Genomic DNA, 144,179 nt, shown 5'->3' on the forward strand with positions numbered 1-144,179 from the left:
GCACAAAGTCAGGGAGGCATATAGTCAGGTGTATGATTAAACAATTATACCAAACAGGTGCTAATGATCATCAATTTAATATATAGGTTGAAACAATCATTAGCTGAAACAAACAGCTGTGTAGGAGGAATAAAACTGGATGAGGAACAGCCAAACTTAGCTAACAAGGTGAGGTTGCTGAAGACAGTTTACTGTCAAAGGTCATACACCATGGCAAGACTGAGCACAGCCACAAGACACAAGGTAGTTATACTGCATCAGAAAGGTCTCTCCCAGGCAGACATTTCAAGGCAGACAGGGGTTTCCAGATGTGCTGTCCAAGCTCTTTTGAAGAAGCACAATGAAACGGGCAACTTTGAGGACCGTAGACACAGTGGTTGGCCAAGGAAACTTACTGCAGCAGATGAAAGACACATCATGCTTACTTCCCTTCACAATCGGAAGATGTCCAGCAGTGCCATCAGCTCAGAATTGGCAGAGAACAGTGGGCCAAGCGACCCAACTATGCATGAAAACGCAGGAACTGGGGTGCAGAAAAATGGCAGCAGGTGCTCTGGACTGATGAGTCAAAATTTGAAATATTTGGCAGTAGCAGAATGGAGTTTGTTCACCGAAGGGCTGGAGAGCGGTACACGAATGAGTGTCTGCAGGCAACAGTGAAGCATGGTGGAGGTTACCTCCAAGTTTGGGGCTGCATTTCTGCAAATGAAGTTGGGGATTTGGTCAGAATGAATGGTCTCCTCAATGCTGAGAAGTACAGGCAGATACTTATCCATCATGCAATACCATCAGGGAGGCATCTGATTGGCTCTGGGATTACATGAAGAGAGAAGCAACTGAGGCTGCCTAAATCCACAGAAGAACTGTGGTTAGTTCTCCAAGATGTTTGGGCCGACCTACCTGCTGAGTTCCTTCAAAAACTGTGTGCAAGTGTACCTAGAAGAATTGATGATGGGTGGCCACACCAAATATGGATTTGATGTAGATTTTTCTTCTGTTCACTCACTTTGCATTTTGTTAATTGATAAATATAATCTATTAATGTCTATTTTTGAAAGCATTTTTTCACACCTGCCTAAAACTATTTCATGGTACTGTAGATCACAAGGTCAGGACTATATCATAGAGAACTAACAAACTGATCTATGTTAGGATCTATGATTAAAAGCAATCAGTCAATCATTTGAGGAAGGCTGTCAAAATATTGTGATATAGGATCATGACTAACAACTTAAAAAATGTAATGGAAAATAAATCTTACGCAGTGCTGTTATCTATCTTTATTACACATTTATTGCTATATTTTGCGCATGACGTTATCTGCCATCACAATAGTTGTCTGAAAGAACCTGCTTTAGTCATATTTTCACGTTTAATGTATTCATTTTTAATAAGAATAGCCAGAGCATTTTTGCCGTAAATTGAAACTTATGCAATGTTATTTTATGTACATGCTTTCGGCCTATAGATGGCATCTGAATGCAGAATGATGAAAACAATGGATGTGATCTTATTAAATCAGGCGTCTAGTATTCATTGCATTTATTTTTTCACGTGGTGAGTGAAACCGGTTGTGGGATTTGGAAATACCGAGTGCAATCGGCACCTTTGAGATTCTCTTCTCGTATTTGTCAATGACCAAGATAATAGTACTTACAATTAAAACCGCAAAGGCGATACTTTGTTAATCATCCTCGACGTTGGAATTATTTTGAAACGATTAGAAATGCATGTTGACAAACGTACCCCCCCTCCAAACCATAACATGCTTTGTTAGCTGTAACTTCAAATGTTATTGCTTTTTGATGTAATAGTGTTAACATGTTGCACGGATTAAATAAACACACACAAATAACTCACACAAATAAACGTGACTACAAGCGGCATTATTTACATTTTTAATATTTCAAATTGCATTTCCAAATACAGAGGACTAGAAGATAATAACTCATACTAGCTGCACGTTTCAGTCATCATCTGATCTTGCGTACATGTTTGTAACCATTGGGGTATTTTAGCAAACAATTATGCATGTGGCAGAAATTGGTTTTGATCATTCATATTTAAAAAATAATATTAAAAATAAACTACTATGATGCATTTTCCCTCTTGCCCGTCAATCACACTGACCCTCCACCAATGGAGCTCCCTAAGCCCCCAACTCCCATCTCGGTCACGTCAATCAAACCCCTAGTTAACCCGCCCACGTTTTGCGACGGGGGGGGGGGGAGACATCCTTCAGCTCTAGCACGTTCAGTAAGAGTGTCAATCAATCCAGAACCAGCCAATCAGAGCGCCGTTCCGGTGGTGGGTGGGCTTTCCTCCGCCCATCACTTGGCCCCGCCCCGACGCTGTTACGCACTGTAGGACTGTTTGCGTCTTCTACGTCAGGTCTCAATCGGAGTTGATTTTTTTTAAGCTTTCTGGCTGTCTGTGTTTTTTTGTGTTTTAATATTTTTGTGTCTATCGCGGATTTATTATTTTTTATTTATTTATATATATATATATATATATATTACACATACACACATATATATATATATATATTCTTCTCTTTCTGTATATATATATATATATATATATATATATATATATATATATATATATATATATATATATATTCCGGAAAACGAAGTACTATTTACAATTAATGAAAGACCAGGGGCTGACCTCTATGTAAAAAAAAAAAAAACAGCAATCGTTAAAGGAAGCGATATAAAATATAAACAACAGCGGGGGAAACACACATCAGACACACGCACAGAGGGACAGATACACAAGAAAGGAAGAGAAGAAAACGCCGAGGGAACTTTGAACCGTGGCAAGAGCTGAAAAAAAAAGAGAAAAAGCCCATCCACCACTACAGTGAGAAAAGGAGATACCCCGCCAATCGCGGAGAAAAAGTCTCTCAAACCCTCCCATCAAACGGAGGGCAGCAGCACGGATCCCGAAGGCCCGGGGAAGACCCCGAGATCCAGGATCCCTGTGCAACTGTCTGGGATCGCAAAGCCCACGACGCCACGCCAGGTTTGTGCACTTTTTTATCTATCGTCTTTATTTTCCTCCTCCCTGTCTTTGTATAGAGCCACTTGTGTGTGTGTGTGTGTGTGTGTGTGTGTGTGTGTGTGTGTGTGTGTTGCAGACTCAACCACAACACTACAGCGTGATTTCCCCACTTTCTCCAAAGATCTGTAGTTCATAGCGAATGTGGACTGGGGAGGAGAGGAGAAGAAGGGGCTTGCAAGTGTGGGTTAAATGACTAGATTATTAGAAATGAATGCATACTTGTTAGTTGAATAATGCACCCCTTCCCCCCAAAAAGAAAACCCAACCCCACACATGCATTTAAAGCAAACTGCATTTGTGTTTCGTTTTGGCATTGGTGTATTGACATCTCGTCTCCCTGAAATGTGTTTTAATGGAGATGAGGGGCTTGGTAGATAGGAAACGAGAGGAAAGGAAAGGGGGATGGAGATAGATCTGGTTAGGAAGCAAACTGGGAGAAATCCAAATGACAAATGTGGAGAAACCCGAAACAATGAATCTAAAGATCCTTTACCATGTTGCATTTCACTATAGGCATTCGCTATTGCATGTAATGGAGATAAATCACAGGGTAGAGAAGGAGAGAGGGGGGAAAATAAGAAAGCTACTTGGGTAGGAGGAGAGCTAGCTTCAGATTATCCCTTTGCGCTACACTGCATATTTAGAAAATAAGGGAGGGGTAACCAGACAAATATTTTAGAGATTTTGGATCAGGGCAACTATGTATCTGCTTTTACACGCAGTGGAAATGGGCTCTTTGCTTATATTATATCTCAGTCGGTTTTCTTAAACTTAAAAACACGCTGGAATACATGTTGACAGTCTTTTAAATGCACTGTTTAACCAGATTATCATTTTATTTATTAAATTAAGAACTGTGGATTTGTATATGGTTCTGCAGATCTAAATTATTTATAGACTAGAAAGGCAACGTTATTGTTTGTTTTATTCTGCATAGTTACTTAATGCCATCCACCAGTAGTGCAGTTATTTAGCTTTTCTTTTCTCAAGAAAGGCCTTGCATGCATGGGAGTGGAAGACTGCAGCATTGTACAAGTAGGCTACACCATAGTAACTGGAGCTTGGTTTGCTGTTACAAATGGTCCTTTTCAGTATTGGATGTGTCAGTGATTTTAATAATATGGTTTACTAGTGTAGCAGTGGATTGACAAGCAACCATGAAATACGGACATTGTGCATTAAAGATACACCATATGCATTGTTCTCGTGAATCACACTTGCTTTTTAAACCTCTTGTTTGGGATAACTTGTTCCAGTTTCTATAATGCACCTTTCAAGTCCAGCATTTTTGTCAATAGAAAAATCATGTCAGTACCTTGAACCACAAAGCGCCTAAACTTCATTATCTGTGCAGTCAAAAGTACTATTCTTAGATGTATTTAGAGTAAGGTTTTGCAGCCCAGCACATATTTTAAATTGCATCATGTTGAATACATTGTAAACACAGATTTGAGGAAATCCCTATTATGTGAATTCACTACTATATTCTACATCTTCTACTTGATTAGCAGCAGTTATGCATTCAGGTCCACACTGTTTAAAATTAGTTATTGTAATTGTTATGCCCCCCTCTGTGTTGTTGATCGTGTTTTTATCATGGGTGTGTCAAAATTAAGTATTTGTGTTTCAATCCACAAGTATTTGTTCCTGAAGTATAGAACAACTTTTCCATCTCATGTATCTGTATAGGTTTTGGGCCTGTTTGTTGCCATTTTGGGGTTTGATCCTCTGCTTTATAAATCAAGTTGGTAAGAGCATCACGATGAACAGTACGCACTTCATTGGTTCAGTACTGTGGTCAAAATAGAAAGATGTGGAGCTGCTGCTTTGGGATTAAATCAGTCACAGCTTTCTCTTTCCTTCACTTTAACCAGAAAAACAGAAAAATCTGATTACTTGTTATATACAGGTTGATGCCAGTTCCACAGCACTTGCAGCCTCTTGCTGACAATTTGCTCAACAGTACTGCTGATACAGGGGGACACACAGCAGGCCAGCCACTTGGCAGTGGGATTGCGTTTGTGCTGCAGTCAGCTCAGTCCTTTAATATTTTTTGAGTAGTTTCCTTTAGTACTGTTGCCAATACGAAAGTCAGTGGATGAGCTCCAAATCAGAGAGAAACTAATATTCAACAGTTTGAGAGCTAACGGATGTACGATCTGCCTACTACTAAAGTAATCCAAGAGCGGGGCACTTATGATGTGCTCTCTTGGGTTTTGTAAGTGTTGATATTAACGATGAATGGACTGATAATCAGATTTGTGGAATGTTCTATTGATTATTGTGTTTTGTGAAAGTCCAAGCATCTCAAATGTGTAATATAATGCAGCCTAATAGAATTATGGGCATAATTAATAACTAAAACAAATAAAGAAAACAAAACAAAACATAATCAGAAGAAAACAATCAGTCAGGCATGAACCAGAATCAGTTTTAATGAAGGGAGTATTTGATATATGATCAATTTTGTAGTCCCTGCTTGAAGAACCCTGCACTGGGATTCTCAAGATTGCACAGTAAATGGCTTTGCAATGAAAGATGTATTAAGTTGCTAACCTCTCACAGCTGTCAGATGGATGTTTCACTAAGGAACCAAAAGGAAGTTTTCAGCCTCTGTCTGTTGTCACAACAGACCACAGCACCTTTTGCCAGTTACATTTGACAGCAAGCACAAACTGTTTCCATTTTCAAAGTGATATCTCCATTCTGTTTGCTATAAAATATAGCTTTGTTATTTGGGAGTTTATTTTTTCTCCTTCTTTGCCGAAACAGCCACAGTTAATGTGATATTGTCCCCATAAATATGATGGCCTTTTTCTGTCTAGAATAAATCAATCCTTTAACCCACCTGCCACTCAAAATGTATTTTTTATTGCTGGGGGCTTCATCCTTATACTCAGTGGATACCCACTATCAAGCACATGCATTGTAATAAGTTATACTGATTCGGTGTCTTGAAGTAATTTAATATGAACCCTTTTTTTAAGTCCCTCATACATTTTATAAAGCTATACTATCCATTCTATCTTATAAATCCAATATTTTTTATATTTTACAATATCCAATACATCTTATAAGATCACTCTTAATTCACAGATGAACTGCACTTAAATTCTCATAAAAATAATTATAAATGCCTTTCAATCCATTCAATCATGTGCCCTTCCTTTGCGTGAGATCCGAAAAGCACAATACAAAATGGAAATCCCTTACAAGCTAATAGCAATTTAGAATAAAAGATTGTTCTGTGGATGCTGTTCGAATTTTGTCTTGATAATCATGCACAGATCTTTTGGTATCAGAATTGGAACCTCATACATTTAGGGCAGTGCGTACAGTTGGCAGTTACTTTCTCGTTAAGGTTGTATTGGTAAGCTCCAAGTTGACAGGTGTGTATAGTTAACTCTCAGCCTGGATGCTAATGATTTAATTGTCAAAGTGCTGGTCTTGGCAAGAGGGTGTTCCAGTTCCTCAGCATCACGGATGGAGATTATCTTAACCATAATAAGATAAGCTGACCTGAATAAAAGAGAGTGATTCATAGCGGATCTAATGCAGGGTTATCTTTTAATGGATGGAATCGCAGTCAGTTCTGTGTAATGTTGGTCTGAATTGTAGTCCTATAAGTATTTTTCTGTATATTTTCATTGAATAACATCAACATGATTTACTTCCAAAGTGTGGCTTTATAATTGGATTAACATCATTGATTTAAATCTAGGAGAGAACTGCATTTCTCTACACAGCAAATAATTCTACCCAGTTTATGGTCTGTCCAGCCACTGGGGCATTGTTGTGTCTGAGTCTATCTTATTGCAGTTTCAGTTATTTACAGGAAAATAACTTCAGTAAGTTCTGTGTAGCTGAAGATCAGTGCAGATTGGTGCATTGAATTGTGAATTTTGAGTTGTTGGGGACCCCCCCCCCACCAAACTTATATTTATTTATCTCTTATTTATCTATTTTTTGTGTGTGTGTATATCCTGGGGTGCGTTTCTGCATTTTGACCACAACACAACTAGGTTATGCCACATTTGACCTAGAATTTGTGACCATGACCAAAATGCAACAAATGAACACGGTCAGTAAAGATGGCGGAGGTTGAAAATAATGGAGTTGCAGCAATCTGAGTGTTATTGGTGATGTATGTAATGCTCACTACTGTCAAAGATATGTCAGATGTTATATACTTAAATCATGCAAAATAGATCTCTATACATAGGCAAATATGTTAGACTGCATTACAGTAAATACTGAGGTAGTTTGTTTCACTCATTTAATTGAATTGTATGTAATGTGTCATGTTTAGTTTTATTTTAGTTCATTTAACTTTGCAGCATATGTCAAGATCCCATTCCATCCAACAGTACTACCTCTTGTTACATGACAATGAACTGATAGTCGAGTCTCATACTCGGTTCATTGGTTCAAATGACCATCCAGTTACCACATCGCAAAAACACAGACATACGACCTGATCATTGCGCGAAAACACACCCCTAATGTTTGACGATAGGTAGAATCGTGGTATCAAGTTGGGCATTTCTTATCATATACTTGTGGTGGTTCACATAAGTGATCTCCTTGCGCCCCCCCCCGGAACATGGAATAATCAATCCCAGCTTCATTAATCACAAAATTAGGAAATGAAGGGGAAAAAAAGTTTAGCAAATCTCTTACTGTTCTCGCCCTTCCCAGAATGCTCTGAGGAGCCTGCCAGTAAGCTGGGGAGTGACTCCCTTACTGCTGCATTAACACAGCCTGCTTGGTTCCATGCCTGATTTTGTTCCCACTCAGCACACACAAGCCAAGTCCTCCTGTGGCATTGAGAGGAACAGCACACAACTGGAAGGCTGCTGTGTGACATCTCTCCTTATCCATATTCACAGTGTATCTGATCTGCACTGGCTGGCTAGGGAGAGGGAGAGTGCTTGGTGTTCTGGTGGCTGTACAGGAACAACCCTGATTTGTAGCCATGGGCACTTATCTTTGTGATCCATAACACCATCAGAACAATGTATTGAAATCCAATACAGTGGAGGAAGAAAACGCACGTGCTATTATGGCAACTTTGTTACACTCTTGGGGGAAGAATCCTATATTGTATTCCTGAGAATGTTACCTGACTTTGTGCTTGATGACTACAGATGAATCAAGTGTAGTACTGTAGGTACAGCAGAAGGTGTCTAAACATGTCATTTTGACGGCTGGCTTCCAGATGTGAGCATTCCTATTTTTGACCCTGTTTGGGAGAACTGCAACGAACAGCTGGCACTCTTCACAGCTCCAGGGAGCCACACCTGGAGGCAAATACTCTGTCACACTAGTGCATGGCTGTACAGGGAGGAGGTGAATGAGAGCAACATCAGGCAGCTTTATTTTGACCTTGATTGTGGGGATCACCTGGTTTCTCTTCGGGATGTTTTCAATGGTCTCTTCCCCTTCCATGTGTGGCACCAAGAATTGGAATCCAGCATAAGATGAGGAAGGATATTTTCTGGATTTGGAAATGCCAATTACATACACAGTGCAAAACTGAGGATTTAAGACCTCCAGATTTGAAGCAGAAAATGGCCTAAAAAACAAATACCAAATTGGTGATATTTACTATATGGAGAGCAGTTAAGAAGGCCACTGCTTTGCAAGCTAGTATGCATTTTGCTAAGGGCCAAAGGAAGTGTTTGACATGAAACGCTTGTTAAATTCCACACAATTCTTGCTATTCATGTGTTTTTTCTGAGTGGATTGAGTTAAAATGTGCCCACTGAAAATCCTCTTCCTCTTCAGTCAGTTCAGCGACTTAACCATGTAATTGCCCCCTTGGCATCCTAGGATATGTCATGAGGCAGAGGCTACCCTTGTGACTTGCTCCTATCTTAAAAGCAGTAACCAGTCAGCAGTATGATACAATTGCATCACATTCCTTCGACTTGTCTGCACAATACATGGCACCCAGGGAAGCATGAGATTTGAAATCAGATGCCGTCGGAAACTGAGAAGAGTGTGCAAATCACAGCAACTTTCAGTGTTTTCCAAATGCTTTTACTTGTTTATGCTGAAAGTTTCGGAACCTGTCAGTTTTTAATATAATTAATATGCTTGTCACTGCATTCATACAGCATTTCATAAGGCCCGTCTCAAGCTTACATGCTCTAATGTGTACTAATTAGAAGGCCTTCTCAATTGGTTGCTTTTACCAGAGAGGCAAATTAAACTTAATTAAGACAAATTATCCTCTAGGCGTCAGCACTGACTATTTATAGTTTGGTATCACTTGCATTAAAAAAAAAAAAAAAAAAAAAAAAAGTTTTGGAAATGTTCCACCTGGCAACAGTCCTCCACAGGTTGGACTTTGTTGCCAGCTCAATTTTTTTGTTTTCCCCTTCATAAAATATTGTTGACTCCCATTACCAATGCCAGACTACTCATGAAATAATTACCAAAATTACACACAGTGATAGGAAGTCTCTTTGCGACAGTGAGTGGGATTGCTGCTGTTAAATGATTACAGCACAGGATGGATGAAGATGATGCATGCATCTCCATGGATACGCACTGCCCAACATCCGCATTCTTTCATGTCTACAAACACACCATGCAAACCGCCAGGCTAAGACCGCTGAAGGAGGAGTCACTGAGCACTCGCCTGTAACCCTGCGGTGTAACCCTGCGGTGCTTGCTCACGTTCTTCTGATGACCATACTCAGAATCAAACCCATTACACTGGACTGTCAGGCTTTAGCTGTGGTCTGAGGGGTGGCCCATGCTGGTTCAACCATCCAGGAGCCCTCTAGTCCACGTTTGGTTGAGGTCTTCAATCAAGCTTAAATCAGCGTTCCTTTCATGGCATATGAGTCTTGGTTTTCTTAGTGCAGGACAATAAGTGAAAAGCGCCACTCTTGAGGGCAGGTCAGTAGAATTAGAAGGACACAAACGAAAATCCTGGCAGGAAGCTATTGAGGCTGATCAATCCTCCCTTCTAGACCTGTATAGAAGAGCATACAGAGTCTCATGCTCACTTGACGGTCAGGGTAAAGGCCAAAGACTGATTTGGGAGCACCGTACTGTCTGGCAGCTTGTCTGGTGCTTGATACAATGGCAGATATTTCTGATGAGCACGAGCTTTAGTTATAGTTCTTCCAGATCCTTTACCTGGCCCAGTCCTGTTGTTGACTGGACTCTCTTTGGTGGGGGTTCCTAGGTGGTGAGCAATCGCAGGCGGACGTTCTTTCATCTTGCTGTTCTGCAGGAAGTGTTTATGCTTCCTGGTGAATGCTGGTGCCCTTATAATATTTGTATTTCACTTTGATTTCAGAAGCATTATCATGCAGTATTATAATGAAGGTATTATTGGCTTTTGGCCTCTCTGTGCTTCTGACACAAATGTCTAGAATGCTGTGCTAAATCTTATTAGGATGAACTGGAAGCTGTCGAAAAGTGACCTCATATTCAGTCAGACATCAAGCAGCATGTCCTGGTGTCTATAAAGCACAGCCAAATTAAATCAGTTAATTAAGTTTTTCTATTAGCCCTTGATTACACTGGCCATGGTATTTGAGCTTTTTTTTGGTATCCATTCAGGGTCCTGGAGGGGCACAACCCTGCAGTTTATTTAGGTACCTTGGAATCTGCACTAGATTAACTGGAGACAGTGTCAAGTTCATCTGGTAAAAAAGTAAAAGTAAAATCAGGGAGGACACAATATATTATGGAATATGCCTATGGCCTGAGATTTTTTTGAAATAAGAATAAAGAAACCTGCTTCTAACACTTGTATATAGTTATGTATATACACTCACCTAAAGGATTATTAGGAACACCATACTAATACTGTGTTTGACCCCCTTTCGCCTTCAGAACTGCCTTAATTCTACGTGGCATTGATTCAACAAGGTGCTGAAAGCATTCTTTACAAATGTTGGCCCATATTGATAGGATAGCATCTTGCAGTTGATGGAGATTTGTGGGATGCACATCCAGGGCACGAAGCTCCCGTTCCACCACATCCCAAAGATGCTCTATTGGGTTGAGATCTGGTGACTGTGGGGGCTAGTTTAGTACAGTGAACTCATTGTCATGTTCAAGAAACCAATTTGAAATGATTCGACCTTTGTGACATGGTGCATTATCCTGCTGGAAGTAGCCATCAGAGGATGGGTACATGGAGGTCATAAAGGGATGGACATGGTCAGAAACAATGCTCAGGTAGGCCGTGGCATTTAAATGATGCCCAATTGGCACTAAGGGGCCTAAAGTGTGCCAAGAAAACATCCCCCACACCATTACACCACCACCACCAGCCTGCACAGTGGTAACAAGGCATGATGGATCCATGTTCTCATTCTGTTTACGCCAAATTCTGACTCTACCATCTGAATGTCTCAACAGAAATCGAGACTCATCAGACCAGGCAACATTTTTCCAGTCTTGAACTGTCCAATTTTGGTGAGCTTGTGCAAATTGTAGCCTCTTTTTCCTATTTGTAGTGGAGATGAGTGGTACCCGGTGGGGTCTTCTGCTGTTGTAGCCCATCCGCCTCAAGGTTCTACGTGTTGTGGCTTCACAAATGCTTTGCTGCATACCTCGGTTGTAACGAGTGGTTATTTCAGTCAAAGTTGCTCTTCTATCAGCTTGAATCAGTCGGCCCATTCTCCTCTGACCTCTAGCATCAACAAGGCATTTTCGCCCACAGGACTGCCGCATACTGGATGTTTTTCCCCTTTCACACCATTCTTTGTAAACCCTAGAAATGGTTGTGCGTGAAAATCCCAGTAACTGAGCAGATTGTGAAATACTCAGACCCGCCCGTCTGGCACCAACAACCATGCCACGCTCAAAATTGCTTAAATCACCTTTCTTTCCCATTCAGACATTCAGTTTGGAGTTCAGGATATTGTCTTGACCAGGACCACACCCCTAAATGCATTGAAGCAACTGCCATGTGATTGGTTGGTTAGATAATTGCATTAATGAGAAATTGAACAGGTGTTCCTAATAATCCTTTAGGTGAGTGTATATATTTATGTTGGTACGTTCATGATGTTCCATGCTGTCCTTTGGGCCCTGCTCTAAATGTTTGATACCCCTGATGTACAGATACATATTGGAGACACATGTGGAATGAAAAAATAGTCACAGAGTGTTTTGTGCTTGCCAGGCAAGGCACTGCCTGGTGCTTTGTTTCACAGTCCTGTGCTGTGTTGTTCAAAGAAAGGGGGGTCTATCTCCACTCCAGAGGCCTGCAGCAGACTGCCTGCTTCCAGCTGTTCCCACAGGGCAGCACTTGTTGCTATGGTAGCACCATGCAGTAGCCAGCGCCCAGAACTGAGTGAGAGGAGAGAGCCTGCATGCTCCATCAACACAAAAAAGATATTTGGAAAATGAAAAAATGGTACACACATGAAGCTACAACACACGGCTCCAGCACGTCTATTTAATGCTATGGGACAGTCAGTCTGACAACATCTGGGGGGGGAATAAATCGGAACTGAAAAACCATGAAAAAAGTACTGCTAACTATGTGTGGGCTTTCTTTTAAGAGATCCACAAACCAAGCTCTGGGTCTCCTCCTTAGAGATTGCATGCTTGAGCAAACATCTCTTAAAAAGCAAGCCCCTGGAGTAGTTCTACAATACAGTCGGTGTCATTTTCTCCAGCAGACCCTCAGTTAACACATCCATATGGTGTAAAGTATGCAGGCTTAGTTTTTTACACGTTTTTCCATTGATATTACAGATGGTGATTTCTAAAATAGACCATTTACTATATGCTATTGTTAAGAAGTTTCTATTTTCAGTATCCTGCAATAGAATTATACATACATTTTTAGATTTAATGTTAAGAAAAATTGAACATACAAGCATACTACGGTCTTTACTTCCCAAATGTCATATTTGGAGATGTGCCATTTCAATAACTCTAATCTGAACATGCAATTTAAACAGGAGTACTTTTATCTGTGTATGTATACCTGGGCAGTTTCTACAGTCTGTAAAATGTAAAACCATGCATGCTAACTGCCTTTGCTGTTTTCAGTTTCATTTTTGAATACAACTGCGTTGAAAAATTGGGCGTACAGTAATGACTTTAACAATTGCACTTGGGAAATTGACGTAACCTTCAAGCAAGAGTACTCTCTATTATTTTTGTAGCATAATCCTCCCATGCTCTGAATTATTTTTTCTGTAAACTGGGTGGTTTTAACTCCCTTAATTTTGTCAATATTCCAGAGGGATAACTTACTTTTTCCACTACAAAATCCCATAAACATACATGTATACATACACTCACCTAAAGGATTATTAGGAACACCATACTAATACTGTGTTTGACCCCCTTTCGCCTTCAGAACTGCCTTAATTCTAAGTGGCATTGATTCAACAAGGTGCTGAAAGCATTCTTTAGAAATGTTGGCCCATATTGATAGGATAGCATCTTGCAGTTGATGGAGATTTGTGGGATGCACATCCAGGGCACGAAGCTCCCGTTCCACCACATCCCAAAGATGCTCTATTGGGTTGAGATCTGGTGACTGTGGGGGCCAGTTTAGTACAGTGAACTCATTGTCATGTTCAAGAAACCAATTTGAAATGATTCGACCTTTGTGACATGGTGCATTATCCTGCTGGAAGTAGCCATCAGAGGATGGGTACATGGTGGTCATAAAGGGATGGACATGGTCAGAATCAATGCTCAGGTAGGCCGTGGCATTTAAACGATGCCCAATTGGCACTAAGGGGCCTACAGTGTGCCAAGAAAACATCCCCCACACCATTACACCACCACCACCAGCCTGCACAGTGGTAACAAGGCATGATGGATCCATGTTCTCATTCTGTTTATGCCAAATTCTGACTCTACCATCTGAATGTCTCAACAGAAATCGAGACTCATCAGACCAGGCAACATTTTTCCAGTCTTCAACTGTCCAATTTTGGTGAGCTTGTGCAAATTGTAGCCTCTTTTTCCTATTTGTAGTGGAGATGAGTGGTACCCGGTGGGGTCTTCTGCTGTTGTGGCCCATCCGCCTCAAGGTTGTACGTGTTGTGGCTTCACAAATGCTTTGCTGCATACCTCGGTTGTAACGAGTGGTTATTTCAGTCAAAGTTGCTCTTCTATCAGCTTGAATCAGTCGGCCCATTCTCCTCTGACCTCTAGCATCAACAAGGCATTTTCGCCCACAGGACTTCCGCATACTGGATGTTTTTCCCTTTTCACACCATTCTTTGTAAACCCTAGAAATGGTTGTACGTGAAAATCCCAGTAACTGAGCAGATTGTGAAATAATCAGACCGGCCCGTCTGGCACCAACAACCATGCCACGCTCAAAATTGCTTAAATCACCTTTCTTTCCCATTCAGACATTCAGTTTGGAGTTCAGGAGATTGTCTTGATCAGGACCACACCCCTAAATGCATTGAAGCAACTGCCATGTGATTGGTTGGTTAGATAATTGCATTAATGAGAAATTGAACAGGTGTTCCTAATAATCCTTTAGGTGAGTGTATATTATGGGTAAAAGTATCATGATGAAATGTATCATTATCATTATCCTGCCCTAGGTTAAAGTAAAAACAAGTTAGATGCACTTTTTGAACTTATATGCACTCAACTACAGATGCTGACAGTAACAATTGACCCAATAAAAAGAATGTCCTCAGCAGTTTAATGACATAATTCTCTCAGGTCAATTTGTTTATCTATGCGGAAGTACAGTTGTTGAAAAGCCCTGAGAAAATAGTCACACATCAGTGAATGCTAGCTATAAATGAATGTTTTATTTTCGTGGTCTCTAATCTGTTGGTATTTTCTTGGCAGAGGGCAGCTTTACATCTGAGACCGTGGACGAAGAACTCAAGACGCAAGTTGTGGGGAGGCAGCTGCTAGCCAGAGGTGTTGGGGAAGGCTGTCTCCCACTGGGATGTGCTAGAGACGGGCGGCTTTCCTCTACCTGGACTCCTGGGCTGGAATAACAGACCATCATTCCCCCCCCCTCCCCCCCTTCCCCTCCCCTCCTCCCACCCTAAGCCCTTCCCCAACTCCCACCCTCCCACCCCCACACTCACAGACACCCCCTCCAAAACCATGTGAGGGGCTCCTGTCAAGCAGGGACCTGAGCAACATTAGAGAACAAAGGAAGGCTGCTGCATTGCCAGGGAGGTGGGCGGCAAGAGCGCAAGAGAGGGAGCGTGCCAGCGTGTGGCGTGTGCGTGCGTGCCAGCGTGCGTGTGAGGGTGGGTGGGTGTGTGCGTGTGAGCGTGTGCCTGGGGACACCATGATGTTCCGAGATCAGGTGGGCATCCTGACCGACTGGTTCAAGGGCTGGAACGAGTGCGAGCAGACTGTGGCACTCCTCTCACTGCTCAAGAGGGTGACCCGCACACAGGCCCGGTTTCTGCAGATTTGCCTGGAGCACTCGCTGGCCGATTGCACCGAGATCCACATCCTGGAGGCCGAGGCCAACAATGCTGGTGAGTTGCTGTGTTTCCTCTTCTCTGCTTCGATTGTAAACGCTTTCCGCTCTGTGTTGTCTCTACATTTAGGAGACACAACTGGGGTCCTCCACAACTATGTCAAGTGCCAAATTCATCCTGTTCTTGGCTTCATTGGACTAATTTAATAAAATTTCCTGGCAGAACAATATGGACAGATCAGCCCAAAATGGGGTGTGTATTACTTTATTCATTTATGGGAGAACAGTTTGTGATAGAGGTTTTCTTTTTGGTGTGTAGCTGAGATTCCATCTTTCCTGGGTGCTGCAAACCAGTGTGCAACTACAGAATATGAGGATGGTATTGTCCAATCAAAAGGACATTACTATGGTCTATCCTCACCCCTAGAGATCTTGGGATTTCGAGAGACCTACAAGGCCTTCTGATTTGCGGCCTTCCAGGACCCGATTTGCTCACCGTCGCTTTTACCGCTAGAGATGTATTTCTTCTAACGCTTCGTCTGATGGTGTTTGGTGTGAGTCAGGCGAGTGTCTCGTGTCTGAAGATCCTCTGTAACCACAGCCATGTTAGTAATTTGGGACACGTTTGTGTTTTAGAAAACCTCAATGAGCACCCAAATCATACTGAGTCAGTACATTCCTGTGTGTTAGACCTTGAGTAAGCATATCATTGTTACTGATTCCCTGGATCCTACAGCTCTCCGACTCCCAGATGCAGAAATCCTACAATGGTCTTTCGAATGTTTACAGTCAGAAGATATCAAGGAATGCGATGGAGTTTGATGAGGGTGTGAAAGTAACATATTTCTTGGCCTCATGAGATTTTTTAGAAAAGTTATTTAAAAATTATGGATGAAAAACTGAAGGAAGTGGGGGGGAAAAAAGAAAGGTGAAGATCAGTTTTCCAAAACTGGATATTGGTCCTGGATAAAAAACTAAAAATGGCACTACAAAAAATCATGTATGATTTTCCTTGAGTGATTTTGGAAATTCAGATTTATTGTGTATTTGTCAGCAGTTGGCAGGGAGATCCACGTCAGTGTGTAGTGCTGTCATTCGGCACAGGCTTGTATTTCATGATCCCCAGTAACCACCAAGATCTTAGTAATTCGGTACATGTCTATGTGTGAAAAATCTCAATAAGCACTACCATTTGTACTCGGTCAGTACAGGGCTGCGTGGTAGACCTTGGGTACACAACGTTGTCACTGATTCTGCTGGTTTGTATGAGACCCAGCCGTGGGAAACTGACATTGGTCATCTAAATATGGAAGAAACACATCAAGGATTGTTGTGACGTTGTTTCAAATTGAATGCATTCAGAGTCTCTCAACTTCGATTGGAACACAGTCTTTTACTGTTGGGAGGTTAGTATAGAACACAGCACTTCATAACAAGTACTTGTCCCTCTACTGTGAAATAAATGATAAAATGGCAGCCTCCCAAATAATAACACTGTACCTTTAACTTATCTAAATATAGTTTATAAAACCTATGTCCTGCAATTAGATTTAAACATATATATTTGCTTTTGCTCTTGTTTCACTTTTGTTTCATGTCTTTGTTTCACTTTTGTTCCCAGACAAACCCTTATTACCCTCTGACTTATCCCTGACAGAAAGGCTGTTCATCTTACCTTCCCCAAAAGATCCTGCTCTGCTTGTAATTTCTACACTGCACAGTGAACTTCTGAAGACAAGCCATCTGTTAAAGCTCAACTGGCTTGATCCCATTGCTCCCAGGATTTATCTTATATCATTGTTTATGTAACAAATTGATAGGGGAGGAAAAAAAGCAATTTCTCTGCTAGTCCAGAAATCTATGGCAGTACAACTATATCTTGTCATGTTCCCTAACATGTAGGTCAGAGAACCCAGACCGTGTGGTGAGGAAACATTGGATTTGAGAGGAAATAGATTGAGGTTTGTGGGTGAGGCAAGGGGGAGGGGGTTGTAATTGAAAAGGTGCTCTGTGATACTTCTGTGTAGGAACTCGAGTCTAGTAGGACAGCACAGCTAGGAGTGAAATGTGTTCTCTGAATGCCGTGAAGCAGAAATCTGTCACATACCAAGCCAATGAGCTAGTGTGAGGGCCCCAGGCACACTCCCAAGAACTGGAATACAAGAATACTGTATTTAATTGTAACTGGACCTCCTTGTGAAGTGATTTGGCATGTAGAATACATCCAGGTTTCTTGTCATTGTTTCAGGTTTTGTTTTACTATCAGCTTTGAAAGACAAATAAGAGTTAAAAAAAAAAAAGAAAACTTCCATCAGAAAAGTTATGTAGTTGCACCAGTTTGTAACAGGATGTAAATCAAGTTTTAAAGGCAGTAGATAGAGAATAGGACTATAGTGGGGTAGCAGCTTTAAACCAATTTACTCTGCAAATTGTTTCTGGGGTTGCAATGATGCATGTTTTCCTTTTTGAAATGTTTTTGTTTTTAATTCTATATGAATAAAGCTTTATTTGCAGTTAGTGAGCAGGTGCATGCTGAAATTCAGTCCCTATTTTAGTCCATTGTGGGCAATGATTCTATGGCTTTCTCTCCGATCAATTTGCTCATTCCTTCGAAAGCGATTCGTAGTTATCTGGAAGACCTTGCTGAACTTGCTGAAAAGGGAAACCCCAGCTGAAAAAAAGCCACACACAGACAAAACAATCTGCAGGTTGACGTTGGAGCATATTTCCACCTTCTCTTCCTTTGAGCCACAGTGAAAAGACAAAGCAGCTGATAACGTGAGGAGAGATCAGTGGTAAGAACGGAAGCTCTGGCCCTGTCTGATATTGCACGTTTCCATGGTTCAAGCGTCTTGCTCGGAGACATCCTGTGTCATCCGTTCACGTCCCATCCACCTTCGTCGCTTCGCAGAACAATAGCTCTCGAGTGCGTGGACTCTCCCAGCTGCTCTTGCAGACGTCCACAAACCCTGAGTCATCGGATTGAAGCTTTCTCCTCTGGGATTGTTTGTGTGGGCTGAGGAATGCAGAGATGCGGCCCAGCCCCACAGTTCAGGAATTCAGACTGTGTGGAGCGAATAGGAAACGGCCGGTCTGAGAAGGAATCCATGCCTGGGAAGGCCCTGGGGGCTCCCTGCTTTCACTATACTGCAAATCCAGAGTGGGGGACAATGGGGGGCAACCCACAATCCCTCCGGTTAGCACTATTTGTTTTCTGTTTAACTCGTCTGTCTCTTGTTTTGCTGGGGCTTGGAGCAGTGGGGAAGGATTTAAATGGATGCTTCATTTCTAGTTTTCTGCACTTTTTTATACACAATAGTGAATTGTGAATTATAAGACCAGCTTCAGTGCAGGGATACAAGTCTGCCTGCTTTCCAGCTCACAGTTTCAGTGGGCCACACCCTCTCTCGGTCTCCCCCAGGCCCAGCATTCTCCTTCAGCTCTTCCTATATCCCACAATCCTTTGTCACTATACACACCAGAAAGACACCAATAAAGCAGTACTTCTTAATTTATTTTGAGAGTTATGTCCTCCCACAGCAACACACTTAATCAGATCATATAATATTTTCATATCTCATTTGTTGGTGATAAATCACTATACAGTAAATTAATCACTTCTAAATCTCAGCATGCCTAACCAATTATATAATAAGAGCTGTACTTACTTGTATTAACTTATGAATATTAAAAACAAAACACTAGGCTCAACTGTATCAACATTTATGGGACAATGCCCTTAAACAATTGATTTGTTCCTCATGCGCTCAATCTAGTTAAATTAATCGTGTTGTGAGGTGAAATTCACAGATATTCGGTACGCCAGCCAGAGTGTTATCTGACCGGGGGTAGTCTACCACATTCCTGTGCTGTCAATGTGGCTGCACCCAGTAATCTAATACACAATCACTTTTAGCAGACGCCGTTTTTGCCGATTTAAATGTTTTGCAATTATTTTTTTGTGGTGGAAAAGTCCAACCTAAACACTGAACCAGTATTCACTATTGTCTCAGTCGTGCAAAACTTTCCCATGCCAAACTCTCACTGTACCACCCTCGATAGAAGGCAGTAAGCATATCAGTAAGGGATTGAAGACGTTTAATTTACCATGAGAAAAAACAATCATAAATTAAATTGTAATTGTCAAAACTAGAACGATATTAAGCTTTCCCAAATGCTTAAGGGATGCGAACCGTTGAACTCGAGGTGGAATTCTGCCACTGGCATTCCAGCAGCCGTTTCCAATAGGGAAGTGAGTGAGTTGTAACAATGATATCATCCCTCTGGTGTTTCCTGAGTAGCTCTGCATGGATGTTGCTATGTGGGCCGGCCCTGCGCCCTGCCTTTCACTTAGCACAAGGACACCAGGCTCCCCCACCACCCCCACCTACCCTCAAACGCCCTCAACCTTCCCCTGCAAAACCTAAAGGAAGTTCATAGTGTTTTTCTCATGGCAGAGAGTTGAAGAAACCCAGGGAAAGGACTGGATCCCGTGGACCCATAAAGTACATTAACGCGGTCTTGTGGTCCTTCCAAAAACGCGTGCCCATAAACTTGATAACTTGGAAATGCACCGACACAATCTGGCCACTTGCACCAGCCCCAGCTCAGACGTTCACATTCACACGTCTCCTAAAGCTAATACTGTTGCTGTTTGAGATGGGGAATGCCATTCAAAGGCACTGTTTGTGTGACATCCTGATCAGACCCCTCCCCTCCTCCCAACTGTGTGAAATCCTGTCAACCACCTTTCCCGCTCATTTGATGCTCTTGACTGGGAGGCATGCTGGAGGTAAAGGCCTCTCTCTGTAGCTTAGATCTCATGTTACTTAGTATTCTAAGCACACATTGCTGCAATCGACATGCTTATCCCCCGCCCCCCCCTCTCTCTCGCATTCCTTCGCCTGCCTTAGGAATCCTTGGGTGGACACAGAGCTCCCACTGATTCCATTATATTCAATTTAACCATCTCTCAGTCAAACTGGGATCACTTCCTCTTTCCTACCCTGTCTGCATTGCAATAAACCATGCACTACGTACACACTCGGTATTGGACAGTCACTGTGTATTTAGACATTTTCTATTTTTTACCCCCCCCCCCCCCCCCCATTTCTTTTTAAAGCTCATATTTCCATGATCATGAAACAGTTGTAATTAAAGCCATTCTGTTTGATGGCTGACTCACTCCAGGCTGCCTTACCAGAGTGGTTTCTATGAATGAGCTCAGGTATGTGTGTTTAGCATGCAACCCCCCTCCCCCCCCGCATCTGTTCATTCATGCTGTCTCCTCATGCTGTTTTCTGCCTCCCATTGAAACAGAGCATCCATTGATTTATGTATTTTTAATAAACTTCAAGTCGGAGGCTGTAAAAACTTTAAGATGCAGTATGGTTCAAATGGTATGGCATTCAAATGGCTTAATAAGGGATTTTCAGGTCTTGGGTCTCAATTAATATCTGACTGAAGCTAATTACATCAACAATAAAGACTTCTAGAAAGTAACCTTTGTCATGAAATTGGTAAAGTCAGCAGACATATTGCATTTTATCACCCAAAGAAGTTTAAACCTTTTTCTCCTAATTAAATTTCTTGCGTTGTCTGTTTTGCCTGCACAATCCTGTTGCCGTACGTTGAATTTGTTAATTAACCTTGCTCTGAAAACCGCTGCTGAAATTATTTCTTAAAGGATATTCAAGTGCCCTTGTGTAGTACAATGATCCAAAAGCCCACTTATCACTGAGATGAGATGAATAGGAATTTGTGCAATTGCCTCTCAGTGGTTGGCTATCTTACGTGATTAATAATCCTCAGAGGCGACGTTTGCTGAAAATGTTTGCGTAGAATCGAAATACAAACAAAAAGAGCAGACGGTCCCACAGAAGGATACGAACTACGTAAGAGAGTAAATAACAGGAAAAAGTGCAGGATTTATATCCATCCTTTCTAAGTACATTACTTTCCACATTCCACTGTTAACGTACAGTACTGCTCATGTTGCACATTTGGGTAAGTTTTTATTTTTTCCTCAGGAAACCGTTCCAAGGCTTCCCAAGGACAATTTACTGTAGGAAATCACTGCCAGTCTGTCACTATGCATGTCTGTAGCATTGTCGTCGTCATCATATATATATATATATATATATATATATTTGTCATTTTTTAATGTTTTGTTTTTAAATAATGAAGCAAGTATTAACAGGCAATGTAGGTCCTATGGGCAATTATATCACACTCCAGGTTGATGGTATAAATGGTGTGAGTTAAGTACAGTAGTTAGCATTTGGGAGCTGCTTGTTTGTACTTGTCAAATGAAACCTGGCAAGGTTAGAAGATTTGGAAAGTGTTATTCATGTTGATTCACATACACACATTGTATTTAACAGTATACAAACATGAAACTTGCATGGGGTTTTTGCATATAATAAGTTTAATCTTAACAGCAATAGCAATAACCTGCGTTAGATTACATAAAATGTTAAGATGGTGTGTATATTTATAGAATGCTTATTAAAAAATTTTTTTTATTATAACACATTTTTCCACCAGTTTTTTGTGCTGTCATTATCACAAATTACTTATTAAATGCCAGTTATTCAAAAGATTAAAAGAACTTGGCAGTACTGATATGAGTTCTGATTTGGGGACATTCCTGACCTAAATTATTTTTGTTTCATCCTGTCTTTGTTTCTGAAGTTTATTTTCTGCCAAACTGATTATTCGAGAGGTACCTAGGTATGTTGTCTGATTTGTCCAAGGCCCTTGAGGGACAACTCCACTGATGGATCAATAGAATAATAACTGCACAAGAGTAGATTTCAATCAGGTGCTTTACACATTCTGGATAGTAGAGCATGAGGAGTTGATGCACATTTAAGCACTGTCGTATAGTAGCATAGTATCAAAATAAATAAATAAATAAATAAGAGCCAGACCAGTCTTGTGCCCAAAAGAAGCAACAGACATCTGTAACTAAGGTAGAGATGAACACAACATTCACAAGACCTCTGACAGTCAATCATGCATCTCTTGGCCAGCTGTGAACCACTCCTTGAGAAACAAAAAATCCTTTATTGCACTTCACCTGTATTGGTCTGGCTTTGCCTCCCAGCAGCAGCACCATTCAGTAGAATCAAGCCATGATAACCAACTGATCACTCTTTTTCACTGCTGGATGGTGGACCTTCCACCATAAGCCTCAACTAATTAAATAAATAAAATAAATAAAAATCACTGAAGAAGCTATTAGAACAAATACCTGCCCTGGCTAGATAATTTAATTTTGTCCAGCCAAAATGAATCATTGACACCCTAAAGCACAAAAAGAAAAGTATTAAAGATGCCATGCAGGTTCTGGATGGTGTTGTTTGGCCCAAATGACACTGCAATAAGACAAAAACCTTCCCATGCTACATTGGCTACATTTAGTAGTGTAGAATGAAGCACACATTTCTGCTTATGCTTTTGCTCGGGGCAAGAAGTGTTCTGACCTTGACTGCGATACAAAAATGCGTTCGACACTTTTGATAAAGCTTGTTACAGATTAGGAAAGAGCAGGCACAGACCAAAATGCACCAGTAAGGTCTTAGATTAATTATTTAAATAAACAACAATGGAGAGAAACAAATAAATGTTACTAGTGTCACTTGCCATGTGAGTTTTCCTATACTATACATTTTCTTTTCTTTTCAGCCACTTTTAAAGTCCCTGAGAAATCATGACGAGTTGCATTACTGACATTTCCCTGTTTGCAATATTCCTATCTGTGCTCTGAGAGTTTCGCAGGCTTGTTCCTATATGGGAATGTAATTACAAATATGGCAGGCATTACTGGGGAAAGTAATGTAATGAGAGTCACCATGTCAACGTGCACTGGTTCATTCTGCCGCATTGGGGATGAGAAGGAGACGGGCTGATTTACTGTGGCTCCTGTTTTCATTTCCTGACAGCCTGAAAACAAAGCTCTTAAAATTGTGTCACTTCATTTTCATTATCAGTGTAGAACAGTTGATGAAAGCAGGAAAGCAGAAACACTCTTATACTTTTTTTTTAATTTTAGAATATTCATTTGTTCTCTTATTTATGGTTACTTTAGTTATAAAGTAGGCAGAGTCTCGACACAAATGGAGATCTTCATTTCCAAGTCTCCGATGATTCCAGATTTATTTATTTATTTATTTATTTATTTGAAACAACCTGACTTTATTCTAAACTATGTTACTGCTGTGCTGTGCTGAATGGAGAGATCTGACACTTTAATATATTGCATTATATTGATAGGTTACCTGCCCTTAATTAAACTTACAATTAGCACATTTAGTAATTTCAGTTATTTTGGAAAATACACATGTGAGAAGGATAAAATATATCCTACCAGAGTTACAAAACTTTATGGAAGAATTAAACCTTTAAAATGGGCAAAAATGGTGAGTGCACTGCACAAAATGTCTCTTAGAGAAAAACATATTCCTGCCTTAGCAGATAGTATGTCTTCCTCCTCAAGTAAGACTCTTGCCCCAGGCTCTCTGGCTGCTGCCTTGGTAACTAAATTTATCAGCTCTTAATGGTGACCCAGTTCATACAGACCCACATGGCCTGAGATAAAAGCACAAATCCATTCTTGAGTTGTTGTTTTTTTGGCAATAGGAAGCAGGTCAGGCCACTCAAATATCCGACAAAGAGCTGCCGACTAATGTCATGTGTTTCCAATGTTCCTCGTGTACAGACTTTCATCCACTGTTCCTCATTCACAAACCCAGATCTGATAAGCTTGCTGCCTTCGTCCACAAATAGTTAGGGCCTGTTTCAAGTTACAGTAACTACATGTTTGTATGTTATGTTACTTGTAAGAACAAAATAAAGGTTACAAACACCAGAAAGTCATTCAGTTTGTATTAACCTTGTTGCTTTTCAGAAGATCCCGGAGATGGGTGGTTAAATCGTTTTCTGTATAGAAATACACCTCTACCACGATATATCACATTCGGATAATGCGGTAAAATAATGATTTTGAAAGCCGAGCAAACTTTCACTCTAGTAAATGTCTGCAAGTCTTAAAGTTATAACATTGACAGTTTCAATCCATTGATTTACTTTTTTTAATCTTCATTTGAACTATTATATTGAGGTAGAGGTGTAAAAAAAAAAATAAAAAAAAAATCCTTTTTTATAAAAATGTTTTTGTTCTAGTTTTTCTGAATTACCTCAATTTGGTTGTTTGGGCTGTCATTTCTTTTCACGAATTTGAAAGCCAACTTCATGTATTGTTTTATCATTCTGCTGCAGTGAATTTCTTTTTTTAACTTTAGAACTTACAATGTTAAAAGATGATATCTGTGATGTGTGTGAGAAAGCGAGAGAGCAAGAAGATCTTGCTTTTCCAGATAGTACTTGCTCTGCCCATTCTCGCTGTAGAGAATCCCTGTCTGTGCACTAGCAGATCTAATGAAATTACCTCCCTTGTTCCCCTTCCCTCTCCTCCCCGTCTCCAGCTATCGTCAGTCAGTGGCACCAGGAGCCCAAGGAGAAGGTGGTCTCCCTGCTACTGTCCCACCTGCCCCTGCTGCAGCCGCGCAACGCAGAGGCCAAGTGCGAATACATGAAGCTGCTGCAGAAGGTGCTGAGCCACACCATCGAGAGCAGCCTGTTCGTGGAGGAGAGCCGGCAGCTGCTGTCCTATGCCCTGATCCACCCGGCCACCACCCTGGAGGACCGCACTTCCCTGGCCATGTGGCTCAACCACCTGGAAGAGCACCTGTCCTGTACCTACGCCCCCGGCCGAGCCCCCGGCCCCTACCACCCCCGCCAGGGCTCTGACGAGTGGGCGGCCGGCCAGCCCGATTCCCTGGACCCAAGCCATGCCTGGCAGGACAAGCCCCCTGCCCTCTCCTCCTCCTCCTCATCTTCCTCCTCTGCTGGCCAGAATGGGCATCTCCCCTTCCACACCATCTCCTCCGTTTCCTCTAACATGAACAGCATCAGTGGAGGCACCAACACAGGTCACAGTATGTCTGAATCATTTCAATAGTATTTTGCTCATTTGGTAAAGACTGGGAAAAGTTGGGCAGTCTGGAAGTGTCAGTTGTTACCTACGATGGAAGGTTAGAAGCTTCAATGGTGCTAATTTGCATAATTTACAGAACTTATTTTAAGTAATAATCATTTATTTTTACATGCACACGGTTTATGTACAGGTATTTAATTCAAACCTACACTGCTTGTTCCTCTGTGATATACCAATTTTCTCTTGCACAGCTTACATTCAACTTTTTGAGGGTCATTGTAAGCAACTATTCTGTGTTTCATACTTATACTATAGCATGTTTCTTACAACATCTTGCACACTTGTACTGCATTGTTAAAATCTTAATCTTAATTTTTTTTTAATTTTTATACATCCAACAGCTTTTATTTAAGTAATTGGCATAATGCAAATCAAATGTTTTACTATATCTGGTTTGGTTTAATATTCAAACAGTTGTCAGATTCACCAAGATAAATTAAATGTGATTTTCATGTGACAAACCTCCAAACAGTTCGGAAAAAGTTTGGAGACTGAACGAACCTTCTAAAACAGCAACGTGGGAAAACGTTAAAAGACAGGTCAATGAGAGCATAATGCACCAGACATATCAATGCTTTCTCAAAGACAGCATTTCCAGTTCCACAGAAATACACTTTGACATTCATAGTCAGTCTCTGTTCAGCCCTGTCATTTGTTAAGGGCTTTCCCTTCCCTCTTAGTTCATCCTAATATAGTTTAGCTTGCTGATTGTACATCTTGACAAGGTGATTTGATGCTTTCAACCTTTGTAGATTTTATACAAAGCTTATAGATTAGCTTGTCATTAATTTGATAACACAAAAGTGAGTGAAACATGGAGAACAAACCGTTTGAGATGCAGGAAATTAGCCTTTGACAAGCTCAACTGAAGAACTGAACCATGATGTACAGGAAAATAAAAGGAGACAGGTGTCCTAGATTAATTTCAAGCTCAGACCTGTATTGTGGGTGGAAGAGGAGCACACTTCACCCATTCATTTGAAGGATTTCACTATTAATTACCATTGACCGTACATTCCTGCCCTCTGTTCATGAACTATTTGCCTTGTGTCTGTGAACATTAATACATGAATAGAAAGGAGGCTTTGCTTTAGTTAAGTGTGGCGACTACAAAAGGCAAAAATAAATCATGATACCAAAATAATGGCATACAGCTGTATAAACCTGATAGCAGCAGGTTTTTGAAGGAGTTCCATGTTTATTTGTGAAACCAAATAATTCTGCCTTTTGCCAAAGATGCACAACAATCAATACCTAGATCATAGATTACTGTTGTGGTACAGGAGAGTTATTCCAAAGGAGATCAAAGATTTCTTGCATAGTGCAGTCATGATTAAAATGTAAGATCCAATATTACTGACACTAGAGAGAATGCAGAGAAATCTAGGTGTTGGAGATTTTTTAGATTGATTAATTTCCTTCATTTACCTGAGCACAGGACAGATTTAATTTCAGCTGATTCTGAATATTCTGAAACCACCCAGTTAGGAAATAACATTTTTATTTACAACATGCATTTTTATGGGTGGTTAATTTTCTTGATTTAGTTTAAGAGGGTAATTTTGTTCCTTTTGATAGATTGTGAAAGATCCAGGTTGTGATGTAACTGATGGCATGACCGTAAAGTGACTGCTCAGCTTTTGAAATGTATCGGATCACTGAAAAACTTCATGTCACACTGTATGAGAAAATGAGCAAACCACAAGTTTGCAGATTCCTTGGTTTGCTTCACTGATCCCATGACCTCCAAACAATGAATATATGTATTTAAATAGAATGAATAGGATCACCCTTTCTCCACCCTTTGTTTAGAAATAAAACTGAAGATGAAGCAACAAGCTCTGCCATTTTATAAGCAGATTCTTTTGCTCATCTGTGTATTTTTCTTTCCAAAAAGTCTTTGCAAGTGTCAGCAGATTTTGAGTTGGTAACCAAAATGAACTTTCACCCTCCTCCACTCTCTTCCAGTTCTTTCGAGCCAAATCCACCCCAGTCCACTGAAGAGATCCATGTCGCTGATCCCCTCCAGCCAGCAGGCCTGCAGCAGTGAGTGGCTGAGCCAGGAGGACCTCGGGGTGCGCTCACCCTTCGTGCCCCCGGACCACGCGCCCCTGTCACCCCAGAGTAGCGTGGCGTCCTCGGGCAGCGAGCAGACGGAGGACCAGTCCTCTGCCCGCAACACCTTCCAAGAGGAGGGCAGCGGCATGAAAGGTGAACGTCGTCCTCCTGCTAGGACCTAGGGAGCCTCCTCCTGTCCCCTGGTGTGTCTCTTCTATTAGCAGGGATGGGCAAGGAAGTGCTTCCTGAACTTCACAGGTCTCTGCTCAGCCCAGGCCTGTAGTGTGGAGTTCACTAGTCGGAATCTGGGCTGCACCATAGCCTGATTGTGATGAAGATCTTCAAGGATGACATGTGCTTGTTGTCCTGGTATTAAAGTTGGCCAGGGTGGCCTTTGATTTTCCCCTCCTTTGGCTGGTGAGCTAACTTTGTGGTTGGAAAACCCAAACATAGAAATTGGTCTCTGCAGGAGATGGGGTATTTTTGTTTTGTCCTATTAGTGCTGGTTAATATTGTCTGCCACAAACCGATATATCTGCCTTTTGTTCGATTTTCCTGACCAGTGAATGTGTTTTTCAGATGTCCCCACATGGCTGAAAAGCCTTCGTCTCCATAAATATGCTTCACTTTTCTCCCAATTGACCTATGAGGAAATGATGATTCTGACGGAGCAGCACCTTGAGTCACAGGTTTGGGGAAGCATCTTTTCTTTACTCTTATTTTTTGTTGTATGTCATGATGTGAATGTTCCAGTTGGCCTATGTGTTTGATTAGTTGGATTTTCATTTGTTTTAATTGATCATTGATGTCTTTTTCACAGCTTGGGTTTCATGGTGATGTTTGTGACAGGGACTAGTAACAGTAGCACCCAACCTGCAAAAGCTGTGTGTATACACCAGCCCGATTGATATGCAAAACTTGTCATGCCTTTGCTTACAATTTAGTTTATTGGTTTGGCTTAAAGCCATTGCACACTGGATCCGATGCATCATTTGTAGTCCGTCATGTGTAAAGTTGTCCGTCAAAGAAATTGCACACTGGATCTGTAAAAACCACCAGATACACAGCCTTTCCCCTTCTTCTGGGTTCCCGTGAGTCATTAAAAGTCACATTACATTTCAAAGTATTTTTTTTTTTAAAGTAATTAAAATGAATGTTGTTGTGATTAAAAGTCATTGTTTTTAAGCTACGATGCAAAAGTCTTTCTCTCTCTCATCTGTGCTCTGCAACAGCACATAATCTGACACCTGCCTTATGAGCCGAGGGTCCCAAGGCTGAGAAAGGTCCTTTGGATTGGCTAGATATTAATAGTCATGGTCTGTGATTGGGTAAAAAAATATACAATATCTCTAGGGCTGATGACAGATCTATAGTAACGTCCTTTCCATTGGTCAATACCATGCCTATGTTCTGCAAAGACGCGATATAAACAAACTGCACATGGTTCTCAGCTGCGCAGCTAAAAATGCACATCTCTAACACAAATTATTACTTTGTTATTGATGTATACTTATCTCAGACAACCATGTTGTTAAATAAACATTAGTCTATGTAAACATTAGGGCTGTCAGCTCGATTTTAAGATATTTGATCAGTTAATCAATGGGTAGATTTAATCGGGCACTTAATATTAAATGAAGTGTAAAAGTCTTTAAGTGGTTGTGCCACACAGTAATACTTAAATACTAGGCATTGACATTACAGTATAACAAGGCTGAACGGGAATGATAAAAACACAATATAAATGTATATTTGTAAAAAAAACACTGAATAATTATAATCGGCAAACTACATTATAATTGCTACAGCAAACGGATGTTTTGCTCACAAATGGTATTGTAACTACTCACGAATCCAGTTTGAATCCAAAGCTCGACTGTAGTTTTCGTGATTTAATATATTGCGCGATTCACCTTAATTTAACACTAGAAGGGCTGAGCTGGTTAGTTTGACCGATTTTAATTTGAATTACTGTGTTTTCCTGAATGCACTGTGCATACCCGTTCTTGACTTTTCCTAAATATAGGTATTAAATATGCCTACAGAGTTTTATCTGTATCAACGCAAATCAAGTTCAGTCGCAATCTCTACCTCATCTGTCTAGTCATATGCTTGAAAAACACACACATTGTGTAGCATTACAAGTGTCTTCTTACAACTGTAGTCAGATCAAGTGGACGCTGAGTGTGATTACCCCCAAATAAACATTTGTTTCATTTATTTGTTTTGACTGTGCGGTGTATGCGGTTTGATGTTATTTATACCAATCCTTTCAATGTTTTATGTTCATATTTCCATTTAAATACCCTACTCCATTTGTGCTAGTTTTATTCGATCATTTGCCTTTCATTATTATACCACAGCTTTTCACAGCACCTTATAACTGGTGGTTAGACATGCACATTTTCCAGAGGACGCAGATGAAGAGCATCAATCCAGTGTCTTCCTGTAATTTTTCATTGGCCAATGTCATTTTTGACGCACAGGAAATTGGATCGAACTGAATTTGTTGACACATCGACAATGACGGACTCTGTGTGCAATGTGAGATAGGCATGCACACACTCGGACGCATCATTGCATCCAGTGTGCAAAGGCCTTCATGCCAAGAAGTTACTCTTTGGTCTAAGCACTCGTAATAAATTCAATTTCTCCTTTCTACTCTTCAGAACGTTACAAAAGGAGCTCGGCACAAGATCGCCCTGAGTATCCAGAAGCTACGCGAGAGACAGAGTGTCCTCAAGTCCTTGGAGAAGGTAAGCAACCTGTGGATGAGCCGTGCGTATTGTCTGATCTTTCCTGTTTGGTCATCTCTTTCTATTTGCACATCCTACTATTGTGTGTGTTTTGCAACTCTCTGTAGCTGTGTAGCTGTATCTGAATGGAATATACACTCACCTAAAGGATTATTAGGAACACCTGTTCAATTTCTCATTAATGCAATTATCTAACCAACCAATCACATGGCAGTTGCTTCAATGCATTTAGGGGTGTGGTCCTGGTCAAGACAATCTCCTGAACTCCAAACTGAATGTCTGAATGGGAAAGAAAGGTGATTTAAGCAATTTTGAGCGTGGCATGGTTGTTGGTGCCAGACGGGCCGGTCTGAGTATTTCACAATCTGCTCAGTTACTGGGATTTTCATGCACAACCATTTCTAGGGTTTACAAAGAATGGTGTGAAAAGGGAAAAACATCCAGTATGCGGCAGTCCTGTGGGCGAAAATGCCTTGTTGATGCTAGAGGTCAGAGGAGAATGGGCTGACTGATTCAAGCTGATAGAAGAGCAACTTTGACTGAAATAACCACTCGTTACAACCGAGGTATGCAGCAAAGCATTTGTGAAGCCACAACACGTACAACCTTGAGGCGGATGGGCTACAACAGCAGAAGACCCCACCGGGTACCACTCATCTCCACTACAAATAGGAAAAAGAGGCTACAATTTGCACAAGCTCACCAAAATTGGACAGTTGAAGACTGGAAAAATGTTGCCTGGTCTGAGTCTCGATTTCTGTTGAGACATTCAGATGGTAGAGTCAGAATTTGGCGTAAACAGAATGAGAACATGGATCCATCATGCCTTGTTACCACTGTGCAGGCTGGTGGTGGTGGTGTAATGGTGTGGGGGATGTTTTCTTGGCACACTTTATGCCCCTTAGTGCCAATTGGGCATCGTTTAAATGCCACGGCCTACCTGAGCATTGTTTCTGACCATGTCCATCCCTTTATGACCACCATGTGAGCCACCTCTGATGGCTACTTCCAGCAGGATAATGCACCATGTCACAAAGGTCGAATCATTTCAAATTGGTATCTTGAACATGACAATGAGTTCACTGTACTAAACTGGCCCCCACAGTCATCAGATCTCAACCCATCTTTGGGATGTGGTGGAAAGGGAGCTTCGTGCCCTAGATGTGCATCCCACAAATCTCCATCAACTGCAAGATGCTATCCTATCAATATGGGCCAACATTTCTAAAGAATGCTTTCAGCACCTTGTTGAATCAATGCCACGTAGAATTAAGGCAGTTCTGAAGGCGAAAGGGGGTCAAACACAGTATTAGTATGGTGTTCCTAATAATCCTTTAGGTGAGTGTGTGTATATATATATATATATATATATATATATATATATATATATATATCTGAACAATCTCTTTCAGCGCAAAGAGCTTCTAAAACAATTTAACCGTGATTTTCTGAAACGGGGTGGTGAAATCAATAGTTCATAATGCTGTGAAACCTATTGTGCAAATAAGTATGTAATGAAGCCAAAGATTTCCTTGCTTTATGTCTTGCAATCTGGCCTTGAGGAATCCTTGTGTCGGATATATATATTTAGATCTGTATACAGTACAAAATCATCTGTGGAGAAAAAGAACACCGAATAATTACAAAGTCCAAGAGGTCATGAAGATGTATATATACACACATAAATCCTTTCATGACAAAATCCCATAACAATTAAATCATAGAGTATGTGCAGGAGAAGACCAAAACAATACATACGCAGAGATCGGATTCAGCTAAAAATGGCACTGAGAGCCGCGTTGAGTTTGCACAGCTTGTGTTTAAGCTTCCCACAGGTATTTCCTCATTGCCGTGCCTGTCATTTCTATGGTTGATACCAGTGCTATTGTCTTCTTTCATGAGTGCTACAAAAACAAATAAGTCAGAAATATCTCTGGTTCAATTGGCACCTGAACAAGCCAAAAGGAGCCAACTGCATATTTTGCTGAAACAAGATTAAAAAAAAAAAAAAAACCTTTTCTGAATAAGGACCACCATTCTGAATGTCAGATTGATTTTATTGAGTGAAACTCACTTTTTTTTTTTTTTTGCTGTGGTTACTGACAATATGCAAAAGGTCTTTGGAATAGGAGTGAGAATAAGACTTCACTTGGTGAACTTGGATAATGCATAATTTTAAAACCATTCCACGTCTGCATGCATTTCTGTCTAAATGGATTGCCTGGACAAAGCATAGGCTGGAACTATTTATTTACACTAGGAGTACTGTTGCCAGAAAATCGTTTTTGTTAATATTTTTGTAGCGTTTGAAGTAGACTAAATAAACTACATTTTATTTTGTATGGTCTGTGCTATTTCATTAGCCGATTCTGATCAGAAGCTCCCGAGAGGCATCATAAAATAGGCCATGCACTGCCAGGTTTGGAAGAGGTTGGGGGGGGTATGGATTTTAAGTTGGCCAGGGTTTCCTCATCTTGCTGTGCATCAGCAAACTCCTTGGCTTCCTAGTATGTACAGTGTCTTAGAAGTGCGGTCAGCAAGATTTGTCAGAAGTGCTCTGTCTGAGGCCTTAACACTGCTGCTTGCATTGTGGTCTTGCAGAGTGGAATGACCTGACTGGTGGTTATGCAGGACTTTTTGAGTAGTTTTTATTAATCTTTGTCAAATAGCAATTGCCAACCTATTACTTCAGAAGTAAAAACATATTTGATTAATAACTGCAATAAATACTTGTTGCAACAATATTGTTGGGCCTGTCCATTGGAAGATCCAAAAACAGGTGCATAAAAGACAAAAAGCATTGAGTCATTAAGCTTAATGGTTATGCCCTGTGCATCCCAAAAATGAGTCATTCAATTAAAATGTGGAAAATAATGATTAGGGATTCCCCCAGAAATGTAGGCATGGCAGTTGGTTTCATATTTGTTGATGGGGGGACTGGCGGATTGTCAATGGGGGAGGGGCCGAGCATGAGCAAGTGCACTTGTTTTTCAAAATATATATATTTATCTTTTCCATTCATGCATTTGTTGGGCCAGGCGGCACCGATTTTTGGCCAGGCAGGCCAGCTGCAGGAAACTCAGATAATGCACTCACACATGCAAGGAAAAAGTACCCAAGTCCAAACATTTCAGGGGAACAAACTGCTATCAAACTTGTCACGCACACTTCAGCCATTTCTAACTCTAAAATGATCCAATTTAGTTTTGCGATATCTGGCCATAGTGTGTATGCCCGGTGAACATTCTTTCTTCTCTTCCCCCTGCAGGATATCCTGGAAGGAGGCAACCTGCGCAATGCCCTGCAGGAACTCCAGCAGATCATCATTACACCCATCAAGGCCTACGCCCCACCTGCGGCTACTCAGAAGGAGGTCGAGCTTTCCCCCCAGGCTGTGGAAAAAGGCCCCAAGTTAGCAGAGGACAAGGATACGGCGGCAGAGGGCTTTCAGTCCCAGAATCCCTCTCCCTGCGATGGGGAGTCGTCAGTCACGCCCATCTCCGATGGAGACATTGCCGGCCAGTTTACCAGGGTCATGGGCAAAGGTGAGGCCATGTTCAGATCACGGAGAAGGGGCTCTTTTGGGTAGGCACATATTAGGGTCAGAATTTACTTGACTTCATACACTGTGAATTACTCCGATATGTGATTTTGACCCTTGTCATGGAATGGTTGACTACTTTGCCCATTTCAATCCAATGGGCAGTGGGAAGAAGGTGGTTGCACAGTTATGTTAGCAGATTTCCAATTTTTTGGGGGGGACTAATTTATTACTGTGCTAATGAATGTCTAAAACATAGAAGCCATGGATTTCTGTTCTGCTTGTTAAAATTGTGTATGTCACTGTTCATGAAATAAGAAATTTTATTTCTGCGGTCTGACATAGTTGTGAAATATGTAAAATATGTCATGCTCTAACTTGGTAGCAGAGTGACAGTTTCACCCAAAGCCTTGCTTATGTGATGTATGATTTGTGAGGGAGTGTACAAAAATGAGGCTGCTGAATATTTCACTGTCACATCCACTTATGTGATTGATGTTGGAGCTGCCTGCACCTTGCACATGTCAGTTGTGAGAATTGAACTGACTGGGAGATCCAAGTGAGCATTTGAGATTAGTTTTCTCTTTAATGCAGTTGCTCATTCGTGCCATCTTTGCAGTTGTAATCCATTCAGAGGCAGTCCAGTTTTTGAAAGAAATCCTCTTGGGCATATCAAATTTATTTCTGACAGATTCATTAGATTTTTATGTTGTTGTGTTAAGAATGAGGTCTTGCAGGTTCCAGTTTTTCTCCAGTACTGTGTTGTGTTGGTTACAGCTGCTAAGCATTTCATGTTTGTTTTGCACTTAATCAACAATTGATTGTCTATGTGGAGCAAGTCTTAATAGATATGTATTTTCTTTTTGCTGCTTTTGTGTTGAAATATCACAAGCAAGAGGACATTCAGTCCATATTTTATTACTCATCCAAGAATCTGTATCCTCCTGTATCATCAAGGACTCCAGGGAGAGCCCACTTCCACACAGACAGCCACCCACCCATCCTTTCTTTGAAAAATAAATAGTATACAGTCCTGCAATTACTACCCCTGATTATCCCCTGGGTCCTAGTTTAAATATCGGGATCTGATGTGTCTGAAATTTCACTGTTGTCTCTTGATTGTCTTGCGCAGTGTGCACTCAGCTTCTGGTGTCAAGGCCGGATGAGGAGAACATCAGCAGTTACCTGCAGCTCATCGAGAAGTGTCTGACACACGAGGTGGGTCTCTTTCTGAACCCAGGTTTTCTCAAGGTGTAGACCTGCTTAAAAAAAATGAAATATAGAGTTGGGTCCATACAAATTTGGACAGTGTCACAATTGCCATCATTTTGGCTCTGTATACCACCACAGTGGATTTGAAAGGAAATATCCTAATTACATCCAAATTTGGTGAATAGTGTAGGAATTACACCCATTTATATATGAGGTCCCCCCAGTTTTAGGGGGACAAACTAACACAATCATGAATTAAATTGAGAGTTTCGATACTTGGTTGCAAATCCTTTGCCGTCAATAACTGCCTGAAGTCTGGAACCCATAGACATCACCAGATGCTGGGTTTCTTCTGTGGTGATGCTCTGCCAGGCCTGCACTGCAGCTGTCTTTGTTCTTGGGGTGTTTTGCCTTAGAAATCAAAACAAACCAATCAGAGATAGCAAAAACATTAGGAAGTAGGCGTATCTGTGTCAAATTCAACAATCAAGTGAAGACTTCACCAGAGTAAATACAGAGGGTTTACCACAAGATGTAAACAGGCAACAGGAAGACCAGATTAGAGTTTGCCAAGAAACATCTAAAGAACCCTGTACAGTTCTGGCACAACATCCTATGGACAGATGAGACAAAGATCAACTTGTACCAGAATGATGGGAAGAGAAGAGTATGGAGAAGGGAAGGAACTGCTCATGATTCGAAGCGTACCACCTCATCTGTGAAGCATAGTGGAGGTAGTGTTGTGTCATGGGCATGTATGGCTGCCAAGGGAACTGGTTCCCTTGTATTTATTGGTAATGTGACTGCTGACAAAAGCAGCAGGATGAATTCTGAAGTGTTTAGGGCTATATTATCTGCTCAGATTCAGCCAAATGCTTCAAACTCATTGGATGGCACTTCACAGTGCAGAAGGTCAATGACCCGAAGCATACTGCGAAAACAAACCAAGACTTTAAGGCGAAGAAATGGAATGTTCTGCAATGGCCAAGTAAATCACCTGACCTGAATCCAATTGAGCAGCATTTCACTTGCTGAAAGCAAAACTGAAGGAACAGGAACTAAAGACAGCTGCAGTGCAGGCCTTGCAGAGCATCACCAGGGAAGAAACCCAGCATCTGGTGATGTCTATGGGTTCCAGACTTCAGGCAGTCATTGACTGCAAAGGATTTGAACTAAGTATTGAAACTCACAATTTAATTAATGATTATGTTAGTTTGTTCAAATACTTTTGAGCCCCTAAAATTGGGGGGACCACATATAAAAATGGGTGCAATTCCTACACTGTTCACCCAATTTGTATGTAACTACCCTCAAATTAAAGATGAAAGTCTACACTTAAATTTTGATTGTTTCCTTTCAAATCCATTGTGGTGGCGTACAGAGCCAAAATGATGACAATTGTGTCACTGTCCAAATATTTATGGCCCTAACTGTACCTTGCTGCACCTTCGCTGTGTATTGTGGACATTGCTGCCTTTCTGTGTTGGCACCTCAGCTGCTGTTCCAGTTTTGTATGAAATGTTCAGCCGTTCCTGTTCTCTCCCGCATTCCCCACCTCCAGGCATTCACGGAAACCCAGAAGAAGAGGCTGGTCTCCTGGAAGCAGCAGGTCCTGAAACTGCTCCGGTTGTTCCCACGGAAATCAATGCTGGATTTGCCAGGGTACCGACAGAAAGGGTGAGTGAGTGGGCCGTGCCAGGCACCTGGGCCTTCATGCAGGGTTGTTTGTGTGTGCAGTGTGGAAAGTGTTAGTTTTTGCACAGTAGCCAATCCAAGGAGTCCAGAACCCATTTCACACCTTTCCTGAGCCTAATGCAGGTGATTTTAAAGAGACTTCTTAACCCTGCTGGCTTGTGTGCCTCAAGAAATGCATTTTGAAGAACACTGTGAAAGGAACCTTAATCCTGAGCAATTTGTAGAGACTAGGGGCTGATCTTTGCATCACTAATTGCTGCTCCACAGTCATTTATTTAATGTAAGTAAATTAAATCTCATCCAAAGAGCTTAAATAGCTTAATAGTAAAATATGTACAAAGTTGTGAATGAATAATATGCGGTACATGATGCACCATTTCCTGCCTGTTTATAGTGTAACAGATTAACTATAATAGTGTGCATCTGCTGTCTTTGCAAATTTTAATGATTTATATATTTTTTTTGTGATGTGTTTGTGTTTTCCAGCTGGGCATATGGGTCGAACTCTCTCCCCACAGCGGGCTCTGTGGGTGGGGGCCTGGGGCGTCGAGGGCAGAGGCCGTTCCAGATGCCCCCCCGGTTGCCCACCAGCAGGATGGGACTGATAACTCCCGCAAGCATGGGGGGCACCTCCCCTCGACAGACGCTCGCCAGCCCCGCGCTGGGAGGGCAAGGCCGGCAGGTAAGACGCAGCAAAACCCGTTTACTTCCTTGCCGTATTAAACTCTTGACAGGAGGACAGTCTAAAAACACCTTGTGTTGCGCTGGGCTGGACTGGTTGAATACCAAATACCCAGGGTCTCGGCTGGTGGTCTCTGACCGTGTCTTTGTGTCCCTCCTCCCGCAGAACCTGTGGTTTGCGAACCCAGGGGGCAGCAACAGCATGCCGAGCCAGAGTCGCAGTTCGGTGCAGAGAACGCACTCTCTCCCCGTCCACACTTCCCCACAGACCATGCTCATGTTCCAGCAACCAGGTGAGTCTGCCCGAACCGGAGACGAAACCAAGCGAATGTCAAATGCAAGGTCTCATGTGCATTACTGCTCCTGCACAGTTTTCTATATTGGACAGGTGTTGCCAGAAAAGACCATCAGGATTATGTATCCAGTGCAGCACAACAGCAATGTAACTCTTCTATCTAATAATACTTCTCTTCTGCTGTCTAGTATGTTTGCCTGTACAGTATGTATGAGAGAGTGTGGATTGCAAGGCTTGATAATTACATTTGTCACCTTTAGAAATCAAAACATATATATTAAACAGAAGTTTTTCTCTCCCACGCTCAGAATGCCAGGTTCCAGGGACAGACCTTGAGATCAACCCCACGCTGGAGTCACTGTGCCTCAGTATGACGGAGCATGCCTTAGGTGGTGAGTACCAAATACCAATTCACTAGCTCTTTTTTCCATTTTCTACTGTATTGTAGCAACAAACAGATAGACAGTGCTCTCAGTTGAAACACAACCCAGGTTACCAGTCTCCAGGTAACTGCTTACACCCATCTTGGTCTCCTCGGTCCTATTCCTACAAAACCAGTCTGACTTCTTATGGATCTCTTAATTCCTGAAGCGAAACCTCAAGAAAAGAAACTGACAAATGATAGATTAAAGGGGTGACAACCTATACATGCACGTACGCACACACACATCATAGTGTATATTACACTTGAGAGCAGAAACGTAAACTGACACTTTTTAGGTATCTGACAAGTGATGTCTAACAATTATAGCCAAAGAGATGTCGTCTTACTATGGGTATTCAAAGGCTGAGCTTCTTGTCCAAAAGTAAGCATGTTAAAGGAAAATGAAAAAAATAAACAGAGTAAATTCATGAGCAGGTAACCATACTGTAATGCACACTACATCTTTTTTTGCAGTCTTTGAAATAAGCAGAGGGGTCTTTAAAGCAGCTTTGAAGGCTGGGTATAACATTGATCAGATCAGCATGTTCACCACAAGGGTAGTCACATTTTTACATGCTTCATGCTGAATAACTCGTTCTAATCGATTAACCATCTGACACTGAACACATGGGCCTCTACCCAAATGTGTGTTGATATTTTAATTATTGAACCCCACATAAGCACAAGGATCAGGCTACTGTGATCACTGTTATGCTGTTACCTTAGCTCTATGAGAATATGGAATGGTTTACAAACTAGATCTTGTCTTGTTTTCCCCTACAGATGGAATGGACAGAACATCGACAATATGAAAATAATAATAAAATAAAGAAGATATACACTTCACTTTATATAAAACACTTTGATCCCTGCATCTCTTTTCACAGAAGCATCGCAGGACAAAAAATTTTTTAAAAGAAAGAGTAGAGAATACGGTCACTACAAAAACAAAAGACAATGAAAAGATGGAACAGTACAAAAGTGAGAGAGAAATAAAACTGTACATGTTCTCTGATATTTTTCTACTTTATTATACTTAATAACTAAGGTTTATTATAAAACAAACACAGATTACTACAATATAAAGAGAAGAAAAATAACTAAAAAACAACATTGCAAGAGTGTGGAGGCTACTTTGATTAGCAGTCCCATCTCCTCTGTATGTCTCCTTCAGCAGGTGTCTACCACAAGGTCAATGGGATAAGGCAAGATTACACTAGGGTGGGGTTGTTCACAGGTTGCTGGTTTTAACTGGTCTTGTGGTTGCAGCTGGAATGGGGGGCCTTTTTGGGAGGTTCTCCTCATGCAAACCCAAAATGCTTCTGTTTTTTTTTTTTTTTTGCCAGTTGATAAAGGTAACAGAGGGTCATCTAGAAGCCAAAAGTGTAAATATCATAACGTGCACATCATGCTCCACATTTTATCCATTACCTCTTATTAAAAAAGAAAATGTATGAATACCCGTCTCAATGTCTACTAGTTGTGCCCTAGCGTTGGTCTGTCTGATGTAATGACTTGGATCTCCAGTACTGACACGCTAGCGATGTAATATTTCTGAAACAAAAGAGTGCAGAGACATTCTCAATAAAGTAACAGTCAACAACATGTAAATGAGCAACTCTAATGAGTTTTTTCTTTCTCTGAAGAGTGCAACAGTGCAAAGTTGCCGGGTAGTGTTTGAGACGCATGCATTTGCCGAGTTATCAATTATTCAGAGCGCTCTCCAAAATGAGATGTATATCGCGAAAGGGACTAGAGCGGTTGCAGCAGGAGGAATCTGGATGCATTAGTCATGGTTTTTGCAATTTGGTTTTTAGATGACCGCGTATGTGAGTCTTGCATTGACCCGCTCCGGTCTCAAACTGACATCCTTTGTTTGTTTGTTGGGTGGTTGATCCTTCTATTTTGCTGTATAACAAAAAAAAAATCACCATTTGTGAATCAGTGATGAAGTATACGTGTTGCTCGGGTTGTCATAACAATTTGGAATTAGACTTTTAGTCACATGGTCCATCTCAAGGCAATTTTGAGAGTCTTTCAGGTTGTCTGTGTTGTCATGTCCTGTATTTATTGGAGCAATTTAAGGTGGGGACTTTCCAGGTAGTGTCCAAACCCAGCTGGTACAGTTACACTCAAATGAGTCCCTTTTGTGAAGCAAGCCATGAATTAATTAACTTTGTCAGCGTCGCCACAATGGCGTGGAGCTGCTCGAAAATGTCTTTCAGATTCTACATGAACTGAGTGTTTTATTATTGAGAGAGATGCATTGGCATTATTTTCCCCACATTAGCATGTTACTAGGGTAGAGCCCCCGTCTTTGATTCACTGATTGTCTGAATGTCAGTGTTGAATTAAGTCTGCATTGTTTCACTTGTCAATGAAAATAGTTTGCCTTCGTCTAACGATTGAGTGATTGGCAAAGAACGTGAAGTATATAAACCTGTTCATTTCAATGTACCAATGTAGTCAATTTGTAAAATCAAGTTAATTGTTTTGTGTGCAGAAAAGGAAAACGAGGCCTTTGTCTGACATGAGGACTCATTTTAATTCACTTATTCCACATTCGGACAATTAATATTTCAAGATAAAATAAGTTGTAATCTTTAGTATTCATCCCTTTACAAATGTTAAAACCTTCTTTATGAAATTGGAATTGGAAGGGCAGACTTTCATACAGCTGTAATCCAAAAGTCACTGTTTATTTTCTTTGCATCAGTTTTCCAATCTTTGTTGACTTATTAGCACTGGCGTTAAAAGATCACCTGTGATGACCTGTGATTCCTGTGCTAGCTGTGACTCATCAGGGATTTGATGGTCCTGTGAGTTTTTTCTCCAAATCCCAAAGAATCCCAATTCTTAAACAGACCAAACCGATCACAGGCATGGCTGTATCTCATGTATATAGGATACTTAGCCACTGCCTGTGGGTCATTGATTTGTATTTATATTCCTCAGAAGTCCGAAGCAGGAGACTATAAAGGCTTAAATCAGCTCACTTATATTGTCATTCCCCTCCTAACTCTTTTGTGGGTTTCACCTTTAAATTATAGTGTCTCAAATAGTGACGTACTGTCCCACTTTTTCAGATCCCACCAAATCAAGCCATCAGTGATTCCCCCCCCCCAAAAATTAATTATTCCCAAGATACAGAAAGCGTGATTGAGTGTATTTTATCAGTATTACAGCTCATCAAAGGCTAAACCTGGTGCTTGGAGATAAGCCAGTGTTATTCTGCTATAATTAAATATCAATCACACTTAAAAGGATAAGTCTTCATGCTTCCGGCATGATAATTATGCGTTTAAATGTTGAAAGTGGAATGTAGCAAGGAATTGACAGTGCTGTTCATTGAGGAGTGATGTGTGCAGTCCATGTTTAACTAAAATGGGGTCACTGAAAAACCAGAAGCAGTGGGATTTGGCTTGGTCTTATAGACGGAAAGATTTTGAATCAAAGAACAGAGGGTGTTGGGAAACATCAGGGCTATACATATGCTCTCCCTGTATTAAGATGTAACTGGTCTTTTGGGGTTAATGTGAGTTGGTAAAAGGTACATTTCAAATTGTGAGGATTCTTTCAGTCAAATTAATTAGTTTAGTTAGTTAATTCACAAATCAATGGATTTAATTAAGCCAGATACACTTTTCTTCCTTGAGGGCCAGATTTTGAGGAAGAGGGTTGTAGATCCGTGTGTAACACCTTTTAAACGCCACACAAGGATCAAATGTGGGGGTCAGCGGCTCATTCAAACCCCTTTCCGAAATTGAAATCACAGCGCCATCCAGATTAAGTTAAGCATCTTTAAAAATCCTTTGGTTTCCATTAAACTCTCGCGTGCAAGAATGAGCCGGCACCCTGGGCAGCTGTAAAAGATTACCCTTCAGCTGTTCCCGACAGGCAACAATTTAACGTGCCGTCAGAGTATGTTTGAGCGATCCCCACGTTCAACCTGTTCTGTTTGTCGGTGCTTCTGCCAACTGACTGCTGAAGCATTTATATGACAGACCCACGGGACTGCAAAGTGGCATCCCAAGTGGAGATGGTGTGAGACAGCAGGGTCGGGCAGTAGACATGGGAAGAACAAGAGCATGTGGTAGGAAAGTCAGAGCAGGTCCCACCACCAATGAGAGAGAGAGACTACCATTTGCCCATAATGATCACAACTTATCTCTACTGTTTTTTTGTTTTGTTTTTCCCCATTCCATCTCTTCTCTTAAATTGCTTAATTGGAAACCTGTCCTTATGCAAGAATGTGACCCACCTGTCAATCTCAATTCCCAAATTTAGGACTGTGGCAGGGTTCCACTTCATAGACGCCAATTCCTTTCCTCAAGCATAGAGTTGACCTCAGGTTTATGGATTTGGACTGTGTCGGCACCAGATGGGTTGGAAGTTCTAGTAGCTAGCTAGTCAGGTTGCCATTAAACGCCTTTGAAGCATGATCCTTCAGGCCATTGTACTACAATATCCGTGTACTACATGAATTGATCAAGTTGATTGATTAATGGAGATTCTGCTGTGCATCTAAAGATCTTATTGGAATTATTTGGGGCTTTTTAGTCTTTCCTTTGTCTTGCTCCACAGTGCCCTCTAGTGGGCTACAGCAGCCACCTGCAGCCCACTGTTTGTTATTAGTAAATGGAAGAGCACTTATTAAGTCAGCACTCTGCTGACACTGACCTTTTTTTGTTTTTTTCTCCAGACAGTGTTACAGCTGAAGTGTAACAATCTTGTGCGTTTCTGAGCTGTCAGCATTAGTCAGGGCTTGCTGTGCCATTGTCTCTTCCTGCATATTCCTCAATGCTCATTTTCAAACATGCTGACATGCCTTTTCCTGGTGGTCTGCTCCTCTAATTGCGGCTTCCTCTAACCGGGAATGTTGTGGACACCTTCATTAATGGAAACTGTATAGACCACAAGCGCCCAGTCCGTCAAGCACGCTCAAGTATTCTTAAGTACACGTTGGAGAAAGGGGAGAAAGTTAGATTCGGATATTAGTATCCAGGAAGCTGGTAAGAGAAACGCAGGGATTACAGGATGCTTTCTGATGTTTTGGAGTGGCCGGATTGAGAATGTCTAGTAAGATGCGCAAATGTAAGGAGTTCAGTTTGACATTTTAAAATGGCATGTTTTGCTCTGGGTGTGTATCGTTCGCATTTACGTACTCTGTCCCATGGAATGATGGGTATAAATCTCGAAAGCACAAAATAAAAATCTAAATGTAGCTGTTGTGCGTAGCATGCGGAGAATGACAATAGTTGATGGTTTCTCGTAAGTTGGTTCATGTTGGAGATCTTGTTTGCTTCACTGTAGTGGACAGTGGTGAGTTTCTTTCTGCAACAATTCTAATGCACATTCTGAGATTACCCAATGCAGATTTTTAATTTGTTATATAAACCTATGCAAACCTGCAGTTTCGTACAAAAGGTGTTTGATGTACAGTCATTGTATCTGTATTCATTTCTCATCTGTATTTGAGTGAAATGGCACGTTATTGATTAATCAGATGGTGGAGTTTCATTTTTGTGTGTTTGTTTTTTGGTGATCTTTTGTGGATTTGTCTTTTCAAGCAATTCATTTAACCAGGGTGTAGTTATATTGATCTTCCCTTTAACTATTTTAATTTGTTTTACTTATGGGAGTGAGTCCTTAAACACAGTACTTGATTGAATATTAGTGCCACCGTGTTCAATACATTACGCTTTACAAAATGTCCAGCTGATTTCTGTAATTGGCACTCTGGAGATCTACTACTGAAACTGTGTTCTGGGAAATAAATGTTGCAAATTGTGGTTTAAGATTTGGGCTGTCTGTCAGCTCAGGAAGATAAATGGCTGTGACTTGCTGGTGAGTCATAGAGGTCGGGACAGAGTATTGAGAGTAGGGAGTGTGGTATTGGTATTTAATTTATAGCGTTTGCTTTTTATCTTGCTTTGAGTTGCTGTTTTCTGTCTTTGCATGGTGTGAAGGACAAAGATTGTGGTGCTCATGATGAGATAAAGGATCCAAGTTTTACAAAATCTCCAAAGATCTCTATTATGTAGATTGGGTGGGTGTTGCTGTTCACATGGGAGAGAGAACCAGAATTGTTATGGGGAACCTCTATCCTTCTGCTTCTTTTAAGCAAAATGACAAATCTTGTACTGTCTACTCTGGTTGCTAGAATGAGTGCGACCCAAGATTTTAGTTCAAACTGAATACCTACCCTCAGTTCAGCTGCTATAATAATATTTTGGAAACATTTATTTTTATGATTTATTTTTTAATGAGTTCACGAGTGGCAGGGATCATGTGCTGGATCATCATGTCAGTAAGAACTGAAGTAATATATAGTAACTGTATTGTTGTAAATCAAATCCATTCGCAACCAAGTTCATTTCAGGGCAACCTCAAAGCAGTGGAAATTCAGTTGCTGTGCTATCCTCATTGTCTCCTGAGACAGGAGCTTTGGGATTGCTGTTTGCATCTGTGCTTGTGGAGCTACAGTTTATCCTTTTTGTGTTTCTGTATACATTCTCTGTAGTGTAAAACAGCTGTAACTGACAGAGTAAGACAATGGATCAAATTTACTCACCCACTCTGGAATTAGATGGTTTACTTTGCAGGGTAGGTCAATACGAATTGTCTGTATTTTGTCAACATAAACCATGTGAATTCCGTATTTAAAAACTATGTATTCTACACTTAAATCATCCTATTGAAGACACTAAAGGTTTACATGAAACTTGTTTTGGATTGTTCGGTGTTGTCCCGGAAAGGCTTTAATGTTGTAGTCGTGTGTCGAAGGGTCTGTAGTGACTTTGAGGGATTTTGTATTCTGGACCAGCACTCTTTAGACATTTGCTCCTGCTGTAATTTATAAATTGGCACATCCTGTCATCGAGCAGACTGTAACTGTCTCCCTTCGATCCTCTTCTGCTTAAGTTCAGAATCCTCAGACTGGCAGAAGCCCAAAACATACTAAACTTCAAAAGTCAAAAGCACAAAGGAAATATTCCTCATTTATTTTTATATGGTTCTGTGCCTTGCAGACCGCGACAGAGCAAACACAAAGGGGATTAATGGACCGTACGGGCAGAATTGTGGAGGTTCTCTTTGGAAGAATAACAAAAGCATGGTCTCTGAAAAGTAGTGTTCTACAATTACACCTGTTTGCAAGAGGCAATCTTTGTTCAAATCCCTGCGGCTCTGAAGGATTTATTTTTGAGCCGTTAAAGGTTGAAGTTCACCTTACTCAGTCTCCATCCTTTCTTGCTCGGTACCCAATGACTTCAATTTTTTTCTGGGTCATTATTGATAAAGTCAAGTAGTAATACAGTAAATTAAGTAGAGTTGAGTAGAGATTTCAACCTTTCACTGTATAAAATAAGAAGTGCAGAGAGTGCTATCAAAGAAAATAACATTATGCTTCATAACAAATATCAGTAACACATGGCACTATATTTAATGAATACCCTGCAACTCCTATTATCTGTGTGTAGTTCAGTAGGAGTAAACTTTTCAAAATAGCAATTGCCCTCCACCCCTTGCCACTCACTGGATTTTGGTTGTTTAGTTTTTCCAGCTGGCTTTCACCCATCACAAATGTAAAATGTCATTGGAACTAAATGCACGTAAAAAGTAGAACCGATGTCCTTGTCTTGCACTGGCTTTGTGTTCATTTTACATCTACATTTTATTCATCAAGCATACCAAGTGGTTACAAAAGGGTTCTATTACAAACTGGATGAGTCTGACTTGATGGTCGAAGGGTCCGAAGTTTTTAAGAGGGTGAAAAAGAAAGATTTTACCAGAGAGAGAATTGTAGTAACCTTTAGAACACTAGAGCTACCTCGAGTTACACTTTTCACTTTTTAAACCTGGCTACAGTTAGCAAAAAGTCATAACCAAATATGATGCTTCAACACTGGCTGGGATTTGGGGTGGGGTTGAGGGGTGGGGAGGGTGAGATTATGCATGATTTTCTTAACCAGAAGAGAATACCCTGACTTTACCAAACGCTAAAACTGCCCCCCTGTAATTAAAATACAAAACAAATGAAAAAACTACAACAAGGTTTTGGAGGGGAGTCTCTTGGTTTTTTTGCCTGCTTTTAAGCATTTTTTTTTTTTAACTGTCAAGAATTGCCTCTAAATGTGGTACAAAATGAATAGTTACAAATGCAGGGGTATTGGGTAAGAGGTAGCTTCAGACATTAGGAGACATCCATGGTGTATTTACAGAGTTAACTATTTATTTCTACAAAATAAAAATAAATACATTAAAGATTAAGGGTCCTCTTACAAAAGAAAAACAAAACAAGACAAACACAAGAAAACGGATGTTATTTTAGATACATTTTATTAAGAATAACTTTTGTTATTTGCTATGGCTGGTAACCATGAGAACATTATGAAAACAATTGTGTAGTCACTTGGATTATTATCTCTTTGCTTTGTAAAGGCAAGCGAGTATATAAAAAAAAAGTATTAGTACATTTTTTTGTGTGTGTTTCCATGTTAAAGCTGTGCTTATATTGTAATTATTTTTTGTTAATGTTTGTATGTCTCTCCCCCCCAAGTTGCCTTTTAAACTTGACACTAATGCATCTTGTCTTTATAGAAGATAATTAAAAAAAAAAAAAAAAAAAAAAGAAATAGCTTGGTTTTGTTATGGGATTTATAAAGGCATTTCCTCTGTTTTAGATCGTCTGCCTTCTTAAGATATTGGGCACCTTTGGACTGGCTGAAAAAGACAGTGTGCTTTTTGGGGTTCAGTTGTGATAGGATTTTCAAATTTGCATGCATAAATAATTCAAAACAATTGGCAATTAAATATAAATACATAGTCATTTGGTGATCGCCTGAAGTGAAGTTATGCTACGCCTGGTGTGTTAACAAAACAGGCTGGCTGATACTCAGACATTGACAGACGTGCTCTCTGGAACTGTTTCTCATGGCTGATTTTCCCCCAAGCTGTCTGCCCAATTCATAAAGCATCTTTTTTTTTTTTTAACACTTTAAGACACTGCTGCTATCTAGTTGTGGCTATTTTGGTTCCCCTCTGACTTTAGACATTTGTAAGGGTAGTACATTCTTAGTACAGTACATCAAATATTATGGCATGTGAAATGTTTGGGGAGATAGCGCCTTCAAATGAATAAATCAAGTTTCTGCTGAGATTATGGTTTGTCTGGGTTTATTCCACTGTAGATGGTTTATGTGATTTTATTTTCCTTACAATATTATTTTCCACTAGCTCGCTCTCATGAGTTTGACATGAAACACTGGGTGACTGGTTTCTGCTCTGAGGTGTATAAATCTCTTCTAGAACCGCATTTTAATGAGCTCAAGGTGGCATTTATTGTCAGTGTATCATACTTATTGTTTTGAGATGTTTTCAGCTATATAGAATACCTCTTTCCCACATTTCTCCTGCTTCACCTCTTCAGTTTCGCTCCGTTTCCAATGAGAAGAGAAACATGACTGTAAACCAAGTCAAACCAATCTGGATTTTTGTGAACATGAACAAAATCCAATCACTTCAAATGAGCTTTGAGAAAAATTATGGCGATAAACATGTCATTTTGCATATACACTGTCGTAAGAGTTACAGTGCAGGACTGCTGGTATAAATCACTTTCAAGCTTGCAAATAATACACTATATGTTTACTTTCCTCAAAACTGAGTAATATCATTGAGTTGAGTTTTATTGTTCTTTTTCCGTGTTTTCTTTTGAAAATATGCTTTTAATTTTTGAAACTGATTTACATGAGGCTGAACATGACCTTAACAGCACTTTTTCTGCTGGAAATAAAACCACCTCTTGCTTTGAGATGATACAAACTAAACCTATGTGTGTGTGTCCCATCAAAAAAAAAAAAAAAAAAAAAAAAAAATCCTCAGTGTGATTGGGTATGAACTCTGTAATATGAGCTGCCTGAAATATTTTTTTGGATTTTGTTTTCTAGGAGGTCAATTTGTATTGATTTCAATTTTGGGGGGAATATATTTAAGAGATGCAGACAAGAAAGGGGAAGGGAATTTGGCACTTAACATGGCTTTAAAAACTGAAATTCCAGGTCTCAATTAAATTCAGAAGAATTGAACCTGTAGTCGTAATTGTCATTTGATTGCATTTCTGGGAAATTGCATGACAACAAATACAATTGGTGCGTAAATACTCCACCAAACACGTTTAACTCCTCATCAACAGAATCCAAAAATTGAATATTTCAAGCCAAGAATATGGTTCGAGTTGTCTGTTTCAGCTGTCCAAAGGTTTAACAAAAACTGAGACCTTCCTTTGATTTGTCCAGTCAAAAGGGGGCATCTGAGATGGATGGGGGGCCCTGGGAGAGGGAGTGAAACCTGTTAATAAATTTAATTGTAAACCCTGTTGTGTTAATGCAACTGTGTGTTGTGTTTTGTACTGGCTACAGATACAGAGCTCTGTCTTCTTTAATAAGAGTTATTTATATACCTTTACCGCTGCATGCAGATGAGAAAAACAAAAGAAAAACTAAAAATCCAACCTGTTAATGCAAAATGTGGCTGTGCCTTTTTTTCCTGTGTTTTTGTATATTTTTTGATCCCTGTTAAAAATATATAAATAACTTAAAAAATGGAATAAAAAAATGGGGAAGGGCAAAAAAAATAAAATGAATTTAACACTTTATATATATATATATATATATATATATATATATATATATATATATATATATATATATACACGCTAAACTGTTGTGCGCTATTTGTTTTGTATCAAACTGGTGTAAAAACACAGGATTTCAAAGATTAGCAGTGATGCTGAAGTGTGAAGGGTGTGGAATGAGAGGTGTGTGTCAGGAAAGCGTTCACAGCTGGATTTACTGAGGACGGGATCCTGGCATTTTTTTGGTTTTGTGTTTTTTTCTTCTCCTCCGGGGGTTTAGTTGTTGCATCCAGTTTGTTGTCTGATCAGCCACAAAAGTAGAAGAAGAAAATACTGGAGTGCTGTCTGTCTCAGAGCTGCAACCTGCGTCTAACTCGTATCCCCTCGTGTTTCTTGTCTGTCCGGGGCAGCAAAGTCCAGGAGAAAATAATCACGAAAACAACAATTGTGACTGCAGCCATTTTTTCTCTTTGGGTGACTGACCAGAGGGACAAGTTTCTCCTTTCCTGCAAAAAAACAAACAAAAAAAATGTCTCTGTTTGCTGTAAGGCACTTATCGCTGACTGTGAAATCAGCTTTTCATTTTTTTGTTAGCATGTTGGTGAGGAACTCTACTCAGTCAGGACTGGGGATGTGTTTGCAGCAGCCTTCACCAATAAGACCTACAACTGTGATCCCGTACAGGGAGAGGAGTGTGCTTTTGTTTTGGATTTTGTTTTTCTCATTTTTTATTTTTTTTATTTTGTTCTTTACTTCATTTTGGTACTGCTGTTTTTTTCATTGTTTTGGCAGTCTCAGAAAGATGCATAGACAGACATGTATGGCTGCATCACTGGTCTTGAAAAGTGGATTAATTATTGTTATTATTATTGTTAACACCTCTGTGTGTTACTTTGACAGTTAGGGGAGAGGGTCATTGCTTTTTATTTTTTTTGTTTTGTTGTGTTTTGTTTTGTCTTTTATTGCCCTTCCCTAATGAGATAGTTACATGATTGGAAAACCTATGTATACGTATACATGTGTATGTACACACACACCTATATGTGTATATGTGTGTGTATATATATATATGTGTATGTATGTATATATATGAGCGTTTTTCAAGGCTCTTTCAAATTTGTTCATGTTTTGCTGATTTATGAAGGCTGAAACATTATTTTGAGGACATTCATACCTTTGTTACAATACATTTAAAGAAAAAAAAAGGATTGTGTCCTTGTCTTCTTTTAATAAACATGTTTGATATGAATGGATCACCATGAAGTTTGATCTAATCAGAATTATTTTTTCAAGCAATATAACTCCTATCGCCTTTGCAGGTAATTCCTAGTGTTTCTTTCGCTTATGGTAAATGATGAAAATTCGCAAATGCTGCTGCTGTGTTTGTGCCTGGTGTGCTCTGCCATTACTGAAGGCCTGAGTACAGGAGAGCAGAGTAAGTATGCAGTTCAAAAGGAAAACTGCAAGTAATCTACTTTTAGATTATTTAAAGACTAGACTAGATGCTAAAAGACGAGATACTATTACAAGCTATCCTTCAGAGATGCAGGGATTAATTTAGTGTTTTTAATATTGTAAATATTATTGCACAGTTATAAGAAATCTAAAAAAAATGTACAAGATCTGAATCCACTGAATGGATTAACAAGCAGAAAGACAGTTATGATCAGAGATAATTGGTTACAAAACTCATGTTGGTGGTAGTAGTAGTAAAGGTAATGGGATAAAACAGTAGCATAGAATTGATGGTCCTTGCTTAGTTTTGACTCACTTTTTGAGCAGCATGCAAAACTTCCTAGATGTAACATAAAATCTATATTAAGTATGCAATCACCTCTGAAATATGGCTTTGATAGTCACTGGCTCATTGGCACTAAAGAGGTGTAACACATTCTGCTGAACCTGTCTTCTCCAATAAGAGTGCCCTCCTTCTCACAAATGTAATGACCCAAGATGGGAATAAAAATAGCACGGCCGGAACAGCACTGCTCGACACACACAGACCAGGAGGCAGAAAGAGAAGACACTCTGTCTGGTGAGAGACACCAACCTGTTTAGATCAACGTTTTATTGTTCTTATTTTGAATTACAATGAGGCCGATGTCTCTTTGTGTTCTCATTTAGAAACACAAGTGCTGCTCCTGCCGTTGATCAGCCACGAGATACCGACCAGGTAAGAATTGTACATCAAGGGGTGATAGAATGAGGAGTTTCAGAATCTTAACTTTAGCCTGAATGGTTTGAGATGCAAAATGTCTTTGTCTAATCTGTTATAAAAATAACATGTAGTATTGGGTTCAAGCAATGTTCAGGTAAGTCTGGAGAACAAATTGGCTACATTTAAAGATGGGATATTTATTTTGGGCAGGAAGACTCTTTTGAAGCATTAATTTTGTCTGGTAGATGGGATTCTTTTGAGGTTTTGGGATGAAGCAGTTGTTAATTGGACAGGAATTGAGAGCCTTACATCCTTTTTTAATATACAGGCTAAAATATTAGAGTGGGTAGATAAACGACATTATTTTATGGTTAGATTGGTTATATAAACACCGCTTCATTACATACTGATACACCATACAATCGTACCATGTATACTTTCTCTTACCTCCACTATGGGGAGTGGATGATGTAGGCATGCAGTTTGGTCCGCCAACCTCCAGAGGGCAGCATTAACGTCGTCCCCAGGTCGTTTGCTTCAGCGCATGCGCCGCGGGGCTCCTTTGTTTTTCCTGTCCCTTTAACAAGGAAATCACTCTTATTTAGGATCAGCTGGATTTCACACAGATGTGTATAAAACAAAAGGTAGGGTGATGTAATTTAGTCGGCGTTTTGCGTTGGCTCTCATCTAATGAAAGCACAGTTAGCTGTCATGGTTTTCTTACCGTACACCTAGACCATTTATAAGTGCGATTCAGCCCACACATTTCACTCTAAATTAACTATAAAATGTGTAACTATCTGTTAGTGTAGCTTTCAACAGATGTAGCATTTTCTCCTGTGTTGAAAAGCAAGTATAGGAGTTTAAGGTGTGTTTAATTCCTTATTGTGCCATACCAGTTATATATACGTACTGTACTTTATGGTTCATGATCTTAGACCAAACTGTGTAACATTATTAATTTTTCACACACGAAATATACAGTAAAATATCTACATAACACCTTTAATAATGATGGCCTCTTGGGTGATGTTATGAAAAACATAAGTATTAATCCAGATCATATGAACAATTGATGTGCAGCCCCTCTTCCAAAACCGAGTAATCAATGGTGTGTGCTGACAACGTGGTTATGGATTAAACTGAAACCAACTGAAGCCACATTCAGTAACAGTTAAATTAGATACACATTGCTTGCGGTGACATTTTTAACCGATACGTGTGGATACACTGTGTGACGTATTTGTATTCATTGCATTTTGTAAACCTGAACAGGACGAGAGCAACACCTTCCCTGCTTCATTACTTCAAATGAGCTTTGATTTCCCCAGACCATCTTCTTGCTCAAGCAGCAACAAAGGTACATTTGTGTTTGTTTGTTTTCATTTATCTCATTTCATTTCGAGATTTGATTAGCTTGCTGTCTCCAGTTAAAGTTGAAAGTTATTATAACACGTTTTGTTACCCTAAAAACAGGCGCTGTACTGTACAAGGTGCGTTTCAATACCGTATCATTTATATAATTATAATTTCTGTGCTCAGAATGACACGTATTTAGTCCTCCTTCCTTTTGTTTCTATCCTGTATTCTAAGGGCGTCCATTAAAAATGTGAGCTAGACTATTTACTGTTTTACTTCAGCTCTGTAGTTTAAGACACTGCGATTTGATTGCTTGTAAACTGAATTCGTAGTTTTTTCTTCAAGTTAATAGTGGGGGGAGGAATCATGCTATCTTTGTATTTGTCAACACAATATAAACTGAGAGTTGCCCAGGTTATATGTTATTTGTTTTGACACTGTTTGTACTCAATTCTGCAGCGGCCAGCCTCTGGGATGATGCGAGGAATGGGGCCACATCAGCAGTGCGAAGATCAGCCTAAAGGAAGACGTTGCATCGGAGGTTTGCTGCTGAGATAACCGTCAACAACAGACTGCACACCCTGACTCTATAGCACAGAATCCCAGATTGAAACCCCTCACGTCCAGTATCGACAGCCCCCCAGATTCCCTCTCTTTAGACCGCGATGTCACAATCCCGTGAAAGCGATGAGAGGGGCAAGGAGAAAGAGAGGGGGGCCCGTCCTAAAGTGAGACAGAGCCGCTCGGAGGAGAGGAGGGAGGGCAGTGCCGGCGACAGCGGGGGAAGGAAGAACGGGAGAGGGAAGAAGAAAGGCAGGCAAGACACCCCGCTGGAGCGCCCTGCCAGTGACGGCTTCGAATACGGAGAGCTGCGGGCGGGCAGGGAGTTCGGGGACAGGGGGTCGTCCCCTCTGGAGAGGAGGCGGCGGCTGGTCCCTGCCTCCACTGGCGGCATCCTACAGGAACTGGGTGCTGAGGGGCTGGCAGGAGCAGCAGAAGAAGAGGAGGGGGAGGGGTGTGGCGCCAGGGTCCCCAGCGGCCGCACTTTGAGACAGAAGATCCAGGATGCGGTGGGCCAGTGCTTCCCCATCAAGAGTCACAGCAGCCCCTCGCCCTGCCTCTCCCCCTCGTCCTCCACCTCCTCCTGCGCCTCGTCGTCCTCCTCCTCCCGCCGCAAGATTCACCTGAGTGAGCTTATGCTGGATAAGTGCCCCTTCCCGGCGGGCTCCGACCTGGCACAGAAGTGGTACCTCATCAAGCAGCACACAGCCCCCATTTCCCAGCCTGCCCTGCTGGACACCCTGAGCGGGGCAGCCAGCTCCTCGCATCTGATGACCATGGTGGAGGACGAGGACGACCGGTTGCGGGAGAGACGGCGCATCAGCATCGAGCAGGGAGTGGAGCCACCGCCCAACGCCCAGATCCACACCTTTGAGGTGACGGCCCAGATCAACCCCCTTTACAAGCTGGGGCCAAAACTGGCGCACGGTATGAATGAGCTGGCGGGGGACGATCGAGCCACTTTGCAGCAGCAGCAGCAGCAGAAACTAGAGCAGCAGCAACTGCAGATGCAGGCACAACAGCAACAGCAACAGCAACAGCAACAACCACCACCACCACCACAACCACAACAGCAGCTGATATTGCGAAACTGCTTGGACAGCTTAGACGAAGTGGCGGCTTGTTCTGCTTCTTCAGAGCCCATGGCGGTAGTTTTGGCGGCAGCGGCGGCAGCAGTGACAGCTGGGATAGACAGCCACCCCCCTGCTCCCTCCGCACTGCCCCAATCGGAGCGCCTGAAATGCAGGGATACCTATCGGGTCCACACCCAAATCGACTACATCCACTGCCTGGTGCCCGACCTCCTGCAGATCACCAACCTGCCCTGCTACTGGGGGGTGATGGACCGCTACGAGGCAGAGGCCCTGCTGGAGGGCAAACCTGAGGGAACCTTCCTCCTGCGTGACTCGGCCCAAGAGGACTACCTATTCTCGGTCAGCTTTCGCCGCTACGGCCGGTCGCTGCATGCCCGCATCGAGCAGTGGAACCACAATTTCAGCTTCGATGTGCACGACCCCAGCGTCTTCCATGCCTCCACCGTGACCGGCCTCCTAGAGCACTACAAGGATCCCAACTCCTGCATGTTCTTCGAGCCCCTGCTGTCCAGCCCCATCCACCGCACGCAGCCCTTCAGCCTGCAACACATCTGCCGGGCAGTCATCGCCAGCTGCACCACCTATGACGGTATCGACGTGCTGCCCATCCCCACGGCCCTGAAGGAGCACCTGAAGGAGTACCACTACAAACAGAAAGTGAGAGTGAGACGGCTGGACACCTGGTGGGAGTAGATTGTGAGGAATCCTCCCCCCACCCTGACTCAACTTGAGGACCAGGATTGCAGAGGTCACAATTTCATCAAGATTCAGTTCGTTCTCTTATTTTACTTTTTGCATCTTCTTTTTTTTCTGGTATGTTCCTACCTTTGTTGAGGCAGTTTAAGCAAATCGGACAGATGATCTTGAATACCAGAAAATTATAATATAACTTTGTATTATTTATTAATACTGTGTAATTATTATAATTACACTTTATCCATTATAAGTAGACTATGTATTGTTACAACATAGAATGTGAAAGAAAGAATGTGACATTTGTTGCCGTGGTGTGTGTAAGTGTGTATATATATACAAGTATGTATATGTATACGTGTGTGTGTGTGACAGTATATACACATACATATTTTCTTCTTACTTCAGGATATATTTTTAAGAATGCACTGTACTAAGTCTTAATTTTTCTCTTGCTATTCCCTAATTAAACAATTCCCTTCACTACATTCGAGGAGATTGCATGAACCACTCTGCCATCTCCCCACCCGCACAGACCTTCCTATCAGCCAGCGAATCGAATCAATTATTACTGACACAATGCTGAACTCAGGTTGAAGGGGCTCAACTTGGCTGACCTGTGCCGTACCAGACGCCTTATCACAACTCACTGTGGCACAATGATGCTGAACAATACCACAATCTTTTTTTTTCTCTCCTTGGGATCTCCCGGGGGGTCCCAAGTAAAGGTAGCACAAATCTTTGATTTAGGCATCTAAAGCCAGGCACGGATAATCTTACATGCTAAGCTGTTATTTTAGGGTATATTCTATTGATTTTCCAGAAGAGAACAAAGAAAACAAGCCAATATGTGTTCTTTAATGAGCAGTGAAGTGGTCCTGGGTGGGAAACTTCTCTGAGGTGAGTGTAAGGACCAACGCTGATTGACGCCTGTGCTGTCCACCAGTCTGTGAAAGGAGGAAGTGGGGAGTGTTAAAGGTGGTGTCAGCAGGGTATACACTGATTAGAAATCCCAATTCTGAGTCTGTGCTCAGAAACACATGCAACCCATTATTTAAAATCTCATAATCCTGCTCATGCAGAAAGAAAAGGGCATCTAGTATGAATCACACTAGTTGTAGTGATATACAGCTTAAGACCTGAAGTGTCTGAGAAAAGGATTAGCAAACTTGAATGAAGTGCAGTCTGGGATTAAGTCCACAGGCTTCCACAGGCCCAGTGTAAAGGCAAACAAAGCTTTATAGTGAGTGTCAGGATTTTCAGATTTTTCTCTTCAGAGTAACGTCCTTCCACCGCCCCAGAATGTCCGAAATAATTTAAATTAACAGAGATGCGCCTGCAGTGGCACATGATGTCTGCAATGTCAGATCTGTACAGCCTGTATCTTATATTATATAATATATATATAAACTCCTCACTTCCCTTCTTTCACAGAAACTGTTGTATACCCTACACTCCTCAAATCCAATTCCATAAGTATTCTTCTACAGATTGCAATGTTTGTTTCAGATTCCCTGACCAGTTTTTGTATGCTTTTATTTTGATTTGATTTTCACTGTATGTCGAGAAATATATGCAAAAACTCGTCCGCGTTCTTCGCACAATCCTGCAGGAAAATTAAATCATCTGGCACAATGACATCATGTTCTTAGAAGCACTTTGAACAGAATAGTCTTATCCTGCTAACTTATTTTGTTCACTTGTTGTGATTATGATGAGAATTATTGTTATTGTCATTATTATTTGTTATTATTGTTGTTGTTGTTGTTGTTGTTATTGTTGGTGGTTATTTCTAAATAAAATCTGCCTCGGATCAATAGAATTGGCCGTTACCTTTCGCTCGCTTATGAGGGAGAAAGACTAACCTTTGGAGTGTAAGGGAAGATAATTCTTTGGAGACTGCAGGCGTCCTGGCTTTAACTATTCCACTGAGCTGTAAATGTAGTGGCAACTGGAATTATAAAAGATATTGTCAATTATTGTGTCAGAAGGGATGGTGAAGAGATCTTCAGCCCTAATTCTTGAGATCCCTTATCCTTCCGGTTTTATAGACTACTTCTAGTTGCAGATCATGCTAGATCTTTGACTACTTAAACAAGGAACTGGTCCAGCTTGAGGAGCAGACCAAGAATCTAGAACCAGAAGTGGAGACCCCTGACTTAAAGGTCTGATCATAGGAAGCTTATGAGTTGGTGCACTTTTCCCCCATTGGTCTGGTATAAAACGTTCAGATGTAACTTGAAATGCACCGACATATATGTCAAGCACAAAGTGGTAAAGGCAGAAGTAACATTTACTTTTGCATATGGATCAGGGATTAAAATGCATATCGGTATGCTTTCTGAACAAGCACTGCATTCCAAAAGCTGAATTTCCCAAATGCTGGATCGATAAAACGCATGATTGTTACTGCTCTACCTTTTGACTCACTCCACTAGATTGAGCTGAGCTAGTTGTCGTTCTCGGGAAAATAAATATAGGTGATGCATTGCACTGACAGCTGTGTTTTTAAACAGTGGTGCATGTATTTGAGTGGAGATGATTTCTGTTTTTAACCCAATAGTTGTTGCTGGTTTAAGGTCAACAGTGTATATACTGCGCAGTACAATACTATAGGTTTAAGTTTCATCCAAAGCAGTTTGAAAAACAGCTTTGAAGCACAAATCAGTAATAATGTTCAAATTCTAAATATCTAAAAGTGTTTAAGTGAGAGAACATCCCAGTCTAATATCAAATGATTCACTTAACATTCTAGTATTGTTATTAAAATGTATTATCTGAAAGTATATATTGGGGAAAAAAATTAGATATTTTTCTTGTTAAATTCTGAGGCACAGTACAATGCCTTTAGGTTAAACTACTCCATCTGGAAAATATTAGATGCTGTACCATTTTTTAAAATGATTCGAAGAGGAAGGTACTAAATCAAAATAAACAAAACATTACTTGCATGACTTGAAACACAATTGCTGTTATGTGAGATGCTGGACTGTGTAATTTTAATCAAGTAAGTGTAAATATTCTGTTAGGCTGCAGTTTTTTTTTTTTCCACACACTTTCAAAATCCTCATAAAGGGCTCTTGTTGCTTTTCAAGTCCGTTGGGAAATCCAAACTTCCCTGTGTTCAAATGTTGAACAATACAGACATTTCTGTTGCTAATAGGTATCTATGCTGTTGCCTGAAAACAGTCTTTTGCTGAATAGAGGGGCATTATTGAGCACTGAAAAGGTTTTGAACTACATTCTGTATTTGAACACACTCTTCTGTTTACATTCCCAGATTATTCCTTCTGTTTGTGTTTGTGCCTGAAAGTATTTTTCTGAATTTGTTAAGTGCATTGAAAGTAGAAATGATCTAAGCTGACAATTTGAAAAACTGATATTGGAGCTCCTCAGTTGACTTCCAAAGCAGGCTTATTTAGTTTCAAATTAATCATTATGATTTTTTTCTTAGGAATTTGTCTGAAACCAGTAGTTGGCTCAAATAGTAATAATAATAATGAAAGTAGATTATAGTTTCACTCACCAATTTGCTTAAATACAGATCACGGTCTACACGCACACACACACTTAATACATGTATTAAGCTCTGTGCAACAAAGTAAAACCATGTGCAGTTGAACATGAAATTAAAGCTGTAGTTGGCGCTTGAAGTTCTCTTTAAGACAAAAATTGTGCACTGTTTTATAATTTTTTACGTAATTTGTTATTCATTTTTTGTTTGTGTTACAAAAATGAATGGTATTTTCTTTAATAAGCCTGTAATGTGTGGACAAAAACCATCAACTGCATAAGTGGCCCCTGATGGCAGAGAGGGAATTTCTGAGGTGTATGTTTTCCTTCATAAGTTATGATGTTCATTATTATGAAAAGGTGTAAGCACAAATATATCTAAAGTATCAATCTAAGTATAAAAGTGCAGTGCATTTATGTTTAGCCTATTTGACGGCACAAGAATATTCAAAGGCTGGAAGTATACATGCTTAAATATGACTGCACACCACTGGTCATACTCTTGTTCGTGTTTTTCTAAACTTTATCAAGCTGAGGGTGGTGGTGAATGCAGTCTTTTATTGAGCTTTACTGTGTGAAAGCCACTACATATATACAAATATATAGCATGTAACAGGGACTGGATTGTAGGAAACCATTATTGAATTTTGAAGCCACTTTTTATTGCAGGTGTAGTTCAGTCACTCTGACAGCAGATGGCATAATTTATCACAGTACACATCAGTACAGGCTAAAGACAACTTGTGCAAGGATAAAGTTAGAAACTCAAAGGTGTTACCCTTTGGGTCAGATTGCAACAGAAGTGCAGGTACACACTAAATTGGGGATCACACACACCTGTGGATTAACTCAATCAATTAGCAACAAATAAACAAGTGGGGGGTCAGCTGATCCGGATGTCCAATATAAAGCAGAGGAACAGCTTTCCAAAGCCCAGTGTGTGATAGGGAACACATTGACTTTGTGAGAATGCTAGCATTTGTAACTATATTATCATTACAGATGATTCTTAAATTATGCTTGGATTTCTAACATTTTCCATATTTCTTTACTATGTGGCCACTTCCATAACTTAAAAGATTTCTTTGTTGTGTTTGATTTAATTATATTTACTTAAAATAAATGATGTTAAATTATATGGAAAGTATATCAATCATACAGTATCTTCACAGTAATGTATTAGCAATGAGAGAGAGAGAGGAAAAAAGAAGTATGAATATAAATTAGGTAAATAAAGCACTGAGCTGGAAGAGATGAATGTTATTGATATTGCAACCTCCAGTGTAATAATGGTACGTGTGACAGAACACTGGTGCTTATTGGAATGGGATTTTCTGTTATAAAATTCATTCAAAGTTTGTTTAGCTACCTCCAGAAAGCCTGTCTATTGTTGTAGACCAACTCTTCCAGGTTGGTGTGTAGTAGTGGGGACAGTGGTGAGGGGCTAAGGGTAAATTAAATTATATAAATTTCAATATTTTAATATGTATTATTTGGCGTAAAAGAAGGAACTGCTTTGATCTGCAATACATGGGAGGCTATAACTTTAAGGCTTTTGCATATTTTACACGCATAACATGCATAAACAAAGCCAACCCAACTCAACGGGCTCAAAAAACAAACAAACAAACAAACAAACCAAAGAAAGATGACAGCAAGTATATCCTTCATTGGGAGACTTCATTCGTCAGAGCAGCAGATGGGCAGTTTGGAGTTAACGGTTTTCATACAATCGACAGGCCGGCATCTGGGGTCTGATGGGAACTGGGGAAATGCGAGAGGTTTTAGCTTGGCCTGATACTTCAATAGAGAATAAGAATAAAACACACACACACAATCAATGTAATATAAGGCTTACATGTTACAGTAAAAGGTAGAGGAAAGTACTTTTATAGGGAAATACGTTTCTGTTTCTGCATTTTCATATTGTAATACATCTGTTATTCTGGTTCCTTCCTAGAGACGATCATAGAACACTTTTTTTCATAGGTAACAGCATTTTTTTTTCTTTCTTTTTCTATATTCAAATATTATATTTACTGTAATTGTGAATTGCAGACACTGCTTTCAGCTGTTCTAAAAATAGTAATAAATAAAATGGCCTCCATTGCCTTGTGGTAAAAGTGTGGACTGTCTTATTTATTGACCCATTTGTTTTGGTGCCATGAGTTTTTTCTGTATTTTCCTTCATCCCTTAGGATGTATGGGAGGTGGAGGGTCCAATTCAATCCAAACATGTTGCTTGCAAATTAACCCAAAATGCTGGATACAAATGATTCAAAACACAAGTAGAGTAGCTAGGAGGTTTAAAAGGGGGTGGGTAATAGACCTGGTTTACTAAAAGCAATACAAATGAACCACAGGCCCCAGGATCAAATACACCACATCTCAGCATGTATAACACAGAGAGGCTTAGCCGCTTCCAGAAATACTGCTGTAGTGTCTCTGCCATGGGTTACTGTGTGCAGGTAAATACAGGGCTGTTTAATGAAGACATCATTCACCTGCAGGGCAATTGGCACAGGCAGCCATAACTACAAGCCCCTTCTGATGGGTTTTATTGCAGGATGGGACACTGGTTTGTATTGTACAAACCCATGACTGAAAACTCAAACACTGGCAATATACACTCACCTAAAGGATTATTAGGAACACCTGTTCAATTTCTCATTAATGCAATTATCTAACCAACCAATCACATGGCAGTTGCTTCAATGCTTCATTTAGGGGTGTGGTCCTGGTCAAGACAATCTCCTATACTCCAAACTGAATGTCTGAATGGGAAAGAAAGGTGATTTAAGCAATTTTGAGCGTGGCATGGTTGTTGGTGCCAGACGGGCCGGTCTGAGTATTTCACAATCTGCTCAGTTACTGGGATTTTCACGTACAACCATTTCTAGGGTTTACAAAGAATGGTGTGAAAAGGGAAAAACATCCAGTATGCGGCAGTCCTGTGAGCGAAAATGCCTTGTTGATGCGAGAGGTCAGAGGAGAATGGGCCGACTGATTCAAGCTGATAGAAGAGCAACTTTGACTGAAATAACCACTCGTTACAACCGAGGTATGCAGCAAAGCATTTGTGAAGCCACAACACGTACAACCTTGAGGCAGATGGGCTATAACAGCAGAAGACCCCACCAGGTACCACTCATCTCCACTACAAATAGGAAAAAGAGGCTACAATTTGCACAAGCTCACCAAAATTGGACAGTTGAAGACTGGAAAAATGTTGCCTGGTCTGATGAGTCTCGATTTCTGTTGAGACATTCAGATGGTAGAGTCAGAATTTGGCGTAAACAGAATGAGAACATGGATCCATCATGCCTTGTTACCACTGTGCAGGCTGGTGGTGGTGGTGTAATGGTGTGGGGGATGTTTTCTTGGCACACTGTAGGCCCCTTAGTGCCAATTGGGCATCGTTTAAATGCCATGGCCTACCTGAGCATTGTTTCTGACCATGTCCATCCCTTTATGACCACCATGTACCCATCCTCTGACGGCTACTTCCAGCAGGATAATGCACCATGTCACAAAGGTCGAATCATTTCAAATTGGTTTCTTGAACATGACAATGAGTTCACTGTACTAAACTGGCCCCCACAGTCACCAGATCTCAACCCAATAGAGCATCTTTGGGATGTGGTGGAACGGGAGCTTCGTGCCCTGGATGTGCATCCCACAAATCTCCATCAACTGCAAGATGCTATCCTATCAATATGGGCCAACATTTCTAAAGAATGCTTTCAGCACCTTGTTGAATCAATGCCACGTAGAATTAAGGCAGTTCTGAAGGCGAAAGGGGGTCAAACACAGTATTAGTATGGTGTTCCTAATAATCCTTTAGGTGACTGTAAATATGCAGTAATAAGATAATCAATATTTCTAGGTGATTTCTAGGTACACATTAAAAGTTATAACCATAGAGTTACCACATAGACCTTACATGGCCAAGTCACTTCTAGACCCTGTTTTGTTCACTAGACATGTCACTTATGTATGTTTCACAGACAGTGTGACAGCTTGTTGGCACATTTTTGTTTTTTAATTTATTTCTATTTATTCACTAGTTTATTTTCTAAATGCATTATTCCCTTTTAAGCTATATGTATTATTGTTTATATATTAATCACTAGGCACTGTGTGGTTTGTGTTTCACTAATTGCTTTATTATTGTTATTATTGTATGATTTTGCATGTGTGTTTTGATTCAACATGAGCCAATCCCAGTATCCCTTGGAATCGCTGCACACTTTTTGCTTTAATCTTCCAGCTGCGCCCTGGGCCATGTGAGGGAATGGAAACTGGTTGTTCCAATTTGACGGCAGACCAGATGAGATGAGACAAAACCCCAACCATGACATAGAACTGAGAGTGAGAGAGAGGGGAAACGAAGGTGGCGACTCTCCCTGGCCAGGAGTGGGGTCAGGCATCAGATGGAGTGAGTGCAGGGAAGAGAGGCGGCAGGAGAAGGGATGAGTGAGCCAGCTCTCTGCCCAGGGCCATCGGTGATCGGGTGAGCGGGAGGTGGGTGCTGGCCCTGACATTTCATGTTGGGGCCTGTGGCAGCGTGGGCAGAAGATGGGCAGCCCCACGTGCTCTAGAGTCCCTGACCACTCACTCAGGGGGCCGGGAACAGGCAGGGAAAAGGTGGGTGCCCTGGAGCTGCATGCCCTTGTCCTCTGTGCTTCGGTACCCCAGCTGGGAAAGCGATAATCAGTATTAGGCCCTGTGCTTTTTCTAATCGATATTAATGATCTGGACTCTGGGATAGTTGGCAAACTTGTCAAATTTGCAGATGATACTAAAATAGGTGGCTCAGCAGATACAATCTCGGCAGCACAGGCTATTCAATGGACTTAGATAATATTCAGTTGTGGGCCAACACTTGGCAAATGAAATTCAATGTGGACAAGTGCAAGGTATTACATGCAGGTAACAAAAATGTCCACTATAATTACACTATGGGAGGAATAGAACTAGATGAAGTAACGCATGAGAAAGACCTAGGAGTCTATGTGGACTCCTCACTTTCTCCATCCAAACAGTGTGGGGAAGCAATAAAAAAGGCAAACACAATGTTAGGGTATATTGTCAAAAGTGTAGAATTGAGAACAAGGGCAGTGATGTTCAGACTGTACAATGCGCTAGTTAGAGCTCATCTGGATACTGTGTACAGTTCAGGGCTCCACACTTCAAGAAAGATATCGCTGCTCTAGAGGCAGTTCAGAGGAGAGCAACCAGACTTATTCCAGGTCTGAAGGGAATGTCCTACTGAGAGACTGAGGAATTGAACCTTTTTTTGAGGCTGGTTGTAGTGGAGGATGAAGAGAGAAATTGTAGCCGCTGTCCATTTCCTCTCTAGGCTGATCAGGAAGTTGGAGAAGCAAAAGGTGGAGGAGTTCGCAAAGCGTCTGACTGCAACTTTGCAGGAGAAGTTCAGAGGGCACTGGTATCCTGACAACCCTATCAAGGGCCAGGCATACAGGTAAAACACTGACGCGGGAGGACAGAGACACGCACACACACGCACTGAGAGGCATGCACAACCCATGGTGAAAGACACTTCCCAGGAGAAGTTATCCCCTTCATAGATTTTATTTGCAGATAATAGGGGCACTCAATAAGGGATGTGAAATTATTGTAAAAAAAAATTCATACATAAACCAGACCAAATTATAACATAAATGACATTAAAAAACAAATAAAGCCAGTGTTGAAGCTGAAGTAACAGTTGAGCATTGTAAACAGTAAGTACACTTGACAGTGTGGAATAAATTACAGTATATTTTTACAATTTCTCTTAAATCTAATATTCACTAAATGCTGTCTGTTGAAACCAAAAGCTTATGAATAGTATCATTAAATTAGCTGTCTGCTTGAATTCCCTTTGCTGGGCTATCTTGAGGACTTTCGAATGCCATGATGTCAGCAGTAGACAGCCTTCCCCTAGCAGTCTCATTCACTCAGATGTGCACTCCCACAGTGTGTAGATCACATGGCTAGCACCGGGACTGTGTATTAATAACTCTTAAAGGATAATGCTATTCTGGTTAAGCATGGCTGTCTTTCAGAGTACATGCTTGCACCGCAAACCTGTCTGATTTAGAGAAGATTCTGTATCGCCTTCGCCCGACTCGTTTTAGTACACGCCAGATCAGGTGTTTTTTTTTTTTTTTAAACACTAGATACAAATATATCTTTTCATGAGTGATGCTTCCTTCTCATTCCTGTTGTCATTTATTTAAAATTCAAATTTAAGAAATGAATATGCTTCGGAAGAAATACATGCATGGGCTACTAGATTTTCTTTGCTTTGGAAAAAAAAATCTAATTTAGTTTTATCTTAAAATAGGTTAGTGTGCAGCTTTTTGAAATTCAGTTTTAGTTTTACATCATAAAAGGGGAACAACATATGGTTAGCTTGTATAGACCGTTCCTTGGTATTGTTTTTATCGCTTTTAGGCCACTCTCCTCTTTTAAATGTTTTCTTGAAGGCTTGCAGTCATGATACTTCAAAGCAGAAATTAATGTTATATACACAACCTACCACACACATTCAAACCAAGAACTAAAATAAATATCCTGTCCTGCAGCTGTAGTGTTCCTCACAAGAGATAAAGACACATTCCTGAAATGGATAGATGATCAAGGCTGTCTGGTATCTGAAAGCAAATACATATGTAATCAAAAGCAAAAGATTGGAGCAAAATTGCATTATTGAAAAATAATTATGATTAATAAGGAGAAGAAGGATGACATTTCCTCAATTTTAGTTGGAAAGCTCTGGTTTCCACCATTTTTAAACTAATTTAATCTATTTTAATACCACTTCTATCAATCATGTTTAAAGCTGATGCATTAAGTCTGTTTGAATTTATTTTTATTTGCAGAGCACACTTTCATATCGCTTTACAATAAATCATAATACAATACAGGCATATAGCTTGCCTTAACTGTTGGGACGTGTTTATCTGCGATGTGCGCCCGCTGTGCAGTGTGCTGTCATGCCAGTGTCTTTATGTGTGGGAGAGTGAGTCCTTTCTGGGGAGTGGTTTGTGTCCTGTGTTGGCGTGTCATCCTGAGAGCGGATCTGTCTCCCCCCGCAGGTGTATCCGTGTGAACAGACCTCAGTGGGAGGACCCTGAGCTGCGCTGGGCCTGCGAGGAGAGCAGGATGCTGTTCTGCGACCTGGGCCTGCCGTGGGTGCACACTATGTGGGTCGACCCTGCAGAGGTGAGGTGCAGGTGAGTTTCTCTCTCCTTATTTCCATTTCTTCCTTTTTAGCTCTGGTCCTTTCATGTGCTTGGTTTCAGCGCACGGCACACACTCTGATTTTCAGTGATGAGAAACAAATTCTGAACCTGCCGTTTTTAACAAGTTTCATTTTATTTTTCCAGGTATGGTGATGAGAACGATGCTTTTATGGTGTAGAGTTTTCCCAGCTGTACAAAGGGCAGAACTTCCCCCAGCCACAGTACAGATACCAACGCCAGGCAAGGCAAGCCCGGCCATTTCACCCGAGGCAGTGGGCTGCCGGCTGGGCCTTGGAGAGGACAGGGCTGCTGGGGCACTGCTCAGATTCTGGGCCACTGTTAGGCACTGATGTAGCAATGGAGGCAAACGGAGGTTTATGGACAGTAAAAACATCAACAAAACCCCGGGCGGGGAGGAGGAACAGGGCTCCTGCTCTCCCCTTCTCTCCTCTTCTCTGTCCCCCCCTCTCTCTCCTCTATCTCGACCCACAGCTTTGAATTCCATGCAGTGGAAATCACCTCTCCCTCTCACCTCTTCCTTCTAGTTCTCTACCGTCCACCTGGTCCACTTACCTCCTTCCTGGATAAACTTGACTTCCTTCTCTCCTCCCTCCCCTCGCTGTCCTCACCTACCATCCTCCTGGGAGACTTCAACATCCACCTCTCCAACCCTTCCCACTGTGCTGGATTTCTTCCTCTCCTTCACTCCTTTAACTTCTCTCTCTTACCGTATCCCCCCACTCACAGGGATGGCCGCCAGCTAGACCTCATCTTCTCTAGAGGCTGCTCCCCTTCAACACTCTCCGTGACACCCATGGACATCTCGGATCACCACTTCATTTCCTTCTCCCTTTCCCTTTCCTCCCTCCCCACTCCACCCACTCCCTCTGTTACCTTCCACCGTAATCTCTGCTCTGTCTCCCCCTCCACCCTTGCCTTCACTGCCCTCACCCTCTTACCTTCCATTGACTGTTTTTCCCATCTATCTGTCAACTGTTCTACCTCCTCTTTGTTCTCCTCCCTCACCTCCTCCCTTGACTCTCTCTGTCCTCTCACATCTCATCCTGCCCGTCCCTCCCCTCCTCAGCCTTGGCTCTCTGCTGTTCTCACGCATCAATTCCTCCCTCCTCTCTGGCTGTTTCCCCTTTGCATTTAAACAAGCTGCTGTCATCCCACTGCTCAAGAGACCAACCCTTGATGCCACCTCTCCTCAGAACTACCGCCCTGTCTCCCTACTCCCCTTCCTCTCAAAGACTCTCGAGCGGGTGGTCCACCGTCAGCTCTCTGAATTTCTGTCCCAACACTCACTCCTTGATCCTCTGCAATCCGGCTTCCGCACAGCTCACTCCACTGAGACGGCTCTCCTGGCTGTCACTGACTCCCTCAGCTGTGCTTGGTCGGCCTCCCTCTCCTCCGTCCTCATCCTCCTTGACCTCTCCGCAGCATTTGACACCGTTAATCGTCACATCCTCCTCTCCTGCCTTGCTGACCTTGTAATCTCTGGGAATGCTCCTACCTCAGTGACCGGTCCTACCAAATGACATGGCGAGGCTCCTCATCCACCCCCCAACCTCTCCTCACAGGCGTTCCCCAAGGCTCCGTCCTGGGCCCGCTCCTGTTCTCTCTCTACACTCCCTGGGCCCCCTCATCGCTTCCCATGTTTTCTCCTACCAATTCGACGCTGATGATGCCCAGATCTTCCTGTCTTTTCCCTCTTCTGACCCTCTCATCCCCTCTGGCATCTCTTCCTGCTTGTCTGCTATTTCCGCCTGGATGCACTCGCACCACCTCAAGCTCAACCTCTCCAAATCGGATCTCCTGTTTTTCCCCCACTCTTCCTCACCTTCTGCTGACCCCATCTTGATCCCCTTGGAATCCACCATACTCTCTCCTTCTTCTTCCACTAAAAATCTAGGAGTCACCCTTGATCCTCCGCTCTCCTACACCCAGCACACCACCACGCTGACGCGCACCTGCAGATTCTTCCTGAGCAACATAAGCCGGATCTGTCCCTTCCTCACCGACTACTGGACTCAGCTGCTCGTCCAGTCACTGGTCCTCTCCTGCCTGGACTACTGCAACTCCCTCCTGGCCGGCCTGCCTGCATCCACTACCCGCCCACTCCAGCTCATCCAGAACTCTGCGGCTCGTCTGGTATTCTCTCTGCCACGTTTTGCACACGCTACTCCACTGCTCCGCTCCCTCCACTGGCTCCCGATACCGGCACGCATTCAAGACATTGACCCTCACCTACCGCTGTCTCGACCACACTGCACCAAGCTACCTTCAGACACTCGTTTCTCCATACATCCCCTCCAGACCACTGCGCTCCTCCAGTGCCAGAAGACTAACTCTGCCTCCTCTCCACTCTCCTTCCTCCAGAGCCGCTCTTTCTCATCCCTGGCCCCTAAATGGTGGAACAACCTGCCCACTGAAGTCAAAACAGCAGAGTCCTTGACCTCATTCTGGCGCTTACTCAAGACGCATCTTTTCCGACAGTACTTGTAATATTAGTCCTTTTATCCCTGTTAGATAGCACTTCTCAGTCTTATCATGCTTCTTGTGTTTATGATTTGTTTTCCTCCTTGCTCCCTTTCCCGTAGCCCTTGACTGTGACCCTACATCTTGACAGCACTTAGCTTTCACCGTCCAGGATGTAGGACCTCACTTACTGTACTTGTGTAAATTGTAAATTGGAATTTGTAAAATGTATTTTGAATTGCTATGTTTTAGTTAAATTGAATTTGTAATGATTGATGCCTTGTACTTAACTGTATTTTTGCACTTATGTTGTAAGTCGCCCTGGATAAGGGCGTCTGCCAAGAAATAAAAATAATATTATTATTATTATTATTATTATTATTATTATTATTATTATTATTATTATTAATAATAATAATAATAATAACACTGTTGATTGAGTGTCATCAATACATAATTAATAATGTGTATGTCTTCAACAAACATGCTACTGCCTTCTCTTGAATGTTTATTAGCCACATCTATAGATGTGCCATATGGAAGCCACATTGCCCACACTTCCAGGACACTACAGTTCCAGACTGTTAATGAAATATCTGTAAACACACCGTAAGGACACTACATGACCATGTAAAAGCAAAAGAACTGGACCTATATATATATATATTTTTTTTTTTTAATACATTGCCTAATCAGCAGGCATTTAGAGTATGCACAAAAATGGCAATGAAGCATAATTTGATTGTAAGGAAAGCATAAATACACTATAAACATCCCTGTAAATTACTGTATAATTTACAGTGACGTACTGCACACAGTACAGTATGATACTACACTCCACGTGTTGTACAATCACCTGTATATTCCTGTGTTCTTTACAGTAAAATACCATGTGACCTTTTTAGGCTTTGTTATGTTAAATTGCTCCGGATTGCGCTAAATGTTCAATTGAAAGATAAAGAGAAAAAAATAAGTGATACATTGAGCTACCGAGGAGGAGAGTGGGAAATGTGTGAGATTCAGAAACCACCCAAACTGGTCTGTGTATCTGTACACTAATAATTAAATATCTCTAACCAGATTTTACAGTAATGTACTGGAATAACACTAAACAAATTTGTACTGTGCAATCTATGTAACACCCATATTTTCTGAAATAATTACAGTAACTTCATATCAACAATGCTTCCAGTAAGTATATGTAAGCCAATGGGGAGAGAGAAAAGAAAACAACAAGAACACTGAGAAATGTAGTATTTGAAGGTTGGATACACCCACATAGGGAGCAACAGGAGCTACAACTTAGTCTTTTCAGTGTATGTCACACTATCTTGTGTACTCACCTTTATGTTGTGTTATGCCAGAAAGGTTTTACATTACAAATGAGTCAAACACTGACATACTATGGTTTTAACAGAGTACTTAATAGCATATCAATACATGTTCTATTTCATGTCATTTGCCAGTTAAAATAATGTGAACGCTATTTATAGCTTATTGATGCTGTACGAACCTTCTATTGATAGGTAAATTGAACCCCATGCAGGTAACATGGTATCGAATGAGAAAGTATTTCACACAGGTTACATGAAAATTGGCCACTTTAAGTCAAAACAGATTTATTAAATTTGTATTACCATTAGATATTAGATATTAGGAATACAAAGTGTGATCTGCCATCAGAAGACCAAAGTGGACTGTCGTCGCCGATCAGCTCCACAATATCTGCCAGGACAAGAGGTCTGACTTTCTACCAGGGACATTAAAATGAAACTCCAATCCAAAAAACTCCACGATACATCGGCCCTTTCCAGATTCTATGGCAGATCAATCCAGTCGCATTCCATTTGCAGTTGCCTCCTCACTACAGAACCACATCTACTACTCCTCCTCCTCCCCCTCTGGATTTGGATGATGGTCCTGTGATCCCTGCTCCGCTCTCATCGCCTCTGGGGTCGACTGCAATACCTGGTGGACTGGGAGGATTATGGTCCGGAGGAGCACTCCTGGGTTCCTGCCTCTGATGTCCTTGACCCTTCACTTATCTTGAACTTTCACCTTGCCCATCCTGCAGCTCCTGCCCCTCGGCCCTGTGACCGTCCCCGCCATGTCTGGTCGAGTTTGGCTGCGGCCAATTGTGGAGAGGGGGGTAATGTGTCAACCATAGTAGAGGCAGCTCAGAGGAGAGCAACCAGACTTATTCCAGGTCTGAAGGGAATGTCCTACTGAGAGACTGAGGGAACTGAACCTTTTCACCCTGGAACAGAGGAGACTACGTGGGGACTTGATTCAAGTCTTCAAAATCATGAAAGGCATCAACCACATTAAGCAGAGGAGCTTTTCCAGATCAGCAGGGACACACACACCCGGGGAAACAAATGGAAATTGGGCTTCAAGGCCTTCAAGACAGAAAACAGGAGACACTTCTTCACACAGAGAGTCGTCACAATCTGGAACAAACTCCCCAGCAATGTGGTTGAAGTTGAAAATTTGGGAACATTTAAAAATAGACTGGATAGGATCCTTGGATCACTCAGTTATTTATGGACACCAAACAAGCATGATGGGTCGAATAATCTGCTCTTGTTTGTAAACTTTCTTATGTTCTTATGTTCTAGTGTAATGCACCTTCACATGTCCCCACCAGCGGTCGCCATCACCTTCTCCCTACCTGTCTCCGCTCCCAGTTTCAATCAGTCACTCATTCAATCTTCACAACAAGCACTCTGATTACTCACCACATACCTGCTGTCTATCATCTGCTTCTCCTACTAGCCTTTATAAACACCTCCCTGACTCTCATTCAGTGCAAAGTTTTGTCGGTATCTACTACATCTCTGAGCACCTCTTTATCCTTGACCTCCGGCTTTACAGTAACTCTTGACCATGACCTTAGACTTCCTCTGATTCCCTGTTTGCCCTATTGCCTGACCCTTTCATGTGACTTCGACAACGCCTTTTGCCCAGCCTTTGTTTGCCCTGTCTTGCCAGTATCTGACCTATGCTTGTTTTGACCACCTCTACGTCGCACTGCAATTGGGTCCGCTCCCCTATCCTCTCCAGCCCCACAGACTGTGACACAGATAAGGGAATCAGGCCTATCTCTCTCCTCCTTATATTGCTACCCGAATACAGACTAATCTTCATAATTGATTGTGTTTTGCTAGTGTGATGTGAGGATGTTGATACAATGATTCTAACCTTATCTAATGTAATTTTATATTTGTAATGTGTAATTAGAATTGGATACCATTTGTAAATATTTGTGTGAATGTTTGACGATTGGGATTTTATTACATTTGTGAGAAGGGTGGGACGGGGTTGATGATCTTCTAATATGTGTATTTGACTTGTACTAGCCATGCCCGGGGTATTTATCTTGTTTTGAGTTTGATTGGTTATAGATGTTAGTGTGAGCTGGTGTTTATTCCTTTATAGCTGTATTTAGTTTATACAGGACTTATTTTGTTTTATTGATTGTTTGTTGGAGTTCTGTATTTTTTACTTTTCTAAAAGTTGTTCTTTTTCTTATTATACTTGGGTTGGGGATGTCTAGCTGAGACAAATGGCTCTAAGGGATTCTATTCTATTATTTCCTCTAATTAACCCCTCTTCTTGCAGTTTGGTTGACTGTAAAATGTGTGTTATGAAGAAAGATTGATTCTGGGAAATGGCCCTTTTTGTTCCACTCCACTCTGGCTAACAATTAGAAGCTTATCATCAGACTTCCCTGGGGTATAAAGGTGGTGGCAACACATACGCTATTGAGTTATATAATTAGAAATGCTCGGAGGATGGCTGGACCGCTTCCTTTAGTATTCAAACTAGTAGATGGTATGGTTCATTACAGGGTCTTTGTAAACAAAATTACTTAGGTGTTTGTTTTTTATTTAAATTGTTCAACCTATTATACTAGGGATGTTTGAGTCACATTTGTATATGTGTTTGTTCTGACATTCTTCTTCTTTTTTTACTTTACATAAAGGTGTTCAGCCTGTTATTTTTAGGTTATGCTCTCCACGGCACAAAGTGGTTGTAAGCAGAAGAAAGCTTGCTGAATCACCCTTAAGAGACCATCCACCATTTTGAATTATATACAGAGTCACATGACCTATAGGAATACAATGAAGTAGCTTCACAATCCACTAGGTGGTGCTGAAAACAACAAATGTAAAGCCACTGAATGTGTGACATGACACTCCCAGTCTGGTATTAAACGATTACCATAAACCTAACATAAACTGTAAGAAATGTCTCAGTCCTTTGGTGACATGAAGAGCACTGTTTCTGATATGGGTCTCAAGAAGGTCTTGATAATCCCATGTTTGGTGATCCTGAGCTCGATATTCCTGACCTTTCTATCAGTACTGGGAAATGTCTCTGTGACAAGAGCCATGGGCCATTCGTCGCAGCTCACTTGAGCATCTTTAAGTAGAACCAGATTGCCCCTTTTGATATTCTGATATTTGTCTTGCCATTTGCTGTGGCCTTGTAGAGTTGAGAGGTATTTCCGCCTCCATCTGCCTCAAAAGATGTTAGCCAGGTGCTGCACCTGCTTCCAATGCATTCTTTAAAGATCTGTATCATTGAAGATGCCTGGAGGGGGAAGAGGGGTGCACACTTTCTGGTTAAGGAGCATAACTGGTGTCAGGAGAAAAGGTGAATCTGGGTCCATGGAGATGGAAGTGAGGGACCTGGTGATGATTGCTGTAACCTCCGCCATCAGGGTGGACAGCACCTCATGAATGAGATGAGAGGGACCCGTCTGAAGGAGCAGAGAGTCAAGTATATGTCGTGACACACCTATCAGCCGTTCCCAGGCTCCTCCCATGTGGGACAAATGTGGTGGGTTGAAAATCCATGTCTCCTCCTGAATGCAGCTGCCTGCCATTTCTTCTTTCACCTTTGCCAGTGATACTGCTTTTAGTCTCATTCGCTTGCGTGTGTACTAAAAGTGTGCTATTTGGATAACGATCCACTTGCGCTCTTCTGTGTTTTATCGCTACTTTTGGAGCTTTGCTTCTCTTCAGAGGTAAGTGTACAGCAGGAGTCTCGCTTGGAGCCAGCTTTGGTCCCTCTATTGAGATCTGTTGAGCGATTATTACTTCCTGTGTCATGGGCGGGGCGTGACGGGCATTTAATTAAACGCCTTTAATTGTTTGAAGATTTATTTCATTTATTAATTAGATGTGTGCACTTATTAATTGATCACGGTTGTCTTTTTATTAATGAAGTGTGTTCCTTTACTTTCTTATATTGTTAACTTTTCTATTGGTTTATTTATTGGTTGATTGCTTTTATTGGCAAGTGCATGCACGTGCATTCTCACCTGGACATACCTGCATGTTGTCTCATTGATTGCCTTCACCTGCACCTCTACCTCTTCGTTTAGTATTTAAACACAGAGACATGGTCATTCAGCAGGCAACCAACTGACTGAGAAAACAGAGAGGGGAGATGAGGCGTAGCGACCGTAGCGACCGTAGCGACCGTAGCGACCGTAGCGACCGTAGCGACCGTAGCGACCGTAGCGACCGTAGCGACCGTAGCGACCGTAGCGACCGGGTCCCTGTGCTGTATTGCAGAAACTGTTGTGAGGTTTTCTTGTTCATAGCCCCTGCGGATCCGTGCCTGCAAGTAAACATAGAAAGAGAGTGAATAATAATTTCTGGGCTTGTACAAAGTAGGATTAATAATTGTACTTGTTCTTACCTGCAGCCTGGTGTAGGAAAGGGACTGGGGTAATCTCCTCCAAAAGGAAGGGGGATTCTGTCTTGTGCCATTGCACCTGTTTACAATTGAACCAAAGAATCAAAGAGATTGTAAGTTATTGGTTGCTACAATTTGTATTTTAGTATAGGAAACTGGGGTTTAGTTTTTAGCTGAGCTTCTTTATTATTTCTTTTCTGTTATTTTTGGGTAGGTTTTTATTTTATTTTAGTGCCCAGTTTATTAAAGGCAGTTTAGACTTTTAGATGGTTTTATACATTTAGTGTCCCAATTCCTTATTGGTGTTTCTTGCTGGTACAGTCTTCGTGCCCTGTCCTAGGTATTTAAAAATAAATAATTATTGTGTAAAACTTGCCTTCTGTGTGGTGGTGTTCTTGGGTCCAGTCAAGCCTGCCCGGGGAGAGATTTGGCATGGGTGAATGAGGTCCTCTCTCGTTTAATAAAGGAGGTGGCATGGTCGCGTGGCATGTCACCCCTAAACACCCAGTAGGTGGTGACACCTGGACCATTTTTTCCTAACAGATTCAAGTGAAGGAAGGAGAAGGTATGAGAAAGTGACGCTGCTCTGGCTGGAGCAGTCTCCTGCGGTTTCGGACGGCTGACCGTCGTGCCCGCTTCTCTTCCCATCTCCCGGTAGCGGAAATCCCTATATTGACTCGATCTCTGCTGGCGGGAGTCTAAACCGTTGAGTACATCGAGATCAACACGACCGACCTCCCTCAACATCAACATCTGTCGACCTCTCGACCAGCTATCGACCATACCCTCGACATCTCGACCAGGCTTCTCTGCTCGAGGGAGAGAAAGCCATGGGGAGATCCTTCGCAGCCATAGTAGTAGCCCGAAGACATCTCTGGCTCATGCAGGCCATGCTCCAGGACACGGAAAAGGCGATGCTTCTCAATGATCCTCTCACCCCCGGCCAGATATTTGGTGAGACAGTGGACCTCTCCATTGAGTGGTCGGCTAAGGATAAGGAGACAGCTTTGAAATATGCGGATCTACTGCAGGCTTGGAGGCAACCACAACATCGCCTGTGGGGCTACCAACAGCCCAACAGGCTGTGGCCAAGACCAGTGAAGCCTCCTCCAAGGCACAACAGACCAGTGGCACGCAGCCTGAATAACACTGCCCCCTGTGAAGCTGGAGGAGCATGGCAAGCCTGCACCCAGGACTCCTGGTTGCGAACAACGATGACCCACCAATACACCCTCTAATTCTCCCCCCCCCCCCCCCCCCCGGCTGACCACTACTGCTCTGAGAGGGCAAAAGCTCTGTCACAGGAAATCTCTGTGATGCGGGAGAAACAAGTGATACAACTAGTGCCTGCAGAGGACTCTCGAGCAGGGTTCTACTCGGGATACTTCCTTGTGCCAAAGAAGAACAGAAGCTTCAGGTTTCTGAAGAAAAGAAACTTCCGCATATTGACTGCACAGTGAATCCTCCAGTCTGTCTGGCCGGGTGACTGGTTCACATCAATAGACCTCAGGGACTCCTACTTCCATGTCCCCATCCTCCCAGTGCACAGGAAATACATCGTGCTGCCATTCAGCCTCTCACTGGCTCCCCGCACATTCTCAAAGTGCATGGATGCAGCCTTGGCCCCCCTCAGGACAAAAGGGATAAGTATCCTGAATTAACTGGATGACTGGCTGGTGTGCACAGACTCCAGGCTTCAGGCGGAGGAACATACAGCAGAGGTCTTACATCACATGACTGCACTGGGTCTCGCAATTTCTCACAGAGAAAAGCTCCTTTGAACCTGCACAGATGGTTGGCTTCTTGGGAATGAGGCTAGACTCTTGGGACATGCTTGCCTACCTATCCAAATAAAGAATCGAGTCATTGGAGAAGTGCCTTGTATCATTCAGAAGGGCATTTACTCTCCAAATGGTCAAGTTTCAAAAACTGTTGGGGCTGATGGGGGCCGCCTCGAATATTCTCCCCCTGGGACTCATGCACATGCATCCATTAAATGCCCACAGGCTACACCCAGTGAAAGACAAACACCACTCACTGAATGTGACCTCAACATGTTGGCAGGCACTGCCCTGGTGGAGAGATCAAGACAATCTGTGCCTCGGCTCCCCCCTCGGCTGCCCGCACAGACGGGGAGTCATCACCACAGACGCCTCAGGTATAGGATGTGGCGCTGTCTGGAATGGGAAGGGAGTCAGAGGGATGTGGAGCTGTCTCTAGTTGAACGCTCACATCAACGTACAGGAGTTGCAAGCGTGCAGCTGACACTGCACCACTTTCGCCATGGTATGGCAGACAGACACTTCCTGGTTCAGATGGACAACACGTCGGTGGTGGCCTACATCAACCACCAGGCGGGCCTGCGCTCCTCCAGACTACATCGTGTGGCGTGCAGACTGCTCCTGTGGGTGCAGGACAATCTCTGCTCAATACAAACAATACACCTGCCCGGCATGTCCAATACAGCGGCGGACATTATCTCCAGCGGAGGTCCAGACAGCTCGGAGTGGAGACTGAATCCTCAGGTGGTGGAACATATCTGGGAAAGGATGGTACGAGCTTGGGCCAACTTCTTTGCCACATGGGCAATGACCCACTGCCCTCTGTGGTTCTCCTTGGAAACAGGAGGCGGTCCCTTGAGCGTGGACGCTTTTGCTCTCCCATGGACACAGGAACTGCTGTATGCTTTCCCCCCACTGCCACTTCTTCCACTGACACTAGAGAGGATTCCCCAGGATGGAGCCCAAGTCCTCCTGATTCCCCCCGGTGGCTGAGACAGTTGTGGTTTGTGATGCTGGCACAGAATAATCAGCGCGGATCCATGGCAGCTTCTGCTTTGACAGGACTTGCTGAGTCAAGCAGAGGGATTGCTGTGGCACCCCAACCCAGCACAGCTGCAGTTGTGGGTTTGGCCCCTGAAAGGCACTGCCTAATGTCTATGGGACTGCCTGATAATGTTGTGGAAAGGCTGCTTTGGTCTTAAATCAGGTGTCAGGACTCTGGCAGCTCTGGTATAGTCTTCCCATTTGGTAATGGCTGTCTTTCAATTTCAAAGGGAACAATAGGTTATTATCATAACGGTTCCCTGAAAAAGAAAGACAGCCATTACCCTTCAGGGGTCGCTCAGCCAGACGACCTTCCTGATGAAGAAATGGCGGGAGCTTCAGTCAGGAAGAGACTTTTCTCAGACACCAGGGGCGGATCTTTCTCCTGCCACCAGGGCCCCTATTGAGCAGCTTTGGTACATGTTTTCACTGATTGGCAGGTCAGAAGGCTGTTCCCATTCGGTAATGGCTTTCATTTTCAGGGAAACAGGGTTATGATAATTAAACTAGCATTGTTATGTCTTGTACAGACTTTAATTCTTGCAGCAATTAAATAAATGTGCTTCCTGTCTGAAAATAATGCTTGTTTTGCTTTTGTTCAGTTTTCATATAGACAGAATATAACCACAAAAAGAAGCTTGAATTCATAATCATTGTTGTAAACTGATTTCAATATTTAATGTATAAACATTTGATCTCTGCATGTTTGCATTATTAGTATAAAACAGACATCCCAATGAGGGTACAGTAAACCATAGCATTTATTGTAGTACTGTAGTTAATACTATAGAATGACCCCAGGTACTACAGTTTAATATAGTATAAAACAGTATACTACAGAATGTGTGTACAGTAGTAAGGTATTACAGTCTACTACAGTGTATTATAGTATATCACATGTTACTACAGTGTACTGGAGTATTAAAGTGTATTATGGTATAAAACAGTGTACTATAATATGTGTTGTACTACTGTATGAAGTAGTATAGTACATTGCAAAGTATTACAGTATAATACAGAATGCAGTATACTATAGTATTTGTTGTAGTTTTGTAGTAAATACTATTGTATGTCACAAGGTACTCCAGTACAATATAGTATTAAACTGTATACTATAGTATATATTGTACTGTAGTATATCACAAGGTTTTACAGTTTACTATAGTATACAACACTGTACCATTGTCTTTGTTGTAGATCAGTGACGTATGTGTGGCCCTGCCGAGAAGCATGTGGTGAGGCTGGCTTTCTGTCTGACACTTGACAACTGTACTAGTATGTGTAAGACCGGTAGGCAATAAATCTGTAGAGTCTGAAAATAGAAATCAAAGTAAAAGCATAAATGTAAAAACTCAATCAGCGTAGCCACACTCTTTAACACATTGCTTTGTCAATATCCAGCTACTCGCATCTGCCAAATTAAGCGCTTACATCAACAATAATGTAGTGTAGTGACCTCTACTGGTGGATAACATATACTGTTAATAATAAGTGTTTGCAGTTGTAAGCCAGCAGGAAAAGACATGTACCACAGTCTAGCACGCCATTAAAAGTGGTTTCCCTTATCTCACTTGGTTGCCTGTTTGAGATATGTTACATTGGCAATGAGAAGTGTAACCTACATTCACTGAAGCAGCTGGATTTGTGTTGATAAACAGTTCCTGGATTTAATTTGTGGAGTTTACAACCCAAAAGAAGATGGACGGCAGGAAAACAATAGGGACCGCGTTGAGTTTGCCCCCTCTCGCTCCATTTGATGTGCAATCAGACCCTGCTAGCATCGGAATATGTTGGACTAAATGGGTAAGCAGTTTCAAACTTTATCTCGTGGCTTCAGCGATTAAAGACGTGGCACAGAAACATGTTTTGTTGTTGCATTTGAGTGGTTCGAATGTACAAGATATTGTAAGGAGAACGGCTTTCTTGCTCTCGTCGTGGTTTCATCACACTATACGGCAATAACGGAGGAGGCGCAGGGTGCAAGTCAGACAGGACCTTTATTTGGAAGAACAGAAGCACAGAATTCATTTTAAGCTGACTGACTGACTAAACTGAAACTGAACTTGACTGAATCTAAATCGAATCTCAAAAACTCTGTATGACTCTAAGACAAATCTGATTTATTGACTCATACCACGTGACTGGCTGCCCCAATCATGGCAGGGGAAGACAGATTTTGAAGAAGTGTTAAACAAGTTGAATACTTACTTCACCTCACAAAAAAAATTCCATACGAGAGGCATGTTTGTCAGCAAGGGGAATCAGTTGACACGTTTGTGCATTTCAAATGCTTTGCGCAGATGGTTGCTGCGTGAGAGGGATCCCACACTCTCCAGTTTACAAGACATCGCCAGGATGACGGAGGCTGCTGATCAAGAAGCAGCTCAAATGGAGAAACTTACAGCCAATGCAGCTGGTACGCAGCAACACAAACAGGTCAAATACAACAAGCCAGCTCACAAAGCCAAATACAAATAAATTCAAATGAAAGACAATCATAATGCTATCGGTGTGGTCAAAGTGGGCATTTTGGACGAGCAAAGGGGAAACAGTGCCGTTCCTGTGGAAGAGAGGGACACTTTTCAGCTATGTTCAGGACAAAGTTGAAACCAAAGATAAACCATGTGACAGACAGTCCGGTTATACATCATATAACCTCAGTGAACAGTGTTGATGATGATGAGTATGTGTTCACTTTCACCTGGCTCTGCAGGGGATGGTAAAATGGCCATAATAATAATCAGCCAGTGAATATGCTCATAGACTCTGGAGCTAGTTGCAACATTGTGGGCAGTACTGTGTTTAAGTCATTGCAAGGAAAATGCAACATGGGCCTAAAACTCACCACTAAGAAGACTCCACTGGCTCAGAGACACCACTTGCAGTAGAAGGACTGTTCACTGCTATGGTTAGAACTGCAGATGGATCTCACTTGCTTACTGATGTGTTGGCAGTGAAAGGCTCACAGATATCCATTCTTAGGCGGAAAACAGATATCGCTGAGAGCTGCATGTTGTTGAAAATGTCAGCCTAGTTGCACAACCAATACATCAAGTCCCCTTCAGTGTTAGAAAGCTTGTCGAAGCTAAGCTGAAGCAGCTAGAGGATATGGATGTTATTCAGAAGTTAAATGGACCTACTCTGTGGGTCTCACCACTGGTTGTAGTGTGTTGACATGCGTCATGAGTTAATGAGGCTAATGTGCGCTATTGTTCCCAATATTGATGAGATAATAGAGGACATGTCCGGTGCAGAGGTGTTCTTGAAACTAAATTGAAAGTGGGGATATCACCAGATTGAGCTGAAACCAGAGTCAAGCTCACTCACTACGTTTGTGTCTCACACTGCTCTGTGGCAATACAAGAGAGTCCTGAGACGTACCAGCACATGATCAGACAAGTGTATGCAGGGGGTGCACAACATATCAGATGACATTGTCATCTTTGGGAGAAATGTGCAGGAGCACGATGCACGACTGCACCAAGTAGTCATGAGATTGCAAGAAACGCACTTGATACTGAACTGTGACAAACGTGACTTCAGAATGTTGGAGATGTAGTTCATAGGTCATGTCCTCTCTAAGAATGACATCAGGTCAGCACAGTCCAAAGTGGAGGTAGTTCAGAATACCCGGAGGCCCACAATGCAGCTGAAGTCAGGAGCTTCCTGGGTCTTGTCAATTATTGTGCTCAGTTAATTCCCAATCTGAATGAACTGCTGTGATGTCTCACAAAGACATCCTACACCTGGAATTGAGGTACAGACCTGGAGACAGCCTTTAGTGCACTCATATCAGCTCTGGCAAGTTCCCACACAATGGCATATGTCAATCAAGAAGCAGAGACACATGTCATCATAGATGCCAGCCCAGCAGGGCTAGGAGGTATCATGAGCCAAAAACAAAGTGATGATTCATTCAAGCCTGTGCACTCACAGATGTAGAGAGGCACTACTCCCAGACCGAGAGAGAAGCATTGGCCATTGTCTGTGCCTGTGAAAAGTTTAATGTGTTTCTCTATGGCAAAGAGTTTGTCATGATCACTGATCACAAGCCTCTGGAGTCAATTGACTCACTGAAGTCTAAATCCCTGCCAGGATTGAGAGATGGCCGCTCAGGTTGCAGCCATACAGATTCAAAGTGATCTACAAGCCAGGACCACAGAACATGGCTGACTCACTGTCCAAGGCTGACTGTGAACCCCCCACCATCTCCAATATTTGACGAGGAACACATTTACTTTGTTGTTCAAAATGCTGTTCCACAGGCATTCACACCAAGAGAGCTCGCAGAAATGTCTGCAGCTGATGCTACCATAACCAAACTAAAAAAGTGCATCACACAAGGTGACTGGAGCTCATATTACACTCAGTTTCTGCATGTCAAAGAGGAACTGTCATGCATTGGGCACATGGTCTTGAGAGGTTCCCGCAATGTAATGCCACAAGCAGCACAGAAAAGAACCCTGATGTTGGCTCATGAAGGCCATCAAAGCATCGTCAAAACAAAACAGCGGCTGCGTACAAAAGTGTGGTGGCCAGGCATAGACGGGGAGGCGGAACAGCTCGCCAGGTCTTGCCCCACATACCAGCTGAACAATTGAACATCAAGCCTGTTCATATTCTGCTCACTGAGCTAAGCCATGGCAGATCATTGCCATCAACATCTGTGCACTGTTTCCATCAGGAGAGCATCTTCTTGTCACGACAAACTACTACTCCAGATAGGTGGAGGTGAGTGTGCTTAACTGCATCACTGCTTCTAATGTTGTCAGATGTTTAATAGAGACATTTGCTACTCACGGTCACCCTGAAACAACTGTTTCTGACAATGGAACACAATTCTCATCCAGAGAATTCAAAGATTTTCTGAGTGAGAATGGCATTCATCATTGACGCATCACACCATACTGGCCTCAGGTGAACGGTGAAGTCAAAAGGGAGAAAATTACGCTGTGTAAGGCCATTCACACTGCTCATTCTGAAGGTAAAGACTGGTAGTAAAGAGTAGTACATTTTTACTGGCCTACAGGACCACTCCACACTCCGTCACTGGCTGTAGCCCAGCAGAGCTCCTCTTCAACTGCCAGCTGTGCACCAAACTGCCGGGAATGCCACTCATACCAGAGCTGGGAGTTGAGACGCAGGATGTTGACGTTCAGCTCACTGATGCAGCTAAAAAGAAGAAAAGGAGGCAGGCTTCGGACAAAAGCAGGAAGGCTGTTGAGAGTATCATGTAACAGGGCGATACAGCATTTGGTGTCCATCCAAGGATCACATCCAGTCTATTTATATTTAGTATATAGTATCTGTAGTATAATTCATATTATTAGTAGTGGTAGTAGAAGTTTTCATATAATACGTTATTATAAGGGGAAAATATATTGTAAATACTTCTTAAAAGCATGGTAAAATTGTGGTAAAATCATAGAAAATATACTATATTATAGGGAATGAACTGAGGTATTTTTCTGACATTTCGTAGAGCAAAGTTATGACGAGTGAATAATATGGAATAATCACAATACACATAATCTGTATTTAAACCCATTATAAATTATTTTAATGTAGTATAATTATTATTAGTTGTATAAGTATTAGTATATTACAGTATTATGTGGCAATCAAATCATATACGATATTAGGACCACAATGGGAAATCCCAGTACAACATGGCACAGCAGAAAGAATAGCACTGATAGGGAGATGGAGTTTGACCTTTGAGTTGGAAAAAATCGAACTTTGGGAACTGTGACCGCTGATTGGTTATGCAAGTTACAGCTCAATGCTGATTTGCTACTGACTGTACGTCTTGAGATGTCTGAGCGTGAGAATGCGTTTCACCATTGAAGTAAATGGGAAATTTTCATTTTTCAATCGATCATAAATCAATAACTCTTGATTCTACCCATTTGAAAAGCACAAGCACCCTAAACGGTATTATGACGATTAAGTGTATGAAGTTTGGTATATGTTGGGTAAGAACTGTATGCAGAGTAGTTGTTTAGAGGAATGGCAGAAGAAGAAGAACAAATATCCTGTAAGAGAACAAGACCCTGCATGTTAGTACTGTGGGAGTCATTGTAAGTGATTTTTTGGGGCAGGATTATTACTTGCAATGGGATTCAGAATCTCTATCACACCAAGTTGTTTAGTAACTCAGTACAGATTTGAAATTTACAATATTGAACTTCCTGTTGAAGTGGATGGTACTGTTAGCGTTCTGTCATCCACAGTATCTTTTTAGCAAAGCATTAAACATTAATGACCCAATATAGATAGGAATCAATGTTACAATTACGGTTTTGTTTAATTGTATTAATTAAATTGGAAACAGGGCTTTAATCAGCCACAGTATCTGCTAGATGGTAATATTGCTTTGGGGAGGGATATATGGCACATTTGTTTTCCTGCGCTGTGTTATCGCCTTTCTGCCATTGCCAACACTAAAACTTAGAAAACTGCTAGTGCTGATTGTATTTTTTGAATGTGATGTTAAGTATCTATTATTCTCTATTTTCTTGTCCTTTTTATGCCCTGCTTCTGTCCTGCTTTATCACTCTGTAATGCAGTTAATTTAGTTGAGTGTGTGTGTGAGAGATTATGTAATGTATTCTTGATTTATTTATTCTAACAAAACTATTTCCAGAGCCTGCTCTCTGACTATCAGCTCAGCCACACGCTGCTGTTCTGTTCTAGGGCTATTCCATTGTCGAGGGCATACAGAGAAACAAAATAATAACTGTTCATTTTTGGAGGAATGGAAAAGGATTGAAATTCTTAGTCTCTTTGCACCTTGACGGGTTCAATGGACATTATTTATTATTAGAGGCTAATGGCAAATGGACACATTTGCTGAAGGGCAGGAATGCTTGGTGGTAATTGTGTGCATGTGTGTATGCGTGTCTGTGTGTGTATTAGGTGTGTGGATCTTAAAATCACCCACAGTTGCTTGTTGCAAATGGAATTGTAGCTCCAATTCTCACCTTCCCTCCCCTGTTTCCCACTTTCTGATGCTGCAATTGAACACTGAAGTTTTTTGGCATAATTTGTTAATTGTGTGAGTGAAGGTGACATCTAATGTACTCTAATAATATGTATTTACTTGTGTGTATATATACATAAATTGTATTTTCGTCACAACAAGTTTAAGGTGAGAAAAGAGGTAAGTAGCACTTTTGTTTAAGGGCTGACAAGTTCTTCTTTGTTTTTGTCCTTTGCCCATTTCCTCATAGCGCCACACAAGTGTGTATGTTGCTTCTGGCAATGAAGAATGAAGGAGGGATAAAAGGAGATGTTATCAACCTAATTATTTTTCAATTAGAGAACATAAAATTAATAGTTTCACAATTCACACAAAAGTGTATTAATTTCTCAATTCAAATCCCTATACCACCAATACCAATCTTCCTTTTCTGCCACCTTTGTCAGTCACTTCAAGGATAAAGGAGGATTCTGGGTAAGTATATTTATCACAAAGTTTGTGCTCTGAGATGTTCCTTGAGTTTGTAAAGATGAATTTGCCCAAGTTGGGTTATTGTAACAGTACCAGCTCACATCCACAGTGATGTCAATTCCAGGAGACTTCTGCACACCCAATAATTCAATCAGTCTAGACAAATGAAAACATTAGCCCTATTAATATACTTTCCTTGTAATGCTTGATATTGATTAACAATGCATAGCTCTTGCCAAAACCAAGTTCTTGTTATTTTTCAAGGCCCTCAAGTTTTTGTTCTCGCAAGCTTCCTGACTTTATAAGGCAATATCTGCAAAAGTTTATAATAATCTTTAAAATAAATGTTGCCAATGGCTCATTTAACACCTCTTTTCAGATCTTGTGATTAGGATACATACATTTGCATTTAATAACCTCACAGACGTCTTGCTTTGCGAGATCGGGTCACACACACACATAGTTACACATCCACACACTTATATGTGCACATCACACGTTAAGGGCTGAACTAGTGACTCAGTGCTTGCTAACTTTTTGTTCCTCGAGGGCTGTGAGAATTTCTGGTTTTAGTTCCACTCGGGTTCTCATTTATCTAATTGACCTGCATATGGTACTAATTAAAACTGAATGCTCTTCCCCAGGTCTTTTAGCTGCCAATGATGTAAAGACACTCACGAAATCAGCCCTTGAGGACCAGAAACCACTGGAAAAGTCCTCCAGATGGGCATCCTGGGAAACTGGCAGTGACATGAGTCTGGAAACACAGCTGCCGCAGTCTCTTTCTCACAGATATAGCTGTGTCTCTGCTTTTTTGCATTCCATACTTCAGAGTGTGAAGAAATCCCCAGGTTTGTGATCAGGGATCTCTCTTTGTTTGAAGAATCTGATATTCTGAATGTAAGGTTGCTTCTCGTGTCTCTGGAGTGGATATGGAGAGAGGAAGGCCTAGCCCAGCTAGAATCATAAACAAAAGCAGTGATAGAAGTAGTAGGATCATGCACTTGAAGGACGAGAGACCTAGGCCAGGATGCTGTTGTTTTTTGAGTGTGTGTTTGTCTTTAGATTTCACTATGAGAACCTTTGAAGATTTGGTGATATACATACTTGGGACACATTGAACATAAAATGTGTATAGTAAGAGGCAATACTGCATGTATCCACAAGATGGTGGACCAGAGCTAAAGAGAGTCCAAAATAAATGTGCTTGTTTGCAATACTGGCCATATATGAGACCTAATGTTATTTGGCTCTTGTAATGTTTGTTTGAATTTTACATTACATGAAAATTGGTTTATCCAGAGATGTATAAATTGCATTGCGAGTTTTTACCTGCATGCTTACAGCAGACCTGGGGTCAAATGCATTTAAATTGGAAAAGCAAATGCCAACATATAGTTGACATTTTTCTTTCTGCGAACATAATCTAAATGCAGAAGCAAATGTGAGGCCTGTGCTACCAAAATTAAATACAGATGCAAATATGTGACATATTTTTTAAAATGAATTTAACACTCCCATACACCCGAGCTGAGTTGCAGAAACATTTACATTTTTCATTGTGTTATCAGTCCTAACGAAAGCCAAAAAAGCATCCCTTGTTAGCACTAAAATTTGAAATGGTGCCCAGGCAACATCCCCATCTATTTTAGCGCTTAACCTACTTGTAGCCAACATTTTCTTGGAAATCTATTGTTAACTCTAGCCAAACACTAATCATGACCCTAATACAAAGCCTACATTTTACTGTAGTATACAATTGACCTCCTCTAATCTTGTAATGTGTGGACTAGTCTGGCTGTGGTTTTTGAATTAAGATTGGAGTGGAGGATAGGACCTAGTATAGTTAAGAGATTTGGATTTGGATTAGATATATGATTAGGGAATTGTAAATGGTTAGGTTTATCAGAAGGGTTAGGACTGGACTCAGTGTAGCTCTAAAGTTGTATGGGATCTCTGTATGTGAACTTGGAGTTTGGGTTAAGACGTAATGTAAGTGTGACAAAGTTTCATTTTAAGTTACTCTTTAAAGTATAGGAAATGCTGAGGTACTTTATAAATGCTGGATCATGCATTCGCCATCTGTGGCAGTTACTTAGTAGCTGAAGCTGGTATTATACTTTATGAAAGTTAATAAAGGGGCGAATAATTTGCATGCAAAACAGGAGCTGTTTACTACACAGACAAGAGCAGGTGATGACTGATTGTGTGGAACTTGTGTTTATTAGGGTTAATGGAAGAAGAATCTCTTCCTGGAACTTGAAGAGGCAGATTGCAAAAGTTATCAGTCACCTAGTCGAGAATTAATTAGAAATTTCTTTTCCTGAACGGAATGATGGACGGCAGAGTGTCCCTTATATGAAATTAGAGGCTAATAAAGAATGAGCAAGGGAAAGGTGGTATGCTAATTGATCCTCACATTGTGCCTCGCCAGAGATGGATTGCTTGAGAAGAATATGCAAAGAAAAAAAAAAAGGAATATCTACCTGCTTCAAGTCTGCCATGATGAAACAAATTACGACCCTCACTAACTTTGGCTTAATTTGAGTTTTCATGTGTCAAATAAGGTCAACTGTTTCGAGGCACATGTAATTATGATTAGGGAACACAATTAAGATCCTTGGAGCAATCTCAATGTGACAAAAAGGAACGTTTTTATGTGTAATTTCCCTTTCGGACATTGCTCTCCCGTCTTCTCTGATCACCTAATTGTAGTAATTAGGACAATTTGCAGTACACAGGGGAAACGGTATTAACGGATGCACACTTGTTTGGTTGTGAATGTGCTTTTAGCTCAAATGCATTGAAATGCTTGTGGAGCAATGTGCCCCTGCTTGTGCCACCAGACCCCTGAGCAGCAAGCTGTGAAAGTTGTGAATCTATAAAGAGTATGATATGAAACATTTTGACAGATTAGGCGCCTAGGAAAGAACACAGATTTAGAACTAGTAACTCTTCATTTGCTTAATGTTATTTTAATGAATTCATCCCCCGTTGCTATGGTTGTGAGTTACACCAGAACCATTCCAGTGCCCCTTGAATCATGGGCATCTCTGATATTGTCTGTATTTTATGTAATGCTTTGAGTTTTTTTGTCTTAGGTTATCACCTTTTATGCTAATCTACTGCAATATATTTAGGATTAGATGTCACTTCAGCTATGGGTAAGATAACTGCAATTCCGTGTCTGCCCTACCACTGGTGAAAATGACTCCGCTTAGGTATGTTATTGCAGGTATACTGAATAATTTTTTAGATTATTTTTAATTTACTCCTTCAATAGATAGGCAGACGAGGAATACTCAGGGCTCTATTTCATTAGAATAATACCAAAATAATTGATTCAGCTCTAACGAAGTGCTCTGGAGATGGCCATTCAGGAAGAGACATCTCAAGTTTTTCTACAGAGCATACTATTAAATAGAAGATTACTCCCTTTGGTTGCCAGGCAACTGCATGATGTCATTGAGGAACCCCAAACTTCATCACACTGTCTCCTTTATCTTCTGTTCTCTCTATGGCCTTGGATGAAAACGCTTTTCTAAAAATCAGCTACACAGAACTACTGCACCTGGCCTCTGTGGAGCAATACACAAACTTAAATTCATACATGGGTTACACAATCTTGCTGCATTGATGGTGTGAATAGAACACTTCTGACATCTAGACAGGGCACTGTCCTGCATCAGTGATAACAAAGGTTAACTTGCGGTGATCCATCCAGATGAGTATAGGACAGTTTGGGTTCTCAAATAAAGAATTCTATATTTTCTTTTTGTTTTCTTGACAGATTCTCAGGGGGAACGACTTCTGCCCATGGGAGGGAGAAGGAAACTGGAGGAGAGACTGAGAGACAGAAAGGGAACAAGAATGGATGAGGAAGGGAGATAGGAGGAGGGAGAGACAGAGCGATCTAGAGAGAGGGGGAGGACAGTTGAGACAGACAGTGTGTTCACTGCCTGTTAGTGAAGGCTTCACCTCTCCCTTTTTGCCCACCTGCAGACAGAACCTGGTGAATATGTATGATCCAGGCACCCAGGGAATTGAGGACACACACAAACGAGAAGAAAGCTACTTGTAATAAGAGTACCAGTGCCAGAGCTGAATGTCAATTAGGCTCGCTGTCTGCCTGCTGCAGACTGGCAGGCCTAGCCTTCCTATCATCGAGCAACACACGCTCTCCTCTCTGCAGAAGTCTCTGACACCAGGCCACAGGGACAAGGAGGGCTAAACTCATCTTTCCATGAACTTGCAGCTTGATTTCTTTTTCTCCCTAGTATTCGTATGGCTTGTTGTTTTTGTATGTTTTTTTATTAAGCCTTCCGATCCCAAAAAACGTAATGTGTGTTTCCTGTTACAACCACATGCCCTATACATTCAAAACAATCCTTGGCATTCCAGCACCATGTCAATCTTTCTGTGAGGTGGAATGAGGTCCCTCCTCACTTTGTTCCTGAACCCCAGCAGGTCAGTCACCAAACACTTATTCATGATTTGCCTGATTCTGCAACCCTGATTAATAACCAAATATTTGCCACCTCTAGAAGTGAACTGGGAAATTAATATTGTCAGCCTAGCCAAGTCACTATGGCTGCAGTCCCGTTTGTTTTCATCCTGGCTGTTGATCAACTGTTTAGGAAACTATAGTGGCTGCTATAGATGTGGACTACAAGTTTTTAAACAATTCACTATGCCTGAAATTGTTCCCAAGCGGAAGGTTTTTCAGACCCTTGTAGTTGGTCGTCCGGAGGTTTTCAAAGATAAAATGCGTGAAATTAATCTACTCCGGAGGGAACCGGCATGATTACGTTGAGGGGAACAGTATATGTATGAGGAGGATAATCAATTTGGTGAGGGTCTCTCTCAACATCATGGCGGCCGTAGACAGGCAGCTACCCCGTCTGGAGAATATTGTGATCTGGGTGGTACTGGCCATGTCATCTTAGATGGATCTTGAAGTGTTTGGATGAAGACGAGCTGAGAGCTGAGATAGCCAAGCATGCCCTAGGGGAGTGTTTATTGAGACCAAGGCACTGTGGGAAGTCTTGAAAGAGTCGGGGATCGAGCTTTACATGATCAGAGAGGAGATCGCTGCTGTTTGTTTTCCCATTCAGGACCTTGCCATATTTATTTGAGCAGGCTTGACAAAGGCATAAGTGCTTGACAGAGAATGTTCCCTCTGGGGCCAGACAGATCCTTGCTCTGTTTCTGTGAAAAAAAAAATCCAGCCCTCCATGTCTCCCTGGTAAACTGAGGGTTTACAGTATTTGTCAGTTTTTTATTCTGGTGCCTTTTATTTATTTATTTATTTATTTATTCATTCATTCATTAAAGTTAATAAAGGGGCGAATATATCTGAACTTCTTTGAATTAGACTGAGGTTTCCCCAGGAGAGTTCCCGTGTAAAATCCTTTTAATGATAAATAAACACAACTGCCTAAATAAGCACAGTGGAGGAAAATAAAAACTACTGCTTACATTACCATGGGCTATGTAAATACAAATCAAATATTAACAGGTTGAAAACGAGTGTCCTCAGCTGTTGCAGGGCCTAATTTGTGCTGCAATGTATTGCCTGCCTGTTTCAGACGGACTATTGCTGAGGAACTGAACTGCACCTTGCGGTTGGAATCTTGTTTCAAGACATTCTGCCAAGTATGGAAAATTTGTACATTTCCTTTTTGAAAAGATTCAGTATATTAATATGTCAAGAGTGTCAAGGGTCCTATATTGTATGTTCTTTATATGCCAGTATTCAAGTCTTCCTTTGAACAATTTAGAGATCTGACTTATATAGTACTAAACTAACTAGCTCCATACATATACATTGCTGTTCCTATTAGTATTGTCCATTTCTGAATTTAGGCTACGAACAGTTGAAACTGAACTGGTTGTATATTTTAACACCTCAGCTGCATTGGGGACAGGGAGTTTTGCAGTCGGTGTTGATAAGAGAAATCAGAATCTGCTATTGTCTCTTTTAACAGCTGACTTGAAAACTCGCTTTTTTTTTGGAATGAAAACAAACAGGTGAAAAAGTATGACTTTTGTCAGAAGGCAGACAATTCCAAAGAAAAGCAAAAAGTCCTGTTGGAGTGCAAAGTGTTGCTCCGAGTCTTCTATTTTCTTACAAATTGTGGTTTGTTATATACTCCAGAACCTGTGGTTTTTCTGAATTTTCAGAAAACAAAGGGATCTCTTGGGATACAATGTGAAACAACGTTTTGAGGGGCAGGAGTCACCATATTATAAATTGAGGATGTTTTGTTTTGCAAATTGCTGAGTCTGTGTCTTGTTTTTCTGTTCTTATGTTAAGGATTCTCTACTGTGGTGTTTGTTTGATCTTGATTTATCCACTGTTGTTTTCCTGAGCCAAGATTTTCCCTCATATTGCTATGTCTTGGACAGGCATTGAAATGGGCTGTAAGTGGGGTTGACTTCATGAAAGAGATGGTAAAGGAAGAGATATCTATGCGCTTGTGCAAAACCGTTCAAAGGAAAATCTGGCGACAGGTGAGGTAGGCATTACAGAGGAGGTCGGAATAAAAAGAGACAACTGTGTAAATCAAAATAAGTACTAACTGGTTTCCCTTTCTATTATCCTGCACAAAAACAAATCATTCGACTTCTGCACCAGTTTAAGGCGCTCTCAATAATGGCAGCCTGGACATCCCACAACTTAGGTAACCCATATTAATGTCAAACAGCGAAACGGCATGCAGAGGAAGCCGTGAAAATTCCCCAGCCACCCTCTCTTTCCTTGCTGTGTAAATGTGTTTCCATAGGCGTAGGGCATGTTCACGTAATTGCTAACCTCGAAACGTGCTGCACAGTAGAAGCAGCCAGTAAGGGATTTTCCCCCTCATAGGTCCCCAGGCAGGAGTTGTCGGTAATTAATCTCTTCATGTTTATAAATTCTTAAATTATACATACCAGCACACATAATCCATGTAGCAATTATCCTGGAAAAGGTCAATACAGTACTCCCTGTGGGCCACAGGTTTGCAGGTCTGGCTGATTTAAGCCCTCACACGCTCTCTGCAATGATTCATGTCTTACACCGTGATGTTGTAATCTCCAGGTGACTGTGTTTTTCTAATGATTTTTTATTTATTCTCTTGTTTAAAAGCATGCATGAAAGCTGACTGGAACGCCCCTCACCACACAAACACAGACTTTCTCGACCTTGATCGCAAATGAAACTCTCACACACACTCATTCCATCATGACCTCTGAAACAACTATAAGGTTGAATGTATTGCATCTTTTTTACTGTGTCATTTACAAACCCATTGAATCTCTGCAGCAAAAGCACTCTTTAATGTTATGAGTTCATTGCAGATGTACATGCTTGACTGGAAATCTAAAATCTAACACAGATTGTGAATGACATGTAGGTGGAAGCTATGGGTAAGCAAGCATATAACGCTTTGCTTTAAGAGGGTGCATTAACTTTAATTGTGTCCTTCACATCACTTCTGTCTTTGAAATTGTGGGACTGAGTAACACCAGGACACTAAAGAGAGGAAGAGTGAGGAAGAAACTGATTATTTTTGGCAATTGCAGTTAATTCGATCTCCACTGGAGGGCTCTGTAGCTCTGTACATTCATAGTGAGAAGCAGCCATCTATTAAGCGGTAGAGCTAGAAATCATTTAAGAGTATGTATATGGGATTTATACTATCAGTATCCTGGTACCACTAGCTCCACAGAGAAAGGAAGTATTTTACAAGCACCTTCTTCCTTGACAGATTTTCACACCAGATACCATAACTCTTACTCCCTAATACAGGTACACCTCACTCAGCGTGGGATTCTTAAGATGTACACGGATCAGGGATTACCTGATCACATTTAGCATGTAAAGTGACAGTCATTAAGCCTGTTGAATTGCTTCACTGCCAGCAGCTGGGAGAAGTTTCTGATGCAACTTAAGTGAGGCGGTGGGAAAACCATTCTTTGGTGCAGCGGCTTCTCGTCTGATGTCAGCAGTGATTTGACTTTGCTGATCAGGCAGGGAGAGGGAGGAAAAACATAACTGGTTGAATATAGAGGAAGTAAAGGTAGACAGTGTCACCTTGTTTGGAGTTGCAGCAAACCCCACAGCACCACTCAATGTTGATGCCATCTTTTTAGATGCTATTAGTTTCTTGCTGCATATATGTATGGGCGCAAGCGTACATGGCACAAGCAAAATGCGTTAACAAGTTATTATCGTGTTATTATAGTGTTATATTGTCTGGAGGAGCTCAGGTCTAAGGGTTTTGGTGCCATTATCAGTGAAGAGGGCATTCTGGGGTGTGGTTCTACTGGTGTTCTTTTTGCAGGGATTATTATGCTGAGAAATAATAAATAATATATTCAAATAAACATGCTTGCATAACAACAGGAAAATATAACATATAAAACATAAAAGCCTAATAACGAAACAATTTGAAATATTAAATTATATATATCTAAGGGTTTAAAGTTTCTTAAACTTATATTAAAGTTTTTATGAAGAATATCACTCTAGACCAAACCAGTAATGTATTTGCAATAGCCTGGTGTAATCTCGCTATCATCCTCTAAGAAATAATGTAAACTATGTTGCTCTTTACCTATCCCTGCAAGTTTTTAGTGCAGCTGTATTGTGGAATGTGAGTCACTCTGGATTAATGCATCAGCCAAATGTAAGTTTATTCAGGGCTACAAAGACACCACTAGATTTGAAAGTGTCTGCAAATCCAGTACACAGGACGAGGCCACCTTGACCATTAATAACAGCTTAGGGTCTTTTCTTCACAGTCTCTCCAACCTTTCAGGAGATTTGTGGCCGAGACTGGATTCCATTCTTCTTGAAGTTTTAATTAGGCTTCTCTCTTCAGTGAAGGGTGTTGCACATTTTCTGTGGTCTCTCAGATGTAGCTGTGTGGTCTTTGCCTCACCTCTTTGGTGTTGAATATGTAAAGTCCTCCTTGACATCAGCCTCTCTAATCTGCCACCTTGGCACTTTTCCACGGTGTCAATTTGAGATGAGGGCAATAACAAACAAAAAATACTGAAGTGACCAGAATACTGTAGTAAGTGTGCACTTCCTGAGTAAGTAAATTAATACATTAACCTTTATTTTCATCTCTCTTTTCATGGGCAATATCTGTGTCCTAATTCAAGTAACCTCACGCAGACAATGCACTCAGGATTTTGCTGTTCCAGACACATCAGCACTTCAAGTTGCTTATTAATATGCAAAGCGACCTTAAAAACAAGACCACTCCATTGCCAGCAAAAACTCAGGTTTCGAATTAATTTCGATTTTTTTTGGCTCTGACATTGACAACATTACCTGCCAGCAGGGACCTTGTTCTGTCCGTAAATTACCTTCAATTAAGCAGTAAGTTTCTGGAGGGCCTCTCGAATAAAATCTACCATCCCCCCCACGCCATTCGGTGAGGACATTTTATAGTTCTTGACACGCTCTCGACCGCGCTAACAGAAAAATGAAAATGCAATCCAACAGAAAGAAAAGGATTTACTCCAAAGTTGCTGAAAATAAATAAATAAACAAATTTAATAAATGAAAACAACCAACCCTGTTAGTCTTTGTCATGGACATTTGGGTTGTGCAAACATTCCAGCGCATGCAGGATGTTTTCCAAATTTCATGATGTATGCGAAAGATTATGTGCGTGTTATTATAAAGGGATTATGAGGAGATTATGGTCACAGTGTTTGTAATTGAAGGCTTGAGGACAAATTGCTGCGACACAAGTGTTTTTTCAGGGCTTGGCGGCTATTTTGCAAACATATTTTTATGGCGGTTGGTCCAGGGTTTTGTCAGCGTGACATTCTCCTGTCTTTGATGTGATTTCTGTGTCTGACTGCGGAATCAGAGACAGACTATTGTGATCTGTGATGAAGTGTGCTGCTTGAAGCTCATTGGGGGTTGTTGATTTTTCTCCCTTTGTTGTATGCTATAGATGAATTACAATTTTTTTGCAGATTTTAAGAAGGTAAAAAGCATTGTTGATAACTTGTTGTTATTATTTAGCTCTATAGCAGACACCTTTCTCCAAGGAGGTTTACATGATTTAACAAACACTGACATAATGTTCTACACCTACAGAACATTACAGAGGTCATAGTATCATTGCACAAATAAATCTACACATTCAAGCAATCGGCTTAGGAGAACTGATCGGACTAGTTTAAAAGCGTTGTCTAAATAGATGTGTCTTCAGGAGGCACGGAAAATGAATGTTACTGTGCCATACGAATGCTCATGGGCAGCTCGTTTCACCACTGGGGGCAAAAGAGGAGAAATAGCAAGCATAAGTAGTCGAGTTGGAGAGTTTGTAAGGACCTGCTCTGAATCCCAACTTTGCATTAATGAGATCTGTGCATTTATGGATCTAAATTATATTGTGTGGATCAGACATTGAACGCATTGCAGTCTCCTCTTGACACAGCTATGTGTTGGGGTGGGGAGGGCTGTCAGGCTGGTTCTTCAGTTGCTAATCTCAGTTCTTCCAGTATTGCTGTTATTTTTCATTGCATTTTGTCTTGTGGTGGACACAAACATTCATTTCCTCCAGCCCTACTGCCATCCCTTCTCTACCCAGCCTCGAGAACATCTCTCACATGGCGCTGTTGTGCTTTGAGGAATGTAAAGCTAATCTGCTTTTTGATGATGGTGTAAACTAGCTTCAGTCTTGCAAATGTGGACAATTACAAGGTAGATTTACTTTGTTACATATCCATAAAGACAGTGGCTCTATAATCATATGAATGTCTTTGATATCTGATTTTAATGTGGATGACCAATTCAATGTAGTAGAGCATCACATCAACAGTCAACAGTTCCTGAAGACAACACTCACCTGACTTATGTTTAGCCAAATATAATAATACAAAAATAGTATAGTAGTATAAATAATTATACTTACAATAAATACTAATATTACACCTTTATATTTCCCCCTATTTTAATTAATACCAGTAACATTTCCTAATTATTTTGGTGACCTTTTGATTTCCATTTAGCAGTGGAATTTTCCATTTTGGAAAATTAGGCCATTAGCCTATATGAGCCTGATTTGTGAAGTGTAGGAGATTCTCAAAGGCACAAGTTCATTCAGACATAGGAACCACCACTACCACCACTAACAACAACAACAACAACAAAAAAAACACTGTCCAGGTATAGCAATATATTACATATGATATCAAATGTTTGCTCCTCTGCCCTTCATTTTATCTCACTTTCACTGGAAGGAACTATGCATCTTCTGTGCCATTAGTCAGACTGTACCATCATTAAACATAGGCAGATATCAGTCAAGGTGATAGGCTAACTAAGAATTCATCAGAGCAAAATTGTCAGTAAAATTAATCAGGAACTACTTATCTGTTTAATCACATCTGCACCGAGAGCTTATACAATCAGGTCATGTAATTGATCTGTTTGCTTGTTTTCAGGGTGCAAAAAATAAATAAAAGTTTGATCAGATTTATATGTGTTAGCTGGGAGAGAAAGATTTATGAGGTTTATTTGGGCAGTTTTATCTCATCAACAGCACTGACTCTCTCTCCACACAGTTTTAAAACTGCACCAATACTGATATGGTTGTGAGCATACTGACAAAATGAGTAGAAATCAACCCATTTGACTTCTTCACAAACAATGAGACTCAAGGGGAAATTAAGGGGAAGTGCTTCTTAAACTGAAAACAGGAAGCATTTTCATTACACAGAGAGGTTGTGGGAGTCTGGAACAAGTTACCCAGTCATGTCATTGGAGCAGACACAGTAGGATCCTTGAACAAAAAGCTTAATAAAATCCTTGGACTATTTAGTTATTAGCTTCTATTCAAATGTTGGGCCAAATACCCTGGTCTCATTTGTAATCCTTATGTTCGTAATCACTTTAAATAGCTTTCCAGGTTGCAACTCCATCGCAGGAGGTAGTCATAAGTAGTCATATTTATACACTCATCCATCTAGATTATTATTATATTCCTTAGCAGGCAGACCCTTATCCAGGGGTTACAATACATCACATTTTTTTTTATGAACAATTAATTATTTATGCAGCCTGGATTTTTTGATTGGAGCAATCTAGGTAAAGTAAAGCACCTTGACCAAGGGTACAGTGGGACTGAACACACAATCCTTTGCTGTATCAAACTACGGAGTTTAGTCTCAATATGTCCATATTTCGAGAATCTTTCGAGTTTTTCTGTTCCAGTGATTTGATATTGGTCTCGTCTGGAGAAGTCTTTCCTAGGTATGGCTCAAGCACTTAAACCCATTGTGAAGTTAGACTTTTTAGACACACAATAACCACCATTTTCAAACAACCGTGCATATTGGCCCTTTGCAGCCTGGAGTCCTTCATTTGTAAACAGGTGTTACTCAAACTCATCAGTCTCTGCTGGTTTGAAATCATCCCGGGTGCTGCCAGAAATATTAATGCTTAGCACCAGGTTTTTGTTGTTGTTCTTTTTCTTTTACACAGAACAGATGACAACACCTTAGGAATCTGTAAGCTCTGTTTATCATTTACAAAGCTATCGACTGGTGTGTCTTTCCCTTCAAATGGCTTCTTGCTCAAGCATATGATATTGATTCAGATCTGTTTTAATGTCAGTGCCGGTTCTGCCTAGAGCTAGATCCTTTCAAACTATTAACCTGGTTAGTAGCACTGGTAATTGATATTGGGTGTCATAGGAAGGGTGCGTTGAATGGTGTTCATGTTTTATTACTGGTTGATCTATTTTAGTCCAATGTGGTATTTTCTGTCACACTCCATTACTAAAGATTGAAATACTGTATGTGAAAGAAAGGAACTGAGACTGATTTACGGGTATTGCATTTGATTTCAGGTTTGGCCTAGATGTGTACGTGTGTGCGTGTCTGTGTATGATCAGGTCTGTCTGTTGTGAATCTGTATTGATCGGGGGCGTGCAGGTTTGACGGGACTTCACAGGGAAATAACGATGACCTGTGCGCAGCAAACGATGGGTCTGCCAAAATTACTTTGCATCTTGAGTTTTTTTTTTTTTTCAAATTTATAGGTATTATATGCCTTGTGCTGTAAGTCCCAGGAGTGCCTGTTGTATAGAAAACCAGATCCCTTCAAAAGGGTTCAAAAGGGAATGCTGTACTGAATGAAGATCTCAAACAGAGACATAATCCTTGGGCTTGACTTGCACTTATTCATGTGGACAAGTATATATTTAAACAAATACAATAAAATACATCACCTTTCTTTTCCACCGCCCTGGAAAAAGAGTGGGTTTGCTTAAGAAGATGATTTACATCAAGTAAAGCTCCATTCCCATAAAAGAGCTAATTCTCTTTGTTTTTCTTTTTATATTAAAAAAAAAAGCCTAAGGGTTAGATTAGGGGGCTCTTTTGCCAAAGAAAATACTTGTTTTGTTTGTTTGCTTTGCCAGTAAGCCTCTTTCTCTCTCTATCTCACTCCCTTTTCTCTTCCCCATAATCACCCAGTTCTTCAACTTTGTGTGCTCTGCAGGGATACTGGATTTGATTTCAGGAGGCCTTGTTTTATCTCAGCTAGACTACTATGAGAAACCTTTCCAAGGCATAACAATACTGTGTTGTTGGTGTGCATATTAAAAGCTTTGTGTGTGACAGCAGGTAGCGCCATAAAGTGAGAGAAGCCTGATTTAAAAAAGTGTGATTGATTCAATACTACAGTTTAAGATTTAATAAAAATATAATTATAATAAAAATAATAATGAAATATTTCCTCCAATACTTTTTTAATTCTATGATGAAGGCATAGTGTAAAAACATATAATAATAGTAAATCAGAAAAAAAAAGCCCACACAGATATTAAACACCTTCAAAACTCTCATTTGAATGGCCTCTCCCAGTGAGCTGAGTTTCCACACTTTCCACTCCATTCCCAATGTTCTTTCAACAGTGAGTGACAGACCATTACCTGCTTATCTGTGCACTTGGAGCCTTTCTGAATTAACCAGAAGAGAGCCCCTTTGCCTCAGAAAACACTTTCGGCAGCTCTCCCCTTCTGTAAACTGCTCCTCAACATCAAATCAATAGCTCTCTGACACCTATCCCGATAAGACAAAACTGTGCCTTTTTCTTCTCTCTTTCTCTCTCTACTGACACACTTATCCTTATAATTTTGGAAGGTGTTTTCTGACTCTTTATTCTTTTCCTTGTATCCGACTTGTCTCTGTAGATCGCACACGAAGTGAAAAATAAAGGATCATTCCATCTCCCTTAAATTGACTGTTTACCTTTCCACAGTGAAAAGCTCATGTTGTTCTCTCCGGTTATTGAGACCATTGCATGTCTCAGGGAAAAGAAAAGACCAGACTTTCATTGCACGGCAGTTTAAGCCACTGCAGGTTTCATAAACTGCATGTTTTTCTACAAAATAAACCAATGAGTCTTATTATTTGTGTCCTCAGTGATTTTCTGTCTTTGTTTCAGCTTACTAAGTACTAGACTCTGTTGAGTAATCCCCCCCCCAAAATATTTCTTATTAAGAATCAAGTTAAAAGGGTTCACAGTAGTGTGTCAAAAGAGCTTGCTATAGTGACATGATTCTCTCTTCACTTGCTAGAATGTTCAAATCCCCTAAGTCAGGGTTTTTTAAGCTAGCGGTTTGTCACTCTGTTGGGCCTGTGTGGATCAGTCACTCGGAGGTGTGCCTGAGATGGTGCTTTGAATCTAGATTGAGGTCTGACGGCACCTGCTACATCACTATTTTCCCAATGTCTTTTGGCATCTTTTGAGGAAGGAGTTCGGGCCAAAACAATAAAGTAATATAAACATTTTTGGGACTAATACGGATAACTAAGTTGGATAATCGCAAACGGTCTATCGGTTTGGAATGGTGTACACCACATTACCGGACTACATTGCTGGAGTGCTCAAATTAATTTAATTCATGCTAGCTTTCCAAGACTTCTATTACAAGTCTTTCCAAATCCCATGATTTAATTTACAGTGGATTCTATCCCTAACACTGTCTCTCATATGTGTTAATCTCCATTAATGACTTCCCCTTCTACTACAGCGCTGCAAAACTGATTTGAAATACCCAAATGTGAAATGTGACATCTACTTTATAAACGAATATCCAGGCTCTAAATCTTTGAGTGCATTATTTAAACAGTATATACATTTTAATTTTATAAAAAAAGTAATGTATGTATTATGCCATTTATTCATATGTATGTATGTATTTATTTATTTACTTATAATCAGTCTATCCAATACCTTGCCAAGTGCAAGCAAGAGCCAAGAGATACATTTTCTGTTAGCAGCTGTAAACATTTTGGTTTTGGAAAATCATTTGGAGGGTGTTCAGTCAGGTTTAGTGTTTACATCCTAGATGTTGGGCAGGATAATTTTTATTTTTTATCTCATATGATTTGAGGGAATGGGGATTATTGTGAACAATGAAAGGATTCTCATTACCCAATCAAATTGTACATGGTATGCTTTGAACATTTAGTTTCAACTCAGTATTAATAATATGGTACAAACGATGACAGATATAATTATGATGCATACTGTTCAATTTTTTAAGACCACCTAACTGTGTGAGAAGTGGAACGATCAAATATAATGCACTGTGAAGGGGGAAGAGGGGGGGGAGCAATCACAACACCAACAAACAGTGTAGGCCACAATAATACTAACAAGCAATCAATATGTAATTAATAAGGTGGTGGTTCATATGGTAAACATGATCAATAAAAATATAACTGCTCTTGAGAAATGAAGAATAACAGCTGTGTGCTGTAAACACCCAGAGTGTTTAAACCCGCAGCTCCACAGTGACAGCTCTACCCAAATATTTATTGCTTGCAACCGTATGCTTCAGCTTTACATTAACATACTACCGAACCTTAAGGACAACTTAATTTATAAACATTACATTCATGAATATTAATATTGGAGTCCTTAAGGCTGGGAACTGCTTAATGATGAAATACTGGTGATAACCAGGGAAGGAATAGTACAAATGCAATAAAATGGCACCCAGTAACAGTTTACTGTGGTAACCATGCCCTTTTCATTTTGTACTTTTAAGATTTCTCTCTTTTCCTCTTCATTTTATACAAATTTACCTTGCTGTCCCTTGGCTTTTATTGCTACCACCTTTGACTAATAATGTACTGTAGGAAGTCTTAACAGGGATAGAGTTACACAGCCCCTTGGATAGGTTTTTTATGGTAAGTCACTGAGTTACAGTTTACAGCAGGGTTTCCCAACCAGTGGGCCATCAAGCAGGGCTGGAACTTAAGGAGTTTTGGCACTAGCCAGCTGGCTAGTAGCCTGACATTTTTACTAGCCAAACAGAAATATTACTAGCCCAAAAGTAAAGTGAAGTAAATAAATACATTTACACTAGTGCATTTGTTAAAGAAAGTTTTTATTTGATGATAAAAAATATTGAAATAATCATTTACAAAAAGATATCAAATAGGCTCTAGTTGTTTCACTAGTGGCAGTTTTTTTTGTTATGTTGTTTGTTGAAAGAAACACAAGCATGTCCACATGTAATGTATTTGTTAAAGTTGGCTGCATGTGGGATTTTTACATGATAAGGGGATTTCTAAGTTTTCTTTATTTTCATTTTGGTGAATTTTCATACTTTCCTTTGCATTCGAATTGCATCAGGTAAATAAATCAACCTAAACACTATTAATTTAGTACTTCAAGTACTGTGCTGCAACTACTACGGTGCTGTGTAACTGAACACTGTGTTCTTGTGCTGTGTGCTGCAGGTACAGTAGCTGATGTTAAACTACAGAAAAGGCGGTTTGCTTAATGAAATTCTGTGTTTTTCCCAGATCCCGCTTGTGGTAATCTTAATTCACTAGCATCAGCTATACAAATAAATTCAATGGAAATAATGTTATCTTTCGAGTTAGAAGCACTGCCCAAGGGGGAGGGGTTTTCAGTGCGCATTCGCTGGAAGGTGTCAAAGACATTTGTCTATCAAAGCTGCCATTGGCCCTTGTGCCCGTCACTCAAACAGGACCCTTCCTGTTTGTATAAAAGGTGACGTTTGCACAGAGACTTCCTCTTTTTGCCCTGCACCTTGATTCGCCAGGACAGGTGAGAGCCTCTGTGTTTTGAATGAAAAACAGAAATTGCGTTTTTTGGTTGGCAGGTGGTGCAAATACTACCATCCACCCACCGATTCGCTACAGTTGTGTTGTTGTGCTATTTAAATGTTATTTAAATTAGCCACACTGTTTTGTTCCGTGCACGCCACGGAAGTCCGTCGGCGCCTCGGTTCATCTCGGCTTTCACACGACTACTAGTTGTTTATTATTATTATTATTATTATTATTATTATTATTATTATTATTATTCAGGCTAGTTCGCTGTGTTGGTTTTTGTCCACAGGACTTTTTCCTCCACACATAGGTATTGTTGTGTGTTGGGGGTTATAAAATAAGATCAGTTCTCACTCCAGCTATTAGTATATAATACACAATTTTTTATGAATTGTAATTAGGACACCTTCACTTTCTCACTCCGTTCGAGAACTGATTCTATAATCTCGGGGCAGATCTCTCATAAACCACTTGCAAAAGAAGTAAAGTCAATTTAATCTGCCTCAATTAACCTCATTTTATAGCTGTCTGTTATCTGAAGTGTCCTGACTAGTTTGTCCAAAAGTTGGTTTGCCAGGGAGTTGCATACTGGAGTCATGCCCCCTGCACCATGTTTGCCACTTTTGATATGAAAATCCCAGACCCCTGGTGGGGGGGCGTTTGCGAAATGTCAACCTAGAGGGGTTGCTGGCAATTTGGTGACGATGGGGGAGGGGGGGTTGGGAGGGTGGTTGAGGGAAAATTGTACACTGATAACATTTTTAACGACATACTCAATAGTTTTCAGTACTTAAAACTACTGGACAAAAATATGTGGCCAAAAGTATGTGGACACCTGCGCATCAGATATCTCATTCCAAAATCATGGGCATTAATATGGAGTTGGTCCCCCCTTTGATGCTGTAATAGCCTCCACTTATCGGGGAAGGCTTTCCACTAGATGGTGGAACATTACTGAGGGGATTTGCTTCCATTCAGCCATAAGAGCATTAGTGAGGTCGGGCACTGATGTTGGGCAATCAGGTCTGGCTCACAGTCAGCATTCCAGTTCATCCCAGAGGTGGGATGGGCCAAATTGTGGCGAGCTTAACACCACTCCAGCCGATGCTTGACATTGCGCATGGTGATCTTTGGCTTGTGCGGCTGCTCGGCCATGGAAACCAATTTCATGAAGCTCCCGAAACACAGTTCTTCTGCTGACATTGCTTCCAGAGTCAGTTTGGCACTTGGAAGTGATTGTTGCAGCCAACGAAAGACTATTTTTATGTGCTACATACTTCATCACTCAACAGTCCTGTTCTGTGAGCTTGTGTGGCTGATCACTTCACGGCTGAGCTGTTGTTGCTCCTAGACTTTTCCTCTTAACAATAACCGCACTTACAGCTCACCAGGGCAGCTCTAGCAGGACAGACATTTGACGAACTGAACAAACTGAACGTTGAAAGTCATTCAGGTCTCAGTAAAGTTCATTCTACTGCCAATGCTCATCTAAGGAGATTGCTGTGTGGCTTGATTTTACAGTGGCTCTCAAAAGTATTCACCCCCCTTGGACATTGTTATTGTGTTACAACATGAAATCAGAATGGATTTAATCAGGAATTTTTGCCACTGATCCACACAGAAAATTTCCATAATGTCAAAGTGAAAAATATCATCTGCATTTTTTTCTAAATTAATTACAAATACAATACAGAAAATAATTGAGTGCATAAGTAATCTCCCCTTCAAACAATATTTGGTAGAGGCACTTTTGGAAGCAATTACAGCCATGAGTCTCTGTGGATAGTCTCTACCAGCTTTGCACATTTGGACACAGCAATGTTTGCTCATTCTTCTTTGCAAAATTGCTCAAGCTCCATCAAGTCGGATGGGGACCTTTTGGTGAACAACAATTTTCAACTCTTTCCACATATTCTCAATTGGACTGAGGTCCGGGCTTTGTTTTTATTTTTATTTCCCAGGTCTCTTGCAGGTTTTCTTCCAGGATTTCTCTGTGCTTTACTGCATCAATTTTTTGTAATGCTGCCACCACCATGCTTCACGGTAGGGATGGTGTTCTCAGGAAGATATGCGGTGTTATGCTTGCACCAAATGCAGTGCTTAGCTTTGAGGCCAATAAGCTCTATTTTGGTCTCCTCAGACTGCTGCTGTATTCAGCAGGAGGCTTTGAGTTTACTCTTGTGCCGCACTGTGTATATAGTTAATTTATTATTGACATCAGTAGAGCGTCTGTTGCTGCTAGCTGCAGTGTGTAATTGCTCCTGTGTCCTGTGTGTGGTGCATGAGCTGGCTCATGAGTTTACAAACGAGAGGCGGCCATTCGACCCATCGGGCTCCTGCACCCTGCAGTATGCATAGTTCGTTGGAATAGACAGTTGAGCTTATCCGCTCCTTATTTAAGTTGAGCGTGGATGCCCACTCCTGTTGTTAGTGAAGGCACGTTGTGCCTCGCTATGTATATAGTTCTTTTGCCAGCAGTTTGTAGCCCCGCCCTAGCTATGCTAGCTGTGCTGGGGGCTGCTGCTGCTGTGTCCAGCGGAAGGCACTTGAGTTGGCTTTTGTTGCCCCGCTGTGTATATAGTTCCATTATTATGAATTGAATTATCCAGCAGTCGCTATCCAGTTGGTTGAGCACAGGGTGTGAGACTGCACCCTGTGGTTATATGGTATATGGTGTGGTCTTGGTATTGGCCCTACTCCTAGACCTGCTAGTAGAGCAGGAGGCCGCTATTACTAGGCTTCGCGGTAGGCACAAGGATTCTTGATGCCCCGTGGATACACCATTATTTCTTCCCAGTTCAGTGTGACTGTGGTCTTCTTGTCTGGGCAGCCTGGATGTGGCCCCAAAGGGCCCCTGTGGCTTCAATCATAGAGTTGGTATGGCTCCTAGTGGGTACGCCTCGGGACAAGCTCTCTTACCAGCTCGCTGCCTCCTCCCTTGCAACGGTTTGGTTATACTGTAACCCCTCCCCCTTGGGCAGTGATATACATTTAATATACATACTCAGCAAGAAAAGAAACGTCCCTTTTTCAGGACACTGTATTTTAAAGATAAGTTTGTAAAAATCCAAACCACTTTACAGATCTTTATTGTAAATGGTTTAAACAATGTTTTCCATGCTTGTTCAATGAACCATAAACAATTAATGAACATGCACCTGTGGAATGGTCGTTAAGACACTAACAGCTTACAGACAGTAGGCAATTAAGGTCACAGTTATAAAAACTAAGGACACTAAAGAGACCTTGCTACTGACTCTGAAAAGAAAAATGCCCAGGGTCCCTGCTCATCTTTGTGAACGTGCCTTAGGCATGTTGCAAGGAGGCATGAGCACTGCAGATGTGGCCAGGGCAATACATTGCAATGTCCATACTGTGAGACGCCTAAGACAGCGCTACAGGGAGACAGGAAGGACAGCTGATCGTCCTCACAGTGGCAGACCACGTGTAACAACACCTGCACAGGATCGGTACATCCGAATATCACACCTGCGGGACAGGTACAGGATGGCAACCACAACTGCCCGACTTACACCAGAAATGCACAATCCCTCCATCAGTGCTCAGACTGTCCACAATAGGCTGAGAGAGACTGGACTGAGGGCTTGTAGGCCTGTTGTAAGGCAGGTCCTTACCAGACATCACCGGCAACAACGTCGCCTATGGGCACAAACCCACCTTCACTGGACGTGATTTCTTGCAAGACAGGAAGGTCAGTGTTCTGCCACGGCCAGCGAAGAGCCTGGATCCCAATCCTACTGAGCACGTCTGGGACCTGTTGGATCGGAGGGTGAGGGCTAGGGCCATTCCCCCCAGAAATGTCCGGGAACGTGCAAGTGCCTTGGTGGAAGAGTGGGGTAGAAATCCCTTTGCTTCAATATGGATGAAACCTGCCTCCATCTTCTCCCAAGTCTGAGGGAGTCCAGTGACCTCTCTCCGCAAGAACTGGCAAATCTGGTGCAGTCCATGAGGAGGAGATGCACTGCAGGACTTAATGCACCTGGTGGCCACAACAGATACTGACCCCATTTGTTCAGGGACACATTATTCCATTTCTGTTAGTCACATGTCTGAAACTTGTTCAGTTTATGTCTTAGTTGTTGAATCTTTTTATGTTCATACAAATATTTACACGTTAAGTTTGCTGAAAATAAAAGCAGTTGAAAGTGAGTGGACGTTTCTTTTTTTTACCTGAAATCATTTTCACAAGACATTTTGTCCAAAAAGCACAGGATGTTGAGGGACCTGTGTTTGTATTTCATAACTGATTGGCTGAAATTGTTGTACACAAATACCCTGGCAATACCCAAGCAATTAGAGGAATTTGACCCAATTTAAAAGGCTGCTTAAAGGCCAACATCCAATATCTGATCACACCAACTATTCCCTTTCAAGAAGGTATCAAAGTGATAGGTTGATCACAAAGCTCAGTAGATAAGTCCTGCACTGGGATGTCCACTCTAGTTAGCTTTGCATAATGCAATACATTGAACATTAATGGAACCTTGTGCTTACTACATGACAGGCTGCTTCGGCAATGTGATAGAATTGTGATACTGTTGGCTGCTTTCTGTTGTTACTCTTATTCATTAATCATTACTTTTTACTCTTGTTTCCAGAAACAACTAAATGAAGAAAACAGACAGGGGCTGTGAAGATAGTTAATCACTGGACTCCCTCAGACTTGGGAGAAGATGGAGGCAGGTTTCATCCATATTGAAGCAAAGGGATTTCTAATCCCCCGACCAAGGTGAAAGAAAGCTTTTAATACCCATTACTTCTACCAGACTTCACTGGTAGACTTCACACTCCCGTTTTGAACATCACTATTCCCTGTTTGAGAAGTGAAACCAATGAACATATGCAATTGATTTGTGAGAAGGAACGCTAGAGGTCTTTTGAAAGGATTTAGGATAGATGTCTCTGGGGGGTTGAGAGAGCTCTTGAAAATCTTGAAAGGGAAAATAGAAACCAAGCTGACAGGAAGAAGTACCAATAACATCCAGTCTGTCTTTTGATCAAATCCACCACTACCAGGTAGTTGTACCCCTTTGAAAGTCCAAGGCATTGTCTGCTAATACTGTGCTCTAGCAATTTCTGGACTATAGGGCCCAACTTTATGTCAGAGAACATCTTTTTCCTCTTGACTGCAAATTGGGCATTCATGCTTTTTCACACCCAGTTTTTAGCTCTGCTCTTAGCTGACTGCAAATTGCAAGTGATGTGCATTTTCAATACCTGCTGTTCCCTGTGCTATAGACATACAGTCCAGGTTAACCCTAGGGCCATGTATCATATTCAAAATCCTTACATTGATATAGTAAAGAATGATGTCACATTTCTTAAGGCAGAATATGTATATGTTTTGTCACATGGACAGTTGCCTAAAAGACGCCTGGAGCTATCCCTGACATTTTATTCCCCCCATTTTTTTCAAGCCCTTTAAAAAGAAAACAACAACAAGCATTTAATTTAACAGGATGGCAGTTTGTTATGTCATCTTAACAATATGGGTAGACAGGTTGTCTCAAAATATTTTTTACAGCAAATTCTCCACAAGTCAGATTTGATCAAATGCAGCAAGAGTATGGGGCACCCACCAACAAATTCAGGGCTAATTAAGTTTCCAGCAACAATTAGGCCAACATTTGTAAGCTGCCCACGAGTTGTCAAAAATATTGAACTTCTAACGCGCAGAGATTGAACTCTTATCTGCGGGCATACAGCTTCCAACTCAACCACGCAATCTAATCTTACTCACTGGGGAAATCTCATTCGCAAATCCCCACATCCTTTTATTTTTTATTCCTTTTTTTTTTTGCTTGTCATGTGTGAATGTCTGTGCATGTGTGTGTGGAGACAGCTGTGTAACATACCCCACAATAGATAGGACAAATAGTGGTGATACAGATTGATAGTTACTTTCATGGTGTTTTCAGCTTCGTGATCTGTGTAGTGTGTTTTATTTTTGTAAGTAGAATGAGCTTCCTTTTCTTTGGTATGCTGAAAACAAAACATACAAAAACAGTACTGCATATGTGAATAAACAAACCTTTTTAGTATTTAGTAAAGTATTCCCATCTGGAGTAAAACAAATCTATAATATCTTATATTAGCAGGTGGCACTTTGCCCTTTGGCAGTGTTTAGGTATTGAACAGCTGGCTGGAGCTACAATTTTAGGTACATTGTGTTAGTCAGCTGATGTCAAAAACTGTCAAATCCTGATCACAATAATGTTTAACATTTGACAGTTCTGGATAGGCTAACAAGAGTGGAGACAAAACAAGCGATTTTTGGGAGGCTAAGCAGATGGGGAAGAATATGTATTGTCTGAATTCACTCGTCCAACCTTAATTTCATACACACAGAGCCTGCCTTCAGTGGCGGGGAGCACATGTCTCAGTCACGGGACTTAAATGCATTAGAGGATTTCTTTAAAAAGCTTTGAAGTGTGAAGGAGAATTTTGAGATTCAAACACATATGGTGTTTTTTTGTTTGTTTTGTTTTTCCCAACCGGCAAGATAAGAAATTGCATGCAACATCATGACTGAAAACCTCACTTCCGAAACTTCATAAAAGCACAGTGACGCCTAAAGATGTCACTCCTAAAATAAAGAGTTGCCTGGAATTTAACTTTTACAACATTAGGAAACAATGGGTGGAGTCTGTTCTCCATATGAAAAAATCATTAACAAAACCTAAAAGCCTCTAATGGCTGCCCAGACTACTTTTCAGGCTTCGTGTGAAAATTGCGTCTCTGGCTTCCCAATGACAGAGTCCCTGGAGGCGTTTGGAGTGGGTCTAATTTCCATAGCTGTAAAATGAGTGCTTCAAAATGTGGATAAGTACAGGCCTGTATTGAATTCAATGGGTTTTGCCGCCTTCTACAATCACTCACTCACTTTTCTGCAGTACACGCAAAAAGTAGGCCCCCTTAAACTCACCTGATGTTTATGACTGCTGCACACTGCTCCCACACCTTCCTTTCATTCTTATCCCTAAATCCTTTAAGCAAGCCACTTCAGCCATTGGCTTTAGTTTAGTATGGCATTCCTGTCAAAGAGTCACCTGTTTCCAGAAAGCCTGAGATTTTTCCAGAACTAGCACACAATACAATAGGTCACCCTCTGCCACCAAAGGTGTAGGTAGAGCTTTCAGAAAATGCACCCTGTCCTCTTATACTACATTTATTGTCTAAATCGGTCAAAGCCAACCTTTTGCAAGTCACTGAAATGCTGAAACAAATACTTGTTTGCCTGGAGTCTGCTTGCTTAAGGTGCAGTAGAGGTCCAGATTGATGATATTCTAAAGAATAAGGTGAGTTACTTTTTCCTCAGTTTCAAGAATAATCCCTGACTGAAACTGTGGAATTGTGCTGCTGATTCTCCCAAGGAAATATCAACTTGATTGAACGGCATGCTATTTAAAGAGCTGTTCGTTCTTAATTATGAGGAGGTAATGTTTATTTACAACACAACAGATGCTGGCTGCTCAATAGATTTGCCAAGGTACCCATGACTCTCCGCACTCTATAAAAAAAGCCAGGCTTATTCAAGCGTGCATATAGTAAATCTTACTAAATCACTGCATGCAAATTGAGCAATCAGTTGCCTAAAACTTGAAACTTACAGGAACTGATCAAACTATGAAGTTTTATGTTTTCAATATGTCATTGAATTTATACAGCAGAGTTAGGACTTTTAGATTATTATTATTATTATTATTATTATTATTATTATTATTATGGTATAATAATTATGTTTTATTGCAGCTAATAAATGGCATGGCAGCTTATGATAATAGTTTGATTATGGCATGTCAATGTTGTGTTATAATACCTGTTATAAAGAATGTTATTGATTTATAATGTGTTATAGCTAAACGAAAGTTTTATATTTTATAATATCTAATGTCATATAACAATTTTAACATAATTAATAACATGTCAATAGAGTAGTTTAGGTATCGATTATAAATTATTATAAACAAAGTGTTACCATTATTATTATTATTTGTATTATTATTATTTTCAAATGCCTTCTGTTGATTGCTTAGGTGGGCTCAGCACTTAAAAGCACATCACTTATGTACATTTAATGAGACCTCAGTTACACATCATTGTCAGTATTTGTATTACGAACAACTAATCATCGATGTATATGCAAATTAAAATTGCGCAAGTAATGAAGACTGAAGAGCCCAAATCAAAGAAAACAGCAGTGAGTCACCTAGAAATCCAAAAGCTCAGCCAAGCACACATTTCAAGAGTTTTTGTGTTCATGACAGTCTTAAAATTTCATTCCCCCCTCCCTTTTTGGTTAGATGAATTATTTGTAACAGTATTCTATGACAAGTGGTGTTTGAAATTATAAGAACAGAAGATACATTTTAGATAAGAGGAGCCCATTTGACCTTGCAAACTTCAGTTTTCAATACTTTTTTTTGTTTCATTAAGACAGTTCTTAAAAGATCATTGGAGATCAACAGCCGTAATGTGTTTTCCTTAACTCTACTTGCCTTTTTTTTTTTTTGGCAGAAGAACAAACATTCCAGACATATATCTCAAGGAAATGCACATCATTTGTGATACTGCTTTATCTTGCTCTGTATTTTGTATCTCTGCATAATTATTTTAGTTTTGCATTGCTACTACAACTTGTTGCTACATTCCCTTACATGATGCAACTCTTTACATTCCCTTATTGAGACATGAATCACCTTGGTGGTTACCCCTGGGTTTTTTTACAATAGCTTTTTGTGAGTTGTTAAGTGAAAGTGAGAAACTGATTAGACCACAGTGAGCTTCTGTAATTGAAGTTCAATTGAACAGTTTTTTCTCTTTAGAGGTTATTCAACTTCTGTTTTCTTTCAAAGATTCAGCCCCCCCAGAAAAATGAATAAAAGAAAATCCACCTTTCTTTAACAAGTCATTTATTTCCCTTATACAGAGTGATAGGTGCGTTGTCTTGAAGAGCATAGGAAAATGGGATGAGAGACCTATTGTACAAATGGACTGTATTAATCTTTCAGGCCCATTATCATAGCAACCCACTCATATCTTGAAAAAGACATGTGCTGTTTTACTGGCACAGCCAAGGACGGTTCGCTCATCTGGTCTGCTGATGAGCACAATGCGGCTCTCGCGTTCTACAAGGACCCCGGGCCCCCCTGGCCTTACTCCCTCTCTCTCTCCCATGAACAAGCACTCCATCAAGCCCCCAGCCATCTGGCCTGTCACCGCTGTTGCCATCTGGAGCTCAACCTCCGCCATCTATTACAGAAATCAATACTGCCGTCCTCCCATTCGGCACCTATGTCCATCACCCACCACGCCATCGCGATATTAAAATTCATAAAGGTCGGCATCAATTATTCAGCTACTTACATGTCCCATTGTACACTCCGCTTGTCAGAGCACGGCCCCTCCTCCAGCCTCAGTTAAAGACTTTGTGTGTGTCTGTAATTTTCAGTGTCTCCTGTCTCCTTCTACCATTCACTTCAGTTTCTACAAGATTCTGTTGCTCCTCTCAGCCTGCCTTCTCTACTCCTGTTCTCATCTTGTACAGCATCCAACACCACTACCAGTGGCATGCGGGGGAAAGAGGGGAAACGCTCCTTGGAGAACAGCACCAGCCTTGAGGTGGTGGGAGAAAGAAACGTGGTGACGAGGGATGGGATCATGAGAGTTCCCATCCAGGAATAGTATGCTAGTAAGCCAAACAATGCAAACTACTAACACAAACATTTCTAATAAACCCACCAGTATGTATTGTGTTAAGACTCTGGAACAGGGTCTTGTTATGAAAGTGTTTTTCCTGTATTGATTTTTATAGTTTTTGTTAATATAAACACACTCTCTCATTCCTCATTATTTTCAGACAATGGAGGTACCGTATGGAAGCCTGCCGTGGTGAGAATAGGGTCTGCGGGATACTGGCCAAGTGAAAAAAGCCACTAAGTGTTACAAGGCAGGATGGCCTGGCGATGCTGCAGAAGATACCAGGGGGGGTGCACTAGAATATGATAACAAGATCGAAGGATCATGATCATGTTGGCAGATGGGGTTAAGGCTTGTAACCTGCTATATACTTTCTGATCAGATCGGCTGGTGTGTTCATATGTCTAGTGCAGGCCAAACAGATCAGGCAGGTGTGGGATATAATGAGCAATCTCACTCAGCAGGTTCAGTGCATTTCTCAGTGGAACCCAGCTGTAATTGAAATAGACTCCTTCTGAACATCAGATGATTATTTAATGCCCCCGATTGTTTGTCGGCTGCACCTGGACTGGTTTTGCGCTCTGCGTTTTGCAAGAGGTGCGTCACTGGCAAGAACCTCTTCCTCTTGGGCAACAGGTGTTGTGTAGTGACTAAATCAAGTGATAGACAAACTATCTAGACCCACCTTTGCAAAAATCGACTTTCTGGAGCTCTCGATCGACTACGGTGCCTGCACATATAGAAGCAGAAGCCCTTTCAAAACAAGTGTTGTTCAAGTCCCCTTCTTTGGCCAGTGTATTTCTGGTGCTTCCTGGCCCTGAAAGCATCTGAGAAAGAAAAGGTCATCTCCGCCTCAGACATACCATGCAGTGACAAATATTCAGCGGCACTGGACCGATTGCTTTAATGAATCTCCCTTCCAGCTCTTGTATGCTAATTAATTAGGAACCCAAAGATGCTGGAATGGCAGCGTGCATTTGGTTGCCGGGTGTCCCTTGTCTGTGGATTTTCTGCTCTGACAGAGACTCCTCGGTCAGCTCCTGCATAAGATAACTATTCTCTCTCTCTCTCACACACACACACACACACACACAAGCCATCCCAGATCACAGAGCAATGATGTTGCAATGACGGCACCTGGGTGATCTCGCTGTTGATGAGAACGGACAAGATTCACTGGCTGGCCGGTGAAAATGCAAAACGCTGCCATTGATGTCATGGCCTGTTGTTTACTCTTAACTTTCAGGGAATGGTTCACTAAAAATGTTCACTCTTTCTAATCTTTTCATTCTCTGGGTGGTAGAAAAGATTTAGGGGTGAGATGAAAGAGGTAGAGATGCTGTCTTTTTTTTACATTGTTGATTTGCTGAATTTGAGGTTCTCAAAGTGGATCTGGAGAGATTTTTGGCATTTTTATATTTTTGCTAAAGAGCCACACATTACTGCAAACTGTATTTCTTCCAGTATGCACTCTTTAGTAATAAGACAAAACATTGCTTATCAAAATAGAAAGAGTTTAAATAAATCCAGAATTTTTCTAATTATTGTTTCCCTCAGCTAGTAAACTGGGTAAACAGTTCTGAACTAACAGACTCCACTGCTTCCAGAAGAAAACCAATTTCTGCTTGTTTGTGTGCAAAAATTAGAACGCCACAGTAGGTGATCACAAACGGAGAATCTGTTGGCACATACTTATAATGAGATTAATGTCAGTGACAGCTTGAGTATGCACCATAAAAGAATACCTTTTGGCGAGGCCTTATTTATTCCATGAATAAGGTAGGAAATCACCTCATAATTCACAGGTTGCTTGAATAAGGATTATCCTTCTTGACTTACAGAGAAATGGATTGTCATAAATCAATAATTTTCAATACCACCAACTATGGAGGGGGTTGGGGGTATCCTGATTTTATTATTTTCTTCTCCCTGAGATGCTAAATCCTAAACATAAATTTGCAACTTCACAGTAAAGAAGCCAGTTTATAAATTCATTTATTTTTTATCACATTGTACATGAAAAGTGTTTCAGCCACAGGGTAGCAATTAACACTGAACCCATAATGCTACTGTAACATATTAGCTACAAATCAAATAGTTGCAAAGTTGCAGGATTGTGTGAAGAATCTTCTCTTTTTTTTTTCTGCACACACCTACCACAATCAGTCCAATTGATGTGATACATGCAATTCAATGACAGTGTTTTCTTTGTCTAACTTATCTGCACACTTTCCACAATGGGACATATATATATATAAAAACACAGCCACAGTTTGTGTGAAGGGCACAGCAAGGATTCAAATTTGTAACCCCCAGCTTACTCTTCATTTCAAGTGGAGGCTATCTACCAGGAGGATTGAGGAGGCTTGTCTTGGTGAAATGGATAAACAATGTTACTGCATTGCACGTCATGTTGTGTTTTCATTAGTGGGGCTCGTCTGGGGAGATGAAGTCTAGCCAAACTGCTCTTTTTCAGTTACATTACCTTCCTAAGCACTCTTGCCCTTGGTGTAGAAAATACAAATCTAAACAAAACAAACACAAAATGGAGAGAACACCTTTTGCAATTTTGAAGGTGAAATTCTATAAGACGCATCTGAACTTTGTTTTCACTTATTTTCCTCTGTCTAAGAGACACTATAAGATTTGAATACAAGTTGAGTCTACAGCTATTATTCTTGCGAAGGGAAGCTTGTATGAAGGCAATAATAACCTAGCATCGCATAACGGCGGGACGGCAATGAATGTAATGGCAAAGTGGTCACGACAGTAATGCGCTCTGCGGAGAGGCTGTGTGAGCTGGCCTGATGGCTTGAATCGATGTTATTAATTCCTGCTCTTAAACGGCAGAGCAAAAATGCATTTTTGCTGCATCTTGCGCATTTTATCACTGTGGATGATCGGCGAAGATCGCCAACACCTTGTGCACAGCCCCCATTAGAATAAAATGACTTCTTCCTTCCTGTACTAATGTGCCATGCTGTTTGATGCATTGACGATTCAATAATTACCACCGATTTTCCACCTCTTTCTCTCTCTCTCTCTCTCTGTGTATTCACAATGATTTTTTCTGAAAGCAAATGGAAACACAAAGCAGGAAAAACTGGGCATTATCCATTTCCACACAAAAGATAGGTCTGTCACTACAAGATCCTTTGTAATCTGTGTCCTGCAAAGTCTGTGAGCATAGCTTTAAAAACATAATGAAGATTTAAAACTAGAGGAGCCCATTGGGACCGTCTTGTTGAATTGGTGAATAGTACCTTACTGATTAAAGAATCTCATCCAAACATTTCTTGAACAATTCCATTGTCATGTTCCACAACTAGAATGGATTGTTCTTGAATACCTTCTCATGAATACCTTCTCAATGTCCTAAAAAGATGTTCCCAAAGTACGAAAATTCAACCATCATTTACATGTAGGGCCCTGGCTCACAAAACCAGAAAACTGAGAGTAAATATAGTGGGAGAGGGAACCACCTGTTGCATTGAGAGGGGGTTATGTTAGTTGTCTTAGACCGTAACAGCAACAACAACTTTCACATGTTGCATGTGTTTGATGTGTTTATTTCACACTTGCAAGTTTTTCTGCAAAATCCTCCATGCAATCCCAATTTCTTCTCCTAAATGACACTTGCAGGATATCTGGTGTGGGTGCCCTCTGGGATATTTGTAGAAATATTTAAGCACTTGTCTGATTTGTTTATACAGCAATAGTATGATTCTTCCACAGCCTGTCAGCTATGTCAAAATGTCAAATGACATGCCCTTTAAGAAAAAAACAAAAAAAACGGAATTCTCAATTTTGAAGCCTTACATTATACAAGTTCATATTACATTACACAAGTGACTTATTGCTAGCTTTTATATTAATATTATAATATTCTAATTTTCTGCCTGGTCCACTTTGGTTTAAAAAACAAAACAAACACAGATTGAAATTTCTGTTTTGTGAGTTGATTAAACATTCAATTAATTTTTCATTTTGAGCAATGTAGAATTTTCATTGAATAGGACTTTAAAAAAAAAGTATTTATTTTCTCTCAGTCCCCCTGAAAATGTTATGATCAAAGAACTTTTAAATCCATCGAGAAGCAGAAGAACTAGAACTAACTTGTAGGCTTTAGGACCTACAAGGTGCCAGAGGGAGTGGGTGGGGTGGGGAGGGAGGGGAGAGAGGGAGAAGAAGATGAAGTGTTGGTCTGAGATGTCCAGGGGTGTCACTGAGAGTGTCAAAGGTGAGCAGTCTCTAGAGAAGATGAGGTCTAGCTGGCGGCCTGCCCTGCGAGTCGGGGGAGATGGGGAGAGAGAGAAGTTAAAAGATTGGAAGAGGGGAAGAAAGCCAGCAGAGTGGGAGGGGTTGGAGAGGTGGATGTTGAAGTTTCGCAGGAGGATGGTAGGTGAGGACAGTGAAGGGAGGGAGGAGAGAAGGAAGTCAAGTTTGTCCAGGAAGGAAGCAAGTGGACCGGGAGGACAGTAAAGGACTAGAAGGAAGAGGTGTGAGGGAGAAGTGAGTTCTACTGTGTGGAATTCAAAGCTGTTAGTCGTGATGGAGGAGAGAAAGGAGGGGACAGAGGCCAATAAGTGCACACTGGAAGATACAGGTGCAATTCAGTATTCTTGAATTGTTGTAAATGCCCCTTGAATCCTTTGAAATAAAAGTAAACAGAACTTTTACTGTTCAAAAACAAAGTGAAAACTTAGCCTCAGTGTCAGTGTTTATCCTTTTCCAAATTCCAAACCTATCTTTCTGCATGCATGGAAAGAAAATAAAGTGTTTTTCCCCCCCTCCACAGTCATTACAACAGACTTTTCTCTTATCATTGCTTACCCTACCTGTGTAAAAAGCAGCTTCTTTCAATCGAGGTCTACATTAGCAGTCCTCTCAGTTTGAAAGCTTAACCTCATTAAGAAGTTGCAGACAGAAGAAACAAAAAAGCTTTTCTTCCGATCTGTCAGCTGCGGAGCACTTTCTTGCTCACGGTGCCCAAGCCTGATGAAAGTTCATGAATAATACTGATAGCAAATTAAGCTTATGACAATAAGGGAGACAAAAGAGTAAGTTATTCCTGAAACCAATTAAACAACCCTGCCTTTCTATAATTTAGAAAAGAAAATTGTAACAGTATGGGTGTTGCAAGTCAAGAAGCATAGATCTCAAGACATTGGTTACGGATGTTGAGCCTGCCAGTATGAAATGTGAAATTGGTTTCTTTCCACATTTGTTTGCATGACCTTGTCTTCTGTGGCTTGGGTGATGAAATTCTGTCTCCCCCAACACACAACCCTCTTTCTGATAAATTTGAGGTCTGTCTTCGATTAACTAGAGATTTACAACCACAAAGCTTGTTTCAGAGGCAAGCCAAGAATCTTTTTCCAAGGGGCTAATTGTGCAGTGGCCACATTCAACTAATGAAAGTCAAGATTCAACCCAGTAATCTGAGGTCTGAACAAAGACTTGTACCGAGTTTGTCAATTGGGAACCTACCTCTTACTCTGTTAAAATTAGGATTTGCATCTGATCAGTATTTGTTGGTGTATTCCTATACAGTAGGATATGTAAAAATCAATTCTCCCTCTTCCCCTTCTCACCTCCCACTCTATTTTGTCAACAAACAGGTACAGCTATCCTATTATTCTAGACATTAATCTCAGCCACACACACATCGTGGTTGTCAGACCTAGAAATCTGGTAAACCGATTTAGTGACTGTATTTTTGTGGAACAAGAATAAGAAGCCCTCTGAGAAGAGGAAACCAAACTAGTGTGAAGACCTGGGGATCCCTGGGGATCCAATGAAAAAGAGTAAGTAAATCCTCATTGTAAATACTGCATACAGTCTTTATATTTATATTTTTAAAAGTAAAAAACAGTATCATTTTGAAAGCCTCCCAAGTTGAGTTTTTCCAACATCAGATGTTCCAATTGGCCTCAAAGTATGGTTTTTAAGAAAGTATCTCAGTTCTGACATAGGCTGTTGTGTTTCTTCATTTTAAGGGGAAGACATTTGTTCCATGAAGAGATTTCTTCCCCTAATTTTGCAGTGGGAAGACGTTGTGAGTGATGCAGCACTAGTTGCTTGGAACAAAATTCACGTATGTGGTACAAGGTACAAATGGTCTATGTACATCTGGAACTCAATTGCAAAATGCCACATAAACACTGCACAGTGGTTCATTTTATATTAAATTATAGTATTTAGTGGAAAAAGCCTAAATAGCTCTCCATATTCACAATTATATAATGTTTAATGAGGCATATGAGCTTACCTTGGTCTAAGAATCAGATTATTGCTAAAAAGATACTCAAACATTGCAAAAATTGTCTTATCATAATAGCTTTACGTGCAATCTGGATGAACAACAGTGTGACTGTGGAGGTTAACTGGCATTGGAATATCAAGGTTCTAACTAGATTTCTTTACATTCAGAAACTACCTCTGCCACCCTTCAAGGTCTTGTATTACAATATAGAGTATGATGTATTGAGGGCATGTCAAGTCATTGATATTTTGTGTAATGAGGTAGATAGGGGGCTAAAGGAAGGCTTTATTCAACTTCCTCGATAAATGTCCTTTTTTTACTGCCCATATGGTGCTTTTTGTGATCCGGTGTTTCTGGTGTTCTGGTGTTTCATTTCTGTGTAGAAAGCAAAAAATACTCCAAAAGCTAACTGCAGACCCCTTTCCATTGTAGATTGCAAGCAGTGTGACACTTGTTCTGAATCTCAGCCGCAAGAAAGGGTTACTTCATATTGTTGAGGAGGCTGGTTTTGATTCTGGCGCTTGTTGATCTTTGGGAATGAGGGAGAGAGCTTAATAAGAGAGGGAGCAATTCTGTCTTCAGCTTCACGGATCAAAGTCAGTAACAATCCACAGCTAAAGCTCTGTTCTTAAAGGATATCTGCTAATAAAGTAGACGCTGAAGACCTGTGCATATTTCGCCGCCTACACGTGTGGTGGAGTATGCTTAATTAAACTGTTCTAGTTTCAGCTTCAGTGATTCGTATGGGTTCTTTTAAGGTCATTACAAATTTTTCGGGGGCATATTGATTTTTGGATCTAAAGGATGATATATTTAGCCTCATATTCCTCCCTTACCCTCCAGTGCTGGTAGCAGCTCACTCCCTGCAGAAGTATTGTACTGCACGAGTCCAAAATGTACTTGAACTTCCCATTATTTTTCCAGCCCTGTCCTGTAGTCTCCATTTTCCTATTCACATTCAAGTATACTGCGTCATTTACTTTACTTCTGTAATGCACCACCTACAGTGCTGGACTTATTTTTTATTGAACTGTTGGACTTACTGCATTACTTTGATGGTGATTTCCTCATACACTTATAGGGAGAAATTTACTCCCTCAACAGATAGGCGGACAAGGAACACTCAAGGCCCAATTTAATTAGAATCATACCAAAATAGTTTATTCAGCTACAACGAAATGCTCCGGAGATGGCCAGTCGGGAAAACACAGCTCAAGTTTTTCTGCAGAACATACTATAATATAGAAGATTACTGCCTTTGGTTGCCGGGCAACTACATGACATCAATGAGGTACCCCAAACTTCATCACAGACTTCTGCTTTGTGTGCTGTTCTCTCTCTGGCCTTGGATGAAAATGTTTTTAAAAAATCAGCTACATAAAACTACTGAACACTACACAATACACTAAGCTAAAATTGCAACAGTGGTGCAAATATAATATTGTTGACATCTAGACAGGGCACTGTCCTGCATCATACACAACTGACAATTGAAAGCATAATAATAATAGTTAGGGTGCTGTCAACAAAGAAGGTAACCTAGCTGGTGAGGTCTCTGCACAGTATTTGATATGCATATATGATGATATTTGCAATACTTTTGTCCAAAGTAGGTTGATGCAATAATTGTGGCCACCACTGGACATAATATGTCATGCTACAGTACTCGTCTGTGTCAGTTAGTTACTTACAAAGTTACAAGAGAGTGAGCAAGCTTCAGGGAGCATTATTTTAATCTCCTTAAACTTTTTGCATTATTTCAGTAGTTGGTGAATTTACACAGGAACTGTAATCAGAGCAGTCAGGCACAACCGCATGTTCGCATAGGCAATTCTTCTAGGGGAAGAAAAAACTAAAATTGAAACAGCAATACAACGGTAAATCAATTTTATCTCCTGGTATTAGATACTACAGTTGCTGGTGTTTTCACATATTTAGCAAAGTTTTATAATGCCACATACCATCTAAAATTGTAATTTGTGTCCAGATCCCAGTTAAGGTTGAAGCTTCCAATTACAATTGTTTCATTCTCCTCACAGCTTTTGAATATTGATAATTGGATTATAAAATCAGGTAGAGTATTGCCTGTACCCAGAGTTCTCAATGAACTTCCCAGGAAACACAGCAAATGAGCTGGTAATGTTTTGAAATTCTTGTGTTTCCTCAAAGCTCTGCCAGTACGTTCACTGTTCTCTCTTGGCATTATATTTTCAATATATAACTACATCCAAACAAACAAAAAAACATATATGCTGCTTATTGTCCTTGTATTAACAGTGGATCAAATTGCTTTATCATCTAACCCCTCAGAAACCCTCAGAGCCATCTAATGCAATTTCAGCATTCCCATCATTCTGAAAATAGCCTAGCTGAAATGGAGACACTGTGTATTGCATAGCTGTGACACAGGGATCCCAATCCTATTTCCCCATCCCCACACACCCGAACAGTCACACACCTATTATGAGCTGTTGTCATGGTGCAAATAAGTAATCATCAGCACTTATCTCGGTTTGCCTCGGTGGAAAACTGCCTGTGTTCCCATTTAGCATATATCAGTCAGTAAGTCACTTGAGACAATGCCGGAGTGAAAGAGTGAGAGCTGCTGCACTGTAGTTTTGATCCATTTTGGTTTTTACAAGATACACATTCTTATATAAACAACCATCGGGCACTGGCTGTTTTCTGGCTTATTTTGAGTAAATGCACAGACCCAGATTTGAGCCCTTAATATCCTATTACTACAAATAATTATATACTTTGATTATATATTTTTATTGACAGGTTGATAATGAGGATTAAATTATATTAAATTGATAAAACTACTGTGGCATTAAAGTCTTATTAAGAGCATACAGCATGGAAAAAAAACATTCAGCAACACATTTGAATAATGAGAACATTATATTGTGGTATGTTGCAGAAAAATATAAAAATAATTAATCCTTACATATACCTGATATCTTCAAAACGTAGTTCACATCAAAAGCCAGCCAACAACTGTGAAATAATTCCAGAACTTTCTTAGAAGTTGCTTGTTGGCTTTGTTTCTGATCGTGTGAAAGTGGGAATGGTGGCAGGGGTGTGCTTTTTATTTTGAACATTAGCTTTGACTATTTTGGCTATCTGATGTTGATGTATGTAACTGTTGATTCGCAACATTGATTCAGAAACCTTCTTGCGCCCGGTTTACAGCAAACCTGTGAAGCCCAGATGAACAAATGGGCTGAATCTGAAAACTTCACTTTACTGTGGCCTTTTATTCTGCCTTTATTCTGAATTAATCATGATAATAAATAATCCAAAAAAGCAGCAAAAGTAGGGGGGGGGGAAATACAATTGTAGGCTGGTGCCTGAAGGAAACCGTGGCATTTTGAGTGTACTAAATTGGAGTTTGAAATTACTGGTGCTCTTTTTTTTTTTTATAACTCCTTTCCCCTGTAGCTTTTGAAATTCTGGTGTTTACCAGGTGGCACCTCTAATCTCAGTGCAGTCCCCATAATTTTGTTTCCCCCTCCCTGGGGCAGTACATCCAGGAGAGCTGTTATTTAAAACAAAGAATCCGCTTTGTAATGCTTTCATCTCATTTTTCTAGCAGCCTGTTACCCTCCTGCGCACCTGAATGGCACCTAATTATATACCATCAACGGTGTTTATGAGAGAGGCATAAGGGGGACTGAGCACTCCAGAAATAAATAAACAAGTTTAAATTGAAGAGCGCCTTTCATGAGCACAATCTGAAAGCCCAAAGCATTGCACAGTAACATAAGAGAAATAATAATAATACAAAAATAAAACTGTTAAGAAATAAAAAGGAATAGACACAATATTGCTTGAGTGAATATAAGTTAGGCTGGGTAGCCAGACATCCATCTTATATGAATACCATTTTTTAATAATACAAAAATAGAAGTCCAGCATCAAAAGAGGAGACAAATGAGAAGTCAGAGATCAATTAGAACTGACTGAAATTGTTAAACAATATTTTCTGGGGAGTAGGTTAAACATATGTAAGGAACAGATTACACAGGTTACACTGCCATTTCAGATCCGGATCAAATGCATCAGTAGCATTTGATCCTGCTCAGAAATGGCAGTGTAAACACAAATGTACCTCTCAGGGTGATGGTTCAGATCCGGATCAAATGCATCAGCAGCATTTGATCCTGGCCGAGTGAACACTCGAACAGCTCAAGTTCTGGGATGCACTGCGGTGGCTTTTGTTTTACATGCATTTTATTATAAATAAAATATTGTTAAAATGCACAGTAAATGGCTTGTTATTTTAAATTAGCAAACATATAGTGATTGTATTTTATTTAAAATGTTATGGTTGTGAAAAAATAAGCAGAGTGTTGGTTTTACTTTGTTAGAATAATTCGTAATGAGCTAAAACAACAGTTTTTTTTTATATAGCTCTGTGTTCTAAATTACTAATTTTAATATACTGTATACATATAATTAAGTTTGGACTTCCAATGCTAGTGCACATGCAAAGACCTTTGGGGCTGCTAACAGTTGATCATGATCTGGATCAGATGTACTGATGCATTTGATCCTGATCAGAAATGGCAGTGTAAAAGTGCCTATTGTTTATGTAAGGAAAAACTGTGTATAAAGCAAACTTTAAAATAAGCACATTTTTCACTTATTTTGCTCAAGGCCACCAAAATTGTCTTTAAACTGTTACAACAAACTGGAGACACCCAAATCATTTGACTGGTATCCTGCAGGGAGATTGCAGATTTTAAAAAGAATGAAGTGAGTTTGCCATTCATTTCACAATAAACACTCTCTCAGGAACACTGTGTGCTTACTGGTCCCCTGCAGTCACATATGATCACTAACCTGCTCTTCTCTTAATCATGAATAAAAATAAAAATATGAAATGCATTTTAAAATTCTATTTTGAAAGCCTGGTAGGTGCATCTGTAAAGGAAAACTAGCAGATGAATGTTCTACTAAATGTTTATTTTATGGATTTTAGTTTTCCTTTTATGTTTTTTTTCTTGTTTTTATACAACACATGCACTTATAGGATCTCCTATGAGAAAAAACAAACAAACAAACAAAAAAAAAAACAGCACATACAATTTTTTGTTGTTTAATTTAAGCGAATGTGGCATTCTAAAATATTATTCTATAAAAAAGTAATTTAAATTCCCTTGATGTACAAATACCAGTGCATCTGTGCAGTTCACGAAACGGGATCCCAATACAGTATGCAGTCGAGGCTTACCCTAGTGTAGTGTACTGTGAGGGGCTGTAGGGGTCTCTTTCTGACTGTGTTATACCAGCTTATCATCATCTTAAACTGCCCAACAATGCTCTCTTTACATACCGCATGCTGAGAGATTGTTGACCAGAGCAGTTTGCTCTGTGTCATGGAAGAAATACAACCAAACGGACGTACCTTTTTCAATATCCTCTGATTATACCTACACTGTTCATTACACGTATACACACCAACCTCTGACTCTGTTGTACGTGCTCCATTGAATTATTATTTAAAGCATCACTTTCATCCCATCTTGTGTTTTAGTAAATTTGACCCCATATACCAGTTTAACCTCATTTTGACCTTCTAGGGGAGATGTTTTGTAAAGATTACATTTTCTTTTTGCTGCATTCAAAGGAGGTAATATTGTAGGTAGTACCATAATAACCAGGGTGAAGGTCCAGTCAACTCTTATCCCTCTTCTTTCACTGTTGCTGATGTTTTCCTCCTCTGTTTTCATGCATCATTACAAACAGACCAAGATAATATGTGCCAAGCCTCATATGCTTCTTCTTCTGTGTCCTCAAATGGTTTTGCATTAGCAGCACATCAATGTTTTACTAAAATGAGACTTCCCTTAGAAATTCAATGGAGTTTGTTTTGTGGAATCTGAATTCTTTTTGTATGATGATGATAATAATAATAATAATAATAATAATAATAATAATAATAATAATAATAATAATAATGACTGTGGGATCTTTAACTTTGCATTTGTTCGCTGGCAATGCCAAGCTGTTCCTTGTACATTAATTAACAGAATTTGAGAGTACAAAATTGTGAATATTGATTCTAGGGAAAATATATATTTCTTAATTTGAAATAGATTGACTATATTTTTGTATTGCGTTTTAGGAATTTGTTTAGGCAGGGATCCCCCACCCCCACCCCCAATTTGCACAACACCAATGCATGTTCTTGGGCTTCAGAAATGCCCTTTAGTAAGACAAATGAGCCCCAAGACTGGACACTAGAACTTTGCTTACCTTAAACCCTGGAGCAACTCATGAAGTGGCAGCAAAACACATAGCTTTTCTCCCCAATTAAATTAAAATCTCTATCCTCTGGGGTATTAAAAGGGACCTCATTTGTGCTTAAGTCCAGATCTACTAAGATCTACCTTTATCCATTTGTTTAGAGCAATGAGTCTGGGCAGCCACAAAATATAATTTACTGCTTACCTCATGCCAGTGTGTGCAGTTTTTACAGGACTTACTAAAGTGTGTCGCGTATCGTCAGGTTAGAGGCTCAGAAAAGCTGTGTCTAACTTTAAAATCAGTGTAAATAAATCTAATTTAGAGTCTTATATCGATGGGGTCAATAGCAAGGCAGGCCATGTCTACAGGATAAGGGACCCATTTTAAAACAAGATAGCACTTTCTCATTGATGCAGAGACAATAAATAAACTAGCACAGCAATTATGGGCCTACAAGCTGATCAGAAAAGAGGAGAAAGCTGTTTTTCCCTTAGTATTCATATTGTTTTAATGATTATTTGTATTAGTAAGTCTTCAGTCACTACAATAAATCACAATCTGTTTTTCTCTTTTTTCTTTTTATCTTCTTCCCCTCCCACCTGTGAAATCACTGACACTGTCATTATCCTTTAGTGCTGAACCCTGGACAGGATACAGATCCACTGACTAATACAGTTTAACCCTCTGATGCATGAATTGTTTCCTGTCAGACACTTTAAGTCTCAAACTCCTTACTGCTGATGGGGAGAGGGGGCTCGGGGGTCAGCGGGGGTGTAACTGTGTAAGGACTGTGTTATGGATTCTGTGTCATACATGACAGACCAGGTTATCAACACTGTATTATGCAGCCTGACCTGCCCACAACAATGAGAGAGAAGACTACCTACCTGGGAGGCACATGTCTTCTTCTAATAAACACAAAGTGACAGACTGCCAGTTTCTTTCTGTCACATTTGGTCAGTAGGCCAGCTGTTTCTAAAATGAACTTTGTCAATTAATGACATTCCTAATAGAGAGTGCTCATATATATACATTTGAAATATATATTTTTGTATATATCACTGTAAGTGAAAACATAAAAGCAAATGACCGCTACATCAGTAAAACGGGCTGAGCACTTCTCCTCGTAGGGTGCATTATTAAGCATTTCACAATGGTTTCATGTCCCTGCTAGACCACCATTGTCTGGTTCATTTTCTTCTCAGGTGTATCCTCTCTCACCAGTGTTGTGGTTTAGTGAGCTATTCTGAATTTCAGAAAGGCAGAGACCCATTTATCTTCCTTGCTTCCCTGTATGTGGTTGAGATGTTATCAGCCCTGAAAAAGTGCTTAAGCTCCAAGCGGAGAGCGAATTTACACCATGTGAATAGACTATGATGCTTCAAAAGGTTTGAAGACCTTCAACCTTTCTATCTCTATGTTGGTTGATGACATTTTTCTTGGCATAGCTGCTTAGCACTGTTTCTGTTTTTGTGAAGTTCTTCTTCTGGACCAGTGGTGGCAACCCTCACTCCCAATGGACAAAGCATCTTCTGGATTTTCTTCCACCTGAGCTCTCTATTGCCAGTCTTTTGCTAAACTTCACAAATAATGCATAGTTCCCAGATTTTAGAATTCTACAACCCCAATTCTGAAAAAGTTGGGACAGTATGGAAAATGCTAATAAAAACAAAGAGGAGTGACTTGTAAATGTACTTTGACTTGTATTTAAAAAAAAATGTATAGTTTTTTTAAGGTAAACGTTTATTTTGAAATTGATGCATGCAACACGTTCCAGAAAAGTTGGGACTGGGGCAATTTAGGACTAATAGCAATGTGACAAGTTGAAATAAGAAGGTGATGTGAAACAGGTGAGGCAATCGTGTAATCATAGTATATAAGGAGCCTCCAAAAAAGGCCTAGTCCTTCAAGAGCAAGGATAGGTCGAGGTTCGCCAATCTGCCAACAGATGCGTCAGCGAATAATCCAACACTTTGAGAACAACATTCCCCAAAGATAAATCGGTAGGATTTTGGGCATTTAACCTTCTAAAGTGCACAGTAAAATTAAAAGATTCAAAGAATCTGATCAAATCTCAATGCGTAAAGGGCAAGGCCGAAAACCACTTCTGAATGCGCGTGATCTCTGATCCCTCAGACGTCACTGTCTTAAAACATATGCTGCCATCCAGACGTTGTCTTTTCCAGGGACGTCCCTCCATTTTCCAGCAGGACAACGCCAAACCACATTCTGCCCGGATTACAAGCACATGGTGGCATAAGCAGAGAGTGCGGGTCCTAGCATGGCCTGCCTGCAGTCCTGACCCGTCTCCGACTGAGAATGTGTGGCGCATTATGAAGCGCAAAATAAAGCAATGAAGACCCCGTACAGTTGTGCAGCTGATGAAATGCATAATGGATGAATGGGGGGAAATTCTGCTTGCTAAACTTAACCAACTGGTGTCTTCAGTGTCCAAATGCTTAATAAGTGTTATTAAAAGAAAAGGTGATGTTTCACAGTGGTAAACTCCAACTTTCTTGGAGTGTGTTGCAGTCATCAAATTTGAAATGATTGTATATTTTCAAAAATAAATTAAATTCACAAAGTAAAACATCAAATAATTTGTTAATAATGTGTTTTCAATATAGTACAGGGTAAATTTAATTTTCAAATGACTCTTTTTGTTTGTTTTATTGCATTTTTCATACTGTCCCAACTTTTTCAGAATTCGGGTTGTATGAAACGCAATTATTATATTCCGTCTTGAGACATTGGGCCCGATATTGGTAGGGTCTGAGTACTGCACAGAGGCACAATGCACATTATTTGCCATATTCAAAACCCAGTTTTGCGTGGATTTGCGTGCAATCCATTCTGTGCTGTTAATCAATTAATTGTATGTATGCCACAATATTGGTGGAGTGGCTGAACTTTTGTGTGATTCCTCCTATATTTGTAGGTATGCGCCAGGCATAAACAGGTTTGCGACGCACAAAATAATGCCAGAAAAGGATGGTGTTAACTCTGGCACAGCACTGTTTCAGGGGACAGCTCCAGTCCAGCAGACAGTGTCATTCCAACAGACAGTCAACAATGGGAAGTGTGGAATGGTCTTTGTTTTTATATATGGTTGGATGGTTGCTGAACCAGATCATTTTACATATATGCATACATACACCTGGCAAGAGCAGCCCCGAAATTCATGTATTTATAAATTCAGCCCTATACAATTAAGACAATTGGCTGCAGAGACTATAGGCTATGTAAAACAGGTTTGATGTTATCTTGTATCACCGTTAGCACAGTGGTTAATGAATAGCGCTGCTTGGCGTTCTGGGTTTGATCCCTGCTATCACACAATGTTGCCACAACGTTCTAGCAATGAAAATTACGTTATATTACATTGCTACAATGTTGTTGGAACGTTGTGTTTTAGCAGGTATTCCAGTTTTGGGGATGTTATTACTTATGTTTTTTTACTTCTTTATAACATATATACACTACCGGTCAAAAGTTTTAGAACACCTCAATTGTTCCAGTTTAATGTCTTAATGTACTCTGAAATTAAAGCATAGAACAAATAAACAATTGGAGATAAAAAAGAAATCATGGAATCATTTTCAACAAAATTTAACCCTTAAGCTGACAAACCCCTCTGGTACCCTTAAATGGGCACCAAATCCATGTGCTTCTCTTTAATCCCATGTGTACTCTTGACTGTTGTGTTGTTTGCCAAGTGTTTGGTATCCCATGAAAGCTGTCAGATTTCTAACGATGGGAAGCATGCTCTGATGTGAAAACTTTGGTTTTTATACCCCTCCCACATTTACGCATTCTGAAATGGGGGGTGGGGGGATACTTGGTCTGAGTAGGAATACAAAATCTCAGAAAATATTGACGATTATGACATATTCTGGAACCAGACAGTCTACTGATCAAAACAAGACCATCTACCTCTGTTTACAGTGTACTAATACACAACGATTGTACATAATTGGATCTGAACACTGTGTTAGATAGAATATCAAATACTATATACTGGATTAATCGTTAGGTTGTTCTGAACAAAGCAAGCCTATTTGCAAAGAAAGCTGATCGAAACTGAGTGATCTGTGACCGTCTGAATGAGACCCTCCCCCCCCCCCAGGAGCAGACTGCACATTTACCCCCCAGGCTCTGAATGAGGGCAGGCGACACTGTTAATTGGATGTGTTTGAGAATGAAACATGCTGGTAGCCAAGAGAATGAGCTTTCAAACAATGTGCGCATTGTAGGAATACAGTGTAACTTCTATGCACAGGAGCTGCACATGACACAGCCAAATAATGCTTAAGAGGGTGTAGTAACACAGTATATAACTCTGGAATGTGCATTATTTTTTAGTTTTTGGTAACCTAAACTTTTTTTTTAAAACCTCTGGCATTTTACCGCTTAACTTTGTAGCATTACAGGTTATTCACTGGACTTGAATTGCTTAAATGTCAATAAAAACTGGGAAAATGGGGGTGTTCTAAAACTTTTGACTGGTAGTGTATAAGGCCGAAGAACTGTTGAAGCCGAATAAAAAGTGGAAATCAAATCTCTGCTGAGTTCCTTGGACTAAATTGAATAATTTCAAAGTATCTCATACCTTTGTGATGCTAATTTTTTCTTTTGTCCAGGCCTTTTGACTCTCTCTTCTGTTTTTCCTGCACAGGTTCACAGAGCTCCAGAGATTCTCTTGGGGCTGCCATTCTGTGAGAAGATGGACATGTCGTCTCTGGGCTATGTGATGGCTGAACTTTTCCTGGGCTGGCCCCTCTACCCAGGAGAGAATACATTTCAACAGGTGTGCTACATCTGTGAGATTCAGGGTCTTCCCAGTGGCCACCTTCTCAATGCAGCCAGAAGGACCCAGCTCTTCTTCAGGTTGATCAGCAACTCTAGGGGGTTTCCTCACTGGAAGCTGATATCCAGCCTGGAGAAAGAGTACTCCTGAGACAAAGATGCCCAGTGCCAGGAAGAGGATGTCTCTTCAGAGAGCAGGAAGTATATCTTCACATCTTTAAACCAACTTGTGGTTGTGAATGCCCTTGAAGACACCTCCAAGTTCCAGGACAATGCTATGGAAGCTTAAATGAGCTACAGGAAGACTATGGTGAATCTTCTGTAGAGTATGCTGACTCTGGATTCCTACTGAAGGATCAATTGCAGATCGGCCCTGCACCACCTTGTTATTCCTCAATGATGGTGCGTTGACCAATGGTGTTCCCTCCTCTGCGCCTCCTCTACCTCTGTCTCTCTCTGTATCTGCCAAGTTTGCTTCCATTGTTCTCCAAACACAGGAGTCCTAACCTGTGGCCTTTTTATCCATACTTAAGGTCTGATTGCAAAGTGAACACTTACACAAATAGTTTGCACATGTGAAGAGTGAATGTGATCAATTGGTAGTTGAGCTTAGCTTGTTGAACAGTAGTGCTTTAATTTGCACTCAGTAGATTTTAGTTGTGAAGATTGTGCCAAATGTAGAGAATTGTCTGTTGTGGTTTGCCAAATGTGTGTAATAGAATGGAAAAGCAGAACATGTGCCAGTAGTAATGCAGATTTGGTGTATGGTTTTGTTAAATGAGTTACAGGTTTTGGTCATTGTGCCTCAACTTCCACTTTTAGTGTGTAAATAATTGGGAAAATCAGTAATAAAAGCAATCTGAAACCACATATAGGTTTTCTGGACTGTTTGCAATACAGCCCTTGAGGTGTTTAGCTGCTTTTCAAGAAAAAAAAAAGAAGAAGAAGAAGAAGAAGAAGAAGAAGAAGAAGAAGAAGAAAGTGACTTGCTTTATTTTCCTTTGCTATTTGTTTGCATGTTGTGTATTTAGGTGTTTAATAATGTGTCCTAATGTAAAGATTTCTCATTCCACTCTAATCGGTGTGTTAATCCTCTACCCCAATTTGATCTGAGTTCTGTGCCTCACCCGGCATATCGAATCCCCACGCAGCAGGGTGATTCATTATTCACAGCACATTACAGAATCTGGTGAATCACAGCTCACCCTGCTGAGGAAGTGAGAGAACCTTCCAGGCAACTACATTGCACTTCGTTAACAACTGATTTTCTAACATGTCGCCTTTGAAGGCAAGCGCGCCCGCTATCCGGCTCTCTCCTCCAGAGGAAACCATTTAGGCCACCTCGCATGATGGTGCTTCATTGTGACGCTTGGGCCACCCTCCAGGTAGTCCACCAACTGGGCACGGGCCTACGTAACGGGCATACTTACACTGCCTGCCTGTTGATTCATCCACGCACTTCCCCTGATTTATTTTCCCAGCTCTGATGTCTCTTTGCAGTTCCACAGCCGCGTAGGTGCCCTGGCTGTCAGATGGTGCGACAAATATCTTCTCCCTTTGCTTCACCAAGTGAAGTCCACAGCAGGGATGCCTGAAACATCAATTTGCTTAAACTATCAGGCTGGGAAAAGAGAGAAAAAAAAACTTCTGTAATAACTGAAAAGAGTTCCTAAAAATGATCATGAATCTCTCCAAGATATCACAGAGGGATGTGTCTATGCTAGAGGGGTTGGTGCCCTAGTTTCTGTGTCCTTCAAGGTTTCAGCGACATCAAACCCAGCTGTATGCCTGTTCTGCCAGTTGTTGTAATCCCCATGTTAATCTCTTTTGCACTTTCTTATGGATAGGGTTTTTTGAGATCAGTTGTTGTTGATGGTACATGAGAAAAACAAAGGACTTTTTTATCGCTCCCCATGGTAACAGGACCTCTTCCAGTACCACAGACTGATGGACCATAAATTAGAGGTTACTATAGCCTGTCTTCATCTAGTTTTGGGTGCAGTCAAGGAGCGGTTAGGCTACAACTGTACACTAACTGCAGATATTATGTTGTTTTAATTCACATTTTCCTTCAAAACTAGACCAAAAGTACATATGCAAGTCTTTGGAATGATCAAACACTCTCTCATTTTTCAAGTTGATGATTTTTATATTTTGACATATTTAGCCATTGTGCAGTTCTGTTATATTGTTGTGCTTTTTGTGTGTGTATTGTAATGGCTTGTGTGGTGATAGATTGGCAAAACATCAGATAGATATGTAAGATTGCAAATAAATAATAATCTTAAACAAATGATCAGTGTATTCTGCAAAAGCCAGCAATTGGGTTACTGCAATTGATTACCTCCATTAGAATATAAAGTGAAGTGGGTTATTATTTAAAAGCCCTGCTTCCCCAATGCTCTTTGAATGTTCTTTTGTGAATACATTTTGTAATCATTGAAATCCCTCTCCTGTTTACCAAGTCTGTGCTAACTGCCTGTTTAAACTTGGCCTGCACTTGAATTGCACCTTGGGTTCCCTGCATTTTACTTTGGAAAAACAATGCCATCTGTCTGTTTGATTAAGATTAAAGAACGTGTTTGCAGATTTGTATGACAAAGTACAGTCCGGGCTTTGTCATGTGCTCAAGCTGCCAGTCCTTGTTTGTTTGTTTGTTTATTTATTTATTTTTCTTTGAGTAAGAAACACAGCCTGATTGTTATGGTGAATTTGTAAGGAGAGAAAACTGATCCAGTCATCTATTTCTTGCTAAAGCATTTTCTATTGGGGAATGGGGTTCTGGCTGTTGACTGACTGAGATCAAAACTGTTTTCTGGATTGATGGATTTCTCTAAAAACTGGAAACACCCTATAGAGTTGACTGATGCTATTCTGCTATGGTATTAATTGAGAGATCTGACTGTATTATAGAGTCAGCTAAGTATATTCCACCTTTGATGTCTGTAAGGTTGTTTTCTTGGGCATCAAGTACTGAAAGTCCATTTCACTAATAGATCTTGTTAAGAAACCACTACATGCATATCACAGTTTATACTGAAATCCACAAAGTTAGATAAATACATTATAGATAAAAAGGGATCTCCCTACTGATAAAACCTTTATTTTACACTGTGCAGAAGACTTGCATTTGTACATTTTCAGAAAGTATTTATTTGCTTCTTCAGTTTCTAATAATAATTAAAAAAAGCAATTACACTTTATTTTACATGGCAGGGAAGGTCTAATGTGTTATAATAAAATAAATACAGTACAAACAGAAGAGGAAAAACATACACTCAATCACGTAGGACTGTCAAAGTGTATTTCCATCAAGTATGGAATGAAATGATTCAGGGACGTGAATCACAGTTTTCCTCAAAACAAGTACTGATCCAAAAGTGTGGCCTTTTCATAATGAACTGGAAACTCCTTGTTCTGTACCAGTGTAACATTAGTACAGAAGAGCTTTTTGTGCAATTTATTGTAAAACATTTAAACCCAGCATTGACTCTCTTGTGCTCTAACTCGAAAGCACCCCAGATAGCTGTAAGCCAGTTTGGTTGCCAGAGGCTGAGAATTAACCAATGACCCATTGCGTTCCAACTGAGAGCTAAGAGCATTGCAGCTCAGTCTTGTACAAGAACCAACAGGAGGTTCCCGAGTTCACCTCATCAACTAAAGGTGAAGCCATTCATGTAGAACAGTACTGTGCTCCAGAATAGGGCAAGAAGTCTAGGTATAACTGAACAGTTTGGGATTTCAAAATAATAGTAATAAAGTGAAAGAAAACATAACATGTTGCAAATATTTTCTGATCCTTCTGTCCTGGATTACCTTCATACGTGCCTGTTCACCAGCTTTTGTTCAGTTTTATCACCTCCCGACTCATGGCCTGACTCATGCCTATATTTTTGTAAATGTGTAGAAAAATTAGAAAAAGTAGAGAGATAGGCAGACAAAATAACACACGGGTTCACCTTTGTAGGACTGATGACATTCTCCTTTCTAAACTGCTCTAAATCTTCAAAGATTCAGATCTGTTTGGTTTTGATAAAAAAGGTAAAATGTTCTCAAAAGGAATAATGTTTTTCTTTTGTAAATGTATCTATGAGAAAAAGCACTCCACAGAAATGCTGATCAGCTTTTCAATAAACAATTGAATTCTGGATTCCTTCTTCAAAATTCTGAAGGCACCTAACAGAATAACATTTACAGTATTTATAAACCATACGTCAACACACACAAATATAAATATACATCCTTTTGCAGCATATGAGACAGTGGGGTAAAGAGAAATAGTTTGAATATATATGAGATTGCCAACAGAAATGTGATCAATGTCATGGTGTGAATTCAATAAACAATAAATGTCCTCTTCTAGTTATTCAAGACATGACAGCTGTAGCTATTTTTAAAATCCTCCCTCGAGAAAAGAGGTGAACTTTAATTCAGATATATTTGTGTCTTGCACTGTGTATTGGGGAACTATTTCTCACTGCAATATTTTGAACATGCAAGGTAAAAAGGTTAAATGAAAAATGTATCAATAGTACATGGTACATTTAAAAAAAAAAATCTGAATGATCTTTTGGTTTGAAATAGTCACTCTCAGCCCAGTAAAATTACTCAGGCTGCATCAGAATAGCACATAGATATACAGTTACGTCCATAAATATTTGGACAGTGACACAGTTGTAATTATCTTGGCTCTGTACACCACCACAGTGGATTTGAAAGAAAACAACCAAGATGTGCTTTAAATGTAGACTTTCATCTTTAATTTAAGGGTAGTTACATCCAAATTGGAACGGTGTAGGAATTACACCCATTTTTATATATGGTCCCCCCAGTTTTAAGGGCTCAAAAGTAATTGGACGAACTAACATAATCATGAATTAAATTGTGAGTTTCAATACTTGGTTGCAAATCCTTTGCAGTCAATGACTGCCTGAAGTCTGGAACCCATAGACATCACCAGATGCTGGGTTTCTTCCCTGGTGATGCTCTGCCTTCAGTTTTGCCTTCAGCAAGTGAAATGCTGCTCAATTGGATTCAGGTCAGGTGATTGACTTGGCCATTGCAGAATATTCCACTGCTTCACCTTAAAAAAATCTTAGGTTGCTTTTGCAGTATGCTTCAGGTCATTGTCTGTCTGCACTGTGAAGCGCCATCCAATGAGTTTTGAAGCATTTGGCTGAATCTGAGCGGATAATATAGCCCTAAACAGTTCAGATTTCATCCTGCTACTTTTGTCAGCAGTCACATAATCAATAAATACAAGGGAACCAGTTTGATTGTCAGCCATACATGCCCATGCCACAACACTACCTCCACCATGCTCCACAGATGAGATTGTATGCTTCGAATCATGAGCAGTTCCTTCCCTTCTCCATACTCTTCTCTTCCTATCATTCAGGTACAAGTTGATCTTTGTCTCATCTGTCCATAAGATGTTGTTCCAGAACTGTACAGGTTCTTTAGATGTTTTTTGGCAAACTCTAATCTGGTCTTCCTGTTTCCTGTTTACATCTTGTGGTAAACCCTCTGTATTTACTCTGGTGAAGTCTTCACTTGATTGTTGAATTTGACACAGATATGCCTACCTCCTGGAGGGTGTTCTTGATCTAGCCAACTGTTGTGAAGGGGTTTTTCTTCACCATTAAATAATTCCTCTGTCATCCACCACAGTTGTTTTCCGTGGTCTTCCGGGCCTTTTGGTGTTCTTGAGATTACCAGTGCGTTCTTTCTTTTGAAGAATGTACCAAATAGTTGCTTTGGCCACACCTAATGTTTTTGCTAGCTCTCTGATTGGTTTGGTTTGTTAATGCCTAATGATGGCATTCAAATCTAGACCTTTTATCTGCTTACCTGTAATTGAACTAATGAGAGAATAACACACATCTGGCCATGGAACAGCTGAGACAGCTGAGCAGTGAATTGTCCAATTACTTTTTAGCCCCTACAACTGGGGGGACCACATATAAAAATGGGTGTAATTCCTACACCGTTCACCCAATTTGGATGTAACGACCCTCAAAGCCAAAATTTAGTTCAAAATAGGAAGAATATTGTTCCCAAAAATCCAGAATCCTGAAAGTAAAAAATCATTATGATGAATACACTATGATCCTTTACATTCCTGTTTACAATATGTCACATTAAAGTAACTGCTTGTCACTGCCTTCCTGCGTCTGCATGCAGTGCAACACTTCTTTCATTAGCTCATATTCATTTTATTAATTTTTGCTGAGCTTTTCTCAGTAATTTCTTTTAAAATTTAAATATATGTATATTTGCACTAACCAATCCATCTGCTGGATAACAAAATGCTCGCTGTAAACACAGAAAGTGCTCTGCATGCATCATAACGCTTTTATTTTATTGTCGATTATAGCAAAGCCATGAAACATGCAATAAAATAATTGCTGACTCTTTGGAAGCCTCTTATTATTTCATGGCTAGAAATGTGCTTGGTTAGAGAAACATGGATTGGAAATCACTCCCTTCATTCAAATAAAGCAGATAACTGCAAAAGCAAAAAAAAGGAAAAGAATAAAGGCTTTGTGCAGCCCACAGCCCAAGACAACTCTTTACATTAAAAGATGAAAATCTTAGTCACAGCTGAGCTAAAACCTTTCATAATAAATGTATTATTACCTGTTTCTTAATGTTAATAAAATAGTCATCTGCATTGGAAAAGGCTGGGTTGTTTTATACTTTACAAAAATCTGTCTCTATACTTCAAGCTTTTTAACATTGCTTACAATACTAGCTATAGCTGCGTGAATGATTTCTGACAACCATTTTGTAGGGAAGTTACTTTTAAGAAGATTGCTGAAGCCTCTTGTGCCCGAGCAAAATCTTAACCTGATTTTAAATGTGCAGATCTAGAGAGAACTTAGGTGTGGTGCAATGAAATACATTTGAGTTGGCTTATGTTTCAAGTTGGAGACAATTGTGCGCTAGGGTGGAAAGCTTCAAAAACACGCAAATTGGTTAAGCATTGTGCACTGACAAATTGTGCAACACCGTCACATTTCTAAATCTCATTATTTCTCAGTTAGTGTTGAAATTTTCCTTGCAGAAGCAACCGTTTTGCTTAAATATTTAGCTAGCATGGCAAAAAGCAGAGGGAAAAGCAGTATGCTTTTTTGTTTTTTAAAGAGCTCACAGACCATGTAAAATATTAAGTAATATAATGCAGAGGTTATATAACATTCCTTTAAGAATCTGGCTTCAGCAACATTTCTGTAGTGTTTTTGATCATCACAGATGCATGCCACAGTAGTGTTGCCCTTCACAACAATGTGTTGACAACAGTAATTTAGTATGCAATCAAAATGTTTCTTGCTCTAGAGAAGGTGGATGCACCAACCCACCAGTCTTGCATTTATACATTATATACATATTGGCTCTGTCAGTAGATGAAATCCAGTTGATGAAATTCATACTGTTGCTTTTCAACAATATTGCTACTGCCAGATTGAACAGTCTGAACAAATAATGCAATTCATCTCCTCCATCCTATTACTTACTTCTCCTTTTCCATACTCTTATCTTGTGTATTTGTACCATGGTGGAACCAGGTAATATATCTGATAAAACACTACCACTACCAGGTATATTCAGCTGGTGATCTACTGTTGGTGTTAGTCCCCAGCAGGGAGAATAAGGAGCGGACCAAATACAATTTTTATACTGACCTTTCTACAGAAGTCATTTTTTAAATAATTTAAATAAATAATTACAGGAACTGACAGGTAATGCATGTAAGAGCTGCAAAGGAACTCCTTTTAGAATTAACAAAAGGCCTTTTAGAATTAACAACACAATAATGCACAAACTATCACATTTAAAAATAGAGTATTTGAATGAAAACCTTAAAAGTGTTCACCATCAACCAGCAAAGAGACAGGTATATAACTAAACTTTAAACTTTGCAAAATTAGAATCACATTCAGATGAGACTCCACAATGCAGATGCTTTGGGACAAGGCGGTATATTTTAACAACACAGCACTGCTGGGAGCTTCTGCCCACAGCACTGCTCTACAAACTATCACACTTTACTTAACCCCATTCCCCTGAGGCCTGGATGCCTAGGAAAATGAAAGAGAAGCAAATCCAACCAGAGACCCCAAACATCAAAGACAATTAAAGTCCTCTGAGCAAATTAGCTCTTTAACCCCCCAGATCCTAAACTTGCATTGGTTTAACATGTTTCTGCATTTGAGATATATCTATTTTTAAGACTTGATTTAAGTTGGTGGATGTTTCTACCATTACAGTTTCACTGGAGCTACAGGCGGGTGATATTGCACCCTGAAGGTGTTGTAGTTCCAGGCAGTTGACTGACAACCAGAAATCGGTGATTATCTTCTCCTCTAGCGTTTTTTCAGTTTCAATTCTAAGTGCATTGCAGTTATTTCTAAATGCATGTAGTGATCAGGGCACAAAAGGACATGCATGGAAACTTGTTATAAGTAAATTCTACTTTTTTTTCTTTCCCCTGGAATTATTAATGCATGGAATAAATTACCAAGCCAAGTTGTGGAAGCTAATGCTCAGGGAACTTTCAAAATTATGCTGGATCCTCTGATAGAATCACGTCTGTTGGCTATATGGCTGATTCTTGTCACAAAATGCCTTGTTTTATGACTGGGGCAAAAAAATGGAAGTAAATTCTGTTATTTCAGTTTATATCACTTATAAATACTTAATAAGAATTGAGTTCTAAGATAACTTTTTCTGTTACCAAAGTGTAATGAATCATCACATCAGAAACCTACATTAAGTGTAATGTACAATCATAAAGTGAGCCATTCATGTGAAACACCATTTGAAATATTTTATTTGATGTTTTATCTTTTTTTTAATATATATATATATATATATATATATATATATATATATATATATATATATATATATATATTAATCTCTAATCCCATGCTCTAATCAGTACATTTTATGTTTCTCTTTATTGCATTATCTACAATAAACTGATACATATAGCCCAAGGATAAATAATTTGCACATATGTTTCATAAATACAAATTTAGTCTTACATGGATGATTTTGTAGGACTTGCAAAACAAAAAGCCACCCTTTGTTCTGAGATTTTAATTCAATGTTCTTTTAAGGCATCACTTTAAACACATGACAAAATTCACACCTACACTTACGACGAATCTATTGGGACATTTAACGGCTTCAAGTAGCTTTTTCTCAATTCTGTTTCAATCTTCTCTCTTGAGATCTCAGGGTAACACAATTTGGTTGCATCTCCATACATACATACTTCACACTATTAGAATATGACTACTTTTCAATTTTTTTCAGGGATGTTGAACTAAGGGTATATATCTCCAATTTGCCAGAGATGTGACTTCTCTTTTTTTTAATTACCTAAAAAGTTATTAAAGTAATTAAGAGACCAGCGGAAAAACTGTCACAGAAATGTTCAACACCGCAGTGGTTCTTAAATAAAATGTTATGGCTAATTATTGCATTTGAATTGCCTTGTCAAGCACCAAACATCTATTTGTTGATTAATGGAAGGAACAGTCGTGATGCATAGTTTCACTTCAATCAAGTTGGACATCAACTTCCTGGCAATTAGAAACATCAACCTACAAAGAGAAATGTTATTTGCATTTGTAGACCTGGTATTAAGTATGGCTAAAAAGTTTGGTGGTCTTAAGCTTATGATCCATGCAAAATTTAACATGAGCAGACACACCCAAACAACAATGACAACACTATGCAAGTTCAGCAACACAAGCTTGGAGACCAGTCTTGAGACAAAATACCAAACATGAGGACATATTGAACTGCTTCAATGTGATGGATATAACTACATTAAATGTAATGTAATGTAGATGTAATGCTCTTCCTTATACTTGAGACCTTCTTTATAATCTTAATTCACTAACAATATAACTCCAGTCACCATGGGATTGCCTTGTTGGTCTCTCTACTCATTGTCCACTGCTATTGGGCCCAGCAGCTTTCAAGATCAGTGAAGAAATGTACTAAATGTTGTCCAATCTGCAATTAAAGTTTCACAGGACGTGATATCACAGGATATAGCTTACAGTACACATCAACACAGACCATATAATGTATTTCAAGTCTAAAAAGAAATAGAAATGTATACATACAAAAAAAATAGAGAAACATGTATGCATTCATCTTCAATATGTAAGTCCTTGCTCCGACAGTAATTTCTATTACCCATGCGATATAGGAGAGGTGGGTTAGGGGAAATGGTAGAGGTGAGGAGACATGCATTAATGGGGTGGGTCTGTATAAATGTCTTTGGATCAATGAGGAATTGTGTAACCATGAAATCGAACTGACCCCGGATGTCCTCTTGATACAAGCCTGGACTCCTGAGCTGAAAGGTTCTTCAACCAGTAGCTAAAATCACCAAGTCAATGAACTGAATCTTATCTCCTATGAGGGGGGCAAAAAAGAATGTGTGAAAAAAGGAAATGAAATGATTTTGACACAGAACAGCCTTTAAATCGCAATGCATTTTAATTTTGGCTCATTTCATTTTCTTAATGTCTTACACACCAATTACAGTTTTATTTTTCATTATTTATTTTATTTTTGCTTCATTAAAATTATAGCCCTAAGAGATTAATGTTTTCTAAAATGATTATGGAATACTTCCTTTCATCATTATGTACTTTATTTTGAGGAACTATCTGTCTTATCAGGGTTGCTGTTGTATGACTGGTTCATTTTACAGAGGATATTTTTAATAATAGTAATAGATCGACAATGTTACAGTCTGTGTACAGCTGGTATTTACTAAACATCTGACATTACAGCAGAGATACTGAATGCATTTTATTTGAATCTTTTGTGTTTATAATTATACATGTATTATACCAAGATAATATCAAATACAAGAAATACATTAATTTGTGAAGTCAATAATTAGAACAGAAGCAACAATGGTTACACAACACTGCGACACACTGCGACACACCCAGTAAATGTGATCTGAATCTTGACAGTTTTACATGAATATTAGGAATCACTGGGTGGGGTTATTTTATTTTTATTCTGCAGCTGATCTGGAGGTTGGCAAGAGCACCCCTACTTAAATATGTGCCATCTAGATATGATAAATATGAATACATATATTTATTATACATACACTGTTTACTTATTGGGGGTTTATAAAATACAATGTACCTGTTGCTGGTAGCTAAAAGGAAACATTTCAAGTTATACCCCAAAGGTCTTACTGTCACATAATAACAAAATAGGACTACAAACACTACCCTCAAAAAGTGATAATGCATCTGCTCTGTGTCTCCTCCTTACTTTTTGATGGAAAGGTATTGGATTGCATATGTTGTATCTGCTTACCCATAATTCCTCAAAAGTTGTCTTGAAACCAAGGCTACTGGAAAAAGAAGAACTTATTAACACTGTGTATTGGACAGCCACTGAGCGTTACCCCATTTACAATACAGAGCTTTTAATAGAATTAAACACAGGCAGGAAGACATCCAACTCGCAAACAAGGGCCGTATATCTTCATTTGGCTTAATACTCATCCCTCAGCTTTTCAAATGATCCTGCAAATGTGTCCGATTAAATCCCATAATCAAGAAAGAAAAGGTAAATAATAACCTTATATATATGTAATATATACATATATATTATTATAGATAGCGCCCAGTCAACCTAAGAGAGAGACTGTGTTGCGAGTTACCCCATCTATCAAAATCATTTCGAATTTGTTCCCATAATGAGATGCCATTTTCTTTCACAGGTACTTAATGTGATTTATGGGGGTGAGCTGCCATGGATAGAAAGCATGGAGAAATAGTTTCCATATCATAAAGTATTGAAGAGGCATTTCCTAGTGGCGGCAGTTGACTGCTCTTCCTTCCTCGACTCAGGCAGGTATGGAATGAGCTGATAAGAAACAGATTAAGGTGAATGGGAGCTCCCCTAGCGTCAAAGTGTTCTCATTAACAAGGATGTGTAACTGACCAGCTCAACTGCACCCTGTGAAGAGGGTGAACACCAGGTACACTTGTATAGAGCAAAAACCACCAATGCTTGAACAGAGTGGACTGAAAAAGTCATAAGCCATTACACTGACACAATAAGAGCTGTTCAAACACATGTCAGTCCAACCAAGTGAAAAGAAATCTATATCTGTTTCTGTCTTGACTGTTTTTGCATGTATTTTTTGGATATAATTTGCTACTATTTCCTATGATCCTCTCTCTTTTGTTTAAGGTATTTCAAAATAATAGTTTTTTATTGTGTTCCTTAAATAATTTATATAATGTTAAGGCAATATGGTAATTTATTCATTTTTCATGGTCAAATATCCACTATATTACAGCAAATTAACTTTCAGATGATCCCTCACTTGAACCACTATACCCAGCATTATCAATTTGTGTGGACAGATTTACATCCATCTAATAGAATCTAATATAATCTAATTATCATAGTATTGCAAAACACAGTCTATGGACAGGTGTTTTAATAAAAGATTTCTCTAAATGATTGTGGTTGTTTCTGTATCCTCTAAGACAAACTGAAGGTATACTTTGATTTTCCAAGGTTTACTGAAGGGAATCTGTACGAATGTAATTGCTATACTCTCAAATTGGCAGTATTATTATTATTATTATTATTATTATTATTATTATTATTATTATTATTATTATTATTATTATTATTATTTACTGCAATAGATGGTTAACTATGCCAACTAGCAATCTATCTAAGCAACACACACAGAAAAAGAGGTATGCATCACATACAAAATGAAGTAATACACAGATGCAAATTACAGAAAGTGTAAACCTCTAATCCTTCAGAAATAACCACATGAAAGAGGGAACAGCTGTTCTCCCGAGTGGCCTTCACAGAGATTTGTGAGGAGGAAGGGAGGGAATTGTTTTGCAGGTAAAGAGATGGGGGCATTGTTGATAAGCAAGCCTTCCAGCGATTCCTGCCTTCGAAAAGATAATATATGTGTCCAAAATATATGTGTAACTAAGGGGATGCAGCTTAGAATCGTTTCTAATTTGTTGTGCAGGCTTTCAAGTTTTTTTGGCAGGTTGTTTTAACTCCCAAACCAATAAGGCAAATACCTACAGCAGCTCAACTTCCCCACCACTTGGAAAGTGTCCCAGATTGGATCGTGAGGTATAAAAGTTGAAAAAAAACATAAGAAGACAGAAACCAATGACTTGCCACAGGGTCTATACGCACACAAGTGCATTGCGAAATAATTGTATAAAAGAGTTTCCCTATCTAACAGTGATGAAACTGATTTGACTGAAGCACAAGGATATGGAAATGTTTGTTTGTAAATATTGTTCCAAGGGCTTCAGATTGCAATTATAGATCAGTCTGTCTACGTTATTCAAAATCCTCCTTAAAATTCTTATGTCATCGATATCACAACTTTTTGTCTACTGCAGAAGTAGAAAGGTGTAGAAAATGCATGTTTTGGTGAAAAATGTAAACCTGTTTTTTGCAATATATATATAATTTGCATGCACGTTCCTTTTTTTTTCCTTTTTCCTAAGAACCATATCTTGAATCAGAATGAACCCTCATCCCCCCTGACACTGATGTATTTTCCATTTCTATGTAATGTAAGGTATTATTACAGAATAAAAATCTTGTGGAAATGTACAGTCTTTTAATATAGGAAGGGCTGTACTAGCTTCCAGGCACAATTCAAGAGAACTCATTTCACCTCACTTCACCTCACCTCACTGAGATAACTGGTGAACTGAAGAAATTCAATAACCTGATATTACTTTCAGGAACAGTTTCCCTCAAATCATTCATCACCCCCAACTAAAAATCAACCGGGCCGATGGTCAGTTTTTGAAATTGAGGCTGATAACTTTGAGATGTATTAGCAAATAATGAACTGCTATTATTATTATTATTTATTTATTAGCAGACACCCTTGTGCAGGGCGACTTACAAAACCCCTAGTAATTCAAAAAGGCTAGAATAGTGTAATGGTATGGTTAAAAATCCTCTTTTTCCATTGGTCTTGACTATACTTTTTTGTTTGTTTGTTTGTTTGTTTAATCCAAAAATGGAAAACGGTTTCTTGTGGTCAATCGAAAATATCTATGGAATTAAAATGTACAGTGGGGGAAAAAAGTATTTGATCCCCTGCTGATTTTGTACGTTTGCCCACTGACAAAGAAATTATCAGTCTATAATTTTAATGGTAGGTGTATTTTAGTAGTGAGAGACAGAATAACAACAAAATAATCCAGAAAAATGCATTTCAAAAAAGTTATAAGAGAGTTTAAGAGAGTGCTCCTATTCTCAGCTCGTTACCTGTATAAAAGACACCTGGGAGCCAGAAATTTTGCTGATTGATAGGGGATCAAATACTTATTTCCCTCATTAACATGCAAATCAATTTATAACTTTTTTGAAATGCGTTTTTCTGGATTTTTTTGTTGTTATTCTGTCTCTCACTGTTAAAATACACCTACCATTAAAATTATAGACTGATCATTTCTTTATCAGTGGGCAAACGTACAAAATCAGCAGGCGATCAAATACTTTTTTCCCTCACTGTATATGAAATGTGTGCTCATTATTGATTAGCAGTCCAAAGCACAGAAACAAAAATCTCTTGATGGTCAGTAAAGCTAAGGTCACATGACAAAGGATTTCAGACCAGTCGTTAAGTGTGTGACCCCCTGTACTTAAGCGATCATGTAGTGTGCTTGATTACTTGATTGTGTTTAGTGGATGTTTAGTTTAGTCCAGCACCCTGCACTCTTAACATCAGCTGTACAGTATGTGACCTGTGCTACACCTACACTTCCCTCCTGTCAGCTGCTTGACTCCAGTCATCAGGTACATATATCTGTGGCTACTCATTTAGTCGTGTTTTGCCTGCCAGAGAGGTCTTTCCAGAGGATATCAGGATACTACAGCACTGTACAATTGGGTTTTCCATTTTGGCTTCTTTGTATTCATTTCATTGGAGATTGCATTTAATTTACTTTGTTTACACATTTTACAACTGCAATTACAAAACACAATAGAACATAGACATGATCTTGGGAGCTGACCACAAAAATACATAAATATATAAATAAAAGGGGAGATTCACTCTGTCAGTCTAATACATCTTCTAGTAGCTGCAACATAGTAGGTTCAATGTGCTGTGAAGTAAGATGTTAAAGGTTGTCATATTTTGTAAAATGCATCTCCTGTATTACTCAGAGTATAGGTTATTTTCTCCAATAGCAAACTTCTGTTAAGTTCTGGTAACCACAGAAGTGAGGCACTAAACTCCCACATAAAATCTCCCTGCATGCACATGTGTCTTTCCCATTAGTTTGGTTACTTAAGAAACAGATTTGAGGGACCACGATTAATGCACATTTTTTTATTGCAAACCTCCAGCCATACCTGTTTAAGTATTGTCAAATAACGTAAAAAAAAAGTGCCCTCTTCCATCTCCAGCCCAGACAAATTTTGGTGCTGGCAAATCCACATAGTAATCGTACACGTTGAGTGAAGCTGGCCTGAATTTGGTGGAACTATGCAACCCATCTTAGCTGCAGTTGCAGTCCAAACAATGACCAATTACAAGATCAGTATCTCAAAATAACAAGTTTTTAAAGATATTTCACATTTGAAGAATTTTCAGCTATAACCCAGCAAGAGCTACAAGGCTCACTGAAAACTTTTTGTTTACTTTTATGCTACAATTTGACTTAAAAAAAAAAAAATTCCCCCAGGCTCATCAAGTTAATCATGTTTAATCACCTGCTACAGGTAGAAATGCATATATAGTGGACACATCATTTAACTTGTGTTACTGATTCCAGTAAATCTGTATAATGTATATTGAATCAGGAATGTATTATATTTATACAAGATGTTTGCTAAGTTTGGGGAAAACAAAAATGAAAAAGGAGTGCACTTTATGAATGTGTCTGAAATTTGTGATGTATTTTTTTTAATGGGGGACAGGATGACATAGTAAATCATTGAGGAAGGCATACATTATAGTAAATCATTGAGTCCTAACTTTCACACTGTATAAAGGAGTAGTTT

At 40.3% G+C, this 144,179-nt stretch overlaps 3 protein-coding genes across 4 annotated transcripts; all 3 read left to right on the forward strand.

The window, feature by feature from the left end:
• The first annotated feature begins 2,612 nt into the window (after positions 1-2,612).
• On the forward strand, positions 2,613-47,358 carry samd4b (sterile alpha motif domain containing 4B). Of its 2 annotated transcripts, none has more exons than XM_066703985.1 (13): positions 2,613-3,027; positions 14,884-15,536; positions 24,967-25,479; positions 27,507-27,749; positions 28,176-28,285; positions 30,266-30,352; positions 33,621-33,897; positions 35,026-35,111; positions 36,667-36,782; positions 37,287-37,482; positions 37,648-37,774; positions 38,085-38,168; positions 38,984-47,358. In XM_066703985.1, exons 2-13 carry the CDS (start codon positions 15,341-15,343, stop codon positions 39,010-39,012), a joined length of 2,064 nt encoding a protein of 687 aa, XP_066560082.1. In that variant the 5' UTR covers positions 2,613-3,027; positions 14,884-15,340; the 3' UTR covers positions 39,013-47,358. The 2 variants fall into 2 exon arrangements, with proteins under 2 accessions (XP_066560082.1, XP_066560083.1); XM_066703986.1 differs by having other exon boundaries at positions 24,967-25,473.
• A 4,197-nt stretch (positions 47,359-51,555) lies between these two features.
• Positions 51,556-60,342, forward strand: socs9 (suppressor of cytokine signaling 9). Its single transcript, XM_066703987.1, has 3 exons — positions 51,556-51,638; positions 52,270-52,354; positions 52,813-60,342. The coding sequence occupies exon 3, from the start codon at positions 53,019-53,021 to the stop codon at positions 54,699-54,701; it is 1,683 nt and encodes a 560-aa protein (XP_066560084.1). The 5' UTR covers positions 51,556-51,638; positions 52,270-52,354; positions 52,813-53,018; the 3' UTR covers positions 54,702-60,342.
• Positions 60,343-63,535: 3,193 nt separating this feature from the next.
• On the forward strand, positions 63,536-65,645 carry LOC136750620 (protein BTG3-like). Its single transcript, XM_066705741.1, has 3 exons — positions 63,536-63,699; positions 65,321-65,458; positions 65,612-65,645. The coding sequence occupies exons 1-3, from the start codon at positions 63,536-63,538 to the stop codon at positions 65,643-65,645; spliced, it is 336 nt and encodes a 111-aa protein (XP_066561838.1).
• Positions 65,646-144,179: the final 78,534 nt, after the last annotated feature.

The sequence above is a fragment of the Amia ocellicauda genome, chromosome 5 (assembly GCF_036373705.1).
Source record: "Amia ocellicauda isolate fAmiCal2 chromosome 5, fAmiCal2.hap1, whole genome shotgun sequence".
In the NCBI taxonomy this organism is placed as follows: Eukaryota; Metazoa; Chordata; class Actinopteri; order Amiiformes; family Amiidae; genus Amia; species Amia ocellicauda.

What these genes read in the sequence shown, in the direction of transcription:
- LOC136750620 (XM_066705741.1), top strand. Translation starts at nt 63,536, where the DNA reads ATGAAGAGAGAAATTGTAGCCGCTGTCCATTTCCTCTCTAGGCTGATC. An exon ending in ATCAAGGGCCAGGCATACAG is followed by an intron (nt 63,700 to 65,320) that starts GTAAAACACTGA and finishes CTCCCCCCGCAG; the next exon opens with GTGTATCCGTGTGAACAGAC. An exon ending in CCTGCAGAGGTGAGGTGCAG is followed by an intron (nt 65,459 to 65,611) that starts GTGAGTTTCTCT and finishes TTATTTTTCCAG; the next exon opens with GTATGGTGATGAGAACGATG.
- samd4b (XM_066703985.1), top strand. Translation starts at nt 15,341, where the DNA reads ATGATGTTCCGAGATCAGGTGGGCATCCTGACCGACTGGTTCAAGGGC. An exon ending in TGGGAGGGCAAGGCCGGCAG is followed by an intron (nt 37,483 to 37,647) that starts GTAAGACGCAGC and finishes CTCCTCCCGCAG; the next exon opens with AACCTGTGGTTTGCGAACCC. An exon ending in GCTCATGTTCCAGCAACCAG is followed by an intron (nt 37,775 to 38,084) that starts GTGAGTCTGCCC and finishes TCCCACGCTCAG; the next exon opens with AATGCCAGGTTCCAGGGACA.
- socs9 (XM_066703987.1), top strand. Translation starts at nt 53,019, where the DNA reads ATGTCACAATCCCGTGAAAGCGATGAGAGGGGCAAGGAGAAAGAGAGG.